We start from the raw sequence: 121,861 nt of genomic DNA on the forward strand, positions 1-121,861 counted from the left end.
CTATTGTAAACACTTTTCATTTTTTCATTTTTTTCGGTTTTCATTTTTTAGTTCAAAATGCTTCAGCCAGGGACTTCACTTACACTATAAATATGATCATTAATCGAGTTCTATCATCACTTCATTGGCTGCCTGTTAAATTTTGTATCAATTACAAAATTCTGTTATTGACAAATAAAGCTCGTGTGTTCCTGTTTTTTAGTTCCCTTGTTGCCATGTGCTAAGGAGCACACATCAGATGATGTGAAAATGTGTGAAAATGTTCATGTTGAAAGACATTTAGCAAACTTACAAGCAAGTTAAAGAGAAAAAAAAGCTTATGAGGTATATGCAGTATATATGTTGAAAAGCACATTCGGTTCAGTTGTTAGCATGTTGCTAGTGGGCCAACATTGTGGCCAAGAGTGCTAATATACGAATGTGAGGGTTAAATACTGCCATGAATTTATTCATTTTTAGTTTTGCGTTGAATGTGCTTGAAGTACAGCATTACTAAACAAAGTGCTGAATCATGCAACCTAGTCTCACACCTATTCATTGTATAGTCACATATATAGGGGACTGCAATTTGTGACATAGTCGCATATTATTGACATTTTATGCGACAATATCACGATCATAAATGAATGGGTAATTACCATACAAACACTAGGCGTCCTTACTCATATAACAGAAAGGCATAATGCAAATTACATAACATAGATTCTTATTCCAACAAAGGCATAATGTATTTTATTATAATATTTCTCCTAAGCGATGCTTATTATTGGTGTCCTACTTTAGCTTTAACCCTAACAAGAACATTTCTTTCACTTAACGTTATTTTGACTAATTTTCAAAAGGTTAATACCGAAAAGAATATTTCTCTAGCCATTATTTGCTTTGATATTTTAGAAAATAATGAACTAGTAATGTTATATTTTCCGTAAATAAAAATAAGCCAGTGGTATTAATGGATGGTAATGAAGCCTTAATGAGGAGGATTTTTCGTGTTACTGTCGCATAACAGGGCACAGATATGACGGATTTTATGGTAATTACCCAATTACTTGTGATCGTGATATTGTCGCATAAAATGTCGAAAAATATGCGACTATGTCACAAATTGCAGTCCCCTATATATTTGACTATATCACGAATAGGTGTGAGACCGGATTGCATCATGCATGTTTTGTTTTTGTTTTTTTACAGAAAATTAATGGACTCCCCAGATCCAAGAATCCAAGCTGAGAACTACAACTCATGAGTACAATCTGCAGAGGATGCGGTGGTCATTATATAATTGAAAGGCCAGGGTATTGAGTCACCATCTCCATGGCACAAAACAAATTAATAGCACTGAGGTTGGTGCAAAATGCATTCTGGGATATCTCTCGAGTCTACAGAAGTCACGTCCCAGTGCATTCTTGATCATACGGGCAGAGCAAGGGCACATCCGTGTATTTGAACTGTACTTGGCTGGATGTGGACTTTTAAATGGAACAGTACTTGGGCTAACACTGATGACATTTCTCAAGAACACGAGAACACATAGACAAGAACATGTACTGAGAAACAGCTGGTGACTCATTAAGTACACCAGCTTTCCAATTACATAATGACTACAGCGTCCTCGGCAGATTGTATTCGCAGATCAAACTCACCAAGTTTCTACTACCAAGTACGGCAGTGTAAACTTGACGTACTTTGTATTGAGAAAAAGCCTCCCAGTGAGCTGTGCGGGTTACATCAGCCGTGCACACATTCAATCCGCACAGTAGTGAGAGAGAGTTCAAACTGCCGTACTTGGTAGTACACACTTGGTGAGATCAACTTGTGAGTACAAACTCTCGATTACGCTGTAGTCGTTATGTAATTGGAACGTTGGCGTACCTGACGAGTCACCGTCAGGTCACAGTGGCGCAAAAAAATTAATCGCACTGACGTTGGTGCGAAATTCATTCTGGGATATCTCGCTTTCTCAAGTCTATAAAAGTCACGTCCCAGTCCATCCTCGATATTACGGTCGGAGCAAGAACACATCCAGGTATTAGGACTGTACTTGGCTAGATGTGGACTTTTAAACTGAACAGGCTCTGACTGACGTTTCCCAAGAACACAAGAACGTAAGAACACACAAGAATGCATATTGATAAATGGCTAGAGAGACAGACAGGAAAGAAAGACACTAGAAACACATGCAGATGAAGCTTGTCTGCCTGTGTAGTGAAGATTTGAACAAACTTTCAGATACATGCACACATACACGAGAAAGACGATTTAAATGGAAAAACATGGCCAGAGTAAATGAAAATGAGAAATGTTTCTGTTACAGTTGTTTATGCATATTTTCTTTTGCTTCTCTGACATCTAATCATGAATATATTATTTGAAAGGTTTGAATGGATTTTGTACTGAGACGCAAACAAGAGTGAAGGGTCATATCATTCTATAATATATATAAACTCATCTGTAACACTTTCCATCCTGTTCTTGCATTTGTGTCTGAGCTCTCCTCAGTGAACATAGTGTAGTATTGATACTGATCAATACAAACATTCTAAAGAAATATTTCTATTCTTTATTCTTAATATGTGACTATGCCCACCCTAAAGACACCCTTTATTTTTTTTACTGAACCCCCAACCAAAGCAGTCTAGAACCAGGCCTGCTTGGGACTAGGATCCAGAGTTCAAAAAAGCTGTTTTGTGATAATATCTGTTTTATAAATACAATCAAATACCTTGATTTACAAGTTTAATTCGTTCTGTGAGTGAGCTTGCAACTCAATTTGCTTGTACATCAAATACATAAAATTCCCCATTAAAATTAATTGAAATGCTATTAACCCATTGCTGCACATGCAAAACAATGCCGTTTTTTTTTTTTTTTTGTTATGTGTTTTTAATTAAGAAAATATACTTTATAAATAACAAAAAATGTATAAAATTTAATAACACATAATAAAAACAGTTAATACTACAACGCTATAAAAAAAACTACGATATGACTAAGATGCTTCCACGACAAGACAGGGCCATCACTAGAGATTAATGATAAGAGGAGCTAATTTTTAACCAGGAGGTCTGGTATAATTACTTCATAGCTGCACATTTTTGATGAGGTACAGATTAAGCAAACGGTTAGCCCTAACAATGTACAGTCATCAGTAGCTTCTCCACCTCCCTTTGTTGCTGCTTCCCATGCATGTCCTGCTCTCCTTCAGCCAGCTACTCATGATTGCACTGCCCCACTTGCCATCCACTATCCTCCACTTTCTCCAAATTTTACTGCTCTTGGCTCCTCTGTACCACTCCCGTCCCAACTCCAGCAGCAATGACTGTATTCTAGCATGTGTTTTGTTTATTTCATTACTTTTATTCATCATTTAAAGGCAGTAAGGCAAATCCGTTTGTTTTCCGCCCCAGTTATCATAATTGGGCTCCATGGATTGGACCTCATACAAGAAGCTTGGATTTCTAACTTAACGCTGAATACAAAAAAGTGTATTCTCCTTTATAGTGCAAGTTTAACCTCACAGAGGACAGGCTGACTGATGAACTTTTTAAGCTCAGGGTATATTTTGCTTGTTAGATTAGTTTCTGTCAATTGTGTCTTAGAATTGCATTACTGAATCATACTAAGCAAACTGTGCTAATGTTTATTATAGATGGAAGTTGTGCGTTCTCTTTGTAAGCAATGTGGCATAGACCCTAATGGCTCACATTTGGACTTGATTAAAAAGACTCCAACAAATAAAGAACAGAGCAAGCTATGACAAGGTATTTTCACAGATCTGGGGAGCTTCTTGTAAGTTGTTCGGTTACTGAGAAACAGCTTGTACAAACAGCTGTTTTGCATGTCTTTGTTCAGTGTAATGTTTTACTTTACTGAAAATAATTTCATTCTGTGATGTCTGGTTTCCTTTAACAGGTGGATGGGCTGTGGTCATCTGTCCTTGTTCTGTGGTCTTTGTTGTAATATTTAACATAAGGGCTGAGAGCCCACAAGAGTTTGCTGATCTTTTGTTGTCAATGAAACATTTTCCAAATGTTACATTGTACGATTTTGCTAGAGAGTTGGCTACACACACCAATTTATGTGTACCAGAATCCTTCCCCTTCAGTCCACATGGAGGTAGGATGCTTGAGCCTACTGATGAAAACATCAGACCACATCATTGCCACTTCTAGGCAGATAAAAGTGAACTTGCTGTGACTAGTCACCAAGAAGCATGTACCTGATGAAAATACCCCTTGACTGGATCATCTGAACATTATGCACTGTATGATAGATTTCATGAAGCTAATTCTAAAGATGTCAGGGATGTCTTGCGTAAATTGGAACTGGTCCCTGAATTGCATGGTTGGCTCTATAGGCAGTGTGCTGAACAGCTGTTCTCTGAAATGAGGAATATTTGGGTGTGTGAGTGAGCCAATGTTTGCGTGGGGTGTGAGTATGTTATAAAGACTTAAGCTAAAATAAAAAAATAAAACTACTATACTAGTTTTTCCTTGTCTTTGATACAGACTGCACACCCGTGACTTAACTACATTTTAGAGTTCTACATGCCAATAAGGATATTCTATTTGACGTTATTTCAAGCAACCCCGAAATGTTTCTTTTACTTCTTATTGAAACCAACAATGAAAATAGTATAAGCGTTTAATAAATGTTATGCAGACAAATAGCATTACCTATGAAAATCTGTATGTTCTTAAAAGTAGAAAATATTGATGACCAGGCAGGGATGCTTATTTTTTCAAGGCACTCCACACTTAATAGCACTGGATTATATTATTGTTTTGCAGTCAGCTGTGCCCTACATACACTACATAACAATCCAACATGTCATAGTTGGCATAACATTTAAATACAATGAGACCACCTGTTGTGGCTGAGAATAACCATTATGAATAACAAAATTAACAATTTTTGGGACAAGATGTTAACTGAATGGAGAATAATATTTGAATGAATCCTGAATGGTACCCGCCTTTCACCCTACCATTCATAATAATATTCTGACAAGCATTGACAACAATGACAAAAGTTAAATCAAATCAGGTTTATTGTCACATTACGTAAGACAAGGGTAAGGTTAGTGAAAACCTTGGGTGCATAGTACCTCAAAATAGTAAATAAATAAGCAGTACATTCGACATCTTTTAAGCAAGTACCCTCAGCAGAAAAACAAAAATGTACCTGAACAGTATAATAATGAATAAAAGACGTTATATGCATATTTAATGTGCCACTCAGTGTCTCTAAACATGTCTGTGTTCAAGTACCACACAATGGTTCTTGAATACGTCAGCATTAGAAAGCGAGGCTAGATTTAGGAGGAGTTAGACATGGGTGGAGTTGGATGTGGGAGGAGTTGGATGTCCAACTCCGCCTTCCTACAGGCTGCAGTGACATACTTGACTGGCCTGGCTGAATTGCATTGTAGTCCTGTGTGCAGTGATTTACTATACCATCATCTGCCTCATAAATTCTTATATGATTGTACCATACATTTCATTACAATTTTAAACTTCTAAATGGCAAATTTCATTCCATGTCTGTTTTTCAGATGTATACTGCTAGAAAGACAGGGGACAATTTCTTCAATAGGCCTTCTCATTTCCCCTTGTTTTTAACATTTTAAATGAGGATATAAATGCTATCAATCAACCACTCTTCAAGGATACTTGAATTGAATAAAATATAATGGCATCTGTTTTTCACTTTTAATAAGTGGCTGTCTTACAGTTTATTCCGATAGTGTCAGTTATGTTTCAGTATAACATCTCATTGTCTTAGACCTACTGCATATGACCAACTCCAGCCCTGTTAATGTCTATAACTTTTACTTTAATCATCAGCTCTATTGAAGTGAACCCTTACACTCCTATCCCAATCCTATTTATTCCTTTTATTCTAGGCATGACTTTGTACACCCTACCTCTATCCTCCATCCATTTATATTTTGTTCTCACTGGAACTCTCCGTGTTTTCTATTGTACTTTTCTTTGCCTGGTTGATATAGTCCTTGATCTATTCAAATTTACTTGCAAATTCACTCATAATCATATATACATATATACAACTCGAATCGAGGTGTGTCTATTATATTTCTTTTCTGCTTTCGTTCATTGGCTATAGAGCCATACTCCAAATACTAACTTTTAGCTTTAAAAGCAAGAACTTGGCATTATTTACATGTGTCATATTACACTGTGATCCATTGTAATAACACAGCTCTGTATAACGCAGCCTTAGTTTCCATCAAATCTTGTGGTTCAATAATCCTGAACAGAGCTAGTTAAAGATCCACAGTTAATCAAAAAATGTCAAAAAAAGGCAACACTTAAATTTTTATCTCCCTCTATATCGCTGCCTGTTTTGGACAATCATTTATTTCCTTCTACCTGTACAGACTCAGTTTTTCGATATTGGCATGAATGTGGCTTTGTTTCCTTTTCTTTTTCCTTTTTTAAGTAGGGCTGTTTTTGTAGCCTTGCTCAATTTCAGGCTGACTTTCAGTTGCCTTCATCTCATTTTTTTGGTTATTTATCTCATTTTCGTTATTTACAGCTCAGGCACTTATCCACAATATTTCCTTCATATAACACATGATCTGTAACTCAAAATGGGATAATAATAGTACTAACCATAATCCATAATTAATAACCACAATTAAGCATAAATAATCCAAATACTGTTCATACGCTACAGCGTTGAGGGAGAGCGAAAGAGGAGAGCCATCTGCAACCCTATTGAAGCAGCAGAGAGGGCCTTAAGATGGCTATGGCTCAAGAAAGGAGAACCATGGAGTCGTCGTAGCTAGTTAGCCAGCTGGACACAAGTTGGGGTCTGATCAACCCCGGCTGGGTCACCTAGATGAGAGTGCATCATGTTGAAAGACCCAAAACTCTCAATGATTCCAGGAACATCATTGACGATGTGTCCACAAGCATCAACAAATGTATTTTCACAGTTCAAGCTCAAAAGCCATATATATTTTTCAGAGAAAGTAAATAAGTTCTTGTAAAAATCAGTTTGAAAAAGAAAACACTGGAAAACACAATTGCTGCTTGCATGTTTACAGGTCCTACATAATACATTGTTTCACTGATGAGTTTTCAATTTAAATCACATAAACCACAATAAACCCCCAATGACTTGTGAATTCACCTCCCCGTTTCAGCCTTTACAGGCTTGGACAGTACTAGCAAATTGAAGTTATGTAATCACATAGTTTTGGGAGTATGACCATGCCCAAACTCTTCCTCTCAGCCCTATATATACCATGGAAACTCACATTTCCGTGTTGGACAAACGCTCCCACCTCCACCCTGTCTCCACCCTTTTCTCGTATTCATCAATTCAACAGTCGGGTCCGGCTTCATACACATTCATAAGCCACCCTGAACTCCTCCCAAAAGACTTCTGAGTTAACCTCCCCATTTCAGCTTTTACGGGCGTGGTCTGTACTAGCAAAAGAGACATTATAGACAATATTTATTTCTTCCAAATCTGCAATTATCTTTTCCTGTTCCAACATGACCATGCCTCTGTATACAAAGTGAGTTTTGTGTAGAGACAGGCCAGGTTAGATTATATATCTTTACTGGGTCTGATATTGATGTAATTAGTGCTGGAAGAGGAACCAGCCATAACATAACGAGACTCAAAAAATTGTGTTGTGGGTCACTAAAAGCAGAGGTTTCGAAAACCTTCAACAAGGTGGAGTTTTTTGAAAACACTGCAAAAAGAAAGCTTTTGGAAAACTGTAGGTGAGTAAGAGAGATAGAGACTGAGTGAATGACTGAAGGAGGATACTTTTAGGATATAAATCCTCCTGATACATATTTTTCAGTTCATATATAAAGGGATCAGAACTGAAAAATGTGGATTGGCCCTGACAGATTTAATATGGAAGGACTCCAGTGTCTTGCAGAAAGCCCTGACTTCAAGCCCAGTGCCCAGTGGAAACCTGAATAGGAATGTTAATTGCAAACCACGCCTTTAAGTCCAACATCAGTGCCTGACCTCACAAATGCTCTTTTGACTGAATACTCACAGACAGACTCCAAAATCTTGTGGAAACCATTTCCAGAAGAGTGGAGGTTATTATAAATTAAAAGCAGGGGGAGAGGAAAATAAAGGAGGTTGGGAAAGTTTTACAAAATTTAGTAATAACATTCGGATGTCGATGCAGTATGTATATATGTATAACACTATCTTACATATATATATGTGTGTGTGCATTAATGTATGACAGCAAAGGGATATGTGTGTGTTTGCATGTGCGTGTGTTTGAGAAAGTTAATACTACTATGTTTAAACACCCTCACACACACATTCACACACAAATATTCACATTACCCAGTCCATTTCCTCCCCCTTCTCTGATCTATTTTAGTATGTTTTAGTGGATAAGGGTGTGTGTGTATGGTTTGCAGCCCTGCCCAGTAAAATACAGTCTTCAAGGAAGTCTACAATATAATCAGCTTGCTTTATTGTAATTACAAGTTCCTATTTATAAATAGCCAGGTTGGCCACAAGCATTTGCAGTATCTGTGTTTAGGGAAAATTTGTGTTTTTGTTTGAATGGCACACCTGATACCCCTAAATCTTTAACAGTCATGATATGTTTAAAACATATTCCGCAGCTGACGGAAATAAAATACAACCTGACAGGGCTTCTGGCTGCAGGAATTCCTAGACAGTATTTGGAAATTCTGTATACAGTCTTCTACTTCCAAAAATTATATTAAAATGCTATTTTATATTCTTTTCATATCTGTTCTAGGATATCAATGCTGTCCAGTGAAAAATATGTATCTCCAAAGGGAGAAGGAAAAAATGTTAACTTTCAGTGGAAGTCAATATAAAATGATTTTATTCTAATTTTAGAGTATTTTTACACTGTGTGAAATACTTCAAATTATGTAGTAAACATACAAATGGGGATGAATGTTTTTCTTTGGACAGAGATGATATATGGGCACACTTCTACCAACACACACTACACTCAACCCTCCTCTGAAGCTTTCTGTCTGATACATATAATTTTTCCTTAATAAACACGAGCTTAGGTTTAGATAGTTATAATAAATAATAGGGCCTGAGATGAAGGAAACACCAAAACAAAAAGTTCACAAAAAAAATTATTTTCTATTATGCTCAAGTATTGTTATTTTAAACATTATTCAACAACCGTGGCACACCAACTACTCATGATTTAATATCATAAGAGGTAAGGTACAACAATTTTCCACTCCTCAGACATGAACCTTGGCTTTTAAATATAGTCTAACCACTGTAAATAGACTTGACAATCTTAATTTTGTTTCACTGTGGTCAAATTTCTTTCCCAGATACTTATTTACAATACATACACAACACCACTTTTTAAAGTTATCTTCTCTACTGTTAAAGTATTTTTACTTTCTCTGAATTAGTTTCTGTGACTCAACAGCTTCAGTGTGGAAAAACAGCACAGTCTAGTGTGCATCAGCTGGGCGCAGCAGTACAAAGAATATTTTGTCCAATCTCATTTCACCCCTTGCTCCATTAGGCTTACCACTCTCTTTTGCTTAGGACTGTATGGCCCTTTAAATTAAGGTTTTTCAGAGGTACACTTCAAATTATATATTATGAGTGGATTGTAAATCACAGGCAACCTAACAAACCCACAAATGTAAATATATACTGCTTTGAAAAAATATATATATAATTATATTATGTTAGTTAAATGTACTTCTTGTTACGTTATAAGAAGCACAGTATGCAAATACCTCAGTAGTTAATCAGCTAATTGGTTAATTGTGAAGAAATTACATTCTAGTTCTTAAAGCTACTGCAACATTTAAAATGAAACTTGAAGTTTCACTCAAAAAGCGACAGAATAAGAAGCTGTATTCAGTTTCATATCACAGAAGAGTTGCACTCTTAATAATGATGGTTCTTCAAGTGGTCTTTAGTAAAGAAAATTGTTCTGTATAGAACCATGAACATTTAATTAAATGTGCATAATTAAAGCCTTTGTGAACGCCTTCTTCATATATTGCACCAAAAAAGGTTCTTCAATAATTACAATGTCAAGCTTGTTTACAATAGAGGTACCGGTTTTGTTGCAATAGAGAACACTTTTCTAAAATGTACTAAAGAGTACCATCTATAGCACATTCTCTCTCAGTCTAAAGAATGCAAACAATTTAATGATGCAGGGTGTTCTTTGAGTGTTCATGGTTCTATGTTAATCTATTTTCTTAACTAAAGTGTGTTAGGAGTGGGCGAGAATATATATCTTGGCTGCCCATTGGGGATGGCTACCCTTTGCTCTGGGTGTGAGTTTACAGCCCCTAGTGCATTAATGTGTGTATGCGTTCACTGCCACAGATGGGTTAAATGCAGAAGACACATTTTGCAGTACACTGTACCATGGCAAATCATTGCACTTTTACTCCAATAAAACCAACTTGCATTTTCATCCTGCCTTCTTGCTCCCTCCCTTGTTACAATAGAAATTAATAAGTTATTTTTTTTTTTTATTGGTTGCTGGCATTATGAAGTGGGTTTTTAATGGTAAACAATATTTAGCATGAGCACCTTCACTGCTCTGTGACTTGATTAGCATGACTGCAAATGCAGATATATAAGATGATCTGTGTCTTGTGATATATTCCTTTAACTATACTTAAAAAATTTCACAATGCCAGAACACAGATCAAATCAAATTTCCACTAAATGCCCTCAGTAGACATATAAAATACAGTAAATTATATGTGCATTATCTTCCCCTAAATAAGGACACATTTGGAGAATTGCTGAGAATGTGACTCTCAAAATAAAACACATATTTTGGGGGATGTGTAGGCACTGCCTCTGAATTGTATAAACTGTTTTTGATTCGTTGACAACCAATGGACAGATGATATACTGGACAAATATGATCAACCCTCATAGTTTATGTAAGAAAACTGGCAAAGCATTGCTGTAGTCCAACCTAGACTGATAAGGCTAAAACTAAATTTTCAGCATCTTGTATTTATGCATTTCTTAGATTAACATTCTTTTAAAGAAAAGCTTTTTTAGTAATTTAACTTGTTTGTAAATCAAACAGATGAGGAAATATTGTGATGAAACTGAGAAACTATTCAAATTTAGCATCAACAAGAAGAACCCGTTTTTTCCTAAATGAATAGTAACAAAGTCAGTTGAGGTGAAGGGGCCTAAAGAGACTAAAATTCCACAGGCGTTGTGCTAAATTTGGACTTCCTTGGAGCATTCAGTTTACTTTGTGTGCATGTGCTTCATGCAGGCATATAAATGCTGCAGCCTACTAGCAATTTCTGTTGTTTAAAAATGTGTTAAAACAACAATTCCTTTCCCCTAAACACCAAAATATTTTGTTTGGCCAAAACGATATGTATGACAAAGTGTCAGACCTGAGCAGGGAGGACGAGAAAACGGACATAAACACAAGGAATTTTATTTAACAAAAGACAGAATCAAAATAAACACAGGTAGATACATGGAAACTAGACAAAACTATGAATTAACCAAAGACAGACAGGAGACAGCTATGAACGGGGTAGACATAGAAGACACAGAGACAGAGTAACACACATCTACGCACAACACCAGACAAAGGAGCACTCAAACAAAGGGACTATATATACAGAGCATTGACAAGGAACACCTGGGACTGATAACAAGAGGGCAGGAAAGGAGACACTGACAAGAGGGTGGAGCTAAGGTGGGACTAGGACAGAGAAAAGAACAACAAACAGAGCCATGTGCTAAATGAGCACAAGATGAGGAAAACAAACACAGGACGTGACACAAAGAAAGAGAAATCTACACAATTTATCATTTATTTTGTAAACATTTGTTTAAATAAATAATCAATACATTCAAAGCTGTAATGATTAAAAACACAAAATTATTATCTGTGGGCCACTGAGCAGCCAATGTACATTTATTAGAAATCTATAGTTCTTTTTTTTTTTTGTATAAATCCAAATGTGGGTGTTATGTACGCTGGGAAAAGCTTAAAAAAAGCACAAAACAGAAATAGGATACATTTCTCCTAAAAACTGCCAAAATACCCTCCTCAGAGCTCTCTGAGAATGGTGTGTGTGTGTGTGGCCCAATATAATGTTTGTGCGTGACTGACAGCTCTCTATCACTGGAGAACATAATTGTGTTTACATTGCCATGGCAACACACAGCCTCAAAGCAGTCGCAGGGTATTTCTGGGTTTTTACTCTGAACCGCGGTTGTCAGATTACACAAGATACACAATGGCACAGTATAGAGTTGAGAGTTGAGAGTTGGCACTTTGAGAGTATAGAGTATAGAGTTGGCATTATACAGCTGTTCATGTATGAACCTACGGACACCTTGTGGTTTTGTGTGATGATTTTGTTAGCATAATTTTATGAACAGGATACCTTCTAGAGCAGGGGTGGGCAATCTTATCCACAAATGGCTGGTATGTCTGCTGGTTTTTGTTCCAAACAAACAGGAGGTCTCATGATCCATTGTTGTACTGAGACCAACTAATTAAGGGAGTGAAATCAGGTGTGCTCTGGCCTAAATGGACTAAAATCCAGCAGCCACACTGGCCCTTTGCGGATACGGTTGCCCACCCCTGTTCTAGAGTGTCTCCAAATTGGTGATTTCTCCCACTGCTACTCTACTGTACTGCCAACTGAGTGGGTGTGCCTTACCCGCTAATACTCTGCTATACGTGCTGGCCCAGTGTGGCTGCTATCTCTGCTGCACTCAGATTTAATCCATTCATGCTTGTTCTGTATATTTTTGTGTTCTATGTTTGCACTGTTTAATGTCTTTCACTCTTTCCATAGCTTGGTGAATAATTCACTCACTAAAATGGCTCGTAAGCCTTTGTTCTTGAGTGTCTTCGACTCCAAGAAGAGGTGTGGCTACATTAGCCTTGTTTAGCCTAGCGTTACCCATTTTTAGGACTGTCCATTCTACATTGAGAGGAGAGCAGTACTAATCATGAGGAGAGACTTATCATATTTCTGTTTTCTGTTTTTTATTTAAACATTGCCGTATGTTTCACATAACACCCAAGTTTACAATTTTATAAAAAAAATTAAAAATTATTATTATTGTACCATCCATCCATCCATCCATCCATTATCTCTAACCGCTTATCCAATTTAGGGTCGCGGGGGGTCCAGAGCCTACCTGGAATCATCGGGCGCAAGGCGGGAATACACCCTGGAGGGGACGCCAGTCCTTCACAGGGCAACACAGACACACACACATTCACCTACGGACACTTTTTGAGTCGCCAATCCACCTGCAACGTGTGTTTTTGGACTGTGGGAGGAAACCGGAGCACCCGGAGGAAACCCACACGGACACGGGGAGAACACACCAACTCCTCACAGACAGTCACCCGGAGCGGGAATCGAACCCACAACCTCCAGGCCCCTGTAGCTGTGTGACTGTGACACTACCTGCTGCGCCACCGTGCCGCCCGTTATTGTACCATATATCCATAATTTATATTGCTTGTATATTTTTTTGTTGTATTGATTCAACTCTTTTTGCTTTTGTAGTTTTTTTCTACTTAAAAAGGGAAAATTGGAAAGGAGCAATCTGTAAAACTGACACCAAGCGGAACTATAATACAGTTTTAAAACCGTGCAGGGAACTGTCTGCCTCCTCCCCAGACCTGAAGCTCGACCAGGTTGCCAGTTTGAGGAAAACTGAACGAACAAGCAAGAGACGAGTTCCAGAAATTGGAGCATAATAGCTAAAAGGAATGTGCCATAATCAACATATTTACACAGAATAGTACTCATCATTTCACTACAACATCTACCTAAGTTAAAAAGTGAACATGCAGCCACAATTTCCCTGCATTTACAAGCCTTTACTGTCCAAATCCATCTGAAATATTTTGACTAGACAAAGCTCGTGTTACTTATGAATTTTCCTTTTCATCATAAGTCTCGTTTATTTCCACCTTACATGTATCCATTTACAAGTCTTACTGGCTTCATTTGCCAGCTTCTTGACTTCTCTGTTCCATCTTAAGAGATGAAGCTATAGCTTTTTACGCTCTTAAACCTTGTTTGTCATAATACAATAGGACACACATCCCCTTGAAGCTATTTTAAACACAGGGCTTATACGTCTAATTGATTTTAACAGCACATTTATAAAGTACTGCTTACAGATTAGATTAGATTAGACAATAAAAAGAATTTATTATTCTTTGTTATGAGTTATGAATTTATGAATTTATGAAGTTCGGGATTTTGTAATTCCAGTTGTCTTTGTTTAATTGTAGGAAATTTGATTAAGTCTAATTAATGGAGTATTCTGATCATTCTGAATATGTGCTGACCAGCTTAATAGTTTCAGGTAGAGAGATTTTTGGATTCTGTAAGTAAAGTAATATATCATCTGTATATAAACAAATTTTGTAACTAATTTTGTGTCTGTTTTTATTAATTTTTACACCGTATATATTTGATTATTCTGCTGAATTGCTGCAGCAAGAGGTTCTAAGAATATAGCAAACAGGGTGAAAGTGGACAACCTTGTCTTGTACCTCTATATAAACTGAATTTTGATGATATTATATTAGTAGTACTGACTATTGCCTATAGGTATATAATATCTTAATAGACAGAATAAAGTTCTTACCAAAACCAAATGTCCCAAGTATTATAAAGAGAAATTTACTCTGTTTACTCTGTCAAATGCTTTCTCTACCTCAAGGGATACAATAATTGTTGTTGTTTTTTTGTTTTTTTTATCTCTGTGATAGAGTGGGGAAAATAAGAATTTGACACACTGCATATTTTGCAAGTTTTCCCACCTACAAAGAATGGAGAGGTCTGTAATTTCTATCGTAGATACACTTCTACTGTGAGAGACAGAATCTAAAAAAATCAAGACAATCACACTGTATAATTTTTAAATAATTAATTTGCATTTGTTCTAAGCTAAGTTTAGGTAGGGATAGTGGGTCTAGGAACACATATATACGATTTAGTTGGTCTTTTGTTAGATTTATATAATTTACTGTAGAAAGTATGAAATACAATCTTTGATTATAAGAATGATATATTTCTCCTTGTTTTGTTTTTGATGGTTTGCAAGATAATTGCGTGATTTATTACTTTACTCAAAGGTATTTGTTCGCATTCTCTGAAATAAGAACTGATTTTTAGTGTTAATGATATTGTTTAACTAAAATCTTACTTCTCTAATTTGATCTTGGATTATTTCTTTGGGGCTGTTATATAAGCATTATTTAACTGTTCAAGTTCTTGTTCAAGTGAGTTCTCTATTTCCTGTTCTTTCTTTTTTTATATATTATGAGAATGAAATAATCTTACCTCTTAGTACTTAGTAGTTTTTGGAAGTGTCCCATAATAAGGTAGGTGAAATTTTAGGAGAATCATTTAATTTAATAAAGGATTCACACTCCTGTTTAAAAGATGTATTAAAACCTGAATTTTTAATGAGAAATGTTTTTACACAACATCTTATATAAGATTTTTTTGGTTGGGTGCACAGTATGCTAATGTTAATAGATGCATGATCTGAAATGATCAATACATGAGAAAGATTGGTGTTGATGTGAGAAATAAGAACATTCCCGTCAGGTCCCCGTTTTATAATCTTCATGTATCGCTAAGACCAAGGTCCTCCATATATTGTTTTTTAAAACATCAGTAGAGTGTCATATTCTAAAAGAGGTAGGAATGTTGGATCTGTCAATATTAGAGTTAAAAAATGTAATAAAATCTCCTCCTAAAAAATCATGAAAAAATGTTGGATCGTCTTTATTAGGGCCATAAATACTGGTTAACATGAAGAACATGAACTTCCAAGGAGGAGCAAGAAAACATGGGAAAACCATACCAGCTATGTATTTCTTACTTTCCTTGCACAGTATGTAAATTATGTTATGTCTCAAACAGTGCCCTATTCCCTAAATAGTGCAGTTTACATGATGTATAAATCTAATATTGCTACTCCACCACTACATTGTATACTACAAAGAGTTGAGGAAGATGTTTGAGATTTGGCCCCAGAAGCATATATTACTACAAGCATACAATGGTATGTAATGTATTCTCTGCACCAGAACATAGTTTGTAACTTAGGAAAACTAGTTAATTTTTTTCTGCTCCTGGGGCAAAAATGGTGTAGTTAATATTTACAGGACAATCCTGAAATCCAGGGATTTATAATGAATTATGTCTTGTACTTAATTATATGGTTTTTAATCATATGTTGAGAATTGTCTCTGTAATTTTGAAATTTCATCCCAGCAGATCTGTAGGTCCAGTACTGTAGCTGTACTCAGCCATTGGACTGAAGACACCCACACATTATAGTTAAGGAGCATTCATTTTCCTTGCCTGCACAAAGTGCACAAAAGATGGAAAAACAAGCCTCATCTCCCTCTGTCACGCCTTCTCTCAAAATGGTATTCCGCATATAAAAAAAAATGAAATAAGAGAAAGCATACATTTCTCAATGCAACTCAGCATACCCACACAAACTGTGGAAGAGACAATGAAACCCCTCCCTTTGCCCTTTAATTTGGAGAACTAAAATAAGCACTAAAATTAACCCTCCTGAATAAATAAAAAATACATTGTTCTGCCTCTGCCTGTTCTTCTGTAATTATTAACCCTTTAATCGTTTTAAAATAATATTCCTTAATAGCACAGTGTAACCAGATCTGCCACACTTAAGAAGTCTTCTTTACGCACACTTATTGTCACATCTGTGTAAATACTGATTTTTTTTTTTAAATCCCTGCATGCACAGGAGATTGGACACTAGACAGGAGCAGCAGAAAAAAGGAGACTGGACATGAGACAAAATACTGGAAAGGCATGGAGACTGGGCGCTAAACATGACATGACATGACACTGGAGGCAAGGCACTGGACTGGAACAAAGACAAGACAGATGATTGAAAAGGGCACCAAGAGGAGAAAAATCTGGGGTTGGATAGGAGACTGAAACGGAGACAAAACTCTGGACTGGAATGAAGACAACATGGGAGCAGAAACTGGAGACTGGGCAGAAGACTGGACTGGAACAGGGCTGGGACAGCACTGGGCAGAGGCACAAGGACCATAACATAAACTGGAACAGACACACAGTGACAGGGACTGGGACAGAGACAAGGAAACAGGCAGTGGGATACAGACAGAGACAGTTACTAAAACAGGGATGACAAAGGTACAAAAAAATGAAGAATAGTCAGGAAGTAGTCTAAGAAGTTTCCTGAACAAGGACCCTCATAATATGAGCCTAACCTATGTAGCCCAGAGGTTTGAGGCTAACGGAACCAACCCTTAACTTTACCACAAAAATTTCCCCACCCTTGAAGTAGCAATCCTCCATTGAGGGGGAGGCTTTGCCTTGAAGCGTGAAGGAAGTAAATGCAGACCAGTGAATCACACACCTTGCTCATGTATTATTCGCTGCGTCCATTGTGGCGGTCTGGTGTTCTGTCATGGAAGTGCAGGGACACGGAGTCAACAAAAGTGCAAGTAGCCTAATGTTTATTAACAAAACCAAACAGCATAAGATATGAAAATAAGCATGAGCAGGATACTGGAAACCAAAACTAGAATGCATGAAAGAAGTGAACAGAAACAAACAGGAAACAAATGTGAAGGGTAAAGAAAAACACTCACAGGCACATACACCAGACTGAGAAACACTGAGAACAATGCCTGGCTGCCATTTTATATAAGACATATTTGACATATAAGACAAAATTAAAACATATTGGAGCATTTGACTGTATTTAAACAATAAAAGGTAAGCTACAAATTCTCATGTGGCACTCTGGCTACCAGTTTATCTTTCTTTCTTAAAGAAGCAGAGCATGTTCTAATTGTTTGGATAATTTGTTCCAATTTTCACCTTTGTTGTCATTATTTAATTTAATTTATTTATTTTTTCTTCTCGGCATTTTTAACACTCATGTAGAAGGTGATGGAGCCAGACCGACATTAGACGTCCACATGGCTCGTCTGTTCCTGGTCCACAGCTGTTTTCTGTATTCACTGTCATGATGTTTATTTTTTTTCATATATAAACGAAACGAATTCGATTATCCGAAGGCTACATTTTTACCATTAGAAATTTATATCGTTAAACGTACGGTACAAGACGCCTTTAGAAAAAAACTGATTGAACACTTGAGAGCATCAGTGAAAGCGAGTGTACACCCTACATGAAGCGCGTGCACGCGAAATGTGTCAAACTCTGAGATTAGTCAAATTTGAGCACAGATCAAACGCCACAGAACGAATGGCAACATTTGCTTTCTTTTGCGAATAGTTCTCTCCACGTACGCACGTCGTCTCCCTCTCTCAACACACATGCGCACATACGCTGTCCCTGGTTAGTTGAGAGAGAGAGAGAGAGAGAGAGAGAGAGAGAGAGAGAGAGAGTGAGTGAGTCTGAGTCTGAGTCTGATTCCAAGTCCCTTGCTCCCGGGACTTCGGGAAGTCTGCTCACTCTTCTGACTCATTCGAACTTTAGTGTCAGGGATTTATGTTGAAAAAATCAGAATATTTCCCCTGCTAGAATTTACATTTTGTTATAAGTAGATGTATAAAAGGTGAGTGTACATTACAAGAAGTTTCTTAAGTCACCGTTGCGTAGCTCATATAAAGCTCAGTCGGTTCTTTTCTTGACTGACTTTCTGTTTGAGAAGATCAACTGATTAGATACTGTTCTTCTTTGTAGTTTTACCTAGCGCCAAACTTGGACACTATGGACATTCGGAGGAAGAGAAGACCGTGGCGCCCGGAGCTGGTTCTAGCTGTTACGCTCATCCTTTGCCAGACTGCACAGGCGCGATCAGGTAATGTTCAGCTTCCTTACACAATTTAAAAATTGAAATGAAACATTTTGCAACAAGCACTTGCATTCGAATGGGATATTTCACTTTTACACATTAATTATAATCGTCATTAAATATATTTGAAATTGGAGCTCACTAGTGTTAAAATAAATTAGTTTTAATACACTGTATTATGACGTATGAACATAATTACATTTTAAGTTGCAACATAATTCAGTATTCCAGTAGGGGATATGGGCTAGGACGGTGTGCTCTGGTGTCCAGGTATGTTTGGCAGAACTCTGGCATCTCAGTATGACCGGACTACTGTTTTAAAAAACCCCAGACTCTCACCCACTGTACAAAAGGACTTTACAAAGCGTGATGTACTGTCCTATTTCGAACAAATAATTGTATCTTTCTGACACCAGGCACTTTTGCCCCATACAGTCTCAGAAAAGCTATTAGTGTGGAGTTAACCTCAAGAATACATATTATATACTTTTAGTTGGGAAACATAATTCTCTAATATTCTGTATTTATTGAAGATATTTAAGTTGTGTTGATTTCATATTCCTAATTTCATCTCCAGGACACACGCAAACATTATTTTACATTGTTCTGGAGTGTGCCATTGCAAACTGGAACGTGCCTTTAGGCAACACAACTAGACTTTAAAACCACTATATTTATATGCATTTACACTGTTTGTACTTTTTGTACTTTGGAGGAGTGTGAGGAGCCATTTTAGGGAGGCTTTCATGTCCTTTGTATATTTAAAGTAATGCAGAATAAATGTCCCTGTTTATGAATAGCTTATTATAAGGGACTCTGCCTGAAAGCATTAGTGTCTCGGTGTGTATGTGTGCTCTATTCAGTTATGTTTGTGTAAGGTCAGTGTGACGCTGAGTTTTTTTTTTCTTTATAAACATGGTGGTGCAATGAATGCTTCACTGTGTGGAGCTAAGTAGATTTCATATACATGCCACATATGGCTGATACTGCAGTGGATCTCACCTTCTCTGTAAAGGCTAGACCTAAAATAATATTGTCAGTTTGATTTTTTCCTGTGAGGCATAATATCAATATTGCTTGGGGAAAAAAGTAGAATTTACTGCTAAAAGCAATGAAAGCGTTCAGACTTAAAACATACCAGCCTAAAACACTTCTCAGAATGTTTTAATTGATTAGACATTTGTCCAACATATGCTCCATAATGATGCATGTCTAGGTAAAGCATTAAGGATTAGGCTACTTATTTAGTCATTATTTCAAATAGAAAACAGTTACTCATACCTTTACCTTATATATAAATTAGTCCCTAATATAAGAACATTCCAGTACACACTTGTGAATGTATCAAGATGTCTTAATTACTTTACAAAATAAAAAATAGACCTTCTTTAGTAATTTCATTGAATATACCTTTGCACTATGTTTTTATTTGAGCATGCTGTAATGATGTGTCTCCACTTGGGTAGCAGTTTTTGGATGCGGAAAGAAAAAGAAAGAAAAACCTTAAGTTGTTCTTTTCGCCTGTGGCTATATTTTTAGATAAATTACAGCCTAGATCCTTTGTAGATGTAATTTTAGTGACAGAAAGAACAATCGGATTTCAGGAAAAGTGGTTTTGTGGTCATTTTCTGAGAAAGAAAGATAGACATCTTGCTTTAGTGGTTCAGAAAATAAAAATGCAGTGTATGCTTATTATTTTTAATTTATCTTCTCATAGGTGAAGCCAAAGATATAAATTAAGAAATACTTTTAAAACTTACAGGACTTTTTAAGAATTTGTCAAGATGTTTTTTTTTATCTTGCCCTCCACAAATATTGGTAACCTCTTGTAAAGAGAAAAAAAGATCTTCTCTTTAAAATGTACAATTTCAATTTAACTACTTAAATTTCAAATTCTTATTCGCATTATGATGGCACCCGGCTCATACTGTGTCCTGCCTTTGCTAAATGATTCCAGATAGGCTCAAAACCCACCATGTCCCTGATAAAAATTACTTAATTTCAATGACCCTGGACCACTTGGAAAATTTTAACATGGTATCATGGACTCCATAAAGTACCTGAAGATATTAATTCAAAAGATGACTGCCGCATAAAGATCCATTATTGGATCCTCCAGTACAATAATTCCAAAGAACAAAACAAAATTATGCCAAAAATGGTTTAAAAAAGAACTGACCCTAGTCTCAAACTTTTGCCATGGCCATTCCAGTCCCCCTAAACCTTATGGTAAACTTGTGAGTGTGGACCTCAGATTCGAAAGGATCTAGAAAATCTGCAAGTAGGAAAGACCGCAAATCATTTGCTATGTGTTCTTCAGTCTTATAAAGCATTATATTATAAGACTGAAGAACACATAGGGATGATGCACATTGCAGTAAGTTAATGGATTCCAACAACTGTGGTTTAAAGAGATTCAAGATTCAACATTTATATTAAGATCAGTTTTTTTTTTTTTTTTTGGACAAAATGGGGTAGCACAGTGGCGCAAGATGTAGTATTGATGTCAAACATCTTCAGGGTTCTTGGGTCTGTGAGGAATTTGGTGTGTTCTCCCTGTGTCCAAGTGGATTTCCTCTGGGTGCTCTACTCTGGTGTCTTTTCACAGTCCAAAACGCACATTAATTGGCTATTCAAAAGTGTCTATAGGCATGAATGTGTGGGTCTGTGGTGCCCTGTGTTGGACTGCCACTCCATCCAGGGTGTATTCCTGCTTGCGTCCAGTGATTCTGGACCCACAGCAACCCTGAACTGGACAAGTATTTACAGACAATGCATGCATGCATGCATGAATGAATGAATGAATGAGGTAGCCTTGGCCTAATGGTTAGATGACTGGACTTGGTAATGGAAAGTTGCGTGTTTGATCCCCAGGACTGGCAGGAACATCCATGGCTGAAGTGCCCTTGAGCAAGGCATTGAATCCCAAAACACTCCCAGGTTTGGCTGCCTGCCGCTCTGGGTGCATGCTCACAGCCTCTGATATGCTAATTATTCATTAGGGGTGTAAATATTTGTGAAATACACAGATTTTACTTTTCTATTTATTATAACTATTCAAAAACCTGCTGTAATATATGTCTTGTACACTGGTTCATATATATCTTGTACATTTTGATCATCTACCAAAATACAGTGGTGTGATCTACCACAATATAGTTATACAATTATTGTATGTCATTCAGGTGGCATGGTGGCGCAGCAGGTAGGTGTCGCAGTCACACAGCTCCAGGGACCTGGAGGTTGTAGGTTCGATTCCCACTCCAGGTGACTGTGTGTGTGAAGTTATTGTGTCCGTGTGGGTTTCCTCCCACTTTCCAAAAACACACGTTGGTAGGTGACTCCAAAGTGTCTGTAGGTGTGAATGTGTGTGTGTCTGTGTTGCCCTGTGAAGGACTGGTGCCCCCTCCAGGGTGTATTCCCCGCCTTGCACCCAATGATTCCAGGTAGGCTCTGGACCCACCGTGACCCTCAATTGGATAAGCGGTTACAGATAATGAATGAATGTATGTCATACTGCAGCTTCCTCAAAAGCAGCAATCCATAAATCAAATGTACAGGAAAGTACTTTTATACAGAACCTGCCTCAGAGACAGCAAAGCAGCATAACATACTGCAGCTTCCTCTGAGGTAGCATTCAAAGGACGCAAACCACAAGAATCTAGGCGGAGCATTACTGTTTTTTACGGCATTGTATTTGAAAATCTCTGCCCAATCCATTTTAACAAATCACGTTCATCTCTGCCTGTTGACTAATAACCAGTTACGTTATTTCTGTCTTAAAGGCAGCACTGCCTCCAGAATAATTTTGAGTAGTGTTAGTGTGATAGTGTCAGCTGATGGGTATAAAGTTGAGACATTCTGGCACATTCAGAATGTTTAATGTGAGATGAAGAGGAATCCACAAATTTTATGGCTTGTTCTAGGTGCAGTCTCATGGTAAAATCTGGTAGAATGATGGACACTTCAATTCAGAAAGTCTTTTTTTCAGAATCTGTCCAACAGGATGGGTACTAGTTCAGCTATACAGTGATACATAAATATAATTCTTATATATTCTTATATATATTTTTCTGGTGACTGCACAAAATACACTTTGTTAGAGTTTAAAATGTAGATCCAGCAGGCCTTATCAGAATGAATGAGAGCAGTGGAATGACACAATTGTCTGTCCATAAACCTGATTTGTGTACCCTTTATCTAAGCTAACTTTATTTATCCCTAACTTTGGATGTTACACAACAGCTTGAAGGGTCTAAATATAAATGCTTATCCCCTGCAGGGGATTTGATTATTCTAGGCACAAAGAGATAGCCTGCACATTATGACCCATGTAGGCTTGGTGGCTTATAACATAAAATAAGTTCACTTATGGACTAAGGGGCAAGACCATTTACAGCTTTGTATGTCAGCAGAAGAACTCTGTAATCTATTCTGAGTTTGATTGGCCAGTGTAGCACTGATAATATCTGACTAATATGGTCTGATATAGCACACTGGGCCAACTGATGATTTTTAGGCTTTTAAGTTAAAACCCAGAAGTATTGTAAAAGTGTTAAAGGCATGAACACATTTTTCGGTATCTTGAATTGCTAGTGTATTTTTAGCTAAGCAATATTTTGAATATGAAGAAAACTTCATCCTAGTAATATAATTTAACAAAGACAGATCAGATTCAGTTGTGACACCAAGGTTTTTTCATGCCTCTGTCAGATGAAATTAAGAATCTGTTTAAATTTAGCATAAAATCAGACTGTATATGTCTAGCGCACTCTGGGCCAATAAGAAGAATCTCTGTTATGTTTCAACTGAGTCTGACTGAATCTGGTACACTGTTCATGGTACATTTGAATTAATGTTATTTATAGTAATCTAAATCCCAGGGTGTATGCTGTAATTGTGGGTAGTCTATATAAACAAAATCTTTTTAGTGCAATTGCTGCCTGCTATTAGAGGGTGTGTGGTTAGTATATCCCCCATGTTAGTGCTAAGATTATAATTTAGCAGCCACGATGACTCACTGGACCACACAACCCAGTACATAGTCACATTCTAGACAAAGAAAACTGGGAAAATTAAACTCCAAGTTACAAAGTGCCCTCTAATTATATTAGCACCCCTGGCAAAAATGAGCAATACAGGCTGTAAAAGACAATCTTTATTTCTTTGTCCTGTTGATCTTTCATTAGTAGTAATAACAAAAATCTAACCTTAATTGAAGTGCAGTTATTGTACATACATAAAAATACATACATATAATTAAATGTAACTACATTATAATGCCATTAGTTTGCCATTTTTAAGTTTTAAAGTTAATTGCATGTAAATGGCCAGCTGTAACTTTCTGTTTCACTCTGGTATAACTAGGAGGTGACACAATGAGGGCTTTTCTTTTATCATCTGAAATATCATTTTTACGCAGTAATGCCAAAGTGATGAGTTAGAATCTTGTTTGGTACCAGGACATTCACTGTGTACATATACATGTGAATGCATACACTGTAAAACGTGGGACTGGGTAAATTAATATTTAGTTAAAAACTAATAGTAACTTGAACTGAATAAAAAGACGTCATGTAGTTTGAAATAAAATTGAGCTAAATTCAACAAATTTGAACAAAGTATTAATTGAAATTTACACAGTTTTGACTAAATAAATTAGCTGGGATATGTTGAATAGAACGTATTCATATTTTATGAGTAACATCAAAGATCCAGAAAATGTAATAGATTTTACTCATTGGGAGGTCTTTAATTTTAATCACACAGTTCCGCCCAACGCATTCTGAAACTCGTGGACACCAGCATTGTTGGGTTCTGAACGTCCTCGGACTTCCCAAAGTGAACAGCTTTTAAATTATTAACAGCAAAAGAACAATTTTTATCTAAAACTGTGTATTTTGTTTGAGGCGCTCTTAAATGTGGGGACACGCAGTTCTAAGCTCCGCATTTTTAAGGTGGATCGGTGTGTTTGAGGAGGAAAAACGACAGTTGTTTGTATGTGGATGAAGTTTAACTTGTCTGTAAGTTTTTAATTCACTGATTGAATTACCAGAGACACTCATTTGTAACTCGAGGTGTTTAGTTTGTAGCACTGTCGCTAATGCAGTTAGCCGTCTCCGGAGTGTGGAGGCATTTCCACCTTAAGAGATCCGAAACCGCAAAACCATGGAGCAGGAACAGAGGAATCCTCATTTCTGTTCGTTGTTTTCAACGTTTGGAGTTCTTTTCTCTGTCTAAAACAACACCAGACGCCTCTGCTATGAGCAGGGAGAGAGAGGCCTAGCGGGGAACTGAGGCGGTTTATTTACAAACACCGGTGCTTCATAAAGACCGGTTTCGACCACAGACTGGAGAGTTAGCTGATGGAACAACGTTTGATTAAAAAACAAAGTGTTTTTGTGATTACAATCCTGTTTACGGTTTTAAGAAGCTGATGTTGTGCTTTCTGTAGTTTGTATGTTGTTTCATGTGTCTGTTGACGGTGTAATGAAGCCATGACACGACGCTCAGTCTCTGTCAGAGTACACTTTCAAACGGTCATCGCAGCTCTAGCGCACTCTCACTCTCACTCTCACTCACACACAGAGCTGCGTTTGAACAGAGTTCAGCAAATTAGATTAGATTAGAGCACACCACGAAATCAGAGGCAAAGATTCGTCTGTTTACTAAACATTTAACATTTTACGTATTATGTTAGCATTTCATACTCAATATATCAGAATGCACGTTTTCATAATATTGTGTAGGAACACCTGTTGTTTTTATTTTTAATCTCTTTGTTTTTCTGCTAATTATTTTTTTTAAATCTCTTTCCCAATCGCATTTTCTCTTTTCGCGCCATTTACCCGATGGTTTCTGTTAAAGTAGACCATTCAGATCACTCTGACACTTTTACTGCTGTGTTATTTCTGTGTCAGAAACGTGTTATATTCACTGTTTATTTGCACTAATTTGTGTTTCGGACATTTTGTAGCGTTCGAAAACAGGCTGTAGCTGATGTGGCTCGTAGTTTATTTTTTTCTGTGAATCTGAATCGTAAAACTAAATTCGAGCGTGACTTGAGGGCACTACTATAAACAATATGATTAGTACTTATTAAAAGCAAGAAAAATTCCCATTCCAATCGTTTCTATACAATTTTATGACCTGTGTTTTCTCACTTCGTTATTGTCGCAGTCCAAATAAAAACATGCATCTCTGATTTTTATTTTACTAGATCATTTGAACACAACATCTGCCAATTTTGCCTTTAAAGTGTAAATATAATTTTTAAATATATATTACACACAGTTCTATGAATGTGCAATTTGTCTCCACCTCTATTTCCAATTAGCTTACTACCACTCACTAGTAACTTGAAAACCCTGCCCTGTAAGTTCATGGGGTTCATTCCTTAGGAATATGATGTAAGAAAGCCTGGTTGTCTGAATTCGTTCCTTTAACACTCTCAAATGATCAATATCAACTTGACTGCTTATTTTACACATGACATGTCTTCCAGTATATATATATAATAATTACCTTGTTAATGTGCCATGTAGTGTGTGTATATATATATATATATATATATAAAACACTACATGGCACATTATCAAGGTACATTTGATTTCACTGGAAGGGATCTATAGCCCAAAGCTTTACTTTGGTAATCACACAATATTTACTTGATAGTGGTTTTGAGACAGCTATAGTAAAGCAATAAGAAGAAGATATTAAATGCTGGAAAGTTAGGAAATTATATCACCAATAATGCAGAATCCTGAAAAGCTAATTGATATTATGCAGATGCATCTACACTTACTGTGTGGTTCATGGAACATGTATAAATGAATTACTTTTTTTTTTTTTCACAATTAAACAGCTTATACTTTGTACTTAAAAACTCTGATTCTAAAGAATTGATTAATTGGATTTTGTTCAAGTATTTATATTATAATTATTGTATAGTATTTTGTATGTAACAACTTCTCTCTCCTGTCTGTCACACAGATCCAGTTGATGTTTTGCAGGTGTTGCAACTACCCTCACTTCCAGAAGGTGTGCAGAAGGTTCCAGGTTTTTGCACTTCTCGTCGTACAGGCATTCCCGACTATGCCTACCGCATCACTAAGAAGGCCCAGATTTCTGCCCCAACCAAGCAACTGTTCTCAGGTGCCAATATAAATATTCTAGAAAAAATACTTTCCATTAATTGGTAGATGCTAACTGCAATTAGTTTCCTTGTACTTAACCTCAGAGACCTGAGGTTTGGGTTCAAGCCCCGCTCCTAGTCTGTGAAGAGTTTGTTGTGTTCTCCCTGTGTCTATGTGGGTTTCCTCCCACAGTCCAAAAACATATGTTGGCAGGTGACTTGGCTTCACATGGCACCCCCTCCAGGGTGTGTTCCCACCTTGTACCCATTGATACCAGGTAGGCTCTGAACTCACCATGCCCCCTGAATTGGATAAGTGGTTACAGACAATTAATGAATGAGAAACTGAATTAAGCCTTAAACTGAAATTGAGATTGGAACATAGCTTGACAACAGGCAATAAATGACCACTACGATTGAAGGGTTTTAGAACATGAAGTGAGTTTTTATGATTTAAAGTATAGAATCTGAAGTATAGAAGGCTACCAACATCCAGATATTCTAAGAAATAAGAAATGTTTAGTTATCTATAAATCTTTCCTCATGATTCAGAAATTAAAATATTATTACTTAAGAGGCTATCATACTGCTACATTTAAGGAGATATATTTAGAAAAACTTACATGTTCGGGGCATTGGTACATCAATTTCTGCACCTGGAGTGCCTACCAATCCACGAAATGTTAAATAAGACTACCTAGTGCGTTTTTATAGACTATGTAAGTCAGAAAACTGCTAGAATGAAAAAAAGAGATAAGATAAAAGGAGCTGTTCTGTTTTTGTTTTGCTGTTGATGTCAAGGGTGAGACTTTAGAATCTCCATCCACAGAGGCGGAACTGCATTTAGATGAGAAGATTTCCTTGAAAAGTGAAGTACATTACAAATAAAATCTATTATTATTATTAGATGAGATTATACAGATTAAAACAGACAAGGAGTCTAAAGAAATGAGAGTACTGAGCAAAAATGGCGAAACAGGAAAAATGCTGATAAAGCTGCTGATAGTCATTTAATAGGCCTTCATTGAGGTGACTAAAGCATGTAAAACATGTCCAGTCAGCTCTCAAGTTCTGCATCCAGGATAGATGGAACTGACTCATTGATTCCAATTAATTAAGAAAAACATTTTCCATTAAATACATTAAATACAAATACAGAAGAGTGCCAGAGCTGTAGATAAATGGAAGGTGTCAGGTTTAAATCCTTAAAAGCATGTTTATTTTCTTTTTTATTTTAATGTGCAAACAGAAGAGGTGGTAACAAAAAAGGCATGGACTTAACATTATACATTTTAAGAACATTCTGAATGGGATATCCATGGTTTTAGTTGTGATTTACTTCAGTAGAGATAGAAAAATGGAAAATAAATTGTCTCATTGATTTTAATATATAAGGCAAAATAGAAAAACAAGTGACGTGTGTAAAAGCCAGTAAAACTGAATAAAGTAAACAGGACCATAACTTCCAGGTCATACAAATCAGACAAGCTAAATGGGTCAGTGTACATTTTGGTCATTCTATTTTCATTTTAAAACAGATATTAAAAAATGAAAAACGGATAGTTATTTAATTTTTATTTCTTACTCCAAATCCATATAATCCATATAAAGATGAATAATATTTCATGTTTTTCTTAGAAGTCAAAACATAAATTTGCAAGGAATAAGAAACAGAAAAATTGTCCTTTTTTTTAACCTTTGTCAATGCAACTCAAGGCACGTAAATACAAAGCATTTTGTTGTTTGTCTTTTTTGTAAGTTTACTGTTTAAAGCGCTGTTCATTTTAGAGCAGGATCGCTTTGTAACCACACTCTAAAGCAAACTGTACACAACCTCTAGTTCTTATTGTTATCTCTAATTGTTATCTAATTTAGCTAGGTTTTTGGTCATTTTAAATATGTTTATTTGTTTCTCTTTATCACAAGGTAATTTTCCAGAGAACTTCTCCATCATGGCCATGGTTAAGGCCAAGGCTGGTCTCCAGGCATTCCTACTGTCAATTTACAGTGAGCAGAGGGTACAACAGCTGGGACTCGAGCTGGGCCGCTCACCTGTTTTCCTGTATGAGGACCAGAGCAAGAAGCCTGCACCAGAGGACTACCCACAGTTTACAGGGATCAACTTGGCTGATGGCAAGTCAGTAAACTGTCCAGCTGAACACAAACCTATGAAAAAAATTATTGTGTATCATCTGTAAAATAATTAAATTGGGTCTATTTTGTTGCTAATATTTCATAGATATAGTGTTTTTTGTTAAATACTAAGACAACATTTTAATACATTTTCAGAAGGATATATAATGGAAAAAAAACATCTTTTCAGTTTATTTGAATATTCGTTGAGGTATGTTAAGTGCCTTCTAACCCACAAATTTTGACACCAAAAAATCCGGTCATTCTTCTGTTAGCTTCCTATGTTAAAAAAAATGGGATAAAACAAGCTGTTCTGCTTTTGCTCCCTTTTTGTACTTAGTAAAAACAAGGGTTTGTGTCTGGTTTTCACTGCTGCTAAAAAGGAATGAGGATGAGGGCCATTATATCTTAATGATATTTGTTGCATTTTGACAAACATATGTAATGATATAAGACTCCAGATAACTGTGTTCATTTGTGGAAAGGTGTATAAAATGTAATCTTTTAATTCACTTTTTGCATTATGCCTATGTTCAGCATGATATTCTTTGGTCTGAACAATGTTTATATTCACATATGTCTTACATCGGATAAGCGGTTACAGATAATTAATGAATGAATGTATGTTCCATTGCCTTCAAAAACTGTACTTCATAATTAGAAATTATTCAGTGTTACTGATAATCTTTTTAATCTTTTAGGTGGCATCGTCTTGCCATCTCTGTACAAAAGAAAAATGTTACATTCCTGCTTGACTGCAAGAAGCGCATGACCAGACCTCTTCCTAGAAGTAACAAGCCAGTGGTGGACACCAAGGGTATCACTGTATTTGGTGCTCGGATATTGGATGAGGAGGTCTTCCAGGTCAGTAGATTCAATACATTTTGAGATGTGAGCTTGACTCTGTTCTTGCTGCAGACATGCTATTATTGCTGTGATGAAATTCCTGAAAAACTCGAGACCAGATAGTTACCTCATTCAATACAAAATACTAATTAAAATGACTTCCAGATTTAACAGATTTAAATAGTTATTAAATAACTATTTAATGAGGTCTCCTCATGTCCGTGTGGGGGAAACACTCATCTTAGCACTACATCATTTTTAAATGTGGAATGAAATAGTAAGGAACTTTCAGAATTTATTTTGGGTCTGTGGTCACCTCATGTAGAAATACCACCAGTAAACACGATTCATATAGCTTTCTCTTTATCTACATACTCTACAAAATTTGTGGATTAAATCAAATCAAATCAAATTAATTGGTATAGTGCTTTTTACAACCGATGTTGTCAAAAAGCAGCTTCATAGAATTCCAGTAAAGACAGAAATTTTAACATGAGATGTAAAACTGAAATGTGGAGAATTCAGGAGTTCATTATAAATGTATTCTTTAAAGTTACTTTGCCTCTACAACGAATCAACAATCAACTATGGTCATAAACAAATAAATTATCATTGAGTCGCCCTCACAGATATTTTGAAGAGAGACCAGCTTTATCAAAATTCATACAAAATTCTATACATTTTTCACTCTTCAGTCACACATTTTATTTTAGGTGCAGGAGTTCCAGAATAAAGAGTATTGTGAAGTTTACAGAAGTCATAATGACTAGATCGCTAGCTGCAGTGAGCAATGTAGGGAATAGAATAGGGGGCATTTGGAACACGCCTCACTTTGTATATCACAAAAGTACATTGGGGCGAGCCCTCCTGGAACCAACTAACTATGTACTGAAGGCTCTTCTGCTCAAAAAAAAGAGCCTTAACATGAGTTTATGAGAGGAGTCTGGGGCAATTTTTCACCATCTTGAAATTTGGCCAAAAAGAGGCAGATCTGTAGGGAACAAAACCTAACTCTGATTGGATTGTGATACTTAGCATCGGGACAAACCGTAAGGTAAGACTTAGTTAATACAGAGCAATGGGTTTTTACTGTAGCAGAATGAAAGAAAAAAACTTGTGTTGTTCTTGGGGAAGTTTAAACGAGTACTAGAGAATATAAAAGCATCAGTAGTTCACTTTTCACTTTTTTCCTCTTTTCATATTCTGAAAGAATTTGTATGCAAATCTTTTATTTTTTTTATAGGCTTCTCTTAGAATGGGGCCCCTAACTGTGCCTCACAGCTCATTATTGAAAGCGTGTTGAATATGCACACAGTGTTTTCAACTGCTCATTTGGTTAAAGGGATGCTGATGAGCTGGCCCTTTTGCTCAATAATTGAAGATTGCAACAGAAGTACTGGCCTTTACGCAACAAGTACGAGCAGATATTTTGAATGTCTTTGACAATACCACCATTCTGATGTGTCAACTATATAAATATATATTATATATAAAATGGAAATTTTATGTCGCACACAGCTTCACCTGATGGGGCCACGCCTACGATTTGTAGATTTACAAGTGGAACGAAGTGTCATCCCATAATCCACAGTGACTTTACATTTCTGAAATATTATGACTTTAATATCAATATGAACACAAATTTAATTTCAACATATTTATGACTTCATGACGGGTGTAGGATGGCACGGTGTCGCAGCAGGTAGTGACGCAGTCACACAGCTCCAAGCTCTGGGGTTTTGTGTTCAAATCCCGCTACGAATGACTATCTGTGAGGAGTTTGTTGTGTTTTCCCTGTGTCCGAGTGTGTTTCCTCCAGGTGCCCCAGGTTTCTCCCACAGTCCAAAAACACATGTTGGTAGGTGGATTGGTGACTCAAGTGTTTCCGAGGTGTGAGTGTGTGAGGCTCTGTGAAGGACTGGGTGTGTTCCTGCCTTGCGCTGAGTGTTTTTTTTTTATGGATTTTTAAATCTGAATTTTATCAGATAACTATAATTCAAATACATAACATTCAGAGAAATATAAGTCAAATATTAAAAATTAGATTTACAAGAATACAAGGTAAGATATCCCTACCTGCTGCTGAGCGTAATTCACGTTTACAGTACTGCCGTGAAATCCAGTCACTCACATGAACACAAATGGCTCTCTGGGCCTTTACTAACACACACGCACACACACACAAACACAGAGTGATGTTTACATAGTTTGTGAATGGCTGTCAGCTGATGTTGAGCCAGGGGAATTTGTGTAATCAAATAAAATGATGTTGACTACATGATAAAACCCTATATAATTATATATAAGTGTAATGTTAAATAAATAAACCTATACATTGCTCAGGGGCAGCACGATGTAGGTAGTAGTCCGTATGGGTTTCCTCCCACGGTCCAAAAACACACGTTGGTAGGTGGACTGGTGACTCAAAAAGTGTCCCTAGGTATGAATGTGTGAGTGCGTGTTGCCCTGCGAAGGACTGGAACCCCCTCCAGGGTGTTTTCCCATCTTGCGCCCAATGATTCCAGGAAGGTTCTAGACCCACTGCAACCCTCAACTGGATAATCAGTTACAGACAATGAATGAATGAATGAATATATTGCTCATAATACACACTGGACCATGTTATTACAACCCTAAAGTGTAACTTTGGTTGTACTCTAGCTGTTATAACCATAGCAACCGACAGAAAAACACTTCCCAGCTAGCAAAATTGTATCGGCCCCCACTCGGGCCGAATGACACACGCCGGAACAAAAACACTCAGGCACGTGGAGTCTGCATTGTCTCGGCTGTGATGTATGGCCTTAGACCGGGCGATAGTACTGGCCCGAGTCTGGGAAACTCTCAGCCCAGACTCAGCTGAGTGTTGTGGCTGAGGCGCGGCTCAAATGACTCTAGTACATCAATCCATAACTGAATCGCGATAACCGGACCACGATCAAGTTAGAGCAAGAAGCACGCCATAAGTGCCAGACTCGGCCCAGATCTGGTTCATAACCGGTTGTAATAGTTTATTTCTATGGGTAAAATATAAAATATAAGGTTAAATTGCTCGTGTGCCGCCACATACAATTGATACGAAGTATTTAATAAAATGCTCTGATCAGTGTAGTGTCCTAACTGCAATGGCAATCGCCTCGCAAACCAACAGTGCCAAAGTGCAGCCGGAATGGGACAAATACAGGGTGCCACATTAATGCCGAGCTTCAGCCAGCCGACAGTGCCAACATGCAGCCAGAATTGGGCCAGATACAGGGTGCCACATTCACGCCGAGATGGCAGCCAGCCGACAGTGCCAACGTGCACCCGCAGTTGGGCCAGACGTGGCGTGTCGCATTCACGCCCAGACAGCAGCCATCCGACAGTGCCAACGTGCAGCCAGATGCAGAAATGGCCCTCACCTCGCCGCCAGACTGTCAATATCACTCACTGCTTGATTAGCGCACCCAAATAAATTCACTTGGCTCATCTCTGCTCACGAGTGTACTTCTACTTGTGCGAGTAAAAGTTTAACTTCCACATGTGCGAGTGTACTTCTTAGTGTTTTTTTCTCGCGAGCAGTAATTTTTCCACGCTAAGAAGTGAGCTAATCCGGCTAAAGTTAGCAACCGCAAACACTGGCTCACTACTCAGTAACTCTCAAAAGCCTAATTATAACACTTTCATAAACAAAACGTATCACTTACTAACACTGCGACACATGAAGGAAGTTACAACAGAGTTATTTACTACTCTAACTTGTGTTCTCATGTCTGTTTCAGCTCACTCTATGTAAATTCAGTCCAGTATTAATTCTTGTACGACCTTGTCTCGCTTGCTCCCTCTAATTTTTCCTCCTAGCTCTCTCTGCCATAATATCTGTACCAGGAATACTGAGCTAGATTTATCTTGTAGTAACCATCCATGAGATTTATGCCATTAAGCGTTTCACATTTCTCACAAGAGTCCTCTGCCCCGTGAATCAGAAGTTGCTTAGTCCAGTAAACCAGCAGAGGACCCGGAATAGCAGCCACAGGGACTCTATTCTCCTTATTACAGATCTGTGGAACACCACAATCATTTATAAGCTGTAATTTTTATAGTGTTCCTGTAAATACTCATGTCAGTGATTGACCTCCATGCATTTATTAGTTGAGACATGTGGTTGTTTTTTGTTCACAGATAGATTTAGGTTAGGCTTCTTAGTGTTACATCACCAGAGATGGGTTCTGAGACACAGCAATACTGCATACTCTATGTTATGCCCTAACAAGGATGTAGGGAACAAGAAATAGTGAACACTGCAGTATTTAGGCTTGGCAGGACTGGCAAGCTTCCCTGATGATGGATAGCTTTTTGATCATTTCAAACACCACACACTAAGCTCAACACACACAAACACACAACAAAAACAACAAACAGTCCCAACATTGGGTTATCCCAAAAAATAACCCCAGAACCGTCCCCAAACCCCCAAGTCTTAAAGCATTCTTGGAGTTTGCCCCATGAGTCTTCAAGTCCTGCTCAGAGTCCAGCGCCCACTCCAAAATGTTTACGGGTGCATTAATTGATGTTTATGTGTCAGCTGTGAAAATGTGCTTGTGTAAATCCCTGGTGAATCAGATTTTTAATTCTGCATATACTCCTTAAATCTGTGAGTATATTATCATTCAGATTTCAGTAAGATTTAATTGAATGTGTTAATTTAATATAATATGTCAGTTCTGCCTTCGTGTTCATTTTGATGCTTTACATTTATTTATAATTTGTCCAATTTATTAATTAATTTGTCAACTTTATTATTGCTCATTAATATTTCTTGAGGGCAGCACAGTGGCACAGCAGGTGGTGTCACAGTCAAACAGCTCCAGGATTCTGGAGTTGTGGGTTCAAGCCCTGCTCCAGGTGACTGTCTGTGAGGAGTTTGGTGTGTTCTCCTTGTGTCCACATGGGTTTCCTCTGGGTGCTCTGGTTTCCTCCCATGGTTCAAAAACACATGTTGGCAGGCGGATTGGCGACTCAAAAGTGTCAGAGTGTGTAAGGAAATGTGTGAGTGTGTGTTGCCCTGTGAAGGACTGGTGCACCCCACTTGTGCCCAGTGATTCTGGATAGGCTTCAGACCCTCCACGACCATGAACTGGATAAGCAGTTACAGACAATGAATGAATGAATGAATAATATTTCTTGAACTTTACTTCTCCACAGGGGGACATTCAACAGCTGCTAATTGCTTCCAACCCTCAGGCAGCATATGACTTCTGTGAGCATTATAGTCCTGACTGTGACTCTCCTCTACCCAGACTCCAAGCCCAGGATCCAAACACTCAGGTGAGTAGAACATTATTTTCGGCATTATATTTCTGACATATATTCTTAGTCATAGGCAACATTTGGGGTGGGGGGGCACTTGCCCCCCTAAAGTTTTCTCATTGTAATTATGGATTGTTTACTTTTACCATCGACTGATCTCCACCACACAAGAGGCAAGCGGATTAGTGCTGACACTGCATTATTTATTTAATATAAATACATTCCCCTCTTCAACCGTGAAAGCAATAAAGGCATTTCCTGTGTCATCCAACTGAAATCATTTGCTTCTAAATCCATTTTTAATACTAAATGAATATTTTACACTTTGCATTGTGGACAACTATTACTCCCCACTTATTCTTTGATTAGATTGATGCATTTTGCTGGATGGACTCATATGCTTTTCATTTCACTGCACCTCATCTTTTGGACTTGACACCCTAAACACACCATGCTTTTCACAGCTGCCTCTGAAGGAACTAAATCTTCCCATTGAACTCAAATTTTAAATCATAAGTCTGTTTTATATATATAAGGCACTATTCACAACGAAAAAAAGGCATGAAGCAAAAGAGGCCAAGCCTCTTTTAGTAAGCCAAGGGCTGTTGTACAAACTGGATTCCGAAAAAGTTGGGACACTAAACAAATTGTGAATAAAAACTGAATGCAATGATGTGGAGATGGCAAATGTCAATATTTTATTCATAATAGAGCATAGATGACAGATCAAAAGTTTAATCTGAGTAAATGTAACATTTTAAAGGAAAAAAATGTTTATTCAAAATTTCACAGTGTCAACAAATCCCAAAAAAGTTGGGACAAGTAGCAATAAGTGGCTTGGAAGACCAATTAACACTAATTAGGTCAATTGACAACATGATTGGGTATAAAAAGAGCTTCTCAGAGTGTCAGTGTCTCTCTGAAGCCAAGATGGTAAGAGGATCACCAATTCCACCATTGTTGCGCAGAAAGATAGTGCAGCGATACCAGAATGGTGTTACCCAGCATAAAATAGCAAAGACTTTTAAGTTATCATCATCAACTGTGCATAACATCATCAAAAGATTCAGAGAATCTGGAACAATTGCTGTCTGTAAGAGTCAAGGCCGTAAAACTCTACTGGATGCTCGTGATCTCCGGGCCCTTAAACGTCACTGCACCTCAAATAGTCACCCTGCTCTTCATCCGAGGAAATAACAAAATGGGCTCAGGAATACTTCCAGAAAGCATTGTCAGTGAACACAATCCACCGTACCAACCGCCGTTGCCAGCTGAAACTCTACAGTGCAAAGAGGAAGCTATTTCTAAGCAAGCTCCACAAGCTCAGACATTTGCACTGGGCCAGGGGTCTTTTAAAATGGAGTGTGGCAAAATGGAAGACTGTTCTGTGGTCAGATGAGTCACGATTTGAAGTTCTTCATGGAACACTGGGACGCCATGTCATCCGGACAGATGGATAAGGATAACCCAAGTTGTTATCAATGCTCCGTTCAGAAGCCTGCATCACTGATGGTATGGGGTTGCATGAGTGCTTGTGGCATGGGCAGCTTGCATGTCTGGAAAGGCATCATTAATGCAGAGAACTATGTTCAGGATCTAGAACAACATATGCTCCCATCTAGACGTCATCTCTTTCAGGGAAGACCCTGCATTTTTCAACAAGATAATGCCAGACCACATTCTGCAGCAATCAAATCATCATGGCTACGTAGGAGAAGGATCCGGGTCCTGAAATGGCCAGCCTGCAGTCCAGATCTTTCACCTGTAGAGAACATTTGGTGCATCATAAAGAGGAAGGTGCGACAAAGAAGACCCAAGACGATTGGACAGTTAGAGGTCTGTATTAGACATGAACGGGAGAGCGTTCCTATTTCTAAACTTGAGAAACTGGTCTCCTCTGTCCCCAGACGTCTGTTGAGTGTTGTAAGAAGAAGGGGGGATGCCACACAGTGGTAAAAAATGGCCTTGTCCCAACTTTTTTTGGGATTTGTTGACGCCATGAAATTTTGAAACAACATATTTTCCCTTAAAATGATACATTCTCTCAGTTTAAACTTTTGATCTGTGATTTGTGTTCTATTCTGAATAAAATATTAGACGTTGTCACCTACACATCATTGCATTCAGGTTTTATTCACAATTTGTTTAGTGTCCCAACTTTTTTGGAATCCTGTTTGTAAGTAAAATATTCCTTAGTGCATGAGGAAGAAACCTTGAGAGAAATCAGTAGTCAAAGGGAACCCATCTACTTCTGGTCTACACTAGATAGCACAACAAATAAAGTTGTTTTTAACTGTCCACAATGCAGTGTGTGAAACCTTAAAAAGATGTGATTTCAGTTGGATGATTATTACACCCAAAAGTGATCACATCCATTGCTGCACATGAGCAGTGTAAATGTAGAATAACAGACTACAAAATGTCTACACACATGCTGTTTTTCTTAACTACCAAATGAGCTCCTGGTATAAAATTTGAGGAACATCAAAACCAAAAAAGATGTATAACCCCATTTGAGGCAAAGGTGACAGTGGCAAGGATAAACTCCCTTGAATCTAAAAGAAGAACTACTACACAACTCAAGGGGAGCAGGGGACAGTCTGTGAATTTTTATGCTTGTTTTAATGGTGGAATGATTAAATGGATACATATACTTATTTTGGTTCATATATGCGGAAATAATGTGAATAGAGTGATGCTAATTCAGTGGCTGAATTGTGATTCATTTTGGATAGTGAAAGACGATCTCCCTTTTATATCTTTAAAGTAAATGTGATATAAACACTATATAAACATTAGTCCTAAATGTTGCCTATGTTCTTGATGTGACCAGTAACACCCTGTACTACACCATGTGTTTCCAATCCCAGTCCTGGTAAATTAACACTCTGTACACTTTTTGATTAGGTGATTGCACACATAATCCAGACCACAAGGTCTTTTGAACTAATTGATCAGTTATATAAAGTAGGCTAGATGTCACATAACACAAAAATATGCATAATGTTGGGTTGCCAGAAATGGGAAAAGGAAATTCTATACTGCACATTCACAGTTGTGTCTCTAAAATCAGATTTGACATTTCTCATCAGTTTTCTACTGCATAAATGCATGGTACTCTGAATTTATGAGAATCAAAGTTCAGTCATCTTCAGCTCACTTCCATCATCAAAATGACCAATTTCCTGTGCACCCCAAGTTTCTATTTTCACTGTTGACTATGATTTCAAACTGTAAATAAATGTTTTGTCAAAGAAAAAATATAATCTTATTTGGAAAATACATCATGCAAGGTTCTTATTTTTCTTAAATAATAATGGTTCAGTTAAAATATTTGAAATGCATATTTTTAAGATAATATCCCATTGCCAGAAATTTGGGACATTTTGTAAAATGCAAGAAACTCAAATTTGTTCAATCGCTCTTGAAATTTAATTTCACTGATTACAGTGACTACAAAAATTGGGTTAGGGTATTGTATTTTGTTGCCTGTAACAGACTTAGAGAGCTGGGATAAAAATAATAATTAAAATGTTATAATATTCAAGTTACAATGTTTTGAAAGATTCCACATTAGGTGAATTGGTAACAGGTGAGGGTATTATGATTAGGTAGAAAAGGAGTGTTCTCTTACTGCAAATTAGACACATATCTTTGGGTGGCTTCATGTTTGTCCTGCTAGGGTCTTGAGGAGTTGATTCCAATCGCATCCTGAGCCAGAGTTGTATATCATTAAATTGAAGTCAGAAAACATAAATATAGTAAGAACACTCAAATTTATAATGTAAAAAAAAGTTAGTTGCCATTCATAGTATTTTCCCTATCAATGTTGACTAGATGACATATAGCACAAAAGATTCTCAATACTCTTGATGAATCATGAGAATCAGAGTTAAGTCATCTAACCCATTGTCACAGTTAACTTTTGTTCACAAAAGAAAAATTAATAACCCTCTTCCATAAATAATTTTGTGAAAAGATACAGGAAATCTGGAGAATCTCAGTCCATGTAGGGCAAAGCCAGAAACCACTGTTAAATGTGCATAACCAATGAGCCCTCAGACAATATTGCATGATAAACTTACTCACTGCTGTGATAAACACATTCTGCTGCTGTATGAAGAAATGCATCCTATAATCTTATTAAGCAAAGAGAATGCCATATACCAGTAATATGAAAGTTTCTAGGGCCAGGCTATGTGGTCACAAAGACACTTAAAGGTGACTATCCCGAAAGTTATTATTAAATAGTGTAAAAGTAATATCTTGGGTATGGGGTGCATTAATACCCTTGGGTAGCATGGGTGACTTAAATGTAAAAGTACCATTGATATAGAGGCGTATGTTGGGATTTTAGAGAAACAAAAGCTACTATCAAATTGATATGTTTTCACTTACAACTGCAGCAATTATTATCATCAACTACCAAATGATTACTCAGCGGTAAACACAAATATAATTTAATTTTGTATACTTTTGTAGGTGTAAGAGTGGCAAACTTTGAGTACTTCTATGCCACTTATAATTGTACTGGACTATAATATGCATCAAGCCTGTTACTATACTATCTTAAACTCAACCTGGTATCATGGTGAAATTGGTGCATATTTAGATGCATTTAGATGCAAGATCATCCACAGTATTTGTAAACTGTGTACAAAAGAGATGTGGAAAAACTAGCAACCTCAAGTGATAAAGTGATAAAGCAGCCTTATAACGTTGCCTAACCCTAACACTAACCCCAATATTATCTCTACGCTTTATGTGAAAATTTCAATGCTGAATCAAGAAAGTTAGAATAACAGTGTTTATGTTATGCTTTCCCTGAAAGAAAACTCTGTTTCATGAAAAAATATTTAGGCTTTTAGTGGTTTTGCATTTCATTCTGCTCAAACCTTGGAAGAATATTGTCAGTTAAATCAGCCAAATGTTTTTGCTTCGGTGTTGGTTAACCCTGTTTACAGTTGTAGCAATGTACATTTTTATTTTTAGATACTCCACCCCTTACTAATGCCAAATAAACCAAAATATTATGTATGATACAAGAATTCTCAGTTACACTCCAAATATACTTAGACATTTTTGTATACTTGTTAGTATAAGCCAAGTATACTTAAGTATATATGTATTTAGTATATTGCTGATAATGATAATAAACAATAAACTGTAGCATACTCATTTATGGTGGTGCAAGCAGGTAGTGTCACAGTCACACAGCTCCAGTGACCTGGAGGTTGTGGGTTCAAGTCCCTCTCCGGGTGACTGTCTGTGAGGAGTTTGGTGTGTTCTCCTGTGTCCGCGTGGGTTTCCTCCAGGTGCTCCGGTTTCCTCTCACGGTCAAAAAACACGTTTGTAGGTGCATTGGCGACTCAAAAAAATAGTGTCCATAGGTGTGAATGAATGTGTGTGTGTGTGTTGCCCTGTGAAGGACTGGCTCCTACAGGGTGTATTCCTGCCTTGCACCCAATGATTCCGTGTAGGCTTCGACCGACCCTGGACTGGATAAGCGGTTACAGATAATGAATTAATTAATTAATAATAGGTTACCTCAATAAACTTCTTTTTTGAAAAGGTGTTGCAGGCAACAAATTATACATAAATGTCATTAAAAACATCTATTTGGTAAATCTTTTTTTTTTTTTTGGTAAATATTCTAGAGAATGAATAATTTGATGATTGTATTAACTTGTCCCAAGTTAATACAATAAATATAATAAAAATAAATATAATATAATAAAAAAAATGTCCCAGCATTTTTGTAGAGGCTTTGTTATACAAATATTTGTAGTGAAGTCCTTATTTATATGTCCTTTATTGAAAAAAGTTCACATTTTTCTTTAAAAAATCAACAAATATGTTGTCAAACCAAGGAAATTTTACTTCTCACTATATTTTGCCACTCCCCACTCTATACTGTACCACTCAGATTATCTCCACTGCTTTTTCCTATGCTGCTGGTTTGTTGTTTATAATAATGTTTTAGTTGCTCAAATTTTCTTTCTTCTTCATGCTGCAACTTGCCTGTTATTCAATACAGTCCCTTTTGTTATTGCCACGCCACACTCTCTTCTTCACAGAAATTCTTATTTCTTACTGCATCTCCTCATTTCTTTGTACTCGGATGAAGAGCAGGGTGATTATGAAAACCCCATAATTATTAAAAATAAATAAATATAATAGCACTTTTCTGTTATTTTTTCGTTTGCTCAGCCCAGAAAGGGCCTCTTGAAGAACAGGTAAGGAGGGAATAAATGCAAGAAAACAGAAACGAGTGATGATGAGAAATGAGTTTTGATGAGAGGAGTTTTGAGTGATAATATATGCTTCATAATAGTTAGGCTATGACAAAAACTATTTAATTAAAATAGAGAGAATTCGCTTAAGGCTTACTTACTTACTTTTCTTCTTGTTAATTCACTAGCCTCAAATTTCTCTCTACATTATTACATTTAATACACTTCAAACTTGCTACACTGGTGTCATGTCAGTTGTCATGTTTGTGTATATGTTTCACTGTGTTCGTTTGTTTGAAATGTGCAAATCCTAATGTGTATGTGGATGGGCACTGAAGGCTCATGTATAGCAGTGCTTTACCACACTTAAACCCATGAAATTGTGCAAAAATATGTGTAAACCGAAAGAAAAAGCACAGAAGAACCTGGCCCTCCTATGTCAATCCAAATTTTTTTTTGCAGGCTGATATTTTTTAAGAACTATGTAAATATGTAAATATATAATAATATACATGATTAATCTGTTCATGACTGATGTCATGTCATTTTGTAAACATGTCTATCCACACCTATGCATTGTGTTATGAGTTTTTTTTTTATTTTTTGTTTGTTTTTTTTCTAGTAGGGTCAATATTGTCACTCTGACATACGATGTAGCAGATAGTAGTATGCATACATACAGTGAGGGTTTTTGGCAGATAATGCCAAAGCTGCTCGGTATCGAACATATGTTACTACTTGACTGTGGAGATGTGTCTGACCTTGGGTAGATTTATCTATTCATATGGTCACTACTCTATAATAGTATTTGTTTTATCATTGATTACTGTTACCATCTTTGTATTGGCACTATGAATAGCAAAAAATGAGTGAATTTGTGTGTTGCTTGTTACTGTCAGCTCTGTCTTTTTGTGTATGTCATTGTTTCTCTCTGTACAGCTGGGCAGGACAGTGTGCCAGTTATGCATTTGCATTTTCAGCAGCACATGCTTTATATGAGCCTATTTCTCTCTGTGCCCATGCAAACAATAGCCTTTGAGCCTTTGTATGCACAAAAAGCTGCTTTAATTCAGATTGTGGCATTATTGGAGAACACCGATATGGACAGATATAAATTGGACTGCAGTTCAAAAACAAATTGTTTATTTCTTTAAAATTTTATGACCATGAGTATGACCACTGAATACTGTATCCAGTAATGCCAGCAACAGTCTCTCTGTTAGCCATCGAATAGCCAGGATTCCTAATGTAATTGTCTTCAAAGAAAAACTGTGTTTTTCTCTCTCCTCCTGACCTTCCCCACTGTTTTCAATCCCACCCATCCCTGACATCTTTTCCCCTGTATGTCTTATACTCTCTACTTCAATCTTCTATTCCATATCAAATACACATTATGCAAAAACAACACAATAAACTGTATATTATATAGAACAGAAAAGCCACTCAAATTAAACCCACTGCAAAGCTTGACAAGGCTAAATCAATATCTGCCATTCAAATGACGTCATCAAACCCAGACCAATTCCCAACCAGTATTGCCACAAGCAAGCCAGTCAAAGCTACTGCTGTAAAAACTTTGCTTTCAAAATTTAAGCCATCTGTAACACATACATTAGGATCTGTTTCAAATGCTGCATTTGCCCCTAAGACTGGCAAAAATAGAAAGGCAAATAGTAAATCTCAAGCAGCAGAGCAAAAAATAAGCAGTGTTAAAATAAAAGAAATTTCTAACAGAAATAGCAAGACAATGACAGAAAAGAAATCTGCTAAAGGTAAAAATAAAATTAACGGAAATGGAAGGGTAGCTGAAGTCCAGGTGAAGGGTGCCAATGGCAATAATAAGGCAGTTGAGAAGAAAAAAAAAAATGGTGCAGACAAAGTTAACAACAATAGGAAAGCAGCAAATGGCTATACGACCTGGACTGCAGCAGAGGAGAAAAAAACTAAGCGTACAACTAAAACAAATTTCTTTGGAATGGCTGTTGTACAAAAGACAGCTCATAGAAGTGGCAAGGCAGCTGAAGAAAAAGCAGTAAATGTGAATCTATTAAAATCAGTGAATACTGACAAGGGTAAAATAATCAAAGTAGTCAATGAAAAAACGGAGGCAAGCAAAATCAAAACAAAAAAAAGTGAGACATTACATTTAAAAGCTGGGAAAAGTGGAACAGATGCAGTCAAAAAGACTTTCAGATTCAAAGACACATCTGAGGTTGTAGTCATCCAGAAGCCTGGTAGCATGAAGCACATATCAAAGAAAGGGACACCAACCCCAGTACACATACCTGCTCCAGCCCCTGTGCCTTTGTCTATTCCCAACCCTCTCAAGCCAGAAAAACCCCAGGTGTTGGTAGACGTCAATAACATCAAATCAATGACCAAACAATTCCCACCCTTCAACAAGGCTGCAGTCAGTGGTACCACCATCTCCGCTCCAGACAAATCCAAGAAGAAAGCAACCAATGGTTATCAACAGGTACCAAATTAAAAGCCCCTGTTGGCTGTCCAGATCTTTATTTCCGACCTCATCATGTAGGGAACCAGGGTCTGTATTCACAAATTATGATATTATCCTACATAGGTATTATTGCAGTAAATAGAATATGATACAGACAACACTCTGATTGTGTGGTGTGTTGTGAATGTAGACCCAACACTCATCTTTTAGGTTTATACACATGAAACAATGAGAATTCCTATAAAATAATTTAAACAAATGCCTTAGTTTTTGCTTAAAGGCAGTTTTTTGTTGCTTTTGGTCTGATAGTCTGAAAGTGTCATTCATATTTACTTCATGACACCGTAGGAAACCAGAGCACACTGACCAAACAACACAAACAAACACAAACAATCAGAAATACTTGGTTGTTGGTCATGCCTTTGAATGCTTGGAGAATTTAGACTGTTTGCTTCTCACAGTTGCATGTCAATACTTTATTGTTTATACGTTTGTCTGACAACTGCATTGGTGTGTTCTGGCCTTTTCACGGAGTACCCTGACTAAATTCAGTAAAAATTCTTTATGACATAAAATAATTTGACTGAGGGTTCTTGTGATTAATTATTCTCCTCAATATATACAAGAGTCCCCAGTATTATCTCTATTTAAGTGCTGTACCATTATCCCACTTCTTTCACAGCAGTAAACATAGTTGTATAAACCCAGAACATTTGTTGTATTCTGATAAATATGTTAAAGTGTTTCCCACATAACCTGTGGGAAAATAATTTTCCTTCACTTGGTTTTGAGTGCTTAGTTCATAATCAGGCCAGAGTTTGTATGAATGCAAGATTGTGATTATTTTTAAATTGTTAAGGTGAAATTGTTTATAAAATCAATTGTCTATGTACTCTTCATAATAATTTAATAGATAATTAAATGAGTACAGTGCAGGATAAACCTTAAATACTCTATAAATGAGCATTATATTTATTGGCAGAATAGAAACAAGAAAACAATTAGCAAAACCATAAAGATGACATTCCCAAAAATGAGGTTGGAAGATACTGACCCGCTGGACTCCCTCCACCGTTTCATATATCAAATGATCTAAATGGTCATATAAAGCGATATGATAAAGCGGTACATATTGTAACACATCCGCATGACTGCCTGTACAGTCTTTTATTTCCACTTCAATATCTTGACACTACCAATCTACACATACAGACTAACTTAATGTACCATTGTAGCGAGTAGTTTCATCAGCATGCCATCTGTCAATAAATTTAATTTTAATGACAAACCTATAAATTAATCTTACTGTAGATCTCCAGATTAAAAGATCTTTCCTCTCCATTTAATTCTGTCACTTTTTTCTTCTTCATGAAATGCTCCATTCTCATCCATATTTGAATAAAATATGAGTGAACCGATAGAAAAAAATGAAAAAAAAAATTATATATATATATATAAATTTATATATATATATATAAATTTATATATATATATTAGTGTTATTATTATTTGCTAACATCTGTGATATCTATTAAGGTTGTTATTATATATGCACAAATTTTTGTCTACTCTATTATTGTTATTATTATTATTATTATTATTATTATTAATATTATTAATAATAATAATAATAGTAATAGTATAGTAGTGGTTGAAGACTATGATCAGTCATTGTTTTTTCCTTCTCCCTCTCACCTATTTTAATGTCTGCATGGAAAATGAACTTTATATATCTAAATGGTATTGTGTGCATTGTAAGCATCAAAGACCACCAATCTTGACTAACTGAAAAGTCAGTTATGGCCCCCTATTGAACCTCATACTAGAGGCAACTGGAATATGCGAGTATCTTGGCATTGCAATTTGGCATTTTTGTTCAGTTTTGATTCCAAAAAATTTAGCATAAAATAAGCAAATTAAGATATTTTTTAAATCATTTTTAATGTAAACTTTTATGTCAAGATATTTAATTCTGCTGTAATCGCATTGCAAGAATAGAACACACCAAAGGCATTTGATTTCTGTGGCAAAAAAACACTGCTCTTTCCTCACTGCATTGAACTAATTAATCAATATATGAACTCTTCTCAAACTAACCAGACTCTTTTCTTCAAATCTGGATACCTCCATCTTGTTCCTATCTTTTTCTTGGCTTACCCAATCAGGATACACTTACTGCTTTCTCTGAGGCTGAGCACACCCCTACAGAGCAGGGGGGCCAGCTTACAGCCAAAGAGTGAGGTGACTGGACATGAAATAACCAGGTAAATCATTCACTTCAAACTGCTGAATTAGACAGCCTGGTAGTTAAGCTAGAAGATGAAGAACAAATTGAGCATGTGTCTATGGAGGTGAGACCAGCCCTTTTTGAATGTAATACATTCAACTCCATAATACACTGACATGCCCAAAGTCACAGGATAGCAGTATGTAAATTGACTATATATGCCTGCACAACTTCTGAAATGAAATTTCCCATCATTCTAGCTCCTACTATCCTCCCTTGTTTGAGCTCATGTCATCTCATGGCACACAATAATTAAATGTCTTCTTACCATGAGCACACTGGACTTTGTTCAAACTCATTTATAAATTAACACACAACTTCTACAGGTTTAGGCATGGTCACGTTGTCGCCTGAAGTAATGCCAATTCATAATCGATTCACATTCTGCTATCCCATGATTTTGGCATGTCAGTGTAATCTGTGATGATACAATTTCTTACATGTGCAGCTAGAGTTGCATCACTTCTCCAAAAGAGGAATGCACAGCATCCATTTTATTTAAGACTTTCTTTGATTACAGATTTGCTGTAGAATGTAGAAATCTATTTATAGTTTCAAAAAAAAAAAAAAAAAAAGAAATATTAATCTTAAGGTCAAACAGGAATGCCTGGCTGCTCAATGTAGATTGTATGCCATGCATTCTTCCCTGAACTGCTAATGACATTTTGAGATCTTAAAAATATCATCTCTTTTAGACATAGGAATGCCCTGTCTGGAAAACCTTTATTTAACTGACAAAAGCACAAAATATTTTCATGAACCATGTAGTTTGTATTTATTAATTTGAGCAGATTTTGAATTTGATGTCTTCAGCACGCTAAAAAGAGAGAGATGTGTAGTTTTGTAAGTAAAACCTTTAGCAATTGTTGCTTTATGCAAGAATTCTAGCTGTAATGAGTCATTTCCCTCTTTGTAAATAAGTAAGAAAATGAGATTTGATGGCAGTTGTTATCATCATCATATCAGTATTTATATGAATCTTGTCATTAAAAACTGGTTGGATTTGTAACCACATGCCTTTATGACCCTTGAAAATGGTAAGTTGTTGTTAAGGAATTTCAAAAGAAGCAGTTAACTTTAATCTACACTTCAATAGAATCTGAGGTAACACTTTATTCCATAAAATGTGTCCATTATCATACTCTTCTCTCTTAAGAGGCATGATAACCTAGTGATAACACAGTAATCATGTGTAATATAGTGCATTTATCTTAAATCACTATTGGTTTTGAGGCACAGTAAACATGATTCTGTGATCAAATGTACTGTTGACGATAAATGATAATGTTCACTATACAATATACTAAATATTGGCTTATTTAAATTTCAGTGTTATCTCCCTTTGGTATTTATATGAAAGTTAGTTAAACTTTAACTAATTTGGTCAGTTTAGTTTTTTTGTGTCCATTTCATATTTATATTCACAGGTAAGATTTATTCAGATTTTCTGATTTCCATTGTCTGTTTCTCATTCTCTCTATTATTTCTTCCCTTACCACCCTTCTGAATATCAAATGTATTTTATTTTCCCCATACTAATCCATCTCTTGCTTTCATTTATCTTTTAACTATTTTCTGTTGTACCACTCTTTTCTTTCTGCTCTCCATTTTCCCAATTGAATCCCCCAGGCTGAGGAGAATATACTAGTGGGTGAAGAGGTACAAAAGACAAAAGCAGATGGTGAGACGTCAGACGATGGTTTTACCGAAGAATATTTGACAGGAGACTTTGGCATGAAGGAGTATGACTATTCCTATAAGGATTACAGCGAGCCTGTCTCTGAAAGCGATACGGATGGTACCATGGGCCCTGTTATGTCTGCTGTTACAGAAGAGGGAGGTGTAAGTCATTTGTGGCAAATTCTCATCCAAGCTCTTGAAATTTAAGGGCAAATGTAGCATTTGCCTTTAAACTATGCAGAGCTAAAAGGCATCTTACAGTAATGTGAAGCAACATGTTAGAATCTTACTCTCAGATCTGTAGCTCAGCAGTATTAAATCTATAGCTGTAAAATATTTTGTTCCTTGGTTTGAACTAAACCAGCTTTGACGTTTCCCCATGCTGAATCATATTTACATATAGTCCTAGATCAGTTAATATGGACAACATTGTTTTCCAAAACAACATAGTCCTGTTTTATTTGTGCTTAAGGACATTTCTGTATGCATGTGATTCTGCAGTATATACCACTTCTACCTAGATTAAACATATTAATTTAGTTACTAACAAGTCCCTCGTTCATCATCTAAAACCACAACAACCATCATTTTATTTGTTAGAGGACATGAATCATGGAACAACATGTATTGTAGCTCTAATGGACAATTACTTGTTTTCGACGTAGCAAAGATATACAAATAATTAGCAGAATGTGTCTATGACGTGTACACACAAGCCTTAGTTTAAGATTAGTGAAAGTTCTGAGGCTGATTCTGAGGCTACAGACCTGGTAAGACTTTGGCTTTACATCTGATTTCTGGAAAGACAATGGAACTGAGGTCTATGTAAGCAGAAACAAGTTGGACTATACTAAGGTTTGGATTCTTTAACTTTTTTCACTTAATAAAATCACACAAACATTGGTGGAAGCAATGTTTATTAAACCAAGAAAATGTGGGGATTAAAAGCACAAATAAACTGAACATAAAATTAAACACTGACACACGTTTGTCAATATTATCATTTATATGGTGGTTATTTTGTATCTGTATATGAGGTCTCAATAAGCATGTCCAGCCATTTTTGCCATGATGTACCCAGTTGAAAAAATGCCATTCAAGTGCTCGCATTTTGTGATTTTCATTTAATTCAGGTTTTAAAGGTATCAGGATTCGGTTTCCAGACTAAGCCTAAGCCTGATGTAAATAATTTGCAATGATAAAACCAAATTGACTTTGCAGTTTAGTCAAGACTAGGCATAATTGGTGTTCCCCCAATTCTTTAAGGTAGAGTTTGTTTAATGTGGATTTTGGATGTTTTTCTGTCTGTGTATTGACTGAGCTCTATTGTGGGCTACATGTATGTTTTCCTCAGGCTTCAGTGAGAGCCCAGAAAGGAGAGAAGGGAGAGCCTGCTGTCCTAGAGCCTGTAAGTGTATCATTCTTGATTATCATGAAATTCTAAAGTATATGTACAGTCCTAGTTTTATTTCAGCACTCACCTAAAACTTTTCAGGTTCATGACTTCACTGATTAGGTGGATGAGATAATTTAGAGTGGATTGTTGAATTGGGCACCACTGGAGTAGAAGTTCCTTTTAAAAATGCTTCACAGACATGAAAGGGTTTCTTCTGCACCCCTCCTGCTGGAAGTGTACCAGGTCATGGTCAAATGGGAAGAGGCCTCAGGGAATACCCTGGACACACTGGAGTGATTATATCTCCCAGCTGGCCTGAGAATGCCTGGGGATCCCCCATGAGGAGCTTGTGGAAATTGCAGGAGACAGAGACACTGTTTGGGATACTTTGTTCACCCTATTGCCACAACAACTCTGAAATTGATTGAGCAGATAAAAATGCTGCTGCTGATGATGAAACCAACTATTCAAATGCAGATCAACAATGAGGGGTATAACTGCATTAATCCAATAGAACCCAAATGTAATTCAACATGAAGCCAAATTTTGAAAAATACAAAACAGACCAAAGAAACATGGAACACATTTTTTTCACATTTCTCGCCATGTTCTGTATTATTTTTGGGTTAAAATCCCACTGTTAGATAAACATCACAACAACCATTTTGTAACTTGTTCAACATTTTGTTCTTGAAATGGGATAAGTAAACATTTCTGTTCTCTATGTCTTCGCCAGTCACACATCCATCCATCCATCCATTATCTGTAACCGCTTATCCAATTTAGGGTCGCGGGGGGTCCAGAGCCTACCTGGAATCATCCGGCGCAAGGCGGGAATACACCCTGGAGGGGACGCCAGTCCTTCACAGGGCAACACACACACTCACACATTCACACCTACGGACACTTTCGAGTCGCCAATCCACCTGCAACGTGTGTTTTTGGACTGTGGGAGGAAACCGGAGCACCCGGAGGAAGCCCACGCAGACACGGGGAGAACACACCAACTCCTCACAGACAGTCACCCGGAGCGGGAATCGAACCCACAACCTCCAGGCCCCTGGAGCTGTGTGACTGCGACACTACCTGCCACCGTGCCGCCCCGCCAGTCACACAGTCATTCTGTAAATGATGTCACACGTTCACAAACTCAGAAACTGTCATGTGACTACATCCAAGATGCACATAGGACATCATGATTTAAAGTGAAGGATAAAACTGTGTAGGGAACTTTCCAAACCTTATAAAGGGTTTGTGACACATGTCATCACAGGCTCTTATGGGTAAAAAATATGAAAAGGAATCCATTTTCAGTGTAATACTGGGCTTTTAGTTAGTAATACCATGTATTATTTTGAACATTTTTAATATTATTTTGAACAGAAATGCAAACTATGCATAAAACATAACACATAAAACATTTATTTCATTTATGTCTTCATTATCATTTTCATAGGGAATGCTGATCGATGGCCCACCGGGACCAGAAGGACCAGCAGTGAGTGAATTTTAGAGAACTACAATATTGACTGAGTATACATGCATTCAACTCAGAATTGCATTTCTTCAGTTAGCTGGCTATTAAATGGTAATGTAAACAGCATATTGCAAAGCCCTCTCTTTGCACTATTTAACATTTATTTAAAGATTGCTATAGGAAAGTCATTGCTCGTTAACAAACATATTAAACCATAAAAAGAGCAATAAATTTTTCACCCACTAGACTTTGGCCAATAGCACATTGGTTACAGCCTTCATTTGGAACTGAGTGGCTGCATTTGGAAAACAATAAAAAAAATCCTGTTGTAGATTGGCTTAATAGAACATAAAGGTGAATAAAAGTGACAATCTTGTATCTGACTGGCTATAGTTGAAAATGATAGACATTTACCCAACCCACTGTCTCCTCCCACTGCGGTTCCAGCCAGCATCATGTTATGAAGCTCATAGTTAACAAATAGATCAGTGACTCACAAATTAAAAAAAAAACTAAAAGTGAAGATAGGGCAAGTGGCAAAAATGATTATTTCAGCAGAGGAATCCACAAACACGTTCAGAGCTTTATTCAAACACAGACTTTTCTCAATAATTTTTGTGCAAGGATTGCTCTAAAGGGGGACAGACTGCAAACTAACCCACAGCAGATTGTGTCACACATGCTGCAGTGAAAATGTCTCACGATACGATGCTACACAATGGAACAGAGCTATGGAGGGGTACAGAGATGTGGCTGGAAACAGATTCACACGCTGCCACTTTGAAACAGGGCCATGTGACACTAGGAAATGAAATGCAACTTTTTGCTGTGGTTTAGCAGGCTGCGGACTGAATTGAAGTGGATTTTAAAAGAAACTTCATATTGCATATATTTTTTAAACAGGAAAACTACTTTTACTGAAATATTCTGGGTCCAAGAACAGAAGCTTGTTGTTTAAAAGCTCTTCTCTAAAAATCTGGTTTGCACTTTTACATCACATCCTGCTACTTTTGGGAGTTTATTGTTGAGCTGCAAATACTTTTGCCATTATCTGGTTCAAAGCAGAACATCAATTATTACCTTGCACACGGTGACCTATAGTTATCCCATTATCTGATAACAGAAGTGCATATATATTAATTAAATGTACATATCTATGACTATATCTAAAATATTTTATTGTATGCAATATTTGGATGACTAGATGTATATGATTATTATGAGCGCATTTAAAGAGCACTCAATCAAAACATAGTGTAAGATATACCTTGCAAGTATATACCTTTTTTTTTCTGTTATCTTTGTATAGTATTTGGTAAAGCGTTTATTTTCAGTCATTTCTATTCTTCCCATTTTAACCAAAACCTCTTACTCTTCAAGTTTTTATATATTTTTTCTTGCATGCATAGATTTAATATTCAAAATATGTATCATGTTGATGTACATATGGAATAATATTTACACTTTAATCATGCAATAATATTTATCTTACCATTGTGTATTACCAACATATTTTGCCGCTCAGTTTTTTCTTCATTGCTCCACTGTAGGGTCTCCCTGGCCCAGCTGGGCCTCACGGACCTCCTGGGTCTGTGGGTGATCCAGGCGAGAGGGTGAGTTTATGATCTTGCTTGTGAAGTGTATTAACATATGGGTGAGAATGGTAGTTTAAATTACCTCTTCTTCAGGGTCCACCTGGTAAGCCTGGCCTGTCTGGAGCTAATGGTGTCCCTGGACCTCCTGGAACATCTGTTATGCTTCCTGTATGTACTACCTCTATTGCCATTTGTTTGTTTGTTTATTGTTTATCATATTTCCGTTTTATGTCCATGTCCAAGATTGTGTCCGAATTCCTTCCACCACTAGATGTCAGCATAAGAATATAATTCAGTAAATTAAGCAATAGGTTTTAAGTAGACAGTGTTTATCTTATTTTACATAAGAGCATTAGTATGCTTTTAAATTTGAGGGAAAAAATATATGTAATGTAAAAAGGAATGAGAAGAAAAATTTTTTTGTTGCATTTTAGTTTTGGAGAAAGCAAAAAAAAAATTACACAGTATTAACTTGGTGCTTTCTACAGCTCTTGCTATTTTGTTGTTTTTTAACTATAGCCAAGATTTTCAAGAACACACTTCATGCTCTTTTACTAATATTTTTAAAGTAAAGTGTGATAATATGTCTACTTTTGCTTTATAGTTCAGATTTGGACAAAGTGGAGGTGACAAGGGCCCAATTGTCTCAGCACAGGAGGCTCAAGCTCAGGCTATTCTTTCCCAGGCTCGGGTATGTTACAAATTTGAGCCGTTTATCTCAGAAAAAGCACTGGTTGTCAGTAATGGGCAAGAAAGTTTATGTAGTAAAGTCATAGTTAATACATATTCAGTTAGAGTCAGTAGTTACAAATGCATACAACTAAAACAGTGGTACATTTCTCCACATTTTAGAATAATAGTGCAAATCAAAGCAAAGGTAAACTTTGTCTTGATGAAAATTAATTCTGGTTTATCCTTCTCTAAGCATTATACACAGATGTTCACAAAGGTGTCAGCTTAGATACTTTAATGTAATGTGCAACAAAAGAATGCAGATTGTATAAAAGAAGAGCAAAGAAACATGTTTTTCCACGGGTTAATTCAATATCACTCCAAGATTTAATGGCTTTTAGACCGTTGGAGGAAACCGGAGCACCCGGAGGAAGCCCATGCAGACATGGGGAGAACACACCAAACTCCTCACAGACTCACTCCTGTAGCGGAAATTGAACCCACAACCTCCAGGATCCTGGAGCTGTGTGACTGCGCCACCACCAAAAATGAAAATAAAAAAACTATTTAAAAAATCCAGAATTTGGATACATTTGTAGATTTATAGAATAGATATTTTTCTACCTGCTGTGCCACCATGCTGCCCTTTGTTACAAAGATTTACATACCTCACTGCTATACATACTTGGCTTAATCAAGTAGGGTTGACAAAAAAATAATCATACATAATTTTACACAGACACACACACACACACACAAACACTCACACACAGTGTGCATGTGTGTCATGAACAAGTTTGAACTAGTGACAACAACTTGACATTGTAACTAACAATTGCTTACTTTCATACACGCTAATCTGTTGATTTTATAATATAATTAATAATTATGTCATACTTTTGCATTTTTTGTTTGTTTGTTTGTTTTGTTTTAGCTGGCTCTGAAGGGCCCATCAGGGCCAATGGGTTTTACTGGCCGACCTGGTCCAATGGTAAGACAAACAGTTGCTTTTTATCCATATTCAAAATAATTTACTACTATAAAATGCATGTAAGAAAACCTTGCATGGGATATTTTTCATTTTATCCTGTGTATAATTGCCACTTTCACTTGTGTCTTTAATAGGGTTCACCTGGAAGCACTGGTTTGAAGGGAGAGTGTGGTGATCCTGGAGCTCAGGTTAGAATGTCTTTGTAATTGTGTGTAATGTAAGTGTTATGTGCTCATTGATTCCTGAGATTCCTGACACTGAATCTCAAAAACACAAAATGTTCAGTTACATGACCCATATAAATTTTGCTGCCACATGATATCATGTACATCTCATTGATTCCGCAGGGTCCCAGAGGACCTCAAGGAGTGCTTGGTCCACCTGGCAAGCCTGGAAGAAGAGTAAGTGTTTATTTTTTGGGCCAATGAATTTATCTGTCTTTAAAATAGCATCTTGAGATATTTAAGTGTACTGTAAAATGCTCATGGTTTTTGGTGAATATTCATGATGCTGTTGAAGGGGCGTCCTGGAGCTGACGGTGCTCGTGGAATGCCAGGGGAAACTGGAATTAAGGTAAGATATATTCAGCCATCAGTTCTGATTTTCATGATGTTATGTTTGTTGCCTGGTTTTAAATAGAGTTTAATTAGTGTTAAACACTAATTATGGTGAGTTTTCATATACTAAATCTATATGATTGCTTCCAGTCTTCCAGTATTCCAGAGTAATGTTTTAATATAAAAGTCCGTACTGGTATTTTCTCACCATTTTAGGGTGACCGTGGTTTTGATGGGTTGCCTGGACTGCCAGGAGACAAAGGTCATCGGGTATGTGCTCCATTGTTTATCAGAACATGCATGCTAATCAAAGAAGTATTTATATTATATTGTACCTATTGCTTCATGGTGCTTTCAATTTATGTCAGTTGAATGGTACACTTTTTGGAATATTTAAAGGATAGTACGCTACATAATATGCTGCTTATAGCAGTACAAATCTCTAAAAAAGCAGCATTAAAATGGTTAACATGTATTTACCGATGGCACATAAAAAATATACAGATATGCCACAAACCAATGAATGACATTTTCTTTAATCTTTTCTTGTCTCAAGGGCAACACTGGAGGAATGGGACCACAGGGACCCCCTGGAGAGGATGGAGAGAGAGTAATTAACTTCATAAATTAGTCAAGGGAAAATAGCCATTAATTTTATTATTAAAAATATATCATTTTCAAAATATAAATAAAATTGTTTTTACTGTCTATGAGAGCATTCATAATATAGAATAATTTGAGTTGTTTAAAATGTGAATTTTCTAAGATTTTTTTCTCACATTTCTTTCTATTTCTATTGAAGTTTTCTTAACTTTTCTTGTTTTTCCCAGGGAGATGATGGAGATGTTGGACCCAGAGGACTCCCAGGTGAACCAGTGAGTGTCATATCATATTAGAAATAATCCTAAACAAACATCTTTAATACATACACAATATAGCAGTCTGTTCCATTAAAGTTATGTGACAAATATTATGATAATAATGAGCTGAGCAGGTTTGCAAAGGCATGACCACATAATTTTTCCTTGGCCATTGACAGTATAAACTTTTTTCAACTTGACATTCAGTGATATCCTCTCAGTATTGCTTTGCATTAATCTCTCCCAGCTCAGTGTGAATCTACCTGCTGGTAGATGACTGAATCATTTGTAGGAAAGGACCAGTAGTGTGGAGCTAATTTAGGGACAGATGTTTTGCACATTTGAAAAAAAAAAAAACTCTGAAACTGAAAGTTCATATCTTATATATTCAGGTCATCAGGCCCCTTTAAGGTGATGCCCAGCCTCCCATGGCAGAATCGGGGCAAAATTCTGAAACGGAAAAACAAGAAAAGTGAAAATAAAGGATCTGTAACTGAAAAAGATATGAAAAAAATCTGAATCTGAAAGAATAAAATCTGCAACTGAAATGAATAAGACTTAAAATGAAAAATATATTGGAAAGTTAAAAAATGAAAATCATTAATTCATTTATTGTTTGTAACTGCTTATCCAATTCAGGGTAGCGGTGGGTCCGAAGCCTACCCAGAATCACTGGGTGCAAGACAGGGACACACCCTGGAGAGGGCGCCAGTCCTTTGCAGGGCAACACCCACTCACACATTCACTCACACACTCACACCTACAGAGACTTTTGAGTCTCCAATCCACCTTCCAACATTTATTTTTGGGCTGTGGGAAGAAACTGGAGCACCCGGAGGAAACCCACTCAGACACAGGGAGAACACACCACACGCCTCACAGTCACCCGATGGAAACACACGCAGACACAGGGAGAACACACCACACTTTTCACAGACAGTCACCTGGAGGAAACCCATGCAGACACAGGGAGAACACACCACACTCCTCACAGACAGTCACCCAGAGGAAACCCACACAGACACAGGGAGAACACACCACACTCCTCACAGACAGTCACCCGGAGGAAACCCACACAGACAGTTTTCATTCTGTGTTGCCTAATGCACACCTCTCCAGAAATGTAGGTACACTCCGCCTTGGACACAACAAGTGATTTCCTCAGCCATGGCGAGGGCTTTAGGGATGAATAAGATTGTTGAACAAGGGAAAATACAGACATCTCTGTCTCAATGAGAAGTAGGACCATGCAAGATAAACATGCCCAACATTAGAATTTGTTACTTTCTCTGTATTTGTTACTTGCTCTGTCCGGAAACAACGAACTACTCCCTAAAGAGAGTGCACTTTAAATATTTATAAAATTAATTCTACTACACCACTGCATTGTGTGCTATGTAGTGTAGAAGAAGATGTTTAAGATTCAGTCCTAGTGTGTAGTGGTGAGATTGCAGAGTGACACAGACACCAATTCACTGAATTCAGAATTATTGAAATGCTCACAACGGCGTAGGTATGGTGGCCATTTTAGGACATCATCAGAGATCTGTGTCAGCTTTAACAAGTCGTCATGTATCAGAATTAAAAGTGTCATGTTTCAAATTAATTTGAGTCATGCCGCCTCTGTAACGCAGTCAGCTAACATAAAACAATGCTTCAAGTCTCCGTTATCACTACTCAGTTGTCAGGTATCAGGTATCAGATGTCAGTTATCAGGTGTCATTTGTCAGGTATCAGTTGTCAGGTGTCAGTTGTCAAGTATCATGTATCAAAACTCAGTGCACCTATCCAATCTTGTTAAAGCATGACTTAAACTTGATGTCCTAAAATGGCCACCATACGTAGGACTTTTGCGTAGCCTATGAGGCTTGTGTTAGAGTCAATGCAGAAGTATAAATCAACTTTAAACCAGGATGTTAATGATCAAGCACAACTACAAACCAGGATGTTAATGAACCACCGTGTATAATTAGGTTTATTGAAAATATTTTTTTTATTTTAATTTTTAATTTTTTAAATCTATCTAGGCTGCTTCATCACTACACATTCATAACAACTACTATCTCCTACTAAACTAATTTAATGTAGTACAGTAATTAATTGTTATTTACAGAAGAAATCATTCTAGTTGAAGAAAATATAAATGTCATGAGTCTGATTAGTCACAGTCTGTGTCTATGGACCAACATTTAAAACATAACTCAGAATGTTTATGCCCTGTTTTTCCTGTAAATATTTGTAACAGCTACAAATACATATTGCACACATTTTGTATTGTGTTGTATTAAAATATGATGAATAAGTTTTTTCTGTCATGTTTTATAGGGGCCCCGTGGTTTGCTGGGGCCTAAAGGTCCTCCTGGAATCTCTGGCCCTCCGGTAAGTTTCAGTATATTTTCTGATAACTGCTACAATGTTGTCCTGCAAACACTTAAAAGCTAAGAACCAAAACATTAGCCAAAATATTAAAATGACATTCTTGTTTCTAAGTGCTCCAAAGGCATAAGGTCTAGTTCTGCATTTATCAACAGTATTTTAAATATTGCTTTGAATTTTTAAATATGTGGGCCTGTTTTTCAATGGTCTGAACTGCTACTTGACCACCAAAAGGCAAGTAGGTGGAGCTTTCTCAGTACTGCAGTAACAATGTGGTTGTGGTGTGGTGTGTTGTGTTGCTAAGTGTTAAGCTCCTCTGTTGCTTGACAGTTTATTTTGGTGCACCCATACCATGACAAATGTTTGCTTTTACCATTTCTTCATAACTGTCTGAAAGGAAGAGAACACAAGGTTTGCTTTTCATTAAAAAGGCAACAACAAAATAAAAATATGTGGAATGAGTTTTTTATCTGATTCCCTAAATATTTGTATTATTTATGATAGAAATGGAAATACATAAATTCTAAACATTCTTGATGTAGAATAATATAGGTATGACTGATCTTGTTGTCAGATACTTGGCTTTTGATAGCTGTAGTTTTATCCATTTTATGTTCTCATTTTTATAGTTTAATATTTCAAAACAGTCAAAATTTTTCACACTCATTTTTGTGTCGCACCATTTTTGAGTGTGTTGCAGGGAAAATATTCCCAATTTGTTTACATTACATAATACAACCAGGTTGATCTGGTCAGTTCAGTAACAATTAAAGAGGATGAAGAAATCAAATTATTGCATTTTAAAAATGCAATATTTTTTGCCTTATTGCATTAGGCAAAATATTTTTCCCTAAGTAGAGCTGAGGCACGGTGGTGCAACAGGTAGCATCACTGTCATAGATCTCTCAGGTTCTGGGGTTGTGTGTTCAAGCCCCATCTCAGGTCACAGTCTGTGGAGTTTGGAGTGTTCTCCTTGTTTTACATTTACGCATTTGGCAGACGCTTTTATCCATAGCGACTTACAAAAGAGGATCTAACATTCAATTTACACAAATTACCTTACATTGAGTGCAATATGCCAGGAAGTAATAAGTGTATTAAAGAAAGACTTTCAGTGTAAGTGCAGTGCAGTCCTTGTACCTGTGGATGTTTTCTCCAATGCTCTGGTTTCCTCCAACTGGGGCCCTTTTTACAATTCAGTTATCTTTCTGCCTTGTGCCCAGTGATTCTGGGGAGATTTGCACCCACAGAGACTCTGAACAGTATAAAGTGGTTTCAGACAATAAATGATCAAATTGACAATGGGTGTGGAAACAAAGAAATGTCTTAATATTATAGCTGGTATATTAAATGTAGCTGTAATATTAAATGTAGTTTAGCTAAAGACCACAAGCCACTACAGGGAAGCTATATAATATATAATATAATATATATATTTGAAGTTATGTAATAACATCATTTTGGGAGTAGGACCACGCCCAAACTCCTCTCAGCCCTATATATACCCCGCAAATTCACGTCTTTTCCGTGTCAGACAAACTCATTTGTCTGGCTTCATTTAGTTCAGGAGACGGATCTCGACTCGACTGCTTCACTACGTCAGCTCGCTCCTCCACACTGGGTCATTCCTGCTGATCCCCATATTCAGAGCTGTGTTCAGCCATTATCAAACCCACCGAGCCTCCTGTTTTAAACTTGCTCCCACCTCCACACCGTCTCCACCCTTTTCTCATATTCATTCATCCAACAGGGGTTCGGCTTCATACGCATTTATAAGCCATCCTTTACTCCTCCCTGTTCACCTCCCCGTTTCAGCCTCTACAGGCATGGACCGTACCATCAAAATATATATATATATATATATATATATATATATATATATATATATATATATATTTTAATCTAAGCAATTAACCTTTGTATATCATATTTATTTTAAGTTAAAATAATGTAACTGTATCTATAGGTTTCACTGTGTTTTTCTTCTTTAAGGGTGTGCGTGGAAGCGATGGCCCTCCTGGTCCAAAAGGAAATTTGGTTAGTAAAATCTTTTCAATGTCTACAAGTCATTTAATCTGGTATTTTAAAAGAAACTAAGCTAAAGAATGGCACATAAATGTAATGATCATTTTTTTTCTCTGTATTTCATAGAAGTTAAGCTAAGGAACAGCACATAATACTTAATGATTTTTCTATGTGTTTCATAGGGACCCCAAGGAGAACCAGGTCCTCCAGGTCAGCAGGGATCTCCAGGAACACAGGTTAATATCAAAATACTTGCATCACTTTTCTCCAGGTTCTGTAAAGCTGGCAAGACAATGGGCCTCTTTTATGAATCCTTTGTAAAATACACGAGCAAACTGCATGTAATTTATGAGGAAATGGACATTCCTGTAAACTTTCTGCCAGATTTATGAATGCTGCCTAAACACCAGATTTGTTAGTAGAACATGCGCATCTTAGGGAATACCAAATGTTCACAAATTGGGAGGGTGTGGACATTTCTTCACAATTAACATACCATTACCATAATCTCTGCCTATGAAGTTCAAATGAGCACCATATAAGGAAGCGCTCACACTGATGAATCACAGTAAAAAGCCTTAAAAACTGTACAGAAAAGGTTCTGAGTTAATGAAGTACATTAAAATCAACACCTTTTATTTTCGTTCTATGTATTTTTGTTTTTGGGGAAGCTTATAGCGAGGCATTAGACAAATTATGCCTCAGTTACACAGTACCGTGAAAATGTGATTTAAGAAACATTTATTTATCTGAGCAGTAAGAGTTAATTTGCCCAAAAAACATAATATTAGAAATAGAAACAAATACCTTTCCAGTAAGTGTGATATTCATTGTGTGAATGTGTTGGTTTAACCATTTCCACATTTCTCCTCATCGCAGTCCGGTATTATTTGAGGTCATTATCCAGTACCTTTTTTCACGATTAAATACTTCATTGTGTTAAATCAAGTGTGCTGCTGATTTAACAAATCCATACTATCAAGGAGAACATCTGGAACATCTTCACACTTGCTCACACAAGTTTAGAAAAGAAATTCCTTTTACTCTATTGAGTTGTGCATTTATAACCGTATATAAATATATTCATGCATCACGCTTATTGAGAGGATACATTTGTTGAATTATTTGTTGAATAATAATAAATAATTGCATATAAATATAATCATGTGAAAAAGAATTTACGAATGATTTACAGGTGAATTCATTCTGCTCACATTTCATGAATGAGGCCCAGTGTTTCAGGTGGAAAAAAGAATATGCAAATAAAATTGAATTTTAATTATAAATGTTTATTAAATAAAATTAATTAATTGAATTAATTCAGATTACACACAAGGTTTTGGGGTTGTGAGTCTGTGCTCTCCATGTGTCTGCATGGGTTCCTTACAGGTGTTCTATTTTCAATCCAAAGCATTTTTAAGATATTTGAAAAATAACAAATATTGATAAACTTGTGACTTTGTTTCCAAAAATATATTATTATTTTAAAACATGCATTTTTCTTTTTTACAGGGAATGCCTGGCCCTCAAGGTGCTATTGGCCCTCCAGGAGAAAAGGTGATATTTTAAACATCTCCAGAATTTCTTGTACATAGATCAGTTAATTCCAGGATATCACAGTTGTTTCAGTCTTCATTGAGAGAAGGCCAGTTATGCCCTTTTGGACAGCTGGCCATGGATGAATGTTACATCTAACTTACGACTTTTATCTGTAAATCAAGACTCAAAAGTGTGTAACATTCCATTTTTGTTTTGTACACCTCTTCTCAGGGTCCCACAGGGAAACCTGGTCTGCCAGGTATGCCTGGAGCTGATGGTCCTCCTGTAAGTATATCTTCATTACCTCCCTTGTAGATCACTTGGATCATTGTAGACTATTCCTAACTTTCATTATTCCTTTTAATTAGAAATGGGCAGTGTATTATTGTGATAAATAATATCACAGTGAGCTTATCATCATGATTTTCAGTAATTAAAACAAAATTATGTAAGTTTTGGGACTTTTGCCCCTGAATTCCCCTACATTTGCAGAGTTAATTCACTTTCACAGCACCGTTCTGAAATCAAGGGGAGGTGAAGAGACTGGGCTGGTTTCCTGACATCCACCAGAAATTACATAGTGCTAAACTGTAGTGCTAAACTTGGAATAACAAAGACATATATTCTATTTTCCTAATGCAAATCAATGGCGAATCACAATGATTTTGAAGCTGTAATTTTAGGTACAAAACTGCCTAGTGTTGCTTTAAAATATACTGACTAACACTTACACTACAATAGGTCTTAATTTATAATGATAGGGCAACACATTTTAAGAAACAATAAAACAATAAAAATTATCGGACATGCCCTACATGAACACCACATCTAATTAAACTGCTCAACATTATATTTTTTCACTTAAGACTAGCTGGACATCAAATATGGTTTGATTGCATATCTACCAGTTCTTAGTCAATATAGGCTATATTTATTCACAAACAATACACTAACTGGGACAATGGATAAACAAAAATATAACTCACCATTTTGTCATCCTATTTATACTGCTCCATTGGCTATGATTAGTTTTTCTTCAATGTTCCATGCACAAAAAACAGAACAAAGTTTTGACAGGAACAAATGTTGACTGAACTCACTACTCATTTGCATAAAAATGAACAAAGGTCAAACCTGTATTCCAAACATTTTGTTTATGCCATATTATGAACACTTATTTCACAAGCAGCACCAACCATTGTTTTATAGAATGTATTTATTTTTAAAGCTTCAGTTTTTACTTTCAGTCTTTTTTATTTTCAGGGTCACCCAGGAAAAGAAGGCCCATCAGGATCCAAAGGAAATCAGGTCTGAATATTTGAGTACCTTCAGCTCAAAATACACTTTTACTGTTCACAGATCAGGCGACAGGGCATTGTAAAAGCATCAATCACTAATGTCAGCTGATGACAATATGAAATATGATTAAACTTGAAATCTATATAGTATCTTTGTGGCAGTTGTTAACCAAGGTCATTTAAGGCTGTGTTAAATTCATAATTATGACACATTAGTGAAGATAGTGAAGATTTAGTAGGGATGATATATGATGGAACCACCATGGCATTATTTTTCCTTCAGTTTAAATCATGTAGTTTATATTTCACACAGAAATGGGTTTGCATTTGTGAAATTTAAACATGCAAATATCTAAGTAAAGGAATTATACACCTGTAATCCATAACATTGAAATTACCTCCTTTGTATCTATGCTTATTGTCTATTTTAGCAGCTTCAGTAACCATGTAGGTGCACTTTGTAGCTCTTCAGTTAAAGATTACAGTTAATGTGTTTCCCTGCATCAGACACAGCAGGGCAGCTGATGGTTTTGAACTCTGTGCCCACACATTACACATTTGTCTAAACAAATCTACCTGCCAGAACCCTAGTTAATGCCATGTAGCTTATCTATGAGAGTAGCTCATCTGTTGCTCCATAATTTGTATTAGTCTTCCTCCAGTCATTCGTCTGATATCATAGATGAATCTGCTCTCAGGACTCTGTTGGCTGGGTATTTTTGTTAGTAGACTCTTCTCAGTCCAGCAGTTTTAAAACCTCCAGTATCATTGTTGTGTCTGATCCAGTTATACCAACACAACACAAAGTATAGGAGACCACCATGTATGTCACTACAGTGCTGATAGTTACTAAAAAAAATCTGCACTCTGGTGGTGTTTTAGGGGTTCTGAACGGTGGCATCTGTTGTATGGAATATCTGGTTAGTCACATATTATTATATTATAATATCAGTCTGTGAAACTAGACAAAAATCTTGCTCTTCAGTTAATTCAAATGCAAAAATGCATATCATCAATAAATCCCCAAATGCACACATTTACAGAACAGGTCAGCAGACGACAGGGATTTCATATATGCTTCATAAAGACGTATCAAACACAGTTATTATTGTAGTTAATATTTCTTTTTAACATTGATATTGTTACTTTCTCTCACAGGGGCCCAGTGGTCCTCAGGGTCCTATCGGTTATCCTGGTCCTCGTGGAGTTAAGGTATGATAAACTTTTTGTTTTTTATTTGTACTTGATGTTAAATGATATTGGGTGTAAATGTAGTGCATGTTTATCTTAGGCTTGTACTGCTTAGCCATCACTGGTTCCACAAACTTCTAACTTGAACTTTGTCATTTTTTAAGCAATGCATGCATGACTGATGACAGTCACATATTTATGTGGACTACTGTCAACATGTTGTTGTTCCTGCATGTTTCCTAAGTGCATAATAATAGTCCATACAATCAATAAGGTGTTTGTCGTTCTGTAATGTGCAATATACTGTGAAATGTATCATGTGTATTAAAAAGGTTTGGGAGCTTAACAGATGTATTTTTATTTTGGATGTCATAAGGGAGTTCTAGGCATTCGTGGACTGAAGGGCCATAAGGGGGAGAAGGTGAGCATTATCAATCCAAGTTGTATTTGTTCATTTGTTTGTTTTGTTTGCTGTGATTTATTTTGTTTTGTTTTTGTGTTCTTTGTGTGTCAGTTAGAATTAGTTTTACTTCATAATTTGTATAACGATACAGCCATTGTTGTACTGTACTATGAAATTTTTTTTAGGGAGAGGATGGTTTCCCAGGAATTAAGGGAGAATTTGGTCCAAAAGGAGAGAGGGTAAGCTTTCATAATATACAAACCTAGAGTGTACACCAAAATTCAATATGCATATATATGTATATGGAACGTTAAGGAAAGAAAGAAAGTACTATCATTTGAAAATGTATATGCTTCCTTACATACATTGTCATTTTATGACCTAGATCTTGTTTAGTAACTAAATATCTGTAACTTATTTTGGTGAAAGTACTTTTAATGTTAATGGTTCTATTTTTTGACTGCACTCACAGGGAGAACTTGGAATGCCAGGTTCCAGAGGAGAGGATGGTCCTGAGGGTCCTAAAGGCAGAGTTGGTCCTCCTGGAGAGATTGGACCTCTTGGTCCAATTGGGGAAAAAGTATGTCCATGGAAAATACATATGAATGAAATATGGCTTGGTTCAAGACTCTTCACTATACATGACATTTTATAAACATATTTGTCTGTAATGTGTATATCTGGAAGTTTTACTGAATCATACAATAAGTATTTTTTAAAAAAGCATATTGTTTTTGTTGTTCTAGGGAAAACTTGGTGTACCTGGGCTGCCTGGCTATCCAGGAAGGCAAGGTCCTAAGGTAAATTACAACCTCATGTATGGTCAAAATAAATTCTTAGCAAAACTGAAATAAATGTAACATCTGTTGTAAATTTGTGGAATTTTGTGTTTTCAGGGTTCACTAGGTTTCCCAGGATTTCCTGGCATGAACGGAGAGAAAGGTGCAAGGGTAAGATTTCCACTAATATCAGTGACACAATTAGTATTACTGATGAGGAAGTGGGTTCAAGTCCCACTCCAGGTGACTGTCTGTGAGGAGTTTGGTGTGTTCTCCCTGTGTCCACATTGGTGCTCCGGTTTCCTCCCACAGTCCATAAACACACGTTGGTAGGTGGATTGGTGACTCAAAAGTTTCCATAGATGTGAGTGTGTGTGTGAGTGTGTGTCGCCCTGTGAAAGACTGGCGCCTCCTCCAGGGTGTATTCCCGCCTTGCGCCCAGTGATTCCGGGTAGGCTCTGGACACACCGCGACCCTGAACTGGATAAGCAGTTACAGACAATGAATGAATGAATGAATGAAAAACTTGGTGGCAAGTGATGATGATGTTGTCCAGGAATCTTTTGCACTTATGTGCTTATAGGGGTTTTAGAACAAGAATAACATACTTTAACAACAGCTTTCTGTTGCTCTTAATGTTAAAGAGGGATTTTATAAAAATAGATATAGATAGAATAGTTTTTTTTAGAAACACAGTTCAAACCAAGGTCCTTTTGGTCCATAGTGAGATATATAAATGGTAACAAAAAGTATTTATTAGGACGTTAAATGTTTGAAACACAAATGATACTAGCGCAATTTTGCACTTTTAAGTGAATAAATGAGATGTATTAATGTTGCTAATGTTAATGGAGTATCAAGTGTTTTTATTTAATTGTATCATTTTATGACCAAATTAATCCAAATTGCATTGACCAAACCCAAGCTAGACCCCTTTTATTCAAAGGCAGAGCCACAGGAAAGCTTTGCAATTATTGAGCCTATTCAAATGATACATAGAAACGATGATAATGTTTGCAGAAGAATCATACAGGACGCAGGTTATAGACATGACATTAGAGTATAAAGTGTTGATCAAGAACAGGCTGGGCAGTTGGATGCCTGGGTTTAATGACTTTACATATCACACGTTTTTAACATTTTGAGATTCAAAAAATTAACTTTTAATTTAAAACCATTAATTGAAATAAGTTGTGAGTGTGTTTATTGGATGTCTATGAACCTAAAGAGCAGAGGAAGGTGATTTTCTTCAACAGAAGCACAAAGGATTCAAGCACAATATAGCATGTGTTGGCCACGTTGTTATATTTTATTTAACTTTATTTACATTTTATTTCAATTCAATTTTCAGGGGGCCCAGGGACTTTACACAAATACATAAACAAACTCTGTAAAATACAGATTTGTATGTATAGTACACTACAGTAAAACAGAACACCAAGGATCAGGCAGCAACCTGGATAGGACTGAAAGATATCTAGCAGTTCTGATTAGCAATTGCTAACATTTTTAACAACTAATTTTCTTTATATTAGCCTTCACTTTCAATTTCTGTATCAACATTTTGAATGACATTAGATATGCATTTCAGGAATATATTTAGCATTCTCTCAAATTTTGGAATGGTATAATTAGCCTAATTAAAAGACCTATCTTATCCCCATCACCCTGACAATGCCCATGTAAAGCTAACTCCTTTACAATGAAAAATCGAATGTATGTGTTTTTGCCTATGCTTTTAAAATAGAACCTGTTCTTATCTGAGTTTGTCCTAGTTCATGATAAGTTCACCTCTCTCTGAGTGCTGCTGGTATTCCTGCCATGCCTACTTGCTGTTAATCTAACATGAGGAATACTAGAAGCGTGTTCAAGGAAATCACAGTTTGCTCAAGTGAGCTCGTAAGTTGCTGGCCACTGGCAGCTGGTTTAGGCTTTAATTCTGGTTTAGGAGCCTGACGCGCACCTGTCCAGAAATGTAACTATGCATAACTTGACTGTGATTTTTGAGTAGTTATATGTATACTGTTCAACCGAAGAAGTACAGGAGCATGAATCTCTCTTCTCCACACTCTAGAGACAGCAGCAATTTCATAGTGAGAGATTTCCTCAGACATGGTGTGGGCTTTAGGGATGAATGAATGAATGAATGAACAAAGGGAAAATACAGACATGGTACGCAGAAGTATAAATGCTCACCACAGTGTAGGGCTCTTGCATAGCATAGTGTATTTTAGCCAATGCTAGAACTTTAACCAAAAAGCATTTGTAATGCGTAATGGTACTTTAGTTCTGTAATTATGTGCTGTGATTTGAACAACTTCTAAAATAATCTTGTTTCTTACAGGGCATTATTGGAAAGACTGGACCAAGAGGCCAAAGGGGACCAACAGTATGGCTTTGTTTCTTCTCTTCTTTTCTCTTCTCTTCAACACATCTCCTTTCCAAATTAAATAATTATTCAGTCCATTTTCTATATGTCATCTAAATTCAAATAGAAACCTTAAATTTTCTGTCTATTTAGGGACCCAGAGGGCAGAGGGGGCCCCGTGGGTCTACTGGAAAATCAGGTGCCAAGGTAAACACCAGTTTTAGCTGAAAATTATCTTAATATTTGAATCATATTTGCATTATATGTTTAACATTTTTATTTTATATTTTAGGGTTCATCAGGTAATGATGGCCCACCAGGTCCACCAGGAGAGAGGGTATGTTCATTTAAGAAATTATTGTAAAATTATTTTGATGTTATCATAAATGTATATAATTATACAGATATTTTGGGCCAAGTATTAGAGATTATATCATGATGATGTATTGTTTCTGTTAAATGAGATCTTTAGCTTGATATTCAGTTCATACATTTAATGAATACATTAAATCAATTTATTGTGTACCATATTAATTTCTGTAGCAAGATTCTGTATTTCTGCCATTTTCTGTATTTCAGGGATTAACTGGACCTCAAGGAGCAAATGGATTCCCAGGGCCAAAGGGACCTCCAGTATGAGAACAAATCCACAAATTATAAGACATATCTAATATAAATAGCATCTCTCTCTCTCTCTCTCTCTCTCTCTCTGTTTTACTTTTTGAAATGTAGCTTCTCTTCTTTTAAGGGGCCTCCAGGGAAAGATGGACTGCCTGGTCACCCTGGACAGAGAGGCGAAGTTGTGAGTATTTTGTCACACTTAAAATTATTATATTTCTTGATATTTTTATTTAGAATTGTTCTTTTACCTTTTTAGTGTTTCTAAAACAATATACCCCAAAAACAGATAAAACCCCTAAAGATATTCTCACTGACACAAACACATTCTACACCGTGCTGCGTGGTATATATCGTCGCTGTCCAATGAAAAACATGTATCTTCCAAAAAGGAAATTTTACATGAAAAAGACAAAAAATCTTAAATTTCAGTGGAATTTTCTAATAATAATAATAATAATAAGTTAGAGAAGATTAAAAAAAACTGAGAGAGACAAAGTTATGGAGCTAAATCAATGACAAGTATTTGATTCTGAATTTTCAATATTTGAATTATATTTGTCTGAATATATTATATCTGAATTATTTTTGTATGACATTTGATAAACCTGAAATTTTGAGGTGGTGAAATATTCAGATTTGAAAAATTCACATTAAAAATATTCAGATTACAAAGATTCAGAGTTAAAAAATCAGATTAAAAAAATTCTGACCCATAATTTCAAGTCGAAAAAATTCAGATACGAATCTAGGTCAGAGGTCAACCAGCGGGCTTCTCAGGAAAAAGTAAACTTCCACAGAGAAATCGATCGCAGTGTTTAACTGGATAAAAACTGACTGAACCTCTGACCAATTAAACAACACAGCGTCTCTGTTTAACTTTACACCAAAACAGAGCAAATCTCCGGAAGATAAAGCCACAAGTGCATGGGTCTTTTTTTTTTTTTACGAGACGAGGCGCCTGGACCTCCATTACACACAGAGGTTTTATAATCAGGCGTTTATGAAAATGTAAGTATTTCTACATAAATGACAGGTTCCGTGCTATGTCCTGTATCCCATTCTGGTGAATAAATAATTAAAATCTATTTGTGTTTAGTAACGTTAAATTTATCACTTTTTAAATAAACTCTAGTAATGACCCACCGTTTCTCGCGTAAACGTCATTTCTGTAAAGTGTCTTTTTTTAAAACATGCTAAAGTTAGGGTAAAGGCTCTGTTCATGACAGGAGATTAAAAGATAAAATGTTAATGGTGATGTGTCGTTAAACGCAAGGACCTTTACATTTAATTAACCAGAATATTACGAATGAACAGGGTGTTTATTTAGAAATGTTAAATATCTATAAGGTCTGATTGATTAAACAGTGCTTGTAACGGAGATTAAGTCTTGTTAAAATATTGATCAAACCACTCGCTCTCTAGTGCTGCAGCTCAGTTTGGAGATCTTGCCTGTTTTTCTGTAAAGTTAAACAGAATAGATGCGGTGAACCCGAAAATATGTCCGTGGGTTATGGACAGAGGATGCTTACATTCATAAAATGAAAGACGTGTGTGTCACAGAAACACCTCCACACATTAATAAGAGATTATGATAATATCTCAACAACATTTCTGTCTGAACGTCCAGTAAAACACTGTAATGTGTAGCTGTAGTTATGGGCACGAAGCGACGAGGCCAAGTGTCCCGTTTCTACTCTCAGACCCCCTTCATCACTTAAACACTGCGCCCCTTTGGCTGATGCCTACACTGTCATTAAAGTGCTCACTTTAAAGAAGTACTTAAGTTTCAGGGCAGGATTTGGGACGGTGTGAGACTGCTCTGTGATTGGTTTCCGTGAGAAGAGGGCGCTGTGATTGGGTAAGGCTGCGATCGATCTCTCCGTGGAAGTTTACTTTTTCCTGAGAAGCCCGCTGGTTGACCTCTGATTAGATCGTAACTAGATTCGTATTTTTGCCATCTGATTTTTTTCGACTTGAATTGATGGTTCCATATTTTAAATCAGATTTTTTTTTTCACTCTGAAATTTTGTATGTGAACTTTTCATGTGAATTTTTCAAAACTGAATAATTCACTTCCTCTAAATTTCAAGTTTATTGAAAAATTATTACAAAATTATATCAGATATAATATATTCAGACAAATATTATTCAAAATTCAGACAAATATAATTAAAATATAAAAAATTCAGATAGGATTTGAGCCGAGCTTTGAAGATGGAAAGAGAAAAGCGGATGGAAGAGAGTGAGGAATTCCAAAGTGTGGGACCCTCAATGCTGAAAGACCTACCACCCATAGAGGAAAGCCTATACCTAGTAATTGTCAGAAGACCAGCGGATCAGTGGTTCTGAGTTTATGCAGTGGGGTATAGGGGAAATTAATGTAAAATACTTTACATTTTTTTTTACAGGAGCATTTCTATTGGTCCTTGCATCAATAAATTTTCACAAAATGTGCAGGTCAGCTGCTGTGTTCAAAGGATACAGTACACTAAAAATTCACAAATAGATAGATAGATAGATAGATAGATAGATAGATAGATAGATAGATAGATAATCATTGCTGTCCAATTAACTACACACAAACAGGAATGAATAAGTTGTAGTAATGTTGTAAATGTAAAAATATGCAAAATTTGATTGTTTTATTTTTCAAGACGAGCTAAATGATATTGTGACTGTAGTTTGAGGTTCGGTTTTTATGTTTACTGTTATAGAAAAAGGAGAGGAGTTTTTTTTTTTTGGCAGTTCAGGAAAAAAAGCAGCTCTTTATAAAAATGTCTAGGTTAAGTAGAATATTATTTTTAAAAATCCTGTTAGTTTGTCAGCATTGTATAGCATTTCAGCCTTTGACTCAATATAATATTTCATTTGATGTTTTTCCCCCAGGGATTCCAAGGAAAAGCTGGACCTCCTGGGCCACCTGGAGTTGTTGGGCCTCAGGTACGCTGTATAAGACAATTTCAGAATAATATTAAACAAGTTTATTTTGTCAAAGCTCCAGATATAATCACAGGGTAAAAGAAAATTTATAGTAATTAAATTACATGATTTTTTTTATTTGTAAAAAACAAAGATCAATAAAAATAACAAACGGTAGAATTGTGTGTGGCCTGTGCCAGATTGAGAATGTTTAAGAACCCAATATTCAGATCATAAACACTCCACTCCAAAATTATTGGAACAGGAGGGGGCCAATGTCTTTATATTTGTTGTTGACTGAAAACATTTGGGTTTGACATTAAAAGATGAATATGAAACAAAAGAACAGCTTTTATTTCCAGATATTTACATCTGCAAAAGTATTTGTACCCATCCATTTTTGTTGTGAGCAAAAGTATTGGAACATGTGACTGTCAGATGTTTTTTTATTGCCCAGGTGTTACATTAAATATTCAGACAATAAATAGAGTTGGATGTCTACACTCAGTTTCAGTTTTGGGTTTTACCTGTGCAGACGGTGCATTAATAATTAGAAGAGTAACCAACATGAAAACCAGAGAGCTGTCTATAGGTGGCAGCACGGGTGGCGGTTGCGAGCAGGTACTGTTACAGTCACACAGCTCCAGGAACCTGGAGGTTGTGGGTTCAAGTCATGCTCCGGGTGACTCTCTGTGACAGTGGCTATAGCCAGTACAACCTGAAGAAGAAAGTGGTCAATGGTGTACTAAGTAATAGATGTCGAACAGGTAGACCAGGGAAAACAACAGCAGTTGACGACAGAAACTTCAGGCTTCACCAGAAGATGCAAACTACCAATTAGTAAAAAGAATACAAAGTTCAGGCTGGAAGTACAGAGACAAAACTCAGAAATTCTGGGACAATTTTTTATGAACTGGTGAAACAAAGACTAACCTTTACCAATATGATGGAAAGGCTAAAGTTTGGAGAAAGAAAGGATATTCCCAAACATGTAAGCTCATCTGTGAAGCATGGCTTCTTCTGGGACAGCTCATTAATCTTCATTGATGATGTCACGCATAATGGCAGCAGTACAAATAAACTCAGGAGTCTACAGAAATTTGTTGACTGTCAATTTAATCATCATGTGCAATATAATGACCCAAAACACACTACCAAAACTACAAAGGAGTTTATCAGGGGCAAGAAGTGAAAGGTTTTAGACTGGCGTAGTTAATCTCAGACTTAAACCGTATAGAGCATGCATTTTACAGTCTATTCTGAAGTGTAGACTGAAAGGAGTAACCCCCCTCAGACACAAGGTGCTATCTTCTGATCTGTGTATCAGATCCAGATGTAAACACCTGCAAATAAAAGCTGAAATATTGATCTTTTCTTTCATAGTCATCTTTTAATGACAAATGATTACAGTCAAAAATACAACAAAATAGAAGGTTTGGCATTCACAGTTCCAATATTTCTGGAGGGAAGTGTATATGCGTTCCCTGTTGGTATGATGCTACAAGAAGATTTGTGCTTGTTGTCTTTTATGAATTAAATTAATAATGTACTATGAAATCATGTATTAATTCCAAAGCATTGATTAACAATGTCTTTATTACTTGAAACAGATTGAGATCAAATTGATTAGGATAATGAATTTAAAAATGACTTTACTGTTATTCCTTATATCAGCCTTGTATTGAATTAGGTATTTATATTATATTTATATTGAAACCACATTCTTACATAAAAACAGGCTATGTAAAGTGCACAAATGCAAACGTGCAACTAAAACAATGTAAGTACAGTAATATATAAATACTAATACAGTTTTAAAGTTTAAACAGTCACAGTAAGTGAAATTAAATACAGAAATGTAAACTATGAGAATTTCAATTTCACTGTTAACACTGAACAGAGGTTGTTGGTTTCAGCAGTCTGTCATAGAGCATCAAGTAGACTTGGAAATAAGAAGAATGAGAAAAAAATGTGTTCAAAAGAAGCTGTGTCAACCACAGTGCTGGTTATTTGCGGATGCAGCGTTTGTAAATGTCAGTGACAGATGGGAGAGAGACACTGATAATCATCTCAGATGTACTCACTATCAGCAGCAGTGACTTGTAAAACCAAAGTGGTGCATTTCCCAAACCAAGCAGTGATGAAGCTACTCAGGGTGCTCTTGATGACCCCCTGTAGAATGTGGATTGAAGGTGGGATATAGGCTTTCCTCTGCCTTTACAGAAAGCAAAGTCACTGCTAGGCCATTATCATTATGTAGCTGGGGTTAAGAGAGCAGGTGATGAAACACACCACAGTCAGTGAACTTGATGTGGTTTTATCTATGCAGTGCTGTGAGTCAGCAGAATGAACAGCAGCGGTTAGGGGCCAAATTAAAGAAAATCCTGAAAACATAAATAAATGAACAATTAATACCTTACTATACTCTGTGACTTTGAAAAAATATATAAGAGTTATAAATGGAAGACTCTTCAGTCAGAATGGCTAGCTTGTGGTTGAATATTAACTGTGACTTAGGTTTAATCTTCATTAAGATTATGATAGAAGTCACTAAAGTTAAAAAAACAATGTAAATGTGCATTTAAAGATACTACCATGGTTTAAAGTCAAGTTGTGTTCCCTAAGTTACGTTACATTCTCTCCTCTAGAAGGAGAAGGGAAGTATGTTTTTTGTAAGTTTTTAATAAAGAACTGAGTAAAATAAAGTTTATATTTTTAAGTCCTGGAGATAAAACTGGGTGCATGAAATCAAGACATTTTTAAAATCAAGTTATAACAGAATATGTTACAATTATGTTCCATAACTAAAGGTACAGAACATGTACCCTTAAGGGTACTACAACAGTGAAAGCAAAATGTACCACCACAGTAAAATTTTGTGAAGAGTGCAGGTGATTGAGGGTTGTATGATAGCAATATGGTTACAGAATGAAAATGATGCAAATCATATGCTTCAGTTCTCTACCAACTGAACACCTGTAGGTGATTGGATACAGCACTCTCCATCATTAATAAAAATAATAATAGAGTTCAAGAGGTATACAAATCTGTGGCAAGTTTCAATGAAGCTCTTCTGGTATAGAAATATGTATGTACTCACGTATCATATGTCATATGTGCTTACACATACAACAGTAGCAAATCATATACGTTGATGCCATAACAATTCCACAATGCATCTGACTTTAACTGTAAATATATCAACAATGGACAGTTTTGTTCAGTAATGAAATACACAATAAAATATGTCATTTTTATTGTTTAAATTGTGTAAAACTCATGAAGCATGAGGTTTAAATAACACAAAAATAATCAACCTATAAACTCAACATCTCAAGAAGAGACGTCAAAAAAGGTAGCGGAGGTGTTAAATTATAAAATACAATCATGCAGAATAAGGTATTTAATAGTTTATAACTCCACTACTTTTTGACAGCTCTTTTGTCTTGAGCTTATTTCTGCAGTGTATTTTTTTATACTTAAACCTCATGCTTCATGAATTTTACACATATTTACACAATAAAAATGACACACACTCTGCAATGGCACACACTGCAATTTTGTTTTTTTGCACATTTGTGCACCTAGTCAGAATGTGTTCGATTGGATATGAGATTGTTTATGTATCTGTTTATGATTATTGATAGAAATCTTTTCTTAGATGTTATATTAAATCAGTAGCTTACAAATAAAAAAAATGTATTACATGGGGAAATAATATGAATAGATTTTTTTATCATGTTGCAGATAGAATTTGCTGAAAATCTCAGTGTTCACACATCGCACAGAATTAAATACATTGAGTTAATTACCATTCTCCCTTCAGGGTCCTTCTGGTGAGACTGGCCAAATGGGTGAACGTGGCCACCCTGGACCTCCTGGACCACCAGGTGAGCAAGGCCTTTCTGGCCCTTCTGGAAAAGAAGGAACTAAAGGTGACCCTGGTCCCCCTGGTCCCCCTGGTAAAGATGGACCTTCTGGACTGAGAGGCTTCCCAGGAGAGAGAGGACTTCCAGGAATACCAGTAAGGAAACAACTCAAAAACGGATTCAAAGAGATGACAAACATTAATGCACATTACATGCACAATACATTCTCTGTAAAACTGACAGTAAACTACTTGCAGCTTAGCTATGGAAAAAAAATCATGCAAGTGTACAGTATTGCAAAGCATTTTACAGAAATGTTAATGTCATTCTGTAGCATAAAATTCCATATAATTCTATCAATGAGTTCTGTTTAAGGGGGTGACTGTTCACACCAACAGCACAGACCCAACAGACTCCAGTTTACAATTAGGTATAGCTCCAGCCACAAGAACCTTCCGATCCTACTGACAGATTGAATTAGGCATAGAAATGTAGTTCATGCTTATTATTTCTATTAATATTTACTACAGTAACTTACAGTGAAAGTAGCTTGCAATTAATTATACAGTAAACATTAACAGACCTTGTGGACTAACCCTAATATAAAAGAAAATTGTACAAAGATAAGATTTTTATTTTGTCCTCAGTGACTAATTTCACATTGTTTTATGTACAACCCTTTAACTTGATGCATGCAACTAAAATATTTTTGGACAGTGGCATGTGTCACAGACAGTCATACATGTGTTTGTAGCATGTGCAGAATGAAGCCTGGTATTGTTTTACTGTCTGAAATTCTCTTAACCATGGACTGGACAGGAAGAGATATCAACTGCATGGCCACCTGAAGACAGATGTCTATATATGTCACATCATAGTTTTCAAGTTACTATGTTTTTTGTTTGTTTTATCTTATTTAATTAACAAAACCTGGTCTTGATTTGTTTCCATATGAAAGAATAGCGGTTAACCACAACCCACTTTCGCTTAAAAAGAATAAGCATTCAGTGGATGCTCACATTTTACCTTAATTATACTCTCCAGCATAAAATGTATTTCCTAATAATTTTGATGGTTTGGTCAAAAAGTCACACATTTGACATTACAAATTATTCAGATTTATATTATAATAACCTTTCTGTTCTCTCCATAGGGCGGCGGTGGGCTAAAAGGGAATGAAGGCCCTGCAGGTCCTCCTGGACCAGCTGTAAGTTTTTATGTTAGAACATACTTGTAAAAAGGCCATTAGCAGTAAGGATTTAAAGGAAAGGACATAATTTTAAACTTTCATATATTCATTCATTGTCTGCAACTGCGCAGCCTGTTCATGATCTTGGTGGGTCCAGAGCCTACCCAGAATCACTGGGTGCAAGGCAGGAACACAGGAGGGGCCGCCAGTCCCCCACAGGGAGACACACACTGACACATTCACTCACACACATCTTTGAGTAACCCATCCGTCTACCAAAGTGTGTTTTATTGACTGTGGGAGGAAACCAGAGCACCCAGAGGAAACCCATGCATACAGACACCTTGAGCCGGAAAATAACCCACAACCCCAGGACCCTGGAGCTGTGTGACAGTGACACTACCTGTTGTGCCACTGTGCCACCCATAATCCCATACATTTCATTATATCTCGTATCCATATTTTTCAATAATTTAAATCAAATTGCTGTTTAGGGTTCACCGGGTGAGAGAGGATCTGCTGGCACAGCAGGTCCCATTGGTCCCCCAGGAAGGCCTGGACCTCAGGGACCCCCTGGAACTGCAGGAGAGAAAGGCGTACCAGTGAGTCTTTACCTAACCTAACCTCCTAACCTGTATTGAAACTACATATTCTGAGTCACTGATATGACATTTTGTCATTGTGCAGGGAGAGAAAGGCCCAATTGGTCCAGCTGGCCGTGATGGTATCCAAGGCCCGGTTGGTCTCCCAGGGCCTGCTGGAACCCCAGGTGTTCCAGGAGAGGATGGTGATAAGGTCTCTGTTCCTATTTAATAAGAAGTGGCAAACTAGGTCCAGAAATTTAAAAAACTCCTTCCCAAAATTGTGTTCCAACTGCTCTGACACAGGAACAATCAAGCAATTTGAATGGAATCCTAGAGATGGTTTGCCTTTTGCCACCTCAGTATTTTAATGCATAATAAGCCAACATGATGATTTCACAGTTCTTGCCTAAAAATGATGTGATAATTATGTGATTTAACATTTTCAAGGGTGAGGTTGGAGAGCATGGGCAAAAGGGAGGAAAAGGATCCAAAGGAGAGCAAGTGAGTTAACATACTTGTGTGTACCATGTCATATATTTTGCATAAAGCATTAGACATGGCAATGAATTATGGCTATTTCATACTGTAATGGGTTAATTGTTTATTGACAGGGTCCTCCTGGCCCACCTGGTTCAATGGGTCCTCTTGGACAACCTGGTCCACCCGTGAGCATAAACTATATAAAAATGATATTCTAACAACTTTCCATACACAATCAACAAGTGCTTTAATTAACATATGAGATGTCTGCATTCGTTTATTGTTAATTCAGGGTGCTGATGGTGAAACTGGTGCAAGAGGTCAGCAGGGCCCTTTTGGTGCAAAAGGAGATGAAGGAACAAGGGGATTCCCTGGGCCCCCAGGCCCCATTGGACTACAAGTAAACAATCAATAAAGATTCACTATGTATATTTTCATAAAGAACATAGAGTTACATAGAGAACATATAATTGTTCTGTGTGTGTGTGTGTGTTTCTCTTTAGGGTTTGCCTGGACCTGCTGGGGAGAAAGGTGAGACAGGAGATGTAGGACCACTGGTGAGACCTGCTTTTAAAATTTGTCTGGTTCAAATATGTCCTAGCAAAAAAGCTGGTATTTGGCTTTTAATACATTCTAATTTATCTCTTTTATTAGGGTCCTCCTGGCCCACCTGGACCTCGTGGTCCAGCAGGTCCTAATGGCGCTGATGTAAGTAATAAAATACTAACGAAAATACATTTTAACCATAAATGCCTCAAAATACCTTACACTGCATATTTTGTCTCTCCAGGGTCCTCAGGGTCCACCTGGAGGTTTGGGAAACCCAGGCCCCCCTGGAGAAAAGGTAAATAAAAGACTGCAGCTTTTTTTTTTTTTAAATCATTGTATAACATTGTGTTTTAAAGGATATACCTGGCTCAGAAGTGTTGCTTTATTCTTTATTGTTCTTCAGAGTTTCTACTATTCTCATATATTGACAGGGTGAATCTGGTGAAAGTGGCCCACCTGGTATCAGTGGAGAGCCTGGCAAAAAGGTAAGAATTAATTGATACTTTTATATATAATCGTAATAGGTATTTTTCATTGGTCTTTTAATATGTTCTTCTTTGCATTATTTGATTGACACACTAATGGCAGGGTCCAAGGGGGGAACGTGGAGAGAAGGGTGAAGCTGGACAGCCAGGAACTGCTGGTCCTCCTGGTGGAAAAGGACCTACCGGTGATGATGGCCCTAAAGGCAATCCTGTATGTAGCACTAAGAAAAATTATTCTGAAAAACAAAAATTTATATTATGGTTATGTAGAAATTTATATTTGCTATAACTTTGTCAGGGTCCTGTAGGATTTCCTGGTGATCCTGGCCCGTCTGGAGAAGCTGGACCAAGAGTAAGTAAATACAGTAATTGCATCTGATCAGGCATTAAACTGGCATGTGACTAAAGAATACATTAAATTCTGATTAAATAATGTTTTAAATTAATTAATTTGTGAACATTATTGTATTGGAATTAGAAAATAATTGAATATATTATTTTTTCTCCGATATATCTGTACATTTATTTTCATGTTTTCTTTAACAGGGCCAAGATGGAGCAAAAGGAGAGAGAGGAGAAGATGGTGAACAAGGAGAAGCAGTGAGTGGCAATTGATTACTGGGTTTCAGAACCAATAAAATCTTAAATGCTTTCTCATAAAATCTCAGTTGAGAGACTTCATTGCACAGTGGATATCAACTTCAATATTCATATAAAATTTATATTCACTTCTAACATTCCAGGGCTCTCCAGGACCTTCTGGTGAAAACGGACCACCTGGGCCTCCTGGAAAGAGAGTAAGAATAAACAGCACCTCACTGAATTTACAGGATGTATTTTTAGAACTTTGCTGGCACGAAAATGTGCACACGCATTTATGTCTTATGTCTGAAGTGATTTCATATGGGCATATATTTAAATTATCATAAACATTTTATAAAGATTCTCCTTCAAAATTCTATACTAACATATCTAAATCTATATTTTGCAAGGGTCCTCCAGGTTCAAGAGGACCTGAAGGTCGTACAGGAGAGAAGGGAATCAAGGTAAGGATGAAAAATCATCATGCCTTCATAAGTCACCTGAAATTGTGATATTTATTCTATATTTTTACATTTTTCATGAAGAAAGGTATTATCCAACAGGGGGACACAGTTAGAAAGACATGGCCATAAATAAAGCCATGTGTCTCGTCTCTATTTAACTATAAGATAAAAATAACTGTTACCATTTTCTTTTGTTGTGTTTTTTTTTTTTTTTTTTTTGCTTAGGGATCTTCAGGACCTGCTGGGCCCCCTGGAAGGACTGGTGCTGTAGGGCAACAGGGTGTTCCAGGAAAACCAGGAACAGACGGTCTAAGAGGGCTGCCAGGATCAGTGGTATGTTCCAGTTCCACTTCTATACTGTGGTTTAAGTAAAATATTTAATAGTTGATGAAGTATGAGAAAGTCCTAACATCTAGTATCACATTGTCTGTGCTGCCAACAGTTTATTAAATTGACTTCTTAATTTCTCTCAGGGAGAACAAGGCTCTCCTGGCCCTACTGGCGAGAAAGGACCTCCTGGACCCATTGTAAATATTTATGCAATGAAAACCATATAATAATTTGAAATATATATTGTATAATTTTCCACTTTAATGTGTAAATAATTTATAAAAAGGTCAAATTAACTTAATTACATACTGTGCCCCTCTTTTCAGGGTCCTTCTGGTTTACCTGGTCTGCGTGGAGAACCTGGTTCTAAGGGCGAGAAAGGACACCCAGGTTTGATAGGTCTGATCGGACCTCCTGGAGAGCAGGGAGAAAAGGGAGACAGAGGGCTACCTGGCCCTCAAGGATCACTTGGACCCAAGGGAGAATCTGTTAGTAAATCTTTAACATCCTTTCCTACTTGAACTCAACTGTTGGAAAATCAAAAATTCCACTTCTAGATCAGACACATACTGAATGCACAAAAATGTTGTATTGTGTTCTAGGGAATGCCTGGTGGAACTGGCCCTATAGGCCCTGCTGGTCCTGGTGGTTTGCCTGTACGTTTTTTTTTCTTTGCAGTAATTTATATATTTACTTTTTCACACTAACTTTAAAAATATTTATTTATAATTTTACAAATTTATCTCTGTGTTATAGGGCCCAAGGGGTGTTAAAGGAGCAAAAGGTGCCACTGTGAGTAACAACTACAAAAAATGGTGCTGAACAGCTGTTCTAAATTGAAATGTGCAGACAAGTCATTCTCAATGTATTATGTAAATGTAAATTGTTATATTACAGGGTGGAGCTGGACCCAAAGGAGAGAAAGGTGTACAAGGGCCTCCAGGACCCCCTGTAAGTTAATAATCACTAAAATGTAACAATTATTGTCAGTTTCTGAAGAGCAGAAGTTCATTTATTGTGAATTCTCACAGGGGCCTCCTGGTGATGTCATCCAGCCACTGCCTATCCAGATCCCTAAGAAATCCAAACGTTCCATTGATGCTAGTAAGATTTTTCCTGGAGTAGATGATGAATATGCTCAAGCCGATGAAACGGGTACTAAGTTCCTCACTGGGAATGAAGGCATGGAAGAGGTCTTTGGTTCCATTAACTCTCTTCAGTTGGAAATAGAGGCCATGCGTTTTCCACTTGGAACAAAAGAAAGTCCTGCTCGGACCTGTCAAGACCTCTTCCTTAGTCAACCAGGATACAAAGATGGTATGGTGGTATTAAACGTTTGTCACACGCATGTATTTTCAAATAAAATTTGTAAAATTAGTAAAGCCTTCTCTTTGGTTTCTTTTTGTCTTTGTCAAGGTGAATACTGGATTGATCCTAATCAAGGCTGTGCACGTGATTCTTTTAAAGTTTACTGCAACTTCACAGCGGGAGGGGAGTCTTGCATCTATCCTAGCAAGGTTGTGCAGAATGTAAGCAAACCGAGGTCACACAATATTATGAAAATATACTACACTGGAAGGAAATGTTTGCTGTTTTTTGTTGATGATGTTTTTGTAAATATTAATTGATTGTAATTGTAATAGACTATACGTGCAGTAGAATTTGTTAGTGTAAACTGAAGACCGAATCTGAAATGGTCCTTGTATGTATTCGTCTTCACAGGTAAAGATGAACACTTGGCCAAAAGAAAAGCCTGGTTCTTGGTACAGTAACTTTGCTAAAGGAAACAAGGTGAGCAAGTTTGTTCTTCTAACTATATGTATACCTACACATTTTACAAAAATTATCTTCATTATGACCTGGAAAACACACACAGACCAAATGCTTTTCTTCTAGTCAAACACCATTAGAGCATTTTACTACTTAGCAGCTGTGAACTATCTACAGAGGCTAAATAAATCCAAAGATTCTCTGCTGAATCCGAGCAGCTAATCTCAACTATACATCTTCACATATTTCTGTGTTCTGTGGAAATAGAATAAAATAAGGCTTTGTGATACATGAGACAGCTGTGAGGACTTTGCAGCAGTATAATACCATCATAACACAATGTACTGTTTAAAAGATGTGTGTACATTTGAATGGTACAAATTATGCTATGTTTTTTTCTCAGACATAGGCCTATCATAGGGGGCATTCTAAAATGCATAACATGTAAAACAACAATATTTTGTCTTAATACCCTAAAACAAATGAGAGCTAAAACTAGGAACTTTTCTAGACATGAATATTGCTAGAAAGTTATATGTGCACTACAAGAATATAACATTTTTTTATATTATGTGTTTTTTTGTCTCGTATATCCATTAAAAGGAAAAATCTCAACATGGTTTTGGTAAATTGTAGAGTGCCCATTTAGTGTTTGCCAATAAGTTTTATTTATTTATTTTATATTTTTAAATCCTGACTTCATTTAACGGTACTCCACTCAGTAAATATTAGTTACTGCTGTTATGGCTCTTCCGGTATTTCCTAATAAATATTTGGAAATTAGTTTTAATTATTGTTTACTCAGGAATTAGAGTAAAATCACAATGAACATGAAACAAATTCGCTAAAATAGTGCAGTGATTAAACACTAAAAGAAAAAAATGAGTAAAAAGTGGAGGTGATTTATTTCATATTTCATATGTCTCACCAGCAGCTCTGACTATATCCAGTTGATTCTTTAGATGCGTGTCCATCTATTGGTCATCATAACTGCATGATTAATTCTGTTGAGTGTTCTGATGCCAGACACCGCCATTGTGTCTTGCTGTGGAATCTTGATCCTCCTCAGATAATCTCAGAAATAACCATGAACATCATATTCAGAATATTTCAATATTTCAATATTTCAAATGATTTACAATGCGAGCAGCACAGCAGTATAAATAAACTTTACCAAGTCAGTTATAAGCACATTGTTCATCACTATTGTTAGTGGGTCAGGAATGCTTGTGATACAAGCATTCCTGACCCACTAACAATAGTGATGAACAATGTGCTTATGTGCTTATCTCTGTAAGTCTTTGGACGTTTTTTAATGTTTGGTTCTATCAAGCTTTTACCCACAATCCAGGACAGCTAATCAGCTAATGAGCAGCTTCTACCCACAGGCCATCAGACTTGCTGTTAGTCCTTCCCACCAACACAACATCGTGCTGCTAGTTTATATATTTGATACATCTTTTCAGTGCAATGGACAATATCACTAAGTCACTTTATAACTTAGTAACTTTAATCTACATTTAAATGTATTCTATTTTTATCTAGTGTATTAGTACCCCACAGTCTCTGTATATTCTGTGCATATTTAGTGTATATTTTGTGTACATTTAATATACCTCTAGTTATGTAGTATATTTGCTATGTATATTAGTGCTACTCTACAGTAAAGTGATGATGCATAAATGCATAAATGTCCTGACATCTTGTGTAACGTATAACCATAAACTTGAAACCTGAATCTGGAGATACATTTCTGCTTCCTTTGTTGATTCAGAAAAACATTTTAACAAATTATATTCTTATAAATATGCAGTCCTATCAGAATATAACAATAATTGCAAAGTAACAGAATCTCCTTAGCCGGTGTTTAACATATTCCATATCAGGCCGGGAATCTCTGTCAGTGTATCTTCATCAGTATCGTTAGTGTGAGCTTTCAGGAGAGGTTAAAACCAGAACATACCCATGGTTTTAATAAAGGTTGTTGAAAGCACATTCACATTTAGGGCTAAGGCTATGTTTGAAAAAACGCTGTAGCTCTTTGAGTTCCATTTATGCAATATAAAGGAAGGAATCATTATTTTGCACTTTGAAACTACAATCAATCAATGTCTGTAGCAAAATATCAAAATTTTAAACAAGGAAATTTATACTAAACCACAATGAACAATAGGATGATGCCATAAATTGTGATTAATATTTATATTAGTCATCTGACATATTATAATACTTTGCCAATTTATATTTTTGCAGCTCTTTTATGTGGACTTAAATGGTGAGCCAATAGGAGTAGTCCAGCTGGGCTTCCTTCGGTTGCTTAGTGTTCAGGCCCGCCAGAACATCACCTACCACTGCCACCGATCTGTGGCCTGGGCTGACAGCACGGCTGACAACGGATATCACAGGGCACTGCATTTCCTGAGTGCTAATGAAGAAGAACTCAGTTATGAAACTACCCCCTACATTAAGGCCCTGTCTGATGGTTGTTCTGTAAGTTATGATATTTCATTTATAAAATATGTATAAAATAATTTCATCATGTAATTTCCATAAGCATTGAGAATCTTAGAAGAGACAAAGCAATGAAGTGATAGGTTTCATTTCTATTTTTAAATGTATATATGTTGATTTATGATTTGATAATAGCATCTGTGTATCTGCTTTTAATAATTTATTTCTTTTCCAAAACCAATACATATTTATTCTCTTCCTATCCAGTATCGCAAAGGTTATGACAGGACAGTTCTGGAGATAAATACTCCTCAGGTAGAACAGCTCCCCCTCCAGGACATCAAGATCAAGGACTTTGGTGAGCAAAACCAAAAGTTTGGATTTGAAGTGGGACCTGTTTGTTTCCGGGGATAAACATATACACATGAAAGAGTTTAAAAAAAAAAAAGGAGCACCGTCCTGGACATAGGCACTCAAGTCATGCACAGACACACTCTCACACCTAAAGCCATGATGAATAACAAAAACACAAAGGTGTGCCACAACAAAAAAAGCACGTTCAATGGCAATCTAAGATGTGGAATTCCCACACATACACATACACAAGCTGTTGTGAAGTCCAGGGAAAGTACTCTTCAAAAAACCGATGGACAACAGGAGAGGTGAAAAGAAAATCCTTGTGTCAGAAGATCTTAAAGAGTGATGTGCGAGGATATGTTTTGAGGATGAGTGTTCTGGCACAAGCTGTTGATCAGAAGTGGTAGGTCCTGCTGCAAAGGCATCAAAAGGTTCAGTTTCAGACCCTGCTGTCTCTCCTTGCAATTGCTATCTCCTTGCTTAATATCACTGATTTGAGGTTTCCTACATTCTGTCTACCTCTATGCTTTTTAGCCTTCCACTTTTAGTTTCATAAATGTTTTCCTACGTTTTACTCATGGTTCCACTTAATTATATCAATATGAAATTCATATTGAGGACCTACACACATATATTATCACTTCACTTAGACGTAATGATAAATGAGTTTATCATTTTATAGTTTAAATTTGGAATTGAAAGGGAACAAAATCAAACGTTTATCATTACTTTACTGTAATAAAACACTACCAGCAATGTTTTGTACTGTATGTCTGTTGTGTTGAGCCTGATATATGCAAAGCATTCAAAAGCCCTGTAAATGTTATTGATCTGTACATGTCCTTCTAGATTGATTAATAATGAGTGTTTTTACAGATTGTAATCAATTCCAACTTACCAGATCAGTATTTATAGAGGAGTAAATGAAGGCTACTGTAATATATCTACCAAGCAAAATCACATGCACATGTGACATGAATATGTTTTCTAAAGTGAAATTCCGTGTTGTGGTGATCTGAGAGGTTGAGACGTTGAGGTGCTGTCAGGAGTCTTTATTGACAACAAACTCACCATCAGCAGTTTTCAGGCTGGAGATATGCATTAGAAATCATTTGTACAGTATCATTATTTTATTTATATTTATTTTTGAAAACATGAAGCAGAATTCTATCTGCGAGACAAAACCTATTAAAATAGAAAATAAATTGTGGTATTTCATCAGTATTGGTTTCTTGTATTTTCTCCCCTGTCCATTAAATAAGGTATTAAAATGCAAGAAAAATATGCCTACACTAGACTCTTCTATGTACAACACACTTACATATAGTCGCTTGTACAGACTACAGTCAAGTGGATCTTAGCTAGTTAGCTGTAGTTACTATCAGAAAATTTCAGATCTAAGTGGATACAGTGGAAAGATTACAGAGACGAAACTAGGAGGGCAGAGCATGAGAGGACTAGAAACATTTAAAAAAACAAAGAAATAAATATATATAATGTAATTTTTTTTAAATGATCATGAAGTATTGTCAAAAATGTATTTTCATTTGATGGGAGGTACAGAAGTTGCAATATTCAAAAAGAAACTGATGGGGAGTGCAGTGACAAACATCAATGCCTTAAAATACAGTGCTGGGAAAAAGATTGTGTGTATGTATTTTGAAATGTTGTCTGTAATATATAATCTTTTTAAAAAGACATATAAAAGACTATGTGTTTTTATTTACAATGTCCATCTTAAACTTGTCTCCTTAAATTTTGCTATTGAGCTTTGTCAAAAACAGTATATGCCATTTTGCAGTATCCTGTTAACACCCCCACTTGCTCTCACATTATAAACATCCCTCTTATGAATCCTCCACATTAGGTTCTCTGCATTCTCTTAGGAGAGTTTACATACCAAGCACAAATTCTCTGAACTTTTGTAACTTCAGTTTTTGTCAATCATATCTTCTGTTGAGCAAAAAGCTCTGATAAAATGTCAAAATGCTTGCATCTATTTATTGGGTCCATTGCTAAAGTTATTGCACCTTGATTATCCTCATAGATTTCACTGATGTATGGTGAATCTCAGTATTAATTCCATCAGGCAACTGGGTAAGGTATATATCTTCCTCCGTGGTAGCAGTTAGGGTAATATAAATATGGCTTCATGTCCATATTCATATTCAGCTTCACACGTGTGGATAGTGCAGTTGTAGGTTGTTTCTTGGTCTTCCCTGATTTCAAACCTCCCGTTTCACTTAGACTGAATCAATACCCGGTGATGCTGTGTCTGTCTTGTCTATCCGCTGCCCAGTCATCATCGCTGTAAGCCTGTGATTTCAACTCATTCTTGTATTTCCTATAATACATTTCGAACTCACTAGTGCCTTTCAAATATCTCAGTACATGTTTCCCATTGGCGGTCACTAGGCTTGGATAAGTATTGTGATCATTTTCAGCCAATAATACTCAAGTCTGGTCTGGTACATGTCGTCACATCTATCAAATTCCCAACAAGTTCCCTGAATTTTCTGGGATCAACAAACATTCATCATAGTTACATTTTTTTAATCACAATGTGTTGGGGGTGGGGTACTTGGGGGAGAGGGGTTGTGTCTGAAGTCCACCATAATCTCCAGAGTTTTCTGTTTGGACATTTGCCATTGAGTTGGAATTCTGTTAAAAATGTAAACAAACACAAAATGCAATGATGTGCAAATCATTTAAACCCTATATTTAATTTAGAAATATATTACAAAGATAACATTTTAAATGCTGAGAAAAGTTACTGTTTTTTTTTTTTTTTTAATGTGATGCCAGCAACACACTCCATAAAATTTAGTACAGGCATATTTAGTATTAGGGCATATTATAGTCCCCATTTGTAGTGTTTGTTGTTTACTAATGCACCCATTGTTTTTGAAGGGTTACAGATATGTACAAGTTTATCAACCATACTCTTTTACTAAGGAGCCATGCTGTTGAAATCCATGCAGAATGTGAATTGGCCTTGTCTTTCTGAAATAACCAATAAAATGGTGTCTGGATGGCAGCCATGCTGCTTGAAAAACCTGTATTTAACATTCAGCATTAGTAATGCCTTCAGGAGATCTGCTAGACACCCATGCCATGAGCACTAATGCAACCCTATCCTATAATGAATGCTGGCATTGTGCTTATTAGTGCAGGGCAATTCATAAAAATATATATCAAAATCAATATTCAGAACTTCTCACCGACATAGTCTTGCCAATATCAGTTAAATGGATTTTTCTTTTAAATCTGTTCACTTTTTTTTTTTATTAATTTTGGTAATAAGTCCCCTATTGTGTGTTCGCGTAATGTCTCCTTAAAACCCTACTCCCCTATGTGCATACATGATTCTGCAACATGGAGGAAAATATAAACACAGATGCCAATCAAGCCGACTCAAGCTGCTTGAACCAAAGGAATATGCTGTCTGTCATTAAGCCATGTTTAGACTTCAGTTAAGAAGACACTGGACAGGTAGATGGCAAAACATTGTTTCAGCAATGACAGTTAAAACCATCAGACTGTTTCAACACTTGAATCACAATCACATCTCTAAATTCCACATTTAATATTTCAGCAAATTTACAGTACAATCCTTGTCTGTGAATTATGTGGGAAACAATCAAGAACAAAATAACTGTTCATTAATTCTAATAAAAGTAAAATGTTCATGATACTGATTTGTTGTCATACTGCCCAGAACTTTTGTGTGTGTGTGTGTATATATATATATATATATATATATATATATATATATATATATATATATATATATATATATATATATGAGGAAGCCTTATTTTTTCAAGCTTGTGAATGAAGAACACGTGAGCTTTTTAAAATGTCCTTCAATTACAATTAATATACTAAATCCATCTTGCAATTACATGGAGATTTTGCAATTCAGTTGTATTCACCAGGGAAATGGAGGAACATATTAGCCAATGAACAGACCTCCTGAAAAAGTGATGGAAAAAAATAAGCATCAATTTTTCATTTATAACTGAAAAATAATATAAGGTATTATTTTAGTAAAGAATGATTCCTCACCGGCAACTTCAATGCTGACTCCAGTTATGTACAGGCTATCATCAGAGGCCAGGAATGCACAAACATCAGCTACTTCTACATATAGACATAGTGAAGGGGAAGCAAATGACATAAGCCAATAATTCATTCGTTCATTCATTCATTCAGTTTCTGTAACCCTTATCCAGTTCAGGGTCGTGGTGGGTCCAGAGCCTACCTGGAATCATTGGGCGCAAGGCGGGTAAATACACCCTGGAGGGGGCACCAGTCCTTCACAGGGCAACACACACACATTCACTCACACCTACAGACACTTTTGAGTCTCCAATCTACCTACCAACGTGTGTTTTTGGAGCGTGAGAGGAAACCCACGCAGACACAGGGAGAACACACCACACTCCTCACAGACAGTCACCTGGAGGAAACCCACGTGGACACAGGGAGAACACACCACACTCCTCACAGACAGTCACCTGGAGGAAACCCACGTGGACACAGGGAGAACACACCACACTCCTCACAGACAGTCACCCGGAGGAAACCCACGCAGACACAGAGAGAACACACCAAACTCACAAACAGAATAGACAGTCACCCGGAGCGGGAATCGAACCTACAACCTCCAGGTCCCTGGAGCTGTGTGACTGCGACACTACCTGCTGCACCACCGTGCCGCCCTAAGTCAATATATATTTTTTATTTTTAGGACACAGTATGACCGCGACCCTAAATTGGATAAGCGGTTACAGATAATGGATGGATGGATGGACACAATATGACAAGTCAGAGATCACATTTTAGGTGAACAAAAGACTAACCTGCTGGCTTGCCCATCCTGCCCATCAGAATAAATGGTGTGATCTGTAATCATAAAAACTTTGTTCATACACACACACACACACACAAAGAAATTTCAAACACATAAAAATACTTGATATGAGTTCAAGGTACTTCATTGTCGGTATATTTTTAAAGTATATTGGCCAGGAAAATACATTCTGACATATCCATTTTTTAAGCACAGATCTGAAAGAATATTTAGGTTTAATTTTGGATTGTGGCTAAGGTCTTGAAGGTCTGACTCTGAGGTGGCTAGTAGCGAATTTGGCATAAAATATAAAAATACAGTAGTTTGTACACAATGCAATCAACAGGTGTGGATAATAATTCATATTTAACTGCAGTAATAATAATAATGCATTACATTTATAAAGTACTTTCCAAGAACCTAAGCTACAGGTAACGTAGCAACAGACAGACAACATGAAGAAAAGAAAACATTTATGGGAGGTTGAATACAAGGGAGAATCCTTTAGTTTTAAGCTAGGACCTAAAAGAAGACAGAGTTTGACTGCTGGACATGTGACAGAAGAGAGTTCCAGGGAGCGACTCTGGAGAAAGCCTGTTCTCCTAGGCAGCGAAGACTGGAACAGGGAATAGATAGTCAGCCAGTGGAAAACAATGCTTCACTGATGTGTCACACCTTACTCATGACTTTTTCTGGAATATTTTCTGTCATAGGTGATGCAATAAACCCTGGTAGGATGCAGTTACAACGAATCCCATATCTGAAATATCAATATAAAAAATAAGTGCATCACTAAAATAAATATCATAATATATGCTGAACATTGCTTTATCTTTTGTTTTCCTAAAATTCCAAATAATATATAAAAAAAACTTTTGTACCTGCTAAGTTCTTTGGCTGCAGTCCTAGTGAGTCCTTGCACTCCAGCTTTAGAGGCAGTGTAGTTGAACTGACCGATGTTTCCCACCTTGTGACAGTAAAAACATAAAGCAACCAAAAACAACAAAGGTTCAATTAAGACACAAAAATTCCAACAAAGTGATTCAGTAAAGTTTGTATACATACTCCTTTAGTGCTGAATATTTATTATACATTACATTTTATAAGTGCAGTATGTACTTACATTACTTAGCTATCTATTATGTTACATAATATATTACATATATACAAAAAATATTAATTATTTTTTCAATAAATGCAAACTTTAAAGAAAGTCTTGCATGCTGCGCCCAAAATTAAAATTCCAGCATTGTTTAATGTCTCTGTGTCTTGGTAGAATGTCTGTATTTGTTTATTTCTGTATTTCCACTGGATCTATATCTGTTGGATAAGCAAGTAGGATTGTTCAGCTTGGCCAACCAGTAAATGTCCCAGTGGCTTTTGTATCAGGACAATAATACTGACAGAATGGGGACTTTACATATATTAGAAATGTGGAAATTCAAGACATACATTAATTAATTTATTTATATATTACATTATTTATTTGTGCATTTATATATACAAATACACAAATATTGTTAGTCCATGCAAGGCAGCTGTTCCACTTTTTCAAGGAAAGATGACAGATTTGTGTTTATTAGATACAAAGGTTATGCTAACTACAATGATGGTACCTAGCTTTGTTAGACTTGCGAACAAACTGAACTTGCAAACAAGCACTCAGAATTAATTAATTCATAAAAAAAATTAAGTGTATATGTGCACACAGAAAATATTTGCCTCAGCATCTATGTCTGGACAAGCAAGCAGTCCCACTAAAAATTGAAAATGGATAGTTTTTTCAATGGAAGGGCTCATATGATTTTTACAGTGCAGTGTGACAAGATTAGCTGAAAATTCAATTGAAAAATTAGCTGACCTTGCCTACTATGCTGCCCACAGTGATGAGGGACCCTTTGGAGATGCCGGCTGAAACAATAGCTTTTGATACAGCCTGAGTTAGAAGAAAAGTACCCTAAGAGTGAGGAGAGAATGTCTTAATTAAAAAAACCTGTCAGCACACAAATCCTTCAACATATTTAATTACAATTATTTGCAACCAGAGATTAGAGCTGAAAATGTGAGGGTTTAGTCAAAGGTACACATAATTAAACATATAAAGATTAAATATTAAGAAAATTACTTATTGCTTGCTATTTACAACTAACAAATTTGTGTTTTGATAATCTGACAGAATTGTTTGTGATCTTCTAGCCCCTGTCTCTCTCTCACACAAAAAAAACAAACAACACAAAAATGGTATGAACACTAGTGTTTACCACACATTTTACCCATTCTGTGATCATGAAATATAACTCTCTCCTTGTGGTGTGTGTGTGTGTAGTGTATAATTGCTTCCTATAGTTTCTTAAGTGCAAAGGGCAAAGATGCTAAACAAGGTCACAGTTTTGAAAATTTCCTACAGATAAATCTTATAGATAGATATTCCTGGTATACACTGCTCTGTTTTTGTAACTAAAAGATTATTATTATTCAGTCATGTACTTCACCACAACAACCAAAAATTATCATGTACAACTTGTAAGAATGTGTCCAGCAGCTACATAAAGCATCAACTCAGGCACATATATGTTTATATGGTCGTAAATATTTATGATTTTAAAAAAATGACAGCAAGCATTTAAAATTGTCTAAAACAACAGAGGCATAAAATGGTACTAGCAATCTAAGTTGCTATACAAAGTCACAGCAACGATAGCCTGGCTGTGTGTTTTAATAGCTAGTCATAAAAAATATATAAAATATCTTACTTGTTCTCCAAGAATAGAAGACTCAGACTCACATTTAAATCTTTTTAGGTGATGGAGCTCTAACAAGTTTCAAAAACCAGCCATTGTTAATGCTGATTTTAACAGGAGCAGTTGTGTCTTTTTGTTTGCAAGCTTTCTTCTGTTCTATTTCAGCTTTCCATTGGTTTGATAACAGGTGAATGAGCAGAGGAAAACAGGGTTTATCTTTCTGAAATCTCCAGGTTTGCACCTGTATTAACAGTAACACAACTATTGCTCAGGTTAGAAATAGTGTCAGATCCTCTTTTAAAATCTGTGCATTTGATGTAAATATGTAAATATTGAAAACCTACCAGACCACTGTTTTTAGCAAATTAATTAATTAATTAATGACAGACAGACGGATGGAGTGTGCGTAGATGGTTGCACCAGCACACTGACAATATGTATTATAATATTTTGTCCCTTCACTCAGAAATTCTACTGTATTTTTAAAAATAAAAATGTAAGGATTAAGTGGAAATGATAAAGTGTTTGATATTATTGATGAGTTCACATTTCGGCCTCAGTCACTGAATTTCTGTTAAGGTGACTGTAAACATTGCTGCAGTTTCCTAACAAGCCTCCTCCTTGCTCTGATGCACAATTCCATCACAAATAATCAAGTTGTGCTGTAGGTTCATACCATAATGAGCTAGGATTTTGTGCATAGACAAATAATAGAGGCTTGTCATTAAAACTAAGACAAGCCTGAAAACACTTTCACAGGAACGTGGCCGAGACTAATGTTAACAGTGTCAAGAGTTGTGTGCACTGGCCTGGTACTAAAGATAATAAAAACAAAAGAACACTTAAGCATTAGTTACAAGTTTTGAACATAAATACTATGTTATATGTGACGCAGACATTTTTCAACAAAAAAAAAACAACCAACGGTAAAGTACAGGGGTGGAAACTTCATCTTGTGTGAATGTTTATCTTAAGGGCACCTTAAGGTTGACTTGAATGACCTTGTCAAAGTCCTCTTCCTCCATTTTCAGTAGGAACTCATCTTGAGTAATTCCAGCAGCACTCACACATATGGAAGGTGGTTGGAAATATTGGGTCTGGAAAAAAATAAATGAGTTTTATTTTAATACATTACATGATGTATTTTCTGTGTGCATAATAGTTTTTTTTTTAAATATTGTTTGTAAACATGTTTATACCTGTTAATAAAGACTTGAATAATTATTTATTTATAATTTACATAATTATTTAATAATCACACCTGTACAGAATTTATTAATTGTTCTACATTTTTTCTCAATGAAACATCCATTCCTAGGGATACATGCTTCTGTCCTCTGTCATGTGGAAGGAGTTCAAGTGTCTTATTGGCTGCTTCTTCGTTGCAATCTACTACTACAACAGAAGCACCTTCAGAGGCAAATCTTTGACACACTGCCCTTCCAATGCCACTGCCTCCTCCTGCCAAAAAAATATAAATAAATAAAAAAAGAAACACAAATTATTACTTCCTTACAACAATACTGCCTTTTTGCTTGCTGAAGTATTTGTGAGGTTAATAAATGTCCAAATGATGTGTGACCATAGCAAAATAGGACTTTAAATAACAAATATTTATGGCATAAATCAGTACCTATGCAGTCTGTTAAGTTATCAAATAAAACACCAATCCAATTGGCATCTAATTTAAACAGGCCACTACAAGAATGGTATGCATCAGATGTGTATTAGTGTATTAAGCAATCCACACTGTTGAGCAATGGAACTGACACTGGAACTCTGAAGTAATGGAGCATCATCCGATAAATATGGAATGAGCAGGAGTGGTATCTCTTAACGCATTTCACATTATTAGTTTTCATCAGAAACAAACCTGAAAGTTTTAGATTCATAATAAGTAAAAATATTTATTCAAACACCAAATTAATGAAAAAACAAATAAAATAACATAATTGTACACCTCATAAACATACAAACAAATAAATGAATGAAATAATATTACAAATCTAATCTCAACTTGGGTATATAATCAGTAAATAGGATTCTAAGCACAAAAAGATTACACAGATTCAAAGGGTCTTGGCATGGGCGATAATGTTTAGCTTGTGTGTGTAAGAATATGTCCAATATAATGAAATATTTGTAAAAATGTATTGATTTAAGGAACATTTTAGAGGATGCAATATATAAAATATTTATTTAGAAAATTCTGATTGTGTGATCTTCCTGTATTTCCTGTCACTAATTTTACAATATGCTGCTGCTCTTCGTAGGAATACAATCCTTTTTGCAGATAAGACTGAACTCTCCAACTTAACAATCGGACCTATGGCATCAGATCCATGTCAAAAATCACGAGCATAAATTCTGAGAACAATCTCAGGATAATTTTGAGAATAATCTCAGAATAACTGAGCAAAAAATGTCCATATAATTTTGAGAATATAGTCTGAATATTTAGAGAAACACTGTTTTGGGTTATTATTTATTATAATATGTAGAAAGACAGACTCACAGTCTGTGCGCCACAGAGTAAGCTGTGAAAGAAACAGTGAAGTGAATAGAATTATTTATTAAATTCCTCCACAGAGCCCCGTGGACACGGCGGAGTTCCACTCGCTCTGGATCCATCATTTTCGTGATCATTAATTGTATCCTGTGAAACTACATGCCCTCTTCTGAAAAAATGGGTTCTTGCATTGATTCAAGGTTTAAATACTCTAGTGGAGGTAGGACAGGTCAGAATGATCACCTTGAAGATTATGGATTATTCAAATCATTTGAGAAAGGAATCTAAGATTCTTCCCCTGCTCTTTCAAAACCCCTACACACACACACACGATTTGGTTTGAAGACAAAGTCGTAAAATCCCCTCCCCAAAAGAACCACACATTCCTTAATTCCTAAGTTTACCCGGTGAACAAGTTGAATATGGGTACAACTGTGTGAAATTAATTCCATTCAGACAATCCAAATGGGTGAAATTTACTGACATGGGTTTAAAATCACCTTTTTATATGAACTTATGTAGGAACCAAGGTAGCCACATTCTTTGTTTGTTATTTGGTTAAGAATGATGTAAAATATGGTTTGTCTAAACAATATTACTTTGTGTTAACATATAATCTTTTATATTGCAAAAGCATGGTTCAGAATCCTGGGATATTCATTCAGCAAGAATCTTCCTTAAGATTCTTTGTCTTGTCAAGTGTCATAAATTGGGTACAGGAAACATCCTGTCAGGAGCAAGAGATGCTCCAATCCTCCATTCAAGGCGGGTTTCCTAAAATCTGGTTAAAACCAGTGGCGCAAAAAAACTAAGAAATCAGAAAACACAACACACAAAAAATAAATGAGTTGTGTCCTCTTTTTCACCATCTCAGATCTGGCCACCCTAGGTAATTACTCATATAACACAGAAAAAGCCATAATGTGAATTACATAACATAGGTTCTTATTCCAACAAAGGCATAAAGTATTTTATTATAATATTTCTCCTAAGCGATGCTTATTGTTGGTGTCCTACTTTAGCTTTAACTCTAACAAGAACATTTCATTCACTTAACGTTATTTTGACTAATTTCCAAAAGGTTAATACTGAAAAGGACATTTCTCTAGCCGTTATTTGCTTTGATATTTTAGCAAATAATGAATTAGTAAGGTTATATTTTCCGTAAAAATAAATAAGATGGTGGTATTAACGGATGGTAGTGACGTCTTAATGAGGAGGCGTTGTCGTGTTACTGTCGCATAACACGGCGCACGGATATGACGGTTTCTATGGTAATTACCCATTCACTTATGACTGTGATATTGTCGCATAAAATGTTAAAAACATGCGACTATGTCACGAATTGCAGTCTGACTATGTCACGAGTGAGTGTGAGACCGGGTTGGTGTATACACAGGTGTTCCTAATCCAGTGATAGTTCACTTTACAGACTAAGTAACATTATCAACACAGCCACCAGGAGTGCAAGCAGAACTAACAAATCTGTTTACATCAAAGTCTGTAATAAAAATATTCGATAAATTGAGGAGCACTGCTGTTTTAAAAAATGAGAAGAGTGGCTTCATACACTATAAACAGACCGAGGTGTAACACGTTAGAAAATATATATATAATTAATAATAATACTAACAACTATAATGTAGTTTAAATTTCACCTGAAACAACAGCCAGCCTTGATATGAGTCGACAGGGCGCCGCCATGATAAGCTGCAATAAATACCAAGTCCACTAGGTGGCATCAAATGACATAAAAACGCAAAGGTGTCTGTGCCACACATTCTCTCATGTCTAATGCTATGTTCACAGGGCAATTACAAAATAATTCCACAGTCAAATTTCTTCATCTTCAGGGTATTAATAGTCTGTTATATTGTGTCTTCAGTGAGCCTTTTAGATGTTTGAGACTCTTTGAATATAAAGAGATAATATCCACGGAATTAAGCTAACCGTGTAGTTTTTCCACGGTGTGGAAGTTGTGTTCGTATTTCGCCACCTAGCGGCGACAGAATGTAACTACTGCACCATTTAAGGTGGAATAGAGAAACCGAATAAGAAACTGGCGAATAAGTAACCAACTTCAGCGTCGTTGCAGACAGGATGTCACGTTTCTGCCCGTTACTCTTCTGTCTTTGTGTCTTTCCTGAGTTTCCTAGTTGTCGGTCTGCTATTTAGAACAGGACTTTTTTTGTTTTGTTCATGTTTACTCCCTTGCCCCGTCCTGTCATTAGTGTTCCCACTTTGGGTTGGTCGTCCTCTAGTCCTTCATCAGTGGACACAGGATGCTGCCCGCAGTACACGGCTGGCTGGATATTTTTGGTTGTTGGACTATTCTCAGTCCAGCAGTGGCACCAGCCATTTTATGTTCAACATCACCTTTTGAAATCTGAACAAACGAAAATCTACCAGCATAAATACCACGTGTAGGCGACTTAAAATAAATAAATGAATAAATAAATATCACTGTAAATGTCCCCGTAGACTCCAATAACATGAAATGAAACTGTTTACTTCATTAATGGACAGATGAGTGTGAAGTGCTTGAGGTTGTACGCTGTCTGCAAATTCTGAACAGGTGTTCTGACAAACTGTGCTTCTACCCACAATTTTGAAGGCTTTTATTGTGTTTCATGGTGAATCTTTTTTTTCCCTTTCATGTGCAAATATATATATATATATATATATAAACTATAGTTAATTAAACGTGATACTGAAGCAGCCATGATTTTTTGCGATCGACTTGCATGGTCTTGGAGATGGACATGACGATCGTGATCGATTTGTTGGCGACCACTGCACTAAGTGCTTTAAAATCTGGTTGAGTGGTGTATGTCCTGCTTTTGAAGGCCGTCAATGTTTTTTTTAATTATACTCATGTACAATGACAAACATCTCTATTAAACAATACTCCAAGCCTTTGGTAACTGTGGAGACCAAGTGCTGTAGTTTTGAAAGTCAATTGTTTTCTGATTCTTGCTCAATAGCTGTGTCTCAATTTAACCCCTGTACCATACTATTGTAATCCATGCAGGATGTGGACTGTACCAGGCCTTTCCCAGTAAATATACAGTTTCTGGATTGCAATGTGTTGCTACAACTTCAATATATAATTTAATATTAGCAGTGCTTTCACAGTAGTGTGTGTCATTGTGGATGCTGGCTTTTGAACTGTGCACTTATAAAAATTCAGATGGTCCTTTTCCTCTTTATCACGGAGGGCGGAGCATCCATAATTTGCAAAATGAAGATCAAATTTTGATTTGTCTGGCCACAAGATACATTTTGCCTCCTCACCTCAGTCTATCTTAAACATGCCCCGGTCATATTTGGTTTCTTTTCTGCAGTGTTGAGTTGTGTTTGTAAAAGCAGTGATGAACAGTGTTCACAAACATTGGTGTTGAGAAGTGTTTGAGCCCTGGCAGTGACTTCCACTACAAAAACCTGGGTTTTAAATTTACTGTCATCTGAATGGCACTGCCACAAATAATGGAGTTGCACCTTGTCCTTTGCCTTTAGAAGTTGATTTATCTGCATGTGCCTTAGATGATGAAATCCCCAAGTTCTTTATTTTAAATAGAGAAAAATTATCCTTGAATAAGTTCAATGCAGTCTTTCACAGCGAGCCCTACCCCATCTTGCTCTATCTCTGAGATGCCCTTTTTTTAAACTCAACACTGACCTGTTGCTAATTAACCATTCATTCGTTCATTTTTTTAATTTAATTATTTATTAGGTTTTTTTTTTTTGCAGCATTACACATGCATTACAAACTTTAGTGTTTGGTTCCCTGCCCCAAATATTTGGAACATTGTGCATGGCTTGGAATATAACATTTAATAATAAAAAAATTCCCAGCTTCAACATTTGAAATAATAATAATAAATAAATATATATATATATACACACACACACACACATCCTGTATATCCACTGACAGTGGCTATGGACCTACAGAGACTGTTGACCTGATGGTCTGTTTATATCTACTGGTGTGGTGAATAAACCCTGTGCCTCGATGCTACACACTGGATGCTATTCGCTCTGACATCCCCCATTATATGGAACTTGGCCTTCAGTTTGAAGATGGTGCTAGGGCACACTCCAAATAACGATTCTTGGAGCAGACACCTACTGACCACTGTAGCAGGGCCCATGCTTACCTGGGGGTACCAGAAACTCAAAACCAGTGTCAATAGCAACAACAAAATTAGCTGTCTGGCATTGGCAGAGAGCATTTGTCAAATTTTTCATGGGTGCAACCAACATACTCAGCTCTACTTCTCATCCCACAAATGTGGAAATTAACAGGCTTTCCAACAGTATAAGAATTATTGCCAAGAAGCATTGTTACAACAAAGAAATAATCTACCAAACACAAATTTCCTTACTTTTTGTGCTGTTTATAAAGAGAGCAAGAGAAAGCATCTCACACTAATTCAGGTGATGCTTTTGCATTTGAAGTATTGCATTTCCTTAACCAAACAAAAAGTCACATTAACATATGGAGGTGGAGGAGAAAGATTTAATGTGAGAAAACAGAGGGAAGTAGAGGTAAACCAAGTTGTTTACATGTTGAAAAGATATAAAACATTTACATATGTACATCATTTGTGGAAAGAAATTTGATTGAACCATTTCAATATACTGGCATAAAGACAAAATAGATGCAGTTATATATTAAAGATTACACAGAAGCAAAGTGTTGTTGAACACTTAAAATAACCTGTGTTACTTTATCATGGTCTATAAAACAATGTACCAGTTCTCTACTATAGCAGAATAACAGTCATTATTTTCTAAAATACAGAGGTATAATTAAAGATGTGAAAAGCAAAGGCCTCTCAAAAGGCTTCCTCTAGTTTACTTTGCATTTACACTGCAGTATTTCAGCTCTGCCAGCATTGATTTGTAGAATGATATTTGAATTTGTATATTTCTGTGGACTGAAAGGGCACCACGATTTTTACCTGAGCAAGAATCAAAAGTTGATAGGAATTTTTAACTCAAACCATAAGCATTTACAAACATAAAATCAAAGCTTACAATAGCTCCGACGTACACACACTACATTAAAACAGCTTAATTGTATTTGTATTGCTCAAAAAGAAAAAAGAAAAAAAAAAAAAAAAAGAAATTGTTCCCCAAAATGGGATTATTCAATGTTCAGTTTTTCTTTATAAAAGAAAGATATTTGTGCATGTGTACAGACAAACACTGATCAGCACTACATCATCATTTTCTATAGTGCACATATATCCGCTCCAAATATCATAGGTATACTTGGTAGTTCTACAAATACAGACTATATCATATTTCTCGTACTTTTAACCTGTCCTGGGGAAGGGGGCTATCACACTGCAGCAGATATTTCAGGAAATCACACATTTTTAGGAGGTAAGGCTGCTTACCTGTGAGCACAAGCCAAGTGTCTAAGTATTTTGCCTGTTTTCAGCTTATTTTTCTCTTTTACCTAAACTCACAATTGCTGTGGGCTACTGGGCTTGTGTTGGTTTTTCTCGACTCATTTTCAGAACATGACATCAGCAAAGTCAGGGAGCACCCAGAGCACCCCCTGCCTGTGGCCCTGTTAAATACAAAAGAATCAACTCTGGCCTTGTTCAGACAACAAAAATGTTGAAATACCTGTCTTATTTTAATACTGCCCACATTTTTAAATATGGTATTGCTGTTACGCTGCTCAGCCCTGTAACTGGTTGGTGCATAATTTACAGCACTGAAGTGATACAGAGAGTTTCTGCTGGAATTTTAACCCTCTGGGGTCGAAGAACGCGTCAAATACGACCATTCCAGATGTTTCTATTAGTGTCTTAGCGATAACACAGAGCAGAAACACAGTTCAAACACTGAGACTGTAGAAGATACTGTACATCGAGTTACCAGCCTATGAACTAGCTTGAGACATGCCTCCTCTGACACTCGCCGTGTCCAACTGGTGCATTCACTTGTTTTTAAGACTCTGATAAAACTATTTCAATCACCAACACAATTCATCCACACGAGTAAAGGGATGTTTTCAAAAGAGATATAAATCAGATTTAGGTTTTTCAGGGTTATAGACAGATTATCTCTTCATAAAACGCTCTAGGTCACATGGGCCTCTCTTAATGAGAGAGCTGAGATGGTTCTGAACATTTTGATATAAATCATGTGGGCAATATATTATAATACAAGTACTTTAAAGGCGAATTCCAGAAAATTGAGAAAATATCCAAAGGGTTAAACACCTTAATGTCACCACCAGGCTAAGAGCAGGCTTCCAAACTAAAATATCCAGCTAATAGCATCCTGAGATCACTGATGGACTAGGTGACAAACTGCAGGAACAGATGCGCTATTGTGTCTGACTCTCCATCAGTAAGTTTTACCAATAAACAGTGTGAACACATCTAGTTTATCATCACAACACCATGATGTCAGTATAGCTGCAATGCTGAGAATCATCCACCACAAAAATAATGTGCACGTGGTGGTCCTGATCATTGAAGTAAGAAGTGAAAGTGGGCTAACAACATTTGAGGAGCAACAGATGAATCATCCTATGTGGTAGAACTTTAAAGGCAGCGTATTGGTAAGCGATGCTGATGAATTGGACATTGAGTGGAGAAAAAATATAAAATATTATTATAAATGTATGGCTGATCTGTGTATACATCTTAACACACACATGTGCATGGTAAAGAGTTGGAGAAGCAGAATAAATGAAGCAAAGATTCTGAATTTTTCAAACAATGCATACAGAGATAATGACTACGTTCTCACAGCAGGAAAAAGTGGCTCCAAAGATTAATATTTCCATGATCCACATTTGTGCAGCTTCATACCAAAATGAACAATATAAAACTACTAAAATATAAGCTTATGGTTTATAAATAAAAACACCTAATACAAATTTCAATTAGTTTTCAGTTTGTCATAAATGAGAAACAGGAACCAAGATTCTCACTTTCTAATATTTTTACAAAATTAAAATGTTTCCATGTCCTAAAGACATCAAATTAAATTAAAATGCTTTGGACCGCAGTCCAGAGGTCATTCTCAACAGCCAGAGTGATGTAAAATTCACATGAATTCCGATCTGGACGTTCAGACAGAGTTGCACTGCCACCGATTGGATGTAGATCGGATCTCAATACCACATGAATGTGGCCCAAATCTGATTTTAGAAAGTTAAATTTAATGTGATGTTCACACAACCACACAAACAACTCATGCATGTCACATATGAAGAAATAGATTTGGGCTATTTAACTTGCTGTGTGAACGTAGCCGTTTATTACAGAAGACAAAACCTGCCTCTCGTTCAGTCCAGAGCAGTGGCTCCATCTGAGAGGGTGCATTAGGGTTTGTGTCTGGCCCCCTGCTTTTCGTACTTAACCCGATTCAGAATCACTGGTGTCTGAAGATGAGGATGAAGAAGAGTCTGAGCTGGAACTACTTTCACTGAGACGAGAAGACAGAGTTTGAGATTCTGACACAACGGATTTCTCCACTAGAGAGAGAGAGAGAGAGAAAATAAATTCTATGTACTTATCCTTGATCTGTACAGATTTGCAGAATACTAAACCATTCCTCATTTTTTCTGTTATAGTGGCATTACCTTTGGTTTTGGAAGGCTTCTTCGATGAGTTAAGCTGGCCACAAACATCCTGTAGCCTCTGTTCTAACTCCCTTTTCTTCTCCAGAGCAAGCTCTTCACGGGACTTGGCCACAACACCTTTATTTGATACTGCAACACACATCAAAAACACTCAATACATGTCCCAGCAATCATTCATGTTGAGTACTAACCAAAATATTTTCTTCAGTGACAGGCGGTGTTGTACCAGTGTTTGCACATTTAAAAAGACTGAAGTGGGTTTTTAACTCTGGAATGCTGTGTTGATTTTATCGGAAAAGGACCAAAAAAAAAATTTTTTTTTTTTACAGAAAGGTTTCACAGACCAGGTGGGTTCACTTCATCCCCCTTTAATTCTCTGATGTGTTAAGGCTATATGCATTGCCAATGTTTACTCCAAAAACTGAAAAAAACTCTTGCTAAACCTAAATTGTGAATTGTGTTTAACTTTTCTGAAGCAGAGTTAAATCAAATACACTAACATATGCAGGTGTACGTATCAACATTACAGCACTAGAGTTATAGCCAACAGAATTCTGAATTGCTAATCGCAAGCTAACTTTACTGCAGTATTAAGTTTTCTTTAGAAAGCTTTTTAGATTTAAGCATTACCCAATAAGCTAGCCATGTATGCTGATATCTACCTATATAGATAGCATTTATAGTACTCTACTACTAATAAAGTAATTTCTATAGAAGTTGCAGTACCATTTATAATCATTGCTGACACTAATTTACACTATGTACACTGTTTGTAGCACATCCACTACGTTGCTGACTAGTAAAACAAGGTAAATACAAGGCCAAAATGCTTTAGCAGGCTGGAAAGGGCCTGTCTGACTTAAATGTACATGTAAGGCAGTGCTTCTCGTGCAAGGATATTGCGACTGGGCAATTCGTATCATGGGTAAAAAGTTTTAATCTGCCCTTTTGAAGCAATTAAACAATTTAAAAACTTAAAATATCGATATAGCCTTACTCCATATCGCGCTGTTCTATTCTTATATTTTAATATACCCCCCAGCCCTACTTGGGTTAAGGCTGGTCATTGTCAAAAAGTGCGGCTTTAGTTATTTAATCCACATAACAACCAGCGAAAAGCACTTCTTACCTAAATTACCAAAATCACCAACTCAAAAAAGTGAGCTAATCCAGCTAAAGTTAGCAGCCACAAACACTGGCTCACTGCTCATTAACTTTCAAAAACTGATTATAACACTTATGTCAAAAAACCTTATCACAAAAACCGCAACACCTGAAAAAGGGCAACAGTAGAGTGAGCTGAAACAGACATGAGGACACAAGTTGAAGTATCTGTGTAAAATCAGTCCAGTATTACTTTTGTATGGCCGCATATTCTCCTTTTCCTCCTTGATCCCTTTTCCTCAAACCTCTGCCCAATGCTTTAGAAATTGCTTAGTCTAGTAAACCAGCAGAGGACCCGGCATAGCAGCCACAGAGGCTCTATTCTCCCTATTACAGCTCTGTGGAACATCACAATCATTTAGAAGCTGTCATTTTAAGGTAGAAACACTACATAGTCTTCCTTTAAGCAATCTACCTCACTAAATGTGTCAGAGATCAGCTGAGAGATTAATAATCAGTTGGTAATTAAGCAGGGCAAACCATTCGTCCAGATTCAGAAGCACGGAACACAATTGGGCTACAAGGTACTTTGGGAGTAAAAATGTATTTTCAAGACTAAACCACAAAGAAACTGAGAACTCAAAATGGACAAGAATGTCTAAGTATTGTATTATTTCATTATTTGTTAAATCAGGTAAAACAAAGTTAAGAGGGTGAGAAAGGGTCTGGTCTTACCAAATGGCTTCTGAGGCTTCTTGCGTAGACATGTCATGACATAGCGCTCTAGTTCCCGCAGTGTGGATGGCTTAAGTGTCTCAAAGTCAATTTCAATTTCCTCTGGGTTGGTGTCACGCAGCGAAGGCTCACGAGACTGAATGATGTGCACAACTCTGCCAAGCTTCTCACCAGGGAGCTTGTTGATATCCAGGCTCAGCTGCCGTTTCTCATCATAGCTAATAATGCTGCTCTCGTCCTCTTCCTCGGAAATGTAATGAGGAGGAAAGGTCAACGAAAAGGAGGCTGCTTGAGACTTCTTTGAGGACCTAAGAGGCAAGCATAACTAAATTACTCGTACTCCTAAATCTTTATGAAAATCTTTATATATTTACCATCATAACTCTTGCAAAGTAAGAACATCTGTTAAAAACCAGCATCAAAAAGAACAGTGATAAAATCAAGGTCATGATCCTGCAAAACCAAAATTGTGACAATGTATTTTCGCCATATCGCCCACCCCTACTTAAACATTTATGCTAAAAAAAGTGCTGCTGTTTTTGGTACTGTAAAATGAACATATGCCTTTGCCAGTTTAATCTGATTTAACTTTTAGCTGTATATTAGCTACAACAAGGTGCTAGCTATACATTATTGCTGGTAAGGAACTACAGCGTTTTATATTGGTGCATTTTTAGACCAAAGAATTTGTTCCTGATATAAAAATAAAATAAAATACATACTTGCTCTTGGAGGGTGCTCTCTTGCCTTGCGTGGAGGATGCTGCTGCCTTGTTTCTACTTCTGCTTTTTGATGCTTTTGCGATTTTTGCTGCTTTGGGGGCCCGGACAACCACCTCATCCAACATTGCCCTGCTTTGTTTATGCTTCTCTGGTTTCTTCTTCTCTGTTTTTTTCTTTTTCTTCTTATCTTTTTTGTCTTTCTTTTTCTTTGGCTTGATGATGGGATCTGAAGAGAGAGCAGCCAGCTGCTCATGCACTGCTCTCAGCTGTCAAGGCAGAGAGGGAAATATCAATTACCACACCCAAGGGACAACTTTCCCCAGCATCTTCTACACTCCATACGTCTACACATCATGTTATTACCATGCGGAGGCTCATGGATATTTGATGAGATTGATTCAGCACAGACCTTAACTAAAGCCTTCCATTATTTATACTGACTCCAAGGCTGTATTGTTTATCTTTTTTTTTTTGACTAGATCACGATGGGTCCTTCCCATGGTTGCTTCCTCCAACTTCGAGGGCAAGTTTCTTTACCTTTTCTGTATGATGTGCTTGGTTTTAACGTAACTTTATTCTTTCATGAGTTATTTACAAGTTTCTGACCACTTATAAAATGTGTTCAAAGTGCTGCCCATTGTGTTGATTGTCAATGCAACCCTCTTCTCCCACTCTTCACACACTGATAGCAACACCACAGGATAAATGCTAGCACAGGCTTCCAGTATCCGTAGTTTCACCATTGTTTTCCTTGAGAAATTTCCAATAAGTTTGATGTGTCACATGACCCTCTTCCCATTGAAAAAACAAAAGTTGAATCCAAAATGGCAGACTTCAAAATGACCGCCATGGTCACCACCCATCTTGAAAAGTTTCCCCCCTCCCATATACTAACGTGCCACAAACAGGAAGTTAATATCACCAACCATTCCCATTCTATTAAGGTGTATCCATATAAATGGCCCACACTGTATATTCTTTTTCCCCATGTTTAGCTCATATTTTTACAGGTCAGTCCAAATTATAAAGCAGGCAATACCCAACCTGCAGGCCATGTTTTGCACCTCTGCTCAAGAATAATCAACCTCCATGCATTGAAATTTTTGAATAAATAATCAAACGTTAACATCTCATCTTACCAACACAAGTGGCTAATATGAAATCCTGAAAGTCACATTCCAACATCTCTATTTTAGCAAAAAATGAATCAGTGGAAACACATGGACGCTTTCTCAGAATAGTGTAGTGCATGTGCCACAAAATCACTTAAGATACTAAGACAGGTTAAATCTTATTTGGATGGACCTCTACTAGCAATGTGTTTTTATAATTGGTGTGTATAGTGTCGCAGGTGCTTGAAATTCGTTTGTGTTACAAACCTGCTCTTGAAGCTGGGCCAAACGGTGTGCTCGTTCTTCCTCGCTGTCTGAACTGAGTGCGCTCTCACTGCCACTGCTCAATTCACTTTCTGATGATGAAGATGAAGAGGATGAAAATGATGAGTGAGCACCCAGTCCATCACATGATACAGGTGGAATGGAATCCAGGGGCTCGTCAGGCATTTTGGCAAAACGGAACTCAAATATATCCTGAGATTCAAATAGGCAAAAAAAAAGTTGAAGATTCAGTTCTGATCGTTTAGTTTTATTTAACAAAGTCTCTACCAAAGAACTTTTCTTTTTTAAACTCTATTTTGTTTCTTGTTATAACGAAACATGTGACACCCTTCAAATACAAAAATATATTTAAAAAAAAGCATAGTACCTGTAGCTTTCTAGCCATCGCCACCACATCATGGTCAGGAGGATTGTACTTGTAACAGTTGGAAAACATGAGTCGTATATCAGCTGCAAACTGCAATGCTCCTGTGTATTCCCGCTGATCCATTTTACTCTGCAATAAAAGAATTACATTTAAACCAAGGGTAATAAAATACAGTACCGCATTTATAAACACATACACAGATAAAACTATATTAGGCACCTTTATTGTACTGAGATCCATTGGATTCTTGACAACATCATGGTAGTCATGCAGCCCTAATGATGATGCATCCACCGGCTTGTAGAAAGGCCAAGCATACGCAGCATGCTTCTTTGACAAAAGGTCTTTCAGAATCCCATTACAGTAGCGTAGCTGCTGACTAAGTTTCACCCGTTGCACCTGCCGGTGTTGATGCTGTGAGTCGGGTAAATCCTTTTTGGGTGGCTTGATAGGCCGACCACTGCCTCCTCTGCGTGCTGGCACTTTCCCTCCACCAAGACTTCTGCCGTGGCTCGGGTTGACCCCCAGGGCAGAGAGAGTGAGTGGGGAATTGTGTCCACTGCCCATACCTATGCTCATACCCCCAACGCCAATGGTGAGAGGCATGGCCATGGTTGTGGGAGTTGTGGTGTCAGCTTTGCGCTTCACTCCCTTTTTCTGAAATAAAAGGGCAAAAAGGGATAAAATCACAACGCATGGAAACAAGTTGATGGAGAAATATTTAGCAGTGCTAAGTCCAAACACACTGACAATGTGTGACGTTTGTGTTTTAAAACTATATATATATAAAATAATTGTTTGTTGCAGTGTTTTGTGTTTTTTCCCCTCTTTCCCCTCATATGGGGCTTTGGGATGAGCATATCTCCTGTTCATAACTGCTGGGAACATTTTCAGATATGCTTCTTTCAGCATATTGAAATATCCTACCTACTGTGTTATTTAGGCGACTGTGCTTATGACAGTACACCTTGGTAGCACATTTCAACAATGGTTGCAAAACTCGACAGAACACCAGGGTATAGTGTGACTCTCCCATGTTGCAACTTATTATAAACATGAACTATTGGTATATTTCCCGTTATGGAACTGTACAGAGTTGCAACACTACTGGTTAGGTATACGAATACGCATGTCAAAATTTGCAGACAAACCCTGACTGTGGCATAGTTTGTTCTTGTGCATCATTCCGTATCTGTAGTTTTTCACTAACTAGTTAAACTTGTAGTAACTAAACGAGACGCATCTTTTACATTTCTAGATCTACTTTCATGGTCTTGGAGATCAACCTGTTGATCGCATTCAACTGATTGGTTATTAAAGAGACATTTGGGACTCGGCCTGGAATCCCAAAAATCTCATGACTGCAACCCATGGATACAGAATGGCAAAAGAGCAGGCCTGTGATAGGTTGTCAATTTTCCTTTCCCCCCACCCCCCATAACAAGTGTTTCTTAGCCATGTTAAATAGTGAAGGGCAACAGACTACAGAGTCTGGCAACGCACTATTGTTTAGCTTACTTTTGCTGTGGGCTGGGTGGGGGGTAGGCCCAACAACACAGGAGCACTCTGAACAGTGTGGGGTAGACACTTCGTCAGCAGCGTCTGTGGTGGAGTAAAGAGTGAGTCTGGACTATCTGGCATAAGAGGAGATTGTGCCGACTGAACCACCGAGGACACCGCAGGAACCTGATGAGCTGTTGTTACCCCACCTGTGACTGGAAAACAGAAACAAGCAACAAACATTTTGTTATTTTTTTTATCTTCAAATTTTAGGTTGTTGTTTGGAGTTATAATGGAATTTATACTTGCACATTGTTTTGCAGCTTTTGCCAAGTTTCCCATGCTGGACCAGGGACACTGGTGCAGTTAGCTCCTCTTCGACTTGTGGCATCTGTGATACCTTCTGTAGGAATGCCTTTTCCAGAGACTGCGCCATTAAAACTATATCATCTGTGGGCTAGAAAACAACTCCCATTAACTGAAATGTATTTAAATGTTTTTTTTTATATAAACAGTACAGGAGCGATTACAAACAGAGGAATTTTACAAAGTCAGTTTTCAGAAAAACTGAATTAATGCAAGGTTTACAATAAACACTCCAGACAAATTCGCACTACAAAATAAAATGTCTCAAAAACAACTCCACAGGAATTTGCCTTTTTAATTGAAAGAAAGTCCAAAAAATGTTTCAAAGCCGTTAGTATTTGGTAAATATAAGTAAATGTAGAATATGATTAACGAAACACACCACATTTAGTGACATAAAAGACATGCACTCAGTTATTTAAATTTTCTTTATAATTACACATATAAATAATTTGAGAAATTAGCAGTTTTACAGGTGAAATTCCCGCACGTTTTTAAAAATGGGGTTTGCAAAAATCAGTGTAATCCAAGTACAAGCCTCATTTTCAGAACAGTTGGGACACTTTCTAAAAATGCAGTAGAACATAAAACTGTTATTATAACTGTTATTTCACTGCTAAAAACAAAAACATTTTCAGTGTTTTCACTGAGAATGATATTAAGAATTTGAATTTGATACCTGCCACAAATTGAAAAATGTTGAGACAGAAAGTAGAAGCATGTAAAATCACAACTGTCAGCTCTTTACCATAATCAAATCATACTGCTTTAAGTAAAAAATTACACTAGCAGTGAACATTTGGTGTGTATTTTTTTTCCCCAGTGCTTCTTCATTTCTTAAGCTAATTTCATACCAGACACACTGGTTCACACTGGCCATGTGTATCACACAGAACTGTGGTGATACTGCACATGTGAACCTCAACAATACGTACAGCAACCAATGCAGAAACAGTACAGAAGTCAGTAATCTTGTTGAATGTACAATCTGGTCTAATAAACATGTCAACAATCAGCTGTATTTTAAAATTTAGCAATATTTCAAGAGTTCAAAATGTCTTGTGGCAGCAATCAAGTTTAAATTCTTGGATCCTTTTCAAACTAAAAGCTGTGCTTACATTTTGACAACAAAGTACATCTAATATACAGAATTTTTTTTAAATATATCACTACAGGAAAATACAAGGAAAGAGAGAAAAAACTTTCGCCTTTCAACGTATTAAGCATGGGACAATTGTTCTGACCCTACATGTGCGTAAGCAATATGTTACTGTGCCTTGCGTAAATTATAAGCTTGATCTGAGCTACAAATACGTAGAAGTTGTAAAATTGAAAAAAAAAAATGTATCTGTTCACAGCAACCCATCATTGTTAATATGGGGGAGATGCAGTCCACAAATGTGAAGCGCTTAGGATGCAGTTATAGTCCTGTATTCTCACTAAATTCTAATGTGAAACAAACTTGCCAGATCAAATGTATAAAATTTAAAAAAAACACAATCCATAGTTCAGATCTTGGAATCTGGATTTTCATGTGTGAAAACACCCAACGTGATAACAGGTCTTCAAGATGTAAAAGTAGCATCCACCAATTGTGAGTCAGTCCAAAGACAATGTTTCTCCGTGCAAGATGTAGCCATATATTAGTTTTGCACAGAAACGCTAATGAGGTCTTTGGGCCCAAAATCACTTGAGATGCCCCAAATAACAGAGAAACATTTTGTAGTCGGATGTGAGATTCTATGTGCTAAAGATGAAATAGATCGTTCAGACTGTCACCAACAAGAAGTTCAAAAACCTGCATTTGTGATCTGTCTATATGGGAATGAACAACTGATGTAGCTTATATTGATATGTTAGTGGGACATGTTCCCCAGGAAAACTAAGTATATTTTAGCAGGACAATGTAAGGTCTTATTTTTGCATAAGTTACAATTTTTTTTTGTAGAGGCTTTGTAGATAAGGAACTAGGGCTTGATTGGAACGCCTGCAGTCCAGGCTGGTCTCTTCTTGAAAATATATAGTGAATCATGAAGAAGAGAATCAGACAACAGTGAACACAGACTGTTGAGCAGCTCTTTTATACAGCAAAAATTCCAGTTGCAGAAATTTCGAAATAATCCTTATTCCTCACTTGCTTCATAGGAAAGTAATTTACACCTTTAATCTATACATGTGCATCTGTACTTCTATAGATTTTAGGATATTACTGGCTGTACCAAGGTCAGAGATGCCATCTTCTACAACAGGTCAGTAAATATTCACATCAGTAAATTTCTTATATCATGTTCCTTTAAAAAAGTGATATCACTCAGTTGTAGGCATTATTTAGTATATTTGTTTATATTTAATATCGAAATGAGCTGATCATTTTAGGGGGGGGGGGGGGGGGGCAACTTTTCTGGGAATGGGTTTTGTAGAATAATCATTAATTTCTCAATGTTATTTGGAATTGCTGTCCATATATAATCAAACACAAGGACCAACATTTGCATTTTTTTTAGGTTAACAATAAAACATTACCTTAGTTTTCAACTGGACAAATATAACTTACTTTATTATAGATGTAGCAGTTTGTAAACATGGTGTTGAAATCTTCTAGACACTCAGTAGCACTGCAGTAGTAATTGTTTTCCAGTCGTTTCTTAATGGTGCCCATATCCATTGGATGATTTATGATTCTATGGTAATCCTGGGGGAAATCACACAGAAAAAGATAAGAACTAATGTTCCTCATAAAGCATCTGTACTGTTTGGTTCACCTCAAAAAACAAATATGAACATATCAAAGGCTGCTATAAAATTGAAAAACCTGGACTTCCTGTGAAAATTAAAGGCTGTAGCCATGTTCAAGCAATTACATCATACTATACTGATATTTAATCAATTAACGTTAGGTGGCATTTCCTCAACGTAATATCATATGGATATTTAGGCCTATTGTGAAATATATAACTGCAACATCTAATAACATGACCTACAATGTAGAACAACCGTAGAGTACAAAAACCATAAGGTCATAGATTACAAAATATAAATACACCAAATAAACAGATGCTAACCAAACTCATGTCCACTGCACTTTCAGAAAATTGTTGCAATAACATTTTAATTTGAAACTGAAGTGGCCAGCAATTGGTCCAGACCTAAACCACATAGATCTCAAATTGGCAGTTAGCGGAACATACCTCAAATCTGAGAAACATTGGCTTAGCGGGCAAAAAATATTGGTCCAAAATTCCAGAAGAGGGAAGTAAAACTCCATTGATGGTTATATCGTTTCCAACGTGGGTGCTAATATTACACTGAGGGTGCCAATATTTTGTTCCAGTGATTTGGACTTATGCGGCATGAGATCAGATTTTGTTTTTTCTCAGCATTGTTTATTAAATAAATATGAAAACTATACCACTTCTATTTGGATGTATTTTATAAAATCTGTGCATGTTTTAGCCACTCTAGACAGGATAAGAACTTGGGTGCAGTGTGCTGAAGTGGTGTCTTAAAATTGCTAATGCAAACACATTTCAGTTTTAAAACAGTGTGATAAAGGTAATTTACTATCTGCATTAAGAGAACTTGTTTCTTTTTCAGGGTTAATGTGTAATCTAGGCATAACTTTGAAAAAGCTGCATACAAGTGAGCTTTGACATGACTGTTTATATCCACTAATGAGTTAACTGCTGTTCTAGTATCGCCGAATTATTCATGATTGGGCTGTGCATTAAGTTCTGGGCTTTTTCATCAGAATTTGATCATGTCTTACAGGCAAGCTGAGCTTAACAGCATCCACAGGCTCATGGAAAGGCCAGGCATAGTGATGCCTCCAGAGAGGCTTCATGACTGATTTCTTGAGGAACTGCAGTTGATTGGTAATCCGACCCTGGCGGCTGGGATCCCACGTAGGGAGTTTCGGTGGTCCAGACAGGGTAGCTTGGGGGACCACAGGACCTTCAAAACCCTCATACAACAACGATGGCTTGCGGATGCGCTTGGCCGGGCCAGAAATGGACTGTTCTATGGACACTCCCTCCACATCGATAGGTCTGCAAATGTAAGATTGAATCATTTAAATGGTTATTTTAGTTTATTAATATGAATCAAATATTAAACTAAACACATTTGTATTTTGTTAACTGTTCTTAAGTTATAACATTAAATTTATATAAGAGTGTCTATGAAACCTACATCTTGGAATAAGCAGTTAACAGTAAACTACTGTAAATAAATGTGTGCCTTTAGTTTGCACTTAACTTTCTTGAAGGGAAACTTGGGTAATATTCTAATAAAACTAGGTTTTCCAAATGGCATGACTATTTTGTATGAATGGCTTGCAGGTGAGGCAAGATTTAGATAGAGGTTTAAATAATTAAAAACCTCTCAATTTTAAACACACTATGACCATAAAAAGTTACAAATCTACACCAAACTAAAACTTGACTGAATACATCCATAAAGTAACAAATCTCATACCCAGGACTTGTTGACATTTTCACACATACTTCCTAAAATGTGTTTTAAACATCTTTTCGCTTCCATAAAGGGGCAGTGCACAGTTGCAGCACAAAATGGGGAACAGCTTCCACTAACCCTAGGTCTGCACCTTTCTTACTAGAAGCCAGTTTGATCTGATGGGTTGTGTTATGAATTTCATGTACTATATTTACATTTAAGCATAAAACGTACAGTACTTTGTTTTGAAAGTGTATGTATATAATATGACAACCACAAGGTCCTTGATGTTTTTATCAGAATACAAAAGTCCAATTGATTTTATATCAAAACATTACATGCGTGTGTATAAATTTATTGTACATTGAACATAAGTTAAATTTCCCCTTTTAATAAAGTACAGTTATAAGTACAAAACACACAAAACAAAGTTAGTTTATTGTAGCGAGACAAACGGGATGCCGTTACATTTTTCACCCCGCCAAAAAAAAAAAACAATCGACAGCAATAACACAAATAAACAACAAATGTTTGAGAAATGGCAAAAGTTAACCCTCCATTTGAGTTGGTATGGCTAAACATGTTATAGAAATAATCAAGTCCTTGCAAAATAAAGCTTCAATACGAGTTTTAAAAGAGTCAAACGGTTTAACAGCCCGGGTTACTACTTTCGACTTACACTCAGTTCTCGAACACTACTAGAAACAGACAACTAAGGCCCTTTGTCGGCTATTTCCGCGGAGAACTCTTCTGGTTTAAAAACCTAGCATAACAGCGAGAAAGCAAACGCTAAGGAAGGTTAGCTAGCGATAGCTAACGAGTCATGAGCACGAAAACTCCTAAAACAGAGCACACGGATAGGACCTTCCTTCAACTTACTTTGAACAATTAATCATGACACGTTATCTATTGGTTCTGATACCAAGTTCGTAAGAACATTATGAAAAAAATACACGAAAATGGAAGTTACAAAACTTAGCTTTGGATTTCAACTAGGCCTTACGCAGCGCGAGACCAAAACATTCTGCCGTACATTTCCAACCGGTTCTTTCGTAATATTTTGCCAGTAAGAGTACAAAAGACACGTCTGAAATTTAGAATTGTTCTCATTTCTTTAACAACAAAACACTTCGTGGTAAACTACGCGTTAGTTAGAATCCAACCGGTACCTGTTACGGGGCCGACTTATAATAGTGTCCATGATAGCTCCAAATTCTGTTCAGAGATCGGGTCCCTTCAAAAGGCCGATTCCGACGACCCTCTTTCCTCTGCTCTCCTGGTTACACCAACAGTGGAAAGACAAACGAGTCCTCCACTCGACTTTTTATAAACCACCGAAGACTCCCATTGGCTACTCTATGTCTACTCGTTCCTGTCTCCAATCTGCCTATAGGCTGCTGAGATCGTCACTCTTAGACCACGCCCAAAACTCCTGAACGTGGATCGGCGCATTTCTACGTATTCAATCTGACAAGACAGGCTCTCATATTAAAGTCAAAAGATTTGGTGTGTCATAACTATGCGGCAAGAGGAAAAACGTTATTTGCGCAGGGCACAAGTGTCTCCTTTGTTGACTATTTGTATAAAACGGCTTACGTCACGTGTGGGGACTCACATAGTTCTGATTGGTTCATGTCGCTACCAGATTTGTGCCGCTGCCCGATTTGGCCTGCGCCTGCGCAGAACAACATGCTTAGTGATGGGAATTTCGGCTCTTTTTGGGGAGCCAGCTCTTTTGGCTCGGCTCTTCATAAAGAGCCGGCTCTTTCGGCTCCTAAATGGCTCTTTGTTTTACCACTTACAGAACAATATTACCTACATTTTACATGACAATATGGACAAAACATTATTGTTCAATATTAAAAATAATAAATAGTGTTGCAATGGCCAATTGTTTTTATGGCTGTCTTGTAATAACTCACTGATTGCATTGTATAAATAACTGGATTTTTATTTAAACACCTTTATAAAAAATCACTTGTAAACTCTGAAATACAGCCAATGGAACACAAAAGGTAGGTTTTACAAAATAGCTTATTAAATTAAATAATCATCCATTTCTGGGTAATAAAATAAACAAATACTCTGCAAAGTGCAAAACGGCAGCATTCAACGGTAGAGATTTAAACAACCACAACTGTCAACAAACATTTAACTGATTTAACATTTTCTTCAACTATCATTTGGAAGGTAGAAAACCAAGTGTCTCAGCTCGGAGGGTTGGAGCTTGCTTGTTGTTCTCTGATTGGTTGAATGATAAGCCTTAGAAAAAAATGGCTCGGTCTTAGACGGGAACCGGCTCTCATCGTTCACTTACAAGAGCCGGCTCTTTGAACCGGTTCGTTCGCGACCGACACATCACTAAACATGCTAGCGTACACTACTGATAGCTCTGAAATTTTTATTAATTTCATCTTCAAGTCTAATTGTAAAGAGACGCTGCCCTCTTTGGTCGCCATGTGTGTCCCACATCGTTATTTGTCACGTTTTGTTTAAACATAAGACCACCTCAACACGGATATCGTCAGTTGTAAATAAACACACATTGTAGGAACTCCAGTTGTTTAATACTGTAAAGGACAGCAAGGGATGGCTAACTCATATTTAAACACAAATAAAGTTACTCATTCGTGAATAAAAAAAAACTCTTCTTTGCTTTGGAAAATAGTCTCTATGCTGCTATAAACGAGATGCGTGACAGTAAGCGCATGCGCCGTCCAAATCCGGTAGGTAGCGCACATTAGAGGAAGGTCTAACTGCAGCACCAACTGAGGGCGTTTCTGTGATGCAAACACGCCACACCGGAAAGGCTCATTGCGTGACGTCAGCGGTGGGTGGGCTTGGGTGTAAAAGGGACAATATCACTGAATAAACGAAGAAAGGTCAGGGGTTTTCAGCGCTTTCGTTACAGATTTTGATGCCTGTAAAATTCTCAGGGATTAGTTTAAGAAACTTTAAGACATTAAAAACTTGAATTCATTTATTATTGTGCAAAATATATATTCTGCATTTAACTCCACTGTGGCAGTAAACACACATTAATGCACTAGTGGTGGTGAGCATTGCTTAATTTGTAAATCATAAGGTAAGGACACACAGAAACTAGACTGATCTAGCAAGTGCACATGGAGTTTAAAAGAATCCGGAACGCACTGACTATAAAGTATTCGGGTAGTGACAGTTCACACCAGACTCAGGGGTATGGGGTCCCAAAAGGGTCAAAATTATGCATACGCATCCATACTCCGTGTCACTTTGCGTCTACCTATTTTAAACTAGTTATTGTCACTGCAATAGCCCTGCCTTAAAATGTCATAAGTTTGTTAGTTTTTATTTTGAAGCGTTTTTAGAAAATACTCCATTCTTTATTACTTTTTTGGAAACGTGTCTGCTAGCTTAGCATGTCGGATCACAACTACAGCTTGAAGGCCCTTCAAGAGGCTTGTGATGAAGATATTGTTGAAAAAATATTGTTGAAAAAGAGATGCAGCTGTCTCTGTAGTTGAACAGAACGAGGCTATCTTTATAAAGCAAAGAGTCAACTGGGACCATATGCCAATGAAGAATAAAAAGGTGATGGTGCACGGAACCGAACACAAGGAGGACTCAGCCGCTGTCATCCTCCATGTGATACATGAGCTCAACAAAAACACTGACTATCAGACTGAACATTTGAAAGGTATAGAAAACGCAAGTTTGAAGCTAATACCGTTGCCATAGACGTGGACAAAAAGGCCGTATCTGAGCTTCAATCTACAATCAACCATCTCCAAAAAGAGAACACAAAGCTGAAAATTTCATGTGAAGACCACGCCTATTACAAAAGACAGTGGAACTTGAGGGTGACAGACTTTCCCGAGAAGTATGACGAGAACATACAGGTATCATCAGGATTCTCACGAATGTTATTCCTGTGTCTGTGGATCAGTTGCGCGACATGGTTGACACTTTCCACCGGCTAGGGAAGAGAGCCAGCATCGCCACTTTGGACAACCTTCCCAGAGCTGTCATTATACAGTTCCTTATGTGCACTGTCCAGGAGGAGGTCTGGAAAAAGTCCAAAAATGCAAGTTTGCAAGGATCTGCACATCTCTTTAAAAGAAGATTTTTGCAAGGAGGACAGACTTGCACAGACCAAGTTGTGGCCATTTTTTCAAGAAGTCAGAAACAGGGATAAGCAAGTTTACCTGAAGGAGGATTACATGCTGAATGACAAACAAAAGAGTGGAACCCGACTAACATTTTCTCTCTGTTCTCTCTTTATTCCAGTTAATACAATATGGTATGCTTGCTCTTGTTCAAAGGTCTATTGCACTACTACATGTGACAGTTATGGCTAATTAGTTTACTCATTCCTACGCATCGTCCTTAATTTATTGCACATATCCATCCATTATCTGTAACCGCTTATCCAATTTAAGCGGTCGCGGGGGGTCCAGAGCCTACCTGGAATCATTGGGCACAAGGTGGGAATACACCCTGGAGGGGACGCCAGTCCTTCACAGGGCAACACAGACACACACACATTCACTCACTTTCAAGTCGCCAATCCACCTGCAATGTGTGTTTTTGGACTGTGGGAGGAAACCCGGAGGAAACCCACGCGGACACGGGGAGAACACACCAACTCCTCACAGACAGTCACCCGGAGCGGGAATCGAACCCACAACCTCCAGGTCCCTGTAGTTGTGTGACTGCTGCGCCACCGTGCCGCCCTTATTGCACATATATTTTTGTCTATTCTATGTTATCTTTATTATCACTAAACACCTGGGGACTAAAAAATAATGTTAAACATAAGGCTATTTTTCTTTAATGTAAGAAGCAGAAAGCAAATTGTTTTTTTCTTGCAAGAAACACACTCTTCAAGAGAGGATGTACAATTCTGGAAACTTCAATGGGGAGACCTTATTTACTTTAGCCATGGCACATCTCATTTGGCTGGGGTTATGATTTTGTTTTATAGGTTTCCTGGATCCATTTTGGACCAGTATGTGAACAGTAGTAGTGGATGTTGATGGAGCAAAATTCATTTTAGTTTGTTTGTGTATATGGGTATGACAGTAAAGTGATAGACAAAATATTTTATGCAGACCTTTGTGAGAAGATAAAGCAATGGAAGGTAAAATACTTGACAGATCAGGTTATTATAGGAGACTTTAATGCAGTTCCAGATAGCTCAGTGGACCGTCTTCCCTCTAGAGGGCGGCATCATCTTTTTGATGATATTTTCAATAGCTTGGTCTCCAATACTAATCTGACAGACTGTTGGAGAACGAGAAACCCCAATGCCAGACCGTACACCTGGTTTAACACTGCCAATAACGGTTAGTGTTTAAGGTTAGACTACTGGTCAATCCCTCACAATATGACGGAAGGTATTTTAAGTTGCGGAATTTCAGCATCTCCTTTAACTGATTATTGTTCAGTTACCTAGCTAGTTCCTTTCTTTGAATAAATGTAAATAACCTTTGAATTTAATCTGGAAATTTAATAGTAACCTTTTGCTTAATGATTTTTATATAGAAGTTAGGAAACTTATTGGAGATATTTCACTACTGTAAATGTGACTTTTGAACAAATGGGAGGTTTAAATTTAATTTTACGGCAGCAGCAATCAGGATAGGTAAGTATGTTTCTAAACAGATGAGGGCCAAACAGTCACAACTTGTTAGCTAGTCAACTACATTCAAACACGTTACGCGTCACTGTGAACCTTTCATAATAAGAGTCTTTTAAATGTATTCACTGTATACACTTCTGTATTGCTAACGGTGCCCTTAAAATTACATTGGGAAAATACATGATTTATTTATAAGTAAATGACAGCACTGCCTTATTTTTTATTTTAAATATAATTTAATGTGTATAAATTTAATTAATTTTTTTAGATAAACGATACATAAAATCTGTATATAAAATAAATATATGACAATACTGAATTATTTGTGATTTTAAAAGCTATTAAATATGCTATAAAAGTAATTTTATTTTTTACAGATTTCTTCATGTGTAATTTTCTATAATACGTTTTGATCAATAAGCGATAGTTTTAGTTTCACAGCTGACTTGTGGATGACTATGGCAATTTTTTTTAATGAATTAATAATTCTTTGCATTGTATTGAATTTGCAAATTCGTGACTTTTGGTCAGTGGTGACTGTTCTTTTTAAGATCCTTAAATATGTAAATAATTTTAAAAAATTTTGTGAAGGCTAGTTTTATGACTGAGATTTAGAATAAAGTCAGAATTCAGAGAATAATGACATACTATTTCACTGCATGTATGGGGCAGACACAACCCTTTGAAGTGTAAATGAAGAATGTTGTATATTGCTGAAGTCATACTATTGTACAGATTGCAGGAATAACTACTCGGGCCAGACCTAATATTATTAGTATTGGGACGTTGAATCTGTTGTGGAAGAGACTCTATTCAGAAGAAGACAAGTAGTTTCACAGGATTCAAATAGAATGATGAAAATGATTGATCCAGAGGGAGTGGAACTACGGCACCCAGCATCTGTGCAGAACAAATTTTGGCTCCATTGCATTGTGGTATATGGATACCTACAAATAAAGCCGTATGCATCACAGTCAGTGCCTGCACTGCCAGGTTTAGTTATGTGCTTGGATTCCTATAATATATAATACTTACACATGATTTCTTAATGTTGTTGGTTAGTTACTTCAGGAAAACTTTTCAGTGATTTCTTTTAAAAGATATTTTAAAAATTAAACAAAATTATTGCAATGAGAAAGGTATAAAACAATTATTTACTTAGTTTCCTTCATCTGTAATTATCAGTGCCATGAACAGAGTAACAGCACCCTTAATATGACAGTGCTGATAATAACTATTATTTACAGTGTGTGGTTTTTAAAAAAATTTAAGGGAGAAAAAACACAGAGGACATGGAGACAACATGTTTGGTCACTTGTTAAGTCACGCGTGTTTATGCTGATTCCTTATAGGTTATGAATACGTTCTATAGACGAAAAAGCACCACAAAAGGCTTTTATTTTGAAATGACATCAGAACGATGTGATATTTATTAGTGAGTGACAATCATGTGGTGTATTTTCATTCGCCAGTGAAATTGTTCTGTGCAAACTAACAGTTTCCTTTTATCGTTTTCCAAATTTTGAATCAAATTTACAGAGTTTGGATCATACAAAGGGCCTTTATTTTGAAATGAAACATCAGAATACTGTGATATTAAGTGCATGACAATCAGGTGTTGTACTATCATTATGAAGTGAAAATGGTGTATGCAAACTGGAGGATTTAACTTAATACCATTTAGAATAAAAATAACAGAAATATAACAATTTAAAGATAATTTCTTTTAAAGTGAAATGTCCTGATATCTCCATTACATCCACTAAACAGCAAATATATATTTTTTTACTTATGTATTATTTTTATAGAAATGTATGTATTGCATTCATTTCCTGTCAGTGACTTTTGACTTTTCTTTTGAAATCTGTTCTTCTTGATGCTCTTACCGTAATGTTCAGAATATGCCGTTCTACCAAAACAAAGGGGGCTAGTTTGACCAAGCTTTTCCAAGTGCAGGCTCCAATCATACAGCAAGTTAGAAATGTTGATAGGATTAAGCCATTTTATTGTGTTATAATATATCAACCCCCAGGTTCAGCTGGTCAGTTTTTATCAGAGTTTACAGATTTTCTGACTTCTTTTATTAAACTGGACATAGTACTATTGGTTGGGGATTTTAATTTGCATATTGGTGATGCCACAGTTTGTGTGGTCACTGAGTTTGTTTATATTAGAATAGAATAGCTTTTTATTGTCGCTGTGAAAACAATGTTCAAGAACAGTGTTAAAACAGTGAAATGCAGTTTTAGCATCCTCTCTCAGGCAGCAGTTAAAATATAAAATCTATACATGTGCAAAACAACACAAAGATTATTCAGAGGTATTAACACTAGAAGATATATACAGGCTTTATTTATTTTTTGCTTGTTCGTTAGGATTGGTGGTTGTCCGTTGACTCTACTGATTATCAATCAGGATGGATTGGTTAAAGTAGTTGGGGGGGGTTTGATGGTTTGATGGCTTGATGGCTGATGGCTGATGGGTTGATGGCTTTCACAGCCTGGGGAAAGAAGCTGTGTTGTCTGAATCTCTTTTTAGAGGGAGGGGGGAAAACAGAGTGTCCAGGGTGAGTAATGTCCATTGAAATGCAGATAAACTTTTTCAGGAGTCGGCTGTTGTAAATGTGTGTGTTTCAGGTCCCACTCAGGTCCCAAAAGTTGATCATACACTGGACCTGGCTTTTTCTTTAGGATATTGATCAGATTTGCTGTGAAGAAATTTTAATCACTGTTAATAGATTTATCTTTTTTAAACTCTCTGGCAGTGCTTTACGTCCAAAAAGAACTCTGCACTCTCGTATTAAATCCCAGACTGACCAACTTTCAGCACATTTTGATTTTAATATAGATCTCATTGACCCTGAGTTTATAATGCAGGCTTTTAATGAGCATTGTTCAATAATAATGGACAAAGTGGCACCTCTAAAGGCCAGCTCTAAGTGTACACTGCTCCAGGGATGATGCAGGAGGTCAGTTCTTTTCGGCAGAAATGTTGCCGGGCTGAGAGATTATGGAAAGCTTTTATTTCAGTAAATTTTAGTAAAGGAGAAATTCTACAATATTATTAGATATGATAAATAATATAGTTGCTCCACCATTTACAACACTGCCATAGTTTTCAGTTGAAGATTGTAATAAAATTTGATCTTTCTTTGTTGCCAAGGTAATGGCTATCAGATCTAGTATTTAGCCTGTGAAATGTGCAGCCAATATTGGTCTCCAATGGTTTTCTGCAGTTTTGGACTCCTTTCAAACCATTAGTGTAGATGATTTGATGGTTATGATTTAGAAATTAAAGCCATCTACTTGCTCGTTAGATCATTATACTGTCATAATTGTTGAAAATATTACCAGATATAGGTCCTGCAGTATTAACTCCAATTAAATCTTCATTGACTACAGGTTGTGTTCCTTCTTATTTTTAAGCATGCTACATTTCAGCTATTAATGGACAAAAAAACCTGGATGCTGCTGAGTTCAAGAATTACAGGCCAATATCAAAATTTCTATTTACGTCTTACATTTTAGAGAAAGTGGTAGCTAACCAATTCACGGCTGCCCTGGAGAAGTATGATATTTATGACAAGTTTCAGTCTGGTTTTCACAAACGTCACTCTACAGAGACCGACCTTCTGAGGGTCTCTAATGAATCGTTGATGTCCTCTGACAATCTCTTGGGCTTCTTTCTCCTGCTGTCCACTCGAGTTTGCGTAACTTAGGTGTTAAACAGCTGACAAGATCGTGTTTCTTTCATCTAAGAAATATAAGT

General features: G+C 36.7%; 3 protein-coding genes across 6 annotated transcripts; 1 reads left to right on the forward strand and 2 right to left on the reverse strand.

The window, feature by feature from the left end:
* Nucleotides 1–18,499: 18,499 nt before the first annotated feature.
* col11a2 (collagen, type XI, alpha 2) lies at nucleotides 18,500–85,081 on the forward strand. Of its 2 annotated transcripts, XM_066675783.1 has the most exons (64): nucleotides 18,500–18,627; nucleotides 18,756–18,873; nucleotides 26,860–27,021; nucleotides 28,928–29,138; nucleotides 29,836–29,998; nucleotides 35,165–35,287; nucleotides 47,877–48,089; nucleotides 49,282–49,335; nucleotides 50,780–50,821; nucleotides 52,351–52,413; nucleotides 52,489–52,563; nucleotides 53,000–53,086; nucleotides 54,002–54,058; nucleotides 54,193–54,246; nucleotides 54,406–54,459; nucleotides 54,578–54,631; nucleotides 54,832–54,885; nucleotides 55,172–55,225; nucleotides 55,446–55,490; nucleotides 57,801–57,854; nucleotides 59,844–59,888; nucleotides 60,059–60,112; nucleotides 61,389–61,433; nucleotides 61,647–61,700; nucleotides 62,679–62,723; nucleotides 63,872–63,925; nucleotides 64,281–64,325; nucleotides 64,493–64,546; nucleotides 64,780–64,887; nucleotides 65,054–65,107; nucleotides 65,204–65,257; nucleotides 67,431–67,475; nucleotides 67,608–67,661; nucleotides 67,747–67,791; nucleotides 68,034–68,087; nucleotides 68,203–68,256; nucleotides 70,962–71,015; nucleotides 74,821–75,018; nucleotides 76,017–76,070; nucleotides 76,547–76,654; nucleotides 76,740–76,847; nucleotides 77,084–77,137; nucleotides 77,248–77,301; nucleotides 77,409–77,516; nucleotides 77,620–77,673; nucleotides 77,771–77,824; nucleotides 77,907–77,960; nucleotides 78,097–78,150; nucleotides 78,254–78,361; nucleotides 78,449–78,502; nucleotides 78,697–78,750; nucleotides 78,894–78,947; nucleotides 79,143–79,196; nucleotides 79,422–79,529; nucleotides 79,670–79,723; nucleotides 79,853–80,014; nucleotides 80,129–80,182; nucleotides 80,283–80,318; nucleotides 80,424–80,477; nucleotides 80,558–80,843; nucleotides 80,943–81,055; nucleotides 81,249–81,317; nucleotides 83,550–83,786; nucleotides 84,015–85,081. In XM_066675783.1, exons 2-64 carry the CDS (start codon nucleotides 18,783–18,785, stop codon nucleotides 84,159–84,161), a joined length of 5,172 nt encoding a protein of 1,723 aa, XP_066531880.1. In that variant the 5' UTR covers nucleotides 18,500–18,627; nucleotides 18,756–18,782; the 3' UTR covers nucleotides 84,162–85,081. The 2 variants fall into 2 exon arrangements, with proteins under 2 accessions (XP_066531880.1, XP_066531881.1); XM_066675784.1 differs by lacking the exons at nucleotides 18,500–18,627; nucleotides 18,756–18,873 and adding an exon at nucleotides 24,789–24,890.
* Nucleotides 85,082–85,977: 896 nt separating this feature from the next.
* hsd17b8 (hydroxysteroid (17-beta) dehydrogenase 8) lies at nucleotides 85,978–95,973 on the reverse strand. Of its 3 annotated transcripts, XM_066675787.1 has the most exons (10): nucleotides 95,868–95,973; nucleotides 92,962–93,161; nucleotides 92,681–92,797; nucleotides 90,821–90,916; nucleotides 89,841–89,926; nucleotides 89,635–89,719; nucleotides 88,970–89,012; nucleotides 88,173–88,247; nucleotides 88,040–88,079; nucleotides 85,978–86,765 (listed from the first exon to the last, which is right to left on the reverse strand). In XM_066675787.1, exons 1-9 carry the CDS (start codon nucleotides 95,911–95,913, stop codon nucleotides 88,060–88,062), a joined length of 768 nt encoding a protein of 255 aa, XP_066531884.1. In that variant the 5' UTR covers nucleotides 95,914–95,973; the 3' UTR covers nucleotides 85,978–86,765; nucleotides 88,040–88,059. The 3 variants fall into 3 exon arrangements, 2 of the variants coding, with proteins under 2 accessions (XP_066531884.1, XP_066531883.1); XR_010803748.1 differs by lacking the exon at nucleotides 85,978–86,765 and having other exon boundaries at nucleotides 87,914–88,079; nucleotides 88,970–89,027; XM_066675786.1 differs by lacking the exon at nucleotides 85,978–86,765 and having other exon boundaries at nucleotides 87,914–88,079.
* A 2,705-nt stretch (nucleotides 95,974–98,678) lies between these two features.
* Nucleotides 98,679–113,760, reverse strand: brd2a (bromodomain containing 2a). The gene is made up of 12 exons (XM_066674067.1): nucleotides 113,640–113,760; nucleotides 111,785–112,064; nucleotides 110,573–110,710; nucleotides 107,962–108,109; nucleotides 107,671–107,867; nucleotides 106,372–106,809; nucleotides 106,153–106,281; nucleotides 105,768–105,977; nucleotides 104,389–104,654; nucleotides 103,667–103,974; nucleotides 101,828–101,956; nucleotides 98,679–101,719 (listed from the first exon to the last, which is right to left on the reverse strand). The coding sequence occupies exons 1-12, from the start codon at nucleotides 113,669–113,671 to the stop codon at nucleotides 101,601–101,603; spliced, it is 2,394 nt and encodes a 797-aa protein (XP_066530164.1). The 5' UTR covers nucleotides 113,672–113,760; the 3' UTR covers nucleotides 98,679–101,600.
* Nucleotides 113,761–121,861: the final 8,101 nt, after the last annotated feature.

The sequence above is a fragment of the Hoplias malabaricus genome, chromosome 6, assembly GCF_029633855.1.
Source record: "Hoplias malabaricus isolate fHopMal1 chromosome 6, fHopMal1.hap1, whole genome shotgun sequence".
NCBI lineage: Eukaryota > Metazoa > Chordata > Actinopteri > Characiformes > Erythrinidae > Hoplias > Hoplias malabaricus.

What these genes read in the sequence shown, in the direction of transcription:
- col11a2 (XM_066675783.1), top strand. Translation starts at nt 18,783, where the DNA reads ATGGACATTCGGAGGAAGAGAAGACCGTGGCGCCCGGAGCTGGTTCTA. An exon ending in AGGGCCATAAGGGGGAGAAG is followed by an intron (nt 64,326 to 64,492) that starts GTGAGCATTATC and finishes AATTTTTTTTAG; the next exon opens with GGAGAGGATGGTTTCCCAGG. An exon ending in CTAGCAAGGTTGTGCAGAAT is followed by an intron (nt 81,056 to 81,248) that starts GTAAGCAAACCG and finishes TCGTCTTCACAG; the next exon opens with GTAAAGATGAACACTTGGCC.
- hsd17b8 (XM_066675787.1), bottom strand. Translation starts at nt 95,913, where the DNA reads ATGGCGGCGCCCTGTCGACTCATATCAAGGCTGGCTGTTGTTTCAG. An exon ending in GCAGCCAAAGAACTTAGCAG is followed by an intron (nt 89,720 to 89,840) that starts GTACAAAAGTTT and finishes TTGATATTTCAG; the next exon opens with ATATGGGATTCGTTGTAACT. An exon ending in AGTCAGCATTGAAGTTGCCG is followed by an intron (nt 88,080 to 88,172) that starts GTGAGGAATCAT and finishes TCACTTTTTCAG; the next exon opens with GAGGTCTGTTCATTGGCTAA.
- brd2a (XM_066674067.1), bottom strand. Translation starts at nt 113,671, where the DNA reads ATGGACACTATTATAAGTCGGCCCCGTAACAG. An exon ending in CCACCCAGCCCACAGCAAAA is followed by an intron (nt 106,810 to 107,670) that starts GTAAGCTAAACA and finishes CTTTTATTTCAG; the next exon opens with AAAAAGGGAGTGAAGCGCAA. An exon ending in GAAGCCTTCCAAAACCAAAG is followed by an intron (nt 101,720 to 101,827) that starts GTAATGCCACTA and finishes CTCTCTCTCTAG; the next exon opens with TGGAGAAATCCGTTGTGTCA.